The 109,471-nt window shown below is 38.5% G+C and overlaps 5 protein-coding genes across 5 annotated transcripts; all 5 read right to left on the bottom strand.

Annotated features, from left to right (window-relative positions):
• Positions 1-15,855: 15,855 nt before the first annotated feature.
• On the bottom strand, positions 15,856-18,733 carry LOC133534319 (putative leucine-rich repeat-containing protein DDB_G0290503). The gene has a single exon (XM_061873429.1). It carries the CDS (start codon positions 17,954-17,956, stop codon positions 15,977-15,979), a length of 1,980 nt encoding a protein of 659 aa, XP_061729413.1. The 5' UTR covers positions 17,957-18,733; the 3' UTR covers positions 15,856-15,976.
• Positions 18,734-22,824: 4,091 nt separating this feature from the next.
• On the bottom strand, positions 22,825-25,835 carry LOC133534318 (uncharacterized). Its single transcript, XM_061873428.1, has 3 exons — positions 25,765-25,835; positions 23,783-25,127; positions 22,825-23,503 (listed from the first exon to the last, which is right to left on the bottom strand). The coding sequence occupies exons 1-3, from the start codon at positions 25,826-25,828 to the stop codon at positions 22,840-22,842; spliced, it is 2,073 nt and encodes a 690-aa protein (XP_061729412.1). The 5' UTR covers positions 25,829-25,835; the 3' UTR covers positions 22,825-22,839.
• Positions 25,836-26,890: 1,055 nt separating this feature from the next.
• On the bottom strand, positions 26,891-45,875 carry LOC133534322 (ras-related protein Rab-24-like). Its single transcript, XM_061873433.1, has 5 exons — positions 44,793-45,875; positions 43,548-43,636; positions 40,780-40,906; positions 38,100-38,247; positions 26,891-30,332 (listed from the first exon to the last, which is right to left on the bottom strand). The coding sequence occupies exons 1-5, from the start codon at positions 44,904-44,906 to the stop codon at positions 30,196-30,198; spliced, it is 615 nt and encodes a 204-aa protein (XP_061729417.1). The 5' UTR covers positions 44,907-45,875; the 3' UTR covers positions 26,891-30,195.
• Positions 45,876-46,017: 142 nt separating this feature from the next.
• LOC133534321 (acyl-CoA Delta(11) desaturase-like) lies at positions 46,018-50,662 on the bottom strand. Its single transcript, XM_061873432.1, has 6 exons — positions 50,438-50,662; positions 49,746-49,868; positions 49,398-49,611; positions 48,444-48,599; positions 47,631-47,747; positions 46,018-46,843 (listed from the first exon to the last, which is right to left on the bottom strand). The coding sequence occupies exons 1-6, from the start codon at positions 50,619-50,621 to the stop codon at positions 46,540-46,542; spliced, it is 1,098 nt and encodes a 365-aa protein (XP_061729416.1). The 5' UTR covers positions 50,622-50,662; the 3' UTR covers positions 46,018-46,539.
• Positions 50,663-55,340: 4,678 nt separating this feature from the next.
• Positions 55,341-75,778, bottom strand: LOC133534320 (zinc finger protein 11-like). The gene is made up of 11 exons (XM_061873431.1): positions 75,539-75,778; positions 74,039-74,233; positions 73,497-73,592; positions 71,907-72,230; positions 70,626-71,002; positions 68,944-69,030; positions 68,516-68,612; positions 64,346-64,464; positions 61,135-61,216; positions 57,941-58,078; positions 55,341-55,607 (listed from the first exon to the last, which is right to left on the bottom strand). Exons 1-11 carry the CDS (start codon positions 75,644-75,646, stop codon positions 55,383-55,385), a joined length of 1,848 nt encoding a protein of 615 aa, XP_061729415.1. The 5' UTR covers positions 75,647-75,778; the 3' UTR covers positions 55,341-55,382.
• Between the last annotated feature and the right edge of the window lie 33,693 nt (positions 75,779-109,471).

A 109,471-nucleotide genomic window follows, 5' to 3' on the forward strand; every position in this document is an offset into this window, starting at 1 on the left:
CTAAAGAACTTTCGATCGTTACAAAAATAATCATGAAGATAGATTGAGGTATCTACAAAAGTACTTCAGTGAAACAACCGGATCTGATAGATGCTCGCTTATTACTGGTATTTGTACATTACAAGTCGCCTCGCCTGTGTGCGCGCGGACGCACACATGCAAATACACCACATCGATCTTAAGCGAACCGGTAAAAGTTTGTAACAATGTTTGCACAAAAGAAAATTGCTCTTAAAAATGCGTAATGTTATTTTTGCTTTGATCGAACTTTGTTACTAATCACTTTTTTACTAAAAAATACTAAAAATAATAATTCGGTCATCCACTCGGGGCTCAGCGAGCTGCGTTCGGAGAAGAATCTGACTAAACGCCTTGAATTTTAAATGTATAATATCTAGTTTATATTTTAATGGTTTTAATTTTTCTCAAGAAAATTATAATATACAGCTAGAAAGACAACCAATAGCACTTAATTTTTTTATTTATTTGATAAAAGAAGGCAACGAAAAGAATTTTGACCCAAGTGTTCTATTTTTTCCATATTACAATACGTATGTATTACATACAATAATATCCTGGCTTTCCACCAGAGAAGGATCTTCATTCATTCAAGGGAGAGGGAGGGTATGGTGCATGAAGCGTAAGAACCCTTATACATATGAAGCATAAGGACCCTTCTCTTTGGAAAACCACATGTGATGAAATTGTATCAGAGTAATTAGAAAAAGAGTTAGTACCTACCTCTGATAGAACCAAGTATGTCTCTGATGACTCCACCGATGTCACCTCCCCCGCCGCCGGTCACGACCCCTCCCCCACCACCGGTAACCACCCCTCCCCCGCGAACACCCTATAACACAAATAAAAAATACAGTTTTTATACTAAACTCAAATATTTAAAAGAGTAAACCGGAGATCGATTCCAATTTAACAATATGTTATTGTTTTGCTCTGGTGAGCCATTAAATAATCTCAGAAGCAGAATTATTGATAAGTTAATTTATTTTCTGAGCTTCAAGGGGTAGACCTCGGCGAACTGATAAAATCGGTTAAATCCTGGGGCCTATTTCGGTATAAACGGTTTTAGACTAATATTATTAGTCCACGAACTGTCAAGTTGTATGGGTTACCGCTCTAATAATATTAGACTAAGACCGTTTGAAAAATGGGCCCCTGAAAGAAAACTTTGTAGCCACAGTTAATTTACTGCCATCTTTCAACACATGATTAAAACTTTTAGAATACCATTTGACTTTGATCCTTATTCTTTCACAAATGTGGTAAATTTGTTAAATATCAAAAAGTGGCGCCATCTAATAGATCAAACGCCAAAGGTATGGCAGTATCGTTTCGAGCGATGGCGCCACAACCTTTAGGTTGTGCCCGGTAAGATGGCGCCACTTTTTGATATTTAACAAGTTTAACACATATCGGTGAAAGAATAATAAGGATCAAAATCAAATGGCGTTCTAAAGTTTTAATCACGTGTAGAAAGATGGCAGTAAATTGATTGTGGCTACAAAATTTTCGTTGACTAGAGAGACACAAAGCGTTTCGTTGTCGAAGCGATAGCGATTGTCACGTGTTGGCGAGGCCAGCTAGTTGCATGCGCGATGCCGGCCCTATTCGAATACCTGTACACTGTGTACACTCCTTTTTTGAAGAACCCCATAGGTACGGTTAGCCCCTCGAGAATATCCCGGCAGCGGACCTCATTCCATGGCCACAGCGTTTGCGAGACGAAATTCCTCTTAAGCCGCACAACCATTTAAGTTTTTTAGTACTATTTTTCTTTTACTCATAGAACTGTGAATATAACGTAGTCCAATCGCTGTCATCAGACGCCTGTGCTCAGCAGTGGGACACATAGTCTGGTAATAATGACGTAGGAGTTGAGACACTTACCCCTCCATGTTCTACGGTGGGTATGGGGGCAGGGCTGGCCGAGGCCGTAGCCATCTGAAAAAAAAATACAATTCAAACATGCAAAAAACTTATCCAAAAGTACAAAAGCTTAAAAACCGGCGACACAATGGCGGCAGCATTGACGCAACACTTAATAAACGCAGGCTTCGTCAGGTGAACACAAACTCATAATCAGCTACAGGCTTCCTCGGCTTTCATCGTCGTTCGTCGGGTTTAAATCTTCTCGGGTCAGAGGTGTAGGGTTAGAGCCGGTGTAGCTTTATTTGACGTTCATAAGCGCATTGTAATATGCCTACTTGAATATTAAACTATCTTTATCTTTGTCACAATACAATACAATACAACGGTAAAATCTGCAACAGGCTTCGTCAACTTACTCTAAAAGGATACAGTAAAACGCAACGACGAGACATCCGAACGTCATCTTAAATCGTTATCGTTCATTGACTTATATCTAAGGACGGGCCTTACCGGCACTAAAGGGACCCACTGGCGGTTTAGCATAAGTTGGGTTCTCGCGCGCGAGTCCATACTTGAAGTCGCGCTAGATGTAAGGAGTCGCGCGCGAGAATGCAACTCATGCTAGCAGGTCTGACTAACAGTCCGCCGGACGGTATCGGCCTGTCAGTTACAATAAAAAGTTGACAGTTCCGAACAACTGACAGGCCGCTACCGTCCGGCGGACTGTTAATCAGTGGGTCCCTTTAGAATGGTGCTAGTTCAGCGGTATCAGTCAGGAATTCGAGCCAATCGTGCAGTCTAACGCAACTAGTTGCGACCAATCGCACGCGTGATGCGAACTCATCAACCAATCGCGTTGTGGTGTTACACTGCACGATCGGCTCGAATTCGTGTGAGTGACACAGCTGTACTGGCCCCATTCTTATTGCCCGTAAGGCCCGCCCTTAGATATATGTCAATGTTATCATTAATTTTATCATATTTTTTTCTCACTTCTTTCTCATTTTAGTGTCATTTCTCCATTCCTTTTTAGTGTAGTATTTGTTTATTCCTATAAAGTATGTATGTGTTTTTTGTCTTTTCTTTTTGGTACCTTGTTGTACATGTTTCTGCATTTGTCACCCTTTCAAAGTCCCTCGCTTTCTCTTCAAAGGTTGACTGGAATATTCGCCCTTGTACTTAAGAGGGGAAGTATAGGACATACTGGGCCATACAAAAACAGAAAACTTTTTCTCTTCTCCTTGATTTATATGTTATCGACATAATGAAAAACTAGGCTTATAGTTTTCCTATTTAACAAAATTTTCAAAACAAAAAATAATCAAAAAAACCTAGAATATTTTATGCTAAAGCGATCGACATCAAAATCAAAGTGATCTATTAAGATTTAGTTAGTGGAAACCGTTTCCTCCCGAAATGAAATTTCATAGAAGAAATACCGTTATTTCGTTAGGATCGCAAAACTATACTTCCCTCTTTTTTTATTGTTTAGAAACACATACAAAAGTACCATAGTTAAAAACTACTAAGTACCCCTAAATCGTGGGTTCAAATCTCGGCCCTACCATTTAAAGAGCTCAAAAATGGTTTTTCTATTTCTCAGTGAAACATGTATTTCATACAATTTTTATTTTTTATTCTTTGACACTTGGGGAGCCCTTACACCTCCAAATCTTATTAATGGGTATTATCATCTTTCTTAGACCGTGGGGACCTTACACATCTCAAAACTTAATGTATTAACCGTGGAGACTATACGTCTCTGTAATATTATATCATATACCTGACTTGTTGGATACATACTATTAGTTATGTAAACTATAGCATTCGTTTATGAGACTGCTAGCTTAACAGTCCAGACGCGATTGATTTATGTAGTATAAATTTCATTTTGACACTTGGAGAGACTTTACACCTCCAAACCTTATGAGTATTAGTACTCTGACATTGGGGACCTTTTACATCCCCAGACTTGTATTTTTAACTATAGAGATTAATACATCTCTGTTGTATTGTAGTAATTGACGACCGGTTTGGCCTAGTGGGTAGTGACCCTGCCTACGAAGCTGATGGTCCCGGGTTCAAATCCTGGTAAGGGCATTTATTCGTGTGATGAGCATGGATATTTGTTCCTGAGTCATGGGTGTTTTCTATGTATTTAAGTATTTATAAATATTTATATATTATATATATCGTTGTCTAAGTACCCTCAACACAAGCCTTATTGAGCTTACTGTGGGACTTAGTCAATTTGTGTAATAATGTACTATAATATTTATTATTTATTATTTATAATTATTTATTTCAAGATTATGTTGTTATGTATTTTTCATGTCACTATATGATGTTACTATAAATGTTGTATTGACTTGTAAAAGAACCCTTGAGGTCTACTTACAGAATCAATTTTTGAATTTTGAATTTCTAGTAATTCGCGCCGATCTGAAAAAGCACGATTCACCAAAATTTTTTCAATTGAAAAGGCTTATAAACCATAGAATTATATAAAGAGGACTCATAGACGACTATTAAAAATTCGACGCGAATATATAATTTCAAGATGACGACAGTATTTTTTTTTTTACTATGGATTTATGTTAAATGGCCTCTCAAATGCTAAACTTGATCAAACTAAAAATGAAAAAGTTCTTGATGGTAGCCATTTATTACAATTAACGGATTCATATTAAGCGGCCTTTCAGATCCTCAGTTATCAGTTTTAGTCACAGTCAGACTAATTATGAACAAATTCAAGACGGCGAACTTTGTCGGGACTCCCTCTGGTCGCATAACAACTTTTATCATATTTTTTATCGTCATAACACTTTATGCATACAATTGTAAGTCATAAAAATCCTTAGTCAGAATTATTCCTGAGCATAACTGGGTTTTTGTCATAAATGAGTTATGTCATAATTTTTATAGTCATATATTTAATTCGCATACAAATTTAGGTTAGGTTCGTTAGGTATGCACAAAAAATATATGACAACTGCTATGTATGTCATCAAATATTATTGCTAAAAATGTATGACACAATATAATATGACTTTTAATTTGTATGATGAATGATGATTATGACACAAGTTGTTATGCGTATCAAAGATATGACAAACTTTTATGCAACCCAATATGGACCCAACTTTGTCAATTCTAACAATATGTTTGAGTTGGTAGGATTACAACCATGGCAATTACAACAAGTCAAGCCCTTCAACGCGGTACTAACCCCCCACAAACTTCAAACTCTAAAAGACGATGTCCATTTTTTGTATTAAAAGTTCTTTCGTACTCCCTGCGATCTCAACTCCCTCACTCGGACCGGTGGTATACCTACCTAATAATATAATGTTTGATATGCCATCTAAAACGCCCCGATTTCCGCTGACGGCATTTCCACGTTGTATCGCAATGCTGATACGTTGTGCAAGGAAGCCGCCAGCTCATCGGTCACCGTTACGTCAACGCTAGGACCCCATGGACCTAAACTTTCAATGCAAAATGGTACAAAATGGCTCTACCAAGGCTCTTACATTTATTATATTTCAAAATTTCGGCGCTTTCCGCCGCTCCGCCGCCTTTACATTGGTCCGCTGGAGATGGGACGGTGCCAGTGTGTCTACGCAGGTAGCATCCCACACTAACATCCGTCCCAAGCTCCAAGGAACTCTTGCCATCATCCCTGATAATACCAGTCGGGTCAAAAGAAATATTAATAATTTTTTTTTAAAAGCTTAAAACTTACCAGAGACAAAACAACCAGCACTTTCACCGACATCCTCGCTTCTCAAACTCAAACAGTAAAAGATCCCCTTTTATATTGCAGTTCAACAAAAGATGCATCTTGTTGTCACAGTTGCGGATAATAGATAATAATATTATTTCAGTTATCGTCTGGTGAAGATTAGTCATGTAATAACATGTTTAAATAGTGCAATTTTTTGGTCGTGCGTAATGTTTTGGTCTGTCTTCTTTGACATGTTTTTCTATACCACGTGTACGGGTGGAACGCTTGACAACTTTATGATACTAAAAGCTCGTAACGCAGTGAAATAATATTAGATTGTTAACCAAGGGATGGAAGGCACCCATCTCTGTCGAGGTAGTTTATATAGGCAGAGACTGAAATGGTGCATTTCACTCTACTTGTCATTTGGAATACGACACATGTGCATTCAAAGAAACACGGCTAAGTATAAACTTCAGTAGTATTTCTTGAGGATACTTTCAATTAACAATTATTTACAATAACAATATACATAATGGATATATATACAGATGATTACTACAACTAGCTTATATGTAAAATAGGCCCTTGAGGCATTGTACCGATGATGCTGGCGGCATTTCCTCGTTGTATCGCAATACTGATACGTTGTGCGAGGAAGCCGCCAGCTCTTCGGTCACCAGACGTTTCGCGATTTCTCCAAAAAACTTGTGCGCGCTGGGACCCCATGGACCTTGAGTTTCAACGCCAAATGGTACAAAAATAACAATTTCGATAAAAAATATTGTTTTTGTAATGGGGAGTTAATTTTCAGAATTGAAATTGTACATTAAATCCATTTAAAACCAAAACTGTATTGCTTATCATAAAAAAAGAGAAATAAAACGTACTCAGAAAGTACAGTGCTCTCGAGAAGAAACGTATCAATTTCTGTACACTTTTTAGAACAACAACGACCCACTTTCAGAGAATGATGACAAATGAAAAACATGTATTGTTAGAAAATATAACACTTCATTTTTTTTTCAGTTTCAATACATTTGGGTGTATTGTATATTTTAGAAATGCTGGCAGTTTGAAAACTGTATGTCAAAGTTTCTATAATTTAAAACCAAGACAAATTTCCTGTTAGAATTGTATACAACTTTCAATGTGCCCTCAGTGACAACGAGATCATACTCGTACCAGGCTTCGTGTATTATCTTATAATGAAGGCTACTTCTCCTGCGACTGTTTTTGGTAGGTACTATAAATTTAATCCATTGACACATTTATCTAAGGTCGGGCCTTACGGGCACTAAGAATGGTGCTAGTTCAGTGGTGTCACTCACGAATTCAAGCAAATCGTACAGTCTAACGCAACTAGTTGCGACCAATCGCGTTATGGCGTTAGACTGCACGATTGGCTCGAATTCATGTGCGTGACACCGCTTTACTGGCCCATTCTTATAAGGCCCGTCCTTAGATATATGTCAATGATTTAATCGCTTTCGTATTAAAGTACTGTATTAAATAAAGTTTCAGTAAGACCTAAGTAACGCAGTGGATAAACTAAATATTTATTTCATTTATTAATTGCTATTTAATTGTTATTTAATCTGCTTTCATTAGATGACGATTTTAATTCAGTTTCTTTATATCTTTTCATGCAAAATTACATATATAGTTTGTGTACAGTATTCACAACGAGGCGCTTGATGGCCGGCGCTTCTGTCTCCCGGCAACTAGACTTAGCAGGAGACCTTAGTCCATGCCCAAAGGGAGATTACTACTAACTTAAGGGTATTAAAACATAAGACTAACAATAAAAATACTACTATACAATACAATATAAATACTCTTTATTGAACACCTCAATACAGAAACAATACAAATAATACAGCTCATTAAGAAGAACCAAACAACAGGCGGTCTAATGGCTAAAAAAACCGGGCAAGTGCGAGTCGGACTCGCGTACGAAGTGTTCAGTACCATTATTTATAAAAACGGCAAAAAAATATGTTCGTTGTATGGGAGCCCCCCTTAAATATTCATTTTATTCTGTGTTTAGTATTTGTTGTTATAGCGGCAACAGAAATACATCATCTGTGAAAATTTCAACTGTCTAGCTATCACGGTTCATGAGATACAGCCTGGTGACAGACGGACGGATGCCGCTATAATCGTACTGAGGCGTCTATTTCGCAATCCGTCGGCGAACTTTTTTATAGCTAGCGGCTCGAGACTATACTAACTTCAAGGATGCGGTACGTGCTGCACAGGACGAAGAGTCAGCGCAGCCAGAGACCAATACGATGTTAAATTTCAGAGGTAAGTCATTCCACAGAAACCAGTACCATGGCCACGGATACCGAGGATATAGACCATATAGAGGTCTTCCGAATACCTCAAATCGAGGACATCAACAGTATAGAGGAAATTTCAATGCCTCGACTCGAGGTTACCAACAGTATAGAGGTAACTATAACATGCCTACGTATAACAGATACCAGTCCCGCGGCAGCTATGTAAGATCGCGTTCGAATCGCGGTCGAGTTTCTCGTGGTAGGGGACAGGTACTGGCTACGACTCATGTAAACAACGAACTTACACAGCCAAGTACGGGTGAGTTTTTTCGTGCCTAAAGAGCATGTATTAACCTTTGACGATAATATCGGATACGTATTTTTAAACACAACACATAAAGAGTGTTCGTGGTTAGTCGACACTGGAGCTTCGCTATCAGCTATTAAATCCGAGGCGTTACCAGAACATACTATTGTATACAACCAAGACATACCGGTACGCGGTCTAGGCGGTACTTTACATTCCCATGCATATACGTACATTTCATTACTTACTCCGAATGGCTATTCAATCGAACATAAATTTCATATTTTCGACAATTTACCTGTAAAATCAGACGGAATTATCGGGTTCGACTTTTTAAAGATAAATAAAGCTAACATTGACTTAGAAATCTTTCAATTAACATTAAGAAACCAAAACATATCGACAACTGTGCCAATTTACGGTTCCACAAAAGTTAGCCGTGATCATTTATCGATTCCCGCTCGCAGCGAATCTATTCATTATATTAGGTTAGATAAAACAATACTAGAGGATTGTGTCGTATGCCCGCAAGAGTTACAGGAAAACGTGCTTCTAGCAGGATTAATAGTAAAACCACGTAACAATGTAATCCCTATTAAAATTCTAAATGCTAGCCATAACAACATAACAATACCTACATTTCAACCTACATTGTATTCATTAAACGAATACAACATGTGTCAATTCAGCAAGTGCGACTCAAGTTCCGTTCGGGCTAAAGAGTTGTTATCGTTATTGAAACTTGACCATTTGCAACATAATGAGCGTGGAAACATTGAAGCTATTTGTTCTAAGTATGCTGACATATTTCATCTACCAGGGGATAAACTTACAAGTACTTCTGTGTGCGAACATACGATTAAGGTTAAAGAGAATTGTAGTCCGGTGTATGTAAAACCTTATAGGGTGCCTAAGAGTCAACAACAGGAAATACAAAAGCAAATTAAACGAATGATCGATGATGACATAATTGAAGAAACGCGAAGCGAATGGTCTAGTCCTATTCTATTAGTACCGAAAAAGGGATTGAATAAAGATAAAAAAGAGTGGAGATTAGTAATTGATTACCGTAAATTAAATGAGAAATTAGAAGACGATAAATTCCCGCTACCCAATATCACGGAAATATTGGATTCACTTTCTGGTGCCATATACTTTTCACACTTAGACCTCAGCCAATCATATTATCAAGTCAAGCTTACCCCAGATTGTCGTAAATACACAAGTTTTACCACAAATACAGGCCAATATTCCATGAAAAGATTACCGATGGGCCTGCGCACTAGTGCTAGTACCTTTTCTAGAGTAATGACAGTAGCTATGTCTGGGTTAAATTTAGAAAAATGTTTCGTGTACCTTGACGACCTTGTAATTTTTGGACGAAATTTAGAGATTCATAACAAAAACCTTTTAGATGTTTTTGAAAGGCTAAGACAAGTAAATTTAAAATTAAATCCGACTAAGTGTCAATTCTTAAAAACTGAACTTCTTTACTTGGGTCACGTGGTTTCAGCAAAAGGTGTTTTACCGGACCCTGAAAAAATTAAAATCGTAAAAAATTACCCAATACCAACAAATGCCGATGAAGTTAGACGGTTCATAGCATTCTGTAACTACTATAGAAAATTTATAAAACACTTTGCTAATATTACGTTGCCATTAACTAATCTGTGTAAAAAGGATGTACCTTTCAATTTCACCCAAGAATGTTATCAAAGTTTTAAACATTTAAAAGATAAACTTATTTCCCCACCTATACTACAATATCCGGATTTTAGCGAAGATAAAAATTTTATTCTCCAAACAGACGCGTCAGGTACAGCGGTAGGATCGGTTTTATGTAATTACGATATGAGACCGGTGGCGTACGCCAGTCGACCATTAAATAAAGCTGAAAAAAATTACCCGACGATACAAAAAGAGTTACTAGCCGTAGTATGGGGTATAAAATATTTCAGACCATATTTATTCGGAAGGAAATTCACAATCATGACAGACCATAAACCACTTATTTACCTTTTTGGGATGAAAGACCCCTCAAGTAGGTTATTAAAATTTCGACTACTGTTAGAAGAGTATGATTTTAATGTCTGTTATGTGAAAGGCAAAGATAATGTAGTTGCGGACGCATTATCACGTATAGTAATTACTTCTAACGAATTAAAAGAGATGAGTAATCAAATTATGACAGTGGTAACGAGAGCGCAAGCTAGGAGATTACAATCGGAAAGCGTGCAAAATGATATTCCTAATGTCGACACAAGCAAGCGGCCTGATCAACCGCGTGTTGTAGAGATATTAAGAATACCAGAAAATGCAGTAGAAATGATGTTAGTAAAAGGCGAGAAAGTAAGCAACTTAGAAAAGAAAGGACAATTAATAATAAAAAAGAAGGAATGTTTCAGTTATGATAAAAATAAAAATATAATATATGTAAATCTCGATTTTAGATTACACTTTACGCGAGTCGAATTTGTAACTAAATTGAGTGAGTACTGTAAAGAAATTGACGTCAAACAAATATGTATTATTAAAAATGATGAAAACGAGCTTTTTATCAAACGAATAATACAAGAAATAAATAATTGTAAACAGTGGTCCGGCCCACACGTATGTGTATTAAGAGGAGTAAAAAGAATATACGATGATGACGAAAAAAAATTCATAATTAGTGACTACCATTTACTGCCCACAAGTGGCCACGCGGGGGTACGTAGAATGATTAACAATATTAAGAGACGTTTCTACTGGCCATCAATAGAAAATGATGTCAGGGATTTCGTGCGAAAGTGTGAGTCTTGTCAAAAATACAAACACTCTCGACATACCGTGGAGCCGATGGTAGTGACGACTACAGCCTCGGCGGCATTTGATAAGGTATTTTTAGATTTAATGGGACCGATCGATCAGGACGACGAAAATTATAAGTATATACTTACTATTCAGTGTGAGCTGAGCAAATTTGTAGAAGCTTACCCACTTAGAAATAAAGATACGGTAAGTGTAGCACGTAGTTTAGTTAATAATTTTATATTAAGATATGGACCACCCAAGGCGATAGTTACGGACAGGGGCACCGAATTCGTCTCGTCTACAATGAGTGAGGTATGTAAACTGTTAAAAATAGATAAACTACAATCAACAGCATATCATCATGAAACAATAGGTTCCCTCGAAAATAGTCACAAAAATCTAGGTTCTTATCTAAGGATACAGTGTAATAAATATCCAGAAACGTGGAGTTATTGGCTTCCATATTGGTGTTTCGCATATAATAACTCAGTACACACAGTAACAAAGTACACCCCGTTTGAACTTGTTTTTGGTAAATCATGTGAATTACCTTGTAGAGTAAGAAGTACAATTGAACCACTGTATAACCCTAGTGATTATAGTTTAGAGTTAAGGTATCGATTACAGACGGCACACAAAGACGCGCGCGAAAACTTGATAAAGTGTAAACAGCTTAGGAAGTGTACTTACGATACAAAAGTGAACACAGTGAGTTATAAAAAGGACGATCTCGTCTTAGTGAAAAGTGAAACTGGTAACAAACTCGATACGCTGTACAAAGGACCATATAAAGTGATTAGATTAGAAAATCCTAATGTTGTAATTTCTCTCAACGGAAAAGAGGATACTGTTCATATTAATAGAACTAAATTGTTCGTTCCAGACAATTAACGTGTCTTAACTGTCATACCTATATTTTTATTATGTAAAACTATTACAATGTGTAAAATTCTTAAGTAATATTTTGTTAAAAAAAAAAACAACAACTGTATTGTGTGACATGTTTGTACCAAGTACATTGTTTATATATGCGAAAAAAGAAAAAAAAATGTATAATATTTTTCTTTTTTTTTGTCAACCCCGGTGGTGTGGCGTGGTATATCATGTAGTGTGTTAGTTTTAAGAGATTAGTATTAAACGTAACGTCGAACATATCGGTTGTTTAACTTGATCCGTCTCCGCCGCTACTCCCCTCCTCAGAACGGACGGACGGACGGACGGACGGACAGCGAAGTCTCAGTAATAAGGTCCTGTTTGACCCTTTGGGTACGGAACCCTAAAAAACAATATCTTCCAGACAACCTTTAGGTAGCGAGTTTTCATAAATTTATGTAATGTCAATAGGTGTTCCAGATGCAATAAAAGAAGTCTAGTACAAAATAATTAAACAATTTAAAAATTAAATAAAAATACCTACAATGTCAAAATTTATCAATTATTACAATTAAATATATCATGATGTCATCGGTTTCTTATAATATTTATAATCTAAGTAAGTAACGCTATAAAAACATTTATCCATAAAATAAAGAAATAAAATAAATATAACATAAAATACATATAATGCCAGTTATAGGGAGAAGGAAGCAGATAAAAGTATTACAAAGCAAATATAAAGTGAAGTTAAATGAGTATTTTGAAATTATTAGGAGAAGAGGATAGTTTGTTACGCAATAACTTGAATAAGTTTGTTCTAATTTAAATGAAATGAGGTAAATGTGTAGTTGAGGGCATTATATTTTAGCCGTTAAATTATGAGCAGGCTCGATCATGGGGTTATGGAGCTAGAATAAGGCCCAAAAGCAATTTGTGGGGGGTCTAGCTATATACTGGTCAACTCGTTTGCCAGAAAGTATGCGTGTCTATAGTGTAGGTATGTAACCACTACACAGAGTCAGCTGCAGAGAATAATGGAATTTGTATGCAAAATTACAGTCCCAAAATGGAGACTGCAATATTTTTAATTTAGACTGACCATAAACTACGCACTTTTCGACCTATTTTTTAACCGACAAAGTCGACTATGCCGTCTATTTTTAAGAAAATCATGTTACTTAATTATAATAACAATAACCACGTTTTATAAAAAGATATGACGTCAAGCTGGGAGCAAATAAAAAAACAAAACAAATGATGTTAATAAAAACCTTTATTTAAGATATGAATACCGACTGGAAACTTACTTGGCATGCATTGTTAAGTTTGGTTATGGGTTATATATATTGCTTGTTTGTTAAATGCGGCTTGTGGCCTTGGTTTCTCTTACTTGTAACTGTGTGATAATAGAGTTACGAGTATTATAATTATATTAAAACACATGTGACCGCGGCCGGCAAATTTTTGTATATTTTTATACGACGTCGGTGGCAAACATCAAGCATACGGCTAGCCTGTTGGTAAGCAGTGTCCGTAGCCTATGTACGCCTGCAACTCCAGAGGAGTTACATGTGCGTTGCCGACCCTAACACTCCGCAGTCCGCACCCTCGTCGAGCTCTGGCAACCTTACTCACCGGCAGGAACACAAGACTATGAGTCGGGTCTAGTGTTATTTGGCTGCGGTTTTCTGTTAGGTGGAGTAAAATGACCCACTTTGTCGCTTGCCATAATTATTCGTATAAAAATACAAGCAAATCTCGTCCTTATGGCACGCGAAAAATTGGGCCAGCCGCGATCACATATTTTGTTACCTTTAGGCTGGTTTTAGTGTATGTCGCGCTGCCCGTCGCGGACCAATATGTATTAAGAGGAAAGGGGACGATCGATTCTCCATACAAAGGTAGTCCTCATTTCCTCTCCAGATATTGGCATTATGGAAAATATTTTTACAGAATTTTATGTATTTTAGTTATAGCTATGCCCGACCGTTTCATTTGTTTTGTTTTTTTTTTTAAATATGTATTATAAAAGTTAGGTGCAAAAACAGGTTTCATTCAAAATTTTAAATGCTCCTAACTCCTAACGCTTATAATAACGCCTATGTCGATACTCGGTAGCGACCCTGCCTATGAAGCCGATGGTCCTGGATTCGAATGCCGGTAATGAGCTGGTTTATTTGTGTGATAAGCAAAGACATTTAGTTCTGAGTCATGGGTGGTTTCTGTGTATTTACGTAGGTATTTGTATATTTGCGAGTTGTGAATGTGTGCGTGGGTACGTAAATACCAGAAAATAAAACTTTTTCACTTCGCATGCTCGAAAAGCTGGTGTTTAAGTCGCGTGTAAACGGCTTAAAGTTGCTTTTTATGTTCTAGTGCATAAAGTTAAATCATCTATTTAGACCCTTATTTACCCAGCGTTACATTATGCTAAGACTAGCATAAAGTAACGCTGGTGACCTAGCGGTAAGAGTGACTTGCAATCCGGAGGTCGCGGGTTCAAACCCCGGCTTTTACCAATGAGTTTTTCATTTCATTTGATATTTACCATATTTTATATTTACCAGTCGCTTTTCGGTAAAGGAGAACATCGTAAAAAAACCGGACTATTCCCAATAAGGCTTAGTTTACCCTCTGGGTTGGAAAGTCAGATGGCAGTCGCTGTCGTAAAAACGAATGCCTACGCCAATTCTTGGGATTAGTTGCCAAGCGGACCCCAGGCTCCGATGAGCCATGGCAAAATGCCGGAACAACGCGAGGAAGATAGCATACAGCTTAGCTTAGCTTAAAGTACAAAACCTGGCAAACTGCCGTTGCTGGAGCTGGCGGCCGGCGCGCTCGCCTCCCCACGCGGCCGTGCGCGGGCCCGAGCACTGCTTACTTTACTCTTCAATAAATAAGGTAAAATAACCTTAAATGTTTAACATTTCTGTAATCCTTGTAATCGAAGTGAAATTATATAACTCGGGCGTAAATGCCCAATTTTACCTTGACCTACGCTATTATAATTGTCGATCATAAAGGTAAATAATCAGACACAGCACGTAAAAAAGTGGCTGTGACAGAATCGGACAGACAGACGGACATGACGAATCTATAAGGATTCCGTTTTTCGCCATTTGGCTACGGAACCCTAACAAAAAGACTCACTAGAAAAATACAACAATTCCATGATAACGTAGCGTACACTGATTGTTCGCACGAGTGATAATAATAGCTTTGAAATACTATTTGGCCACTTCCGTAGGAAATTTGAGATCTTTTGCCCTATTAAGAAAGTACGTATTAAACTACGAGGAGCAAAGAATTTCTTTTGCATTTGGGGATGCTAGCAAGATTTTATCCGCAAAATGCTAGGCTAACACAGTTTATAAATAACTACAAATGTAAGCATAATAGTCTACTGACAAGGAAGGGTACCCAACTGTCCGACTCCGATTTGATTCATTTTGATATATGTTATAGAGTAGTCTAAAATAACGGACACGTATTCTTTTTTTAGCTGCCCAAACTCAACCTATTGGGAGAAATTGTCCTCTAACTCTAAAAAGTTACTAAATCTTCTAACTCCTATAGAAAGTGATGCTCAAGCAACTTGCTAATTAATGGCTTGAGTATAGGAGAAAGGAGAGTTTGAGAGCAGGAAAAAATAATGTACACATGTTTTGTTATATCTGCTTAAACTCAAGTTTTCCTAAACAAATTGACATTCGAAGTTTTATAATATCTTATCACTATAGTTACACATAAGGTTACACTATAGTTACACTTCATTCACTGTTGTTTCCGAATTGTTAATTGAAATTTAATATACCTATTGACATAATTTATTGTACATATTTTAATTTTGGTCATAATTGTAACTTTTAACCGATGTTGTCAGTGTATACATATATTAGTACTAATAAATAAATCTATATATCTATCTATTTTATCCTCACTTAAAATGGTGGGTTAAAATAGGTTACTTTATGCCCATGTTACATGTTCTACTAATAGGTAGATGTTTTATTTTTAAACTTTATTAAAAATAACAATTAATTGCAGCAGCGCTTTCTAGTGCCCATGCCAGCGCCATCTAGTTATATGTTGTCGTCGTCTTTACCTAAATCTCCGGTAAAATCCTCTTTTACTTCTTTTAACTACAGTCGTATTTTCTGTCGTCGTATCTATTTCATTCAATTTCATGTTAACAGTAAAAGGTATGGTATCACTATTATTAATGTTAAAATCTTTAATTTTATTGTTATTAAATTCAGTTTTACTTGCGTCTTTCAAGATAGTTTTATCAGCTTCCTCGACGCTATCTTTAACTTTAACATTATCTTTAATTTTGCTTAGTAAAAAATTGATTTGGCTTACTCTGTCAATGTGTGCTGTATTCGAAGTTTTATCTACAATTACTGATTTTGTTGTCTTACTTATGTTTGTTACAGTATCATTCCTAGCCGCGTAATTGGTAGCATAATCAGCTCTAAACGCCAAACCAGATTTTTTTGGAATTTCAATGCTACTACTACTTTCACTTTCAGAACTAGCACGTGAAAAAAATGCTCGGTTATCTCTCTCAAGAGATTCTGAATCCAGGTAGTGATTTTTAGTTTTATTTTTAGATGATGACCTTAAAGTAACTTTTTCACTGTTAGCTGTAAAGTTTTGCTTACTTGACTTATCATCAATATTACTCAGATTTTTAACGTATTCAACTTGTTCTCTTACTTCATCTATTTGCTTTTCTATGTTTTTAATCATATATTTCACGTCTATAGGAGCTTCTGAATTATCAATGTTAAATGTGTCGTTTTTAATATATTTCCTGATGACTTGGTTTTCAAATTTATGGTCGTTTTCAAATTCACGGTTATTTTCAAAGCCTTTGTTAACATGTCCCCTTACATCTTCTATTTGCTTTTGTATTTTGTTAATCTTGCTTTTCAAATAAATAGTAGCTTCCGAATTATCAATTCGTAATGTATCGTTTTTGTTATATTTCCTCATGACTTTGTTATCAAATTCACGGTCATTTTCAAAGCCTTCGTGGACTTTTTCCCTAACATCTGCCATTTGCTTTTCTATTTTCTTAATCATATTTTTCACATCAATGGGAGTTTCCGAATTCTCAATTTCGAATGTGTCGTTCTTGATATATTTCCTCATGACTTTCTTTTCAAGTTTACGCTCATTTTTAAGGTTACTGTCATTTTCTAGTTCACTTTCTTTTTCAGCCTCTATATTCTCATTTTTTAATGTATCATTTTTGATATATATCCTAATGACTTTGTCTTCAAGTTTACGGTCATTTTTAAGTTTACTGTCGTTTTCAAGTTCACTGTCGTTTTCAGCTTCTGAATGATGAATTTCTAATGTGTCGTTTTTAATATATTTCCTAATGACTTTGTCTTCAACTTTACGGTTGTTATCATGTTCAGGGTCGTTTTCGGCTTCTGAATTCTCGATTTCTAATGTGTCGTTATTGATATATTTCCTAATAACTTTGTTTTCAAGTTTACGGTCGTTTTGAAGTTTACTGTCATTTTCAAGTTCACTGTCGTTTTCATCTTCTGAATTCTCAATTTCTAATGTATCGTTTTTGATATATTTCCTGTTGACTTTATTTTCATGTTTACGGTCGTTTTCAACTTCACGGTAGTTTTCAGCTTCTGAGTTCTTAATTTCTACTGTGTCATTTTTAATATTTTTCCTGATGTCTTTGTTTTCAAGTTTACGATGATTTTTAAGTTCACTGTCGTTTTCATCTTCTGAATTCTCAATTTCTAATGTGTCGTTTTTGATATATTTCCTAATGACTTTGTTTTCAAGTTTACGGTAATTTTTAAGTTCATGGTCGTTTTCAGCTTCTGAATGCTCAATTTCTAATTTGTCGTTTTTGATATATTTTCTGATAACTTTGTTTTCAAGTTTACGGTCAGTTTTAAGTTCATGGTTGTTTTCACGTTTACCGTTATTTTTAATTTTATGGGCGTTTACAAGTTCACGATTGTTTGTATGATTACGGTCGTTTTCAAGTTTACGGTTTTTTTTCAAGCTTTTCTTCGATTTCAAGATCATAGTCATTTTCATAACTTTCTATACTTAAACCTTCACCCGATATATTTGCAACGGTAACACTGACAACTCTTTTGTCATCTTTTTCTTCTTTCGCCTCCGGTATCTTTTTTTTCTTAATCGTTATGAACCTGTAATGAAACCGAATCTGATTAAATGGCGTTATGATCATTTGCGTCTATAATTAGCTCAAATATCATTTAAATAAATATCATATATATATATAACAGATAATCTTGAATTTTGAAACGTCACTTAGGCGAAAGAACTTTATAGCTTAAATATATCGACAGGTTACCACGAAACCACCTCATTAATCATCAACAAGAATATTGGAAGCGTGCAACGGTGGTGGGGGAAGCCGGAACGATCACAGCGCTTGATGCAAAACTTTTATACTTAAAAGCATCATGCGTATCCCCAGGAAGAGGATCATGAAGTGGGCCATCAAAACATAATAAAACATAATTTTTTTCATTGAATTTGTATCGAAACAACGACAGAGAAAACTTCCTGCAAGACTTAGCACTTTATCTACAAGTTAAGCTTATTTGAAGATTGTGAAACGCCAACGATGACTTTATTCGTCAGATAAGTGGCAAGCAGCTTATTCAGGACTTTACTTGGACATTGTGAAACAGGCCCTTGAAATAAATAACTACTACAATATAATAGAGATTTTTAAGTATCAATTCAATTTGGAGATGTGAAAGATCCCCATATGTCATAGAAATACAAATAAATAGATGTATGTGAAATTTGAACATATAGTATAGGAAATAGTGTAGATTTTGTTTCATTCAAAAATAAAAACTAAAAAAATGCTACTCTGTCACAATTTGAATTTTATAAATACTATAAGTAGGACCGTGAGCAATTAAAATATATTTTACTTTTACGTTTGGTTTCGTTATTTTATACAAATTCTAGTTCTATAATAGGAAGTTTACGTACAGGATTATAATTTTGGCTTACCTTTCTATAGATAAGTACTTTGCAGTGGGATGATAACCTGCGACAGTCTTTTTCGATGCCTGTTGTTCTTCATTTGTCTTATCAGGTTCTTCATAATCTTCATTTGTCTCTCCAGATGACTGGCCTCGTAAATCAACTTCTTGGACGTTCTGTCCGCCCGTTAGTAACATGAAATCTGAATACGGTGAATCTATAGGTTTATCGCTATCATCTTTTGAAAGTTTTGGTTTTTTTCGTTTGGGTTAGGGTAATTGAAGGAGTGAACTTATTTTTCTTTATATGTTTTCTCGAGACTTTTGAGGACTTTTTATTTTCAACTGTAGTTTTGTTGTCAGATTCAGGTTCAAAGGCTGGATTTATGGTCTCATCGGAAAGAGTTAGTCTAGTGATATCCTTATATTTGTTTAATTTAGTAAACGCTGTGACAGCTTCTCGGTCTTTTGGGATTCTGTTTCTATATTTATACCTTTTATTTACATGCTGGCTAGCATTGTACGTTTTTTTAGTTCTTTGAATTGGCCGCACATCACTAATTTCTTGTCGCTTATGTGCATTAAAACTTACTCTGTTTCTATAAACGTGTTTATCGCTTTTACTTGTATAATCCATTTCCAGTGACGTTAACGTTGTTGGGCGTGTTTGTCTGTTCCATTGTTTGCTACTTGATACTCTCCAGTAATCTTTGGCCATTTCTATCAGTTCGCGTTTAATGTTATAATTTAGTTTGGAAAAATGATCAAAAATTAAAGATCTCAATGTATGCCTCAAGACGTTTTCTAAACGCACATCTGTAGATCTTCCTAATTTTTCTAGATCTCTGAGTACTGCTCTCAACTTATCATGTCCACCGATGTACACAAAATCTCCTATGTCAAGTAAATCATTTTTTTCTCCATTATACTTTTTATTTTTAACGGTAATAATGGCTGTGTTCAAATGCTCACGCAACATATCAGCCTGCATTTCTCTCAAATCTTCCAATTGTTCGCTTAGATGTCTTCTCATATTACTACTACCAAACAACTCATGTAACTCACCATTTCTATTAATGTATCTCCTTGTTTCATCTCCAATAACAGCAAATACATCTTCAAGGTCATTATCGTTGTAGTTTTTTAATATCTTAGCAGCTTCTAATACAAAATCAGTAAATGCGATGCCATGATCATGAGTACTACTTCTCCTACCATTCCGGATTTCAATACCTTCTTTTATTTTTTCTAAAGCGTTTTGAACTTTGTCGATGACATCAAGGCCCGACGATTGGTCTCTTTTGCCGCCGAATTTCATTACTGTCTCGAGAGCTATGTTCACTTGTTTTTGCTCCATCGTCATAACTGTGTTTACTGTAACAATTATCGACAGTCATCGCGGTGCTGTAGTATACATTTATAACGGTTCGTTATAGACTAGAAAATAGTGATATTACTCGTAGTGATCTAGTGATAGGTAGATTAATTCATAAAATACGGGCAAATACAGCCTACATTGAGCGAGGCCCGACAACGACACGCTCTTGGCCGGGTTTTTTATAACCTTTTAACTTACAGAACCCAAACTAACAATTTATATAAGTAGATCACTATCGCAACAATATAAAAAACGCAATTTTAGTTACGAGTTAACGGATTAACGAATTAAAGGTACCCAGCTCGTTAGCATGAAATCAGTACTCTAAATACATACATTATACATAAAAATTATCGTAATTACCAAAAACACCAGCCACCACCATGTACACGATCATTTTCATTTCAAACATCTAAACTGTAATCGATTTCTTGCAAATAAAATTTTAACAGTAAAAGTATTATTTCGCAACCCACGTGGAGCGCTGGATGAAATGCGATTTTTACACTTGCTCAATATGACCAACCCGTTATCGGTTTGACAAATATACCTACCCTAAATTCTCCTTCTCCTTTAGTACACAAGTTTGCTTTAAATAGCATTAAATTGTATGTCATGGTCTTCATGGGTGTATTCAACATTTAGGATTTGGATAATTTGGAATAAGTTTTAGTATAATTTTATATAAATAAAATAAGACGAAATTATTGTTGACGAAGTTGTCGGTAGCCAAGACAGATTATTTTAGCCATATAGCTACTTGTTTGTTTACTTTTAAACTATTTTTAGGCAGCTCTTTTTATTGTGAATTTAATGGATTTCTTAATTTTCTTAGTGAAATCATTATTTTTATATTTTACTGGGGCGAAGTTAGGCACCAACAGCGAAGTTAGGGATAAGGAAGATAATTCGGTCCGCCCCGAGTGTCACCCACTTAGGGGCGACACCCGACCGTGAACATCAACCACCTATAAAAATTCGTAAAACTGTGGCAGATTGCTCAACCGCCATTAAGCAAATGATATACAACGTGCCCACGAGAAACCCGAGAGATTTTGACAGTAAATTCCTGATCATATTTAAAGACTAAATTGCCCATATATGTTTTTTATTCGTCTAGCTGTAGAGTTAAGACCTAAGAATTTTATTATTACTTATTGCAAAACGCCTTTTTTATGGCGACGTTGCCACTATGGGACCTCGTCGAAATATCTTTATTGATAGATGTCAAAAAGTGACAAGTAGCACTTTGCAAAAACTAGTTTTACATAAATTATTTGTATGTCTTTCATGGGACAATGTTGACCCAGACATTTGGGAGGCGTGCGCGGAGCCGAAGGCAACACGTAGATGCCCTTGTGACAGTTATGAAATGTAAGGGCTACATCGAGCGGATGCTGTCCTTTCTCGTGTCATAGAACGTACGCATAGGTAACACCCGCCAGGGTGTAAGGACTATTGACAGTTCATGGAATCCAAAATAAAATCGATAGACTAAATTCTGAGCTACATATGGAATATTAAACATAAATTAACATTACTTTTTTATATTTTACAATTTTGATTGAATTTCCGCACCGGACGCCACTGGAAATAACCCCATTGTCCCGTATCTTCTCCGAATAATTATGGCAACCCTAGTTTTATTTTTGAGATACTGCGTAATCTATTAAGAAAGAAATATGGCAGATGCCGATACCTATGGCAGAATACCAGCGATGAGGCTTGCCAAATCAACATGCTGAGCCAACCACTTTTCTTTGCCACGACTACCAATTTTCCAAAGAGAATTTTCAAAAATAGCAAATTTTCCATGAAAGCGGTATTTTTTTCTGCACGTGGCCAATCCTTACATTTCGATTCATATGACACTTGCCTTGATACAGACGCCAATGAGTGACGTTATATAAAATGAAACTCGTCAACAGTTAAGAACATTGGATATTAGTCCCTAATCTAAACGAGAACTTTTTTAGTGGAAACTTGCATGAGACTTTTCTCATTAAAGTTTCCAGAAAGTTTGTGAATTTTGATAATGTCTGCTGTGTGAAATGTTTAAACTTTCTGGAAACTTCCATAAGAAAATTCTCATGCCAATTTCTGCTCTCAAAATTTCCAAACCTCGAAACTTCCATCAGAAAATTCTCATGCCATGTTCCACTCAGAAAGGTTTATACTCGTAGCTAGCCACAACACATGCTTCATTATGCACTTCTAATACTTGTAGTAGATACCGTAAAATGCGTCTAATAAAGGCATGAGCCGCGAACGATAGCCTTTTACCGCCGAAATCAAGGGAAAAATATGGTGCTACTTTACCGCAACAGTGCGGTAATTAGCACTTTACGTACCTATGTCGAAAATTTAAAGGGTCATATTTAATGTAATAGTACATTACGATAAAAGTGCGAAAAGTATGGAATGCACAACGAGTGACGATAAATTCAAACATGACCGTAGTAGGGGTGTTTTAAATCGACACGAGTTACGAATTTGTTTGGACTTGTATCGTAATGTACTTAGTTTATATCATGTGTTCTTTATTTTAGCTTCAAAAATTATTATATTTGCTTTTATTCGGTTATATCATGTTTATCCTCCGCACTAATACCTGCCATAAGATTTGTAGCAGTAGATTTATTATTTACTTCTGTTTTATTTTCACGGTCTTCAGCCTTATCTCTTTCATTTGGTGACATAGATGCCTCGTCTTGTCTATGATTGTCTTCGTTGCCATTATGGGTATCATTGACTTCAGCCGATTCTCTTTTCTTTGATTTGTCAATGTTAACTGTTTTATTTTTTGAATATTCTGATGTATTCTCTTCATGTGCTTCCTTCTCCTCGTTAGCGATCGGCGTGCCAGAGGAGTTTGTAGATGTATTTTCACTAATATTTTCATTTGTTTTATTATGGTTGGTTCCTACTTCAGAAGAATTAGACGAATCTGTATCATATTGGGCTCTAAATGAGAAGGCTCTATTGGGTTCCATTCCTTTAACATCAGTAACATTTTCAGTTCTGTTACTTGAGATAGATACGTCTGTATTTCCTATGCGTTTCGGATGAGTTAAACTTTTTACGTATTCGACCTGATCTTTTACTGCTTCTATTTGTTCTTCTATATGTTTAATCATTTTGTCTACTTCATCTCCTTTCCCTGGACTAGTATCCGCTGCAAACGTATCGTTTACGTTACTTTTTCTTATAGCTCTTCTTTCATCACTGATCCTGGAACTATTACAGTAATATGTTATTATCCAATTTCATTACATTAGTGGTAGTGATAAAAGTAGCATTTTACGTTAATAAGTATTTTTGCAAAGATATAAATGCGGTTCAGCTTTTATTTGAATGGCTAAATTTATTGGCGCGACGGTAATCGCTTACCATCAGGCGATCTGTCTGCTCGTTTGCCTCCTTTATCATAAAAAAGGAAGGTTGATATTAGCCTGTAGCCGCGCGTGTCAGTTGACGTCTTTGGCGGTCAAATTCAAATATTTAGTATACACTTACTTTTCTGGCGAAACAAAAGTTATGTTTAATCGTCCTGGTGTCTTCCGAGACAAACCAACATCGATAACATTGCTATGTTGTATTACTATCTCTTCTGTACTTGTTTCATCTTCTTCTCTGTCTCTAGAGAACTCTTTAGATGTTATTTCAGCCCTAAAATGAACGTCCCGAGTCTTTTGTCCACCCATTACAACTTTCTCTTCTGATTCAGTAGACTCGGACGCACGTTTAGTTGACTTTTGTTTACTGGCTCGGAGACGCTTTATTGGCATACCTTTATGTGAATAACGCCATCTGTCATGTCGTTGCTTGTGCCTTGCATGTGGTTTATTTTGAACCAGCGATGGAAAAAACATTGAGGCTAACGAATTCTGATTAGATTGCGTTTTATTTTTGCCCCACTGCGGAAAAAACATTTGTAATAAGGGATTCTCTTCCTTTTTATTCATGCCAAACCAATTCATTAAATCGCCGAAAATCTGTGGTGATTTAGAAGTTTTGTTTTTATCAAAATTTAAAAAATCTTTTTTTTTCGGCGAATATGTTTTTTTTGTTTGTGCTGTAGTGGTAAATATATATCTGTGAGTTGTCCATACTTTTGGCCTACGCGTAGTAGTTGTCCATACTTTTGGCCTACGCGTAGTAGTAGCGTCATTAAATCCATAGCTTTCAGTAAATGTTCGCCAATAATGTTTAACCATATTTCCTAGTTGAGTTTTTATATCATCACCTAGCGAAACATAATGCAAAAGTGCAAGCGACCGAAGTGCATTTTTTATCAGGCTCCCTATGTTATATTCATTACCTCTTCTCAAATTCTTTAAATCACTCAGTGCTCTCCTTAATTCAGCACTAGCACCATCATACAAAGTATTCCCAATTTCAAGTAAGTCACTCTTTTCGCCAGTTTGTCGTTTATATTCTATGAGGGCAATTACTCCATCTATATATCTACGTAATTCATCAGCTGGCATATCCTTGTTATCATCCAATTTCTCAGAAACGTACCTCCTCATATCATTATTATCGAATAGCTTTCTGAGCTCATCCTCTGTGTTAATATACCTTCTTGATTCATCATTGATCACAACGTATGCTTCTTCGAGATCGTCGTCTTCGAGACTTTTTAGAATTTTAGCGGCTTCTAGAATGAAATCTGTGAATGTCATATCGTTCCCGCTACTTCTCCTACCACTGGTTCGCATGGCATTTTTTATTTGATCTAGGAAATCTTGCACCTTGTCTAGGACGGCTAGGTCTGCTGCTCGGTCTTTCTTGTCAAATTGAAGGACTGTTTCGAGAGCTAGATTCAATTGTTTCGACTTCACTGCTTTCCCTGTGTTTACTGCAACAAAACGGGAAGGAAACTATTAAAATTGTTCTAAAAGAAGCTGTATTGTAATTGTATTGTATGGCTGAAAATATATTTGTTATTTTTGGTAAAATGATTCACCCCAGATGGTTTGGAAAAAAAGGTAAAGGACTAAAACCAAAGAAAGGCCTTAAGCACGAATTTTTTCGTACTAAGTCCAGCCATTTTCTATCTCTATCACATGCGGATAATTAAATTGCTGTCTCACCGATGTCACTGATAGGCAATGCTACTGTGCTTGTCCGGGACCACGGGGACGACGCCGCCCTCGTCGGGACAAACGTCGGAGGTAATTTCAAAATTTTATTTATACGCGATTAATTCCCGTTTTGTATGTAATAATAATAATAATATGTTAAAAATGTGAAAGTTTAAATTAGTGTTGCGAAATTAGAAGTATCTACTTTATATCTCTGTTACCAATTACCCCACTTCCCCTAATTTTTGACTTCCAACGCAAAAATAGGAATGTTATAATCTTATGTTATTGTTATCATGTTTTTCAGTATGTTCATCTGTAGTATCGTACCTCAAAATATTATTTCAGTGACAAAAATACATTAATTAAATTAATGTGTTTTTGTCAAATTTGTAAATTTATTTAATTTACCTATTATACTAGCAACGGCGATAAACACAACGGTTTTCATTTTACTGAAACTAATTCCAGACATTGCAAAATAATCGTAAAACATTTATGTGTACATAAAAGTTAATATCAATGTTACATACTTCCCAGTTCCACCGTTAAGGGGAAGAGACGTACGAACTATTGAACCAAAAGATAATTTGAAATAAAGGTGAATTACTTGTCAAAGAAACTTTTGTAGCCACAGTAAATTTACTGCCATCTTTCGACACATGATTAAAACTTTTATGTGTTCATTTATTTTTAATAACAAAAAGTGGCGCATCTAATAGATCAAAGGCCAAAGGTATGGGAGCATCGTTTCGAGCGATGGCGCCATAACCTTTAGGTTGTGCCCGGTAAGATGGCGCCACAACCTTTAGGTTGTGCCCGGTAAGATGGCGCCACTTTTTGATATTTAACAAATTTAACACGTATCCGTAAAAGAATAAGGATCAAAGTCAAATGGCGTTCTAGAAGTTTAAATCGTATGTCGAAAGATGGCAGTAAATTTACGTGGCTACAAAGTTTTCTTCGACAATACACCTCTATTTCAAATTATCTGTTGTAGAACTAAAACAAATAAAATAAACTCAAACGTCTTACGACCCGATTCGAACTTTAAGATATCAAATATTAGGTCTATAGTTCGTGTCATCCACGATGACGCGCAGATTTGTCAAATCTATTCTTTAATAACACGACAGTACGAGTGAAGGCGCACGTCGTCGTAAATGACACGATCTAGATACGATATGGATTTGGCGTTTTTAGATTTCACTACATCTTATAAAACAAAGTCCCCCGCCGCGTCTGTCTGTATGTATGTTCGCAATCATCTCAAAAACTACTGCACGGACTTCATGCGGTTTTCACCTATCAATGTTATTGTCGTGCGTTTATGGCTACATTTTTGTGAGATACTTACCAATTTTAATTAATTATTTAGGTTTTATAGTTAAAAAAGTATTATTTTAGATGTCTCGTGGCAAAAGTATTGTATACAATGATGATGATATAATCAAGCTTTTCAATCTCGTACTCTAAAGCTCTCTATTATATCACGATTGTATAAAATACTATTTTACAATGAAAAAAAAATACATAATGGAAAATATAAAGCATTTATTTTAACATATTGCGACATTTGATTATATACAATAGCTACACACAACTTATGGCAACAAATAATTATAGCTACTTGGTACAACCCCCTCAAGCCCATGAGCCTATTTTTAGGACAAAATCTAATCATTAAAGCCAGAAAAATACTATAAATTGCACAGAATTATTGATACTTTATTAACTTTTCAGTCCGGAGAGGCTAATTAGAACTTGTATTTCTGTGTGAATCTTTTATTTAAAACTCATCTCATGCTTTTAAGGCTTTACGGAGATTTTAGAAGCGATTTATATAACGCTATAGACATCCAGAGAACAGACATTACATGAATAATCTATAATATAATACTACTCATCTACTTCAAGTATATAAAATCAACCCAGTGTCCTAAAAGTAGGACACTACGACAATTTTGTTATGATATAGGAGAGAAACGAGATAGAGAGTAATGACCGTCGCCCATGGACAGCAGAGGGGTTGCAAGTGCGTTGCCGACCTTAAAATGGGAGTACGCTCTTTTCTTAAAGGTTTGAAGGTCATACCGGTCCAGAAATACCGCGCTCCATATGAATACATTTTATCCTAAAAACAGGACATCGGGCTTCACGATAAAGACGATTGTGACATATTACTTTGTTTCTATATTAGGATATAATGTTCTTAGTCAATTCATTTAAAACTTAAATACATTTCTAATAAAAGCTTCTTTAAGTATACATTAAATAAAGCGAATAAGGGGCACTTGGAAGGAATATAAATGGTATCCTAATTCATATAATCAACATATAGTTAATTGGTTGTGTACACAAATTAAAACACACACAATAGTACATAAATTCGAATGTCGCACGTGTATTGTACAACGCTTTACAGTATATACGGGCCTTTACATTTTCAACCTACGCACGTATAGTGCGCCGCACCGCACTAGGGCGGTAAAGTAGCACCATATGTACTGTAAAGCTGTTTTCATCACACTTTCTCGTTACACGTAGACGATGCGGTCCGTAAGGGAGGGCTGTAATGATTATTTTCCTTTTTTTCTCACAAATATGATGAAAAACATTGTGTGCCGCGGGCGGTGCAGGAATTACGAACTCGTGTTACATAAACCGAAGAGAATTTGAAAAAGAGATGGATTATCTAACAAAACTTTGTAGCCACTTTTTGATATTTAACAAAATTTACACATATCAGTGAAAGAATAAGGATCTAAGTCAAATGGCGTTCGAAAAGTTTTAATCATGTGTCAAAAGATGGCAGTAAATTTACTGTAGCTACAAAGTTTACTTTGACAATCCACCTCTATTTCAAATTCTCTTTGGTTAAACTCACTCTTTCGTAGAGGGGCTGCCTATATCTGATGGTAAGCAGTCACCGTAGCCTATAGATTCCAGAGTTGCCGACCCTAACACTCCGCACCCTCGTTGAGCTCTGGCAACCTTACTCACCGGCAGGAACACAACACTATGAGTAGGGTCTAGTGTTATATGGCTGCTGTTTTCTGTAAGGTGGAGGTATTTCCCCAGTTGGGCTCTGTTCCAGATCTGGAATGACATCCGCTGCGCTGTGCCCTACCACACAAAGCGAGATATCATTCACAATACCCATACCTCCCTTTTGGACGTAGTTTAAGGACGTGCCCGGGTCCGATTCCTGAGGTCATCCGGTTCTGGGGCCTTTAATGGGTACACAAACTATTACAATAGCTACTAAGCTTACACCTACAGGCTCTTGTTTCATTTAAGTAGATACAGGATGTATGACAACTTCAAAACGTTACATTTAATATATTTTATCAACATTTTACCCCAACATATTACATTTGTTCTGGTTTCTCTTATACACGGTGTGTTTTTAAACTCCGTTAACTTCGTACGGCTAAGTACATTTAAGCAAACTGAATGGCATAATTTTTCGTAAAAAGTAATTAATAGCGTTGTTGTAACACGGACATTATATTTAAATCTAACAAATTATTTAAAACTTTGACATATCAATGAAATTTCGAATATTGATCGTCCGAAATATTACTTGCGTTTAGTAGCAGATGTATAAACTCATACTGAACACTAATTAATATGTAGACAGGCCCTAAAGCAAGTGTACACGCTCGTATGGGTCTTATCAGATAAAAATAAATTATTAATTATCTCCAAAATTGAGTTAATTAGAATACCGGTTTCTTTGAGAAAGTTACTTAATTTAAGCAGAGTGATTGAAAAACGTACCCCTTAGTTTGACATCCAAAACAGATGGCGCTGTGCTGCGCCATATGTTTTGCGGTCACTGAATTGTCAAATGTCAACATTTGACAATCAGAGTTATCGCAAAATGTATGGAGTTGTTTAGCGCCATATCGTTGACCTGTCAAATTCGAAGTACGAAATTGTCTTAGATTTTACACATCTTACTCAATCAATATATCTTTCGATTTAAGCTAAGGAATGCACCCTTGAAATTAACGGACTTTACAAAAAACACCGTGTATATAGGTTGACTTGTTCAAATAATCCGAGTACCTATTCTGAGAGACATGAAATTGCAAAAAAAAGTGTTTATTTAGGCGAATATGTTACTATGTTCTAGGCTCGCTGTAAATTAGTAGTTTTAGAGTCACCCGTCACTAGCGACTTCCGAGCGGCGGCGTGTAGTGTGGTGTGGTGTGATGTAGTGTGGTGTGGTGTGATGTAGTGTGGTGTGATGTAGTGTGGTGTTGTGTGGTGTGGTGTGGTGTGATGTAGTGTGGTGTGGTGTGATGTAGTGTGGTGTGGTATGATGTAGTGTGGTGTGGTGTGATGTAGTGTGGTGTGGTGTGATGTAGTGTGGTGTGGTGTGATGTAGTGTGATGTAGTGTGGTGTGGTGTGATGTAGTGTGGTGTGGTGTGGTGTGGTATGGTGTGGTGTGGTCGACTCCGTGGCGGCCGCTCGACGCAACGTCGGCGCAACTACGCGGCAATGGCATTTCCACAGCGCTGACTTGACTATATGTTTTTTTTTATTATTTGTATATATTTTTTTGTGTATATTCTGTGCCGTTCTTCTTTTATTGCCTCTGGAACACCTACTAACATGAGAAAAAAATATTTAATACAGCTACCTAAAGGTTGTCAGGAAGACACCGCTTTTTAGCGATAAGACCGCCTGTTGTTTACCTATTCTTAATGTTCTCTTCTTTGTATTATTTCTGTATTGATGTGTGCAATAGAGTATATGTATTGTATTGTATTGTATTGACGCCGACGCTCAAAAGCTAGCGTCTGTGGCAGCGTTCCTTAGTGTTAGTGAGTTCAACACAAGCAATATTTCTTGTCTTTAGCGCGGTACGCAGCTTCGTCTTTCAGTATCTGCACTCGCAGGTCCTCGACGTTTTTCATCACTCGCTTGTCGGACGCACAGTCGTCCACGATCTTTTGGAAAAGTTCCTCTGAAACAAACATAAATTAATCAATAATTTAATTAAAAGTAACTCAAATATTAAACATTTATTCAGCAAATAGGCCAACGGGGCACTTTTACATACCAAATTTTTACAAACAATAAAAATAACAAAATATAATTATAAATGTGGAATCAATTAAATATTAGATACTTAAATAGAGATTTATACAGTCTCTATATGTCGAATTATACAAAAAAACTATGGTAAAAAAATACAAACAATAGATACTAAAATTCTTATAAAATATTTAGACATAATCAGGGGTCGGACTAAAAGTGCGGATGACGTTAAAATGACGTACTTAATCTTGCACACAGGATGATGTTTGAGTTTGTATTTAAACTTCCGTGTGACATGTAGTAACAAAGTAGTATTAATGAAGTAACAAAATAAACGTAAATAAATCCATGGAATTAATAATACAGGTGGTAGGGTGATGTAGTGAATAAAATAAATTTCACGAAACTTGTTACCATAAGGTATAATTATTTGAAATTAGTTAGAACAAGTCTGTGGGATCCTCAGATAAATAGGTTTAATAGTCAAAAGTGGGAACAGTAGGTAAGATTAGCAGTATACGTGTTTGTCACGTACCTCCAAAAACGGAAAATTGCCACAATATTCGAGTAAAGATGCATGACATGACATTTTAGATCGTTTTCTTATACATTAGTAAATATAAATTTTAGCTAAATATAATCGTGAAGATACAATAGCTAAACAGTAACGAAGTCAATTTATTGTTCATCTGATTGACAATGTGTCAGTCAAAAACGTACTTACTCATTTCAAGTGGCGATATCGTTTAATAAAGAGGTTGATAAATGATAAGTGATAATTGTTTATGAAAATCAAAAATACTTCTTCTTCTTCCCAGACCTTATCCCATTTACTTGGGGTCGGCCCTCCCTGTCCTCTTCTTCCATTCTGCACGGTTTAGTGCCAGGTGTGCGTCATTAATCCCTTGCTCTCTCAGGCTTTTCTCCACCGTCGTCAACCAAGTGGCAGGTGGTCTCCCGCTTCCTCGCGTCGTCGTAGGCATCGCTAAGGCTACATTGACCATATGTTCAGGAGGTCGTCTTTGAATGTGCCCGTACCACCGTAGACGTTTCTCAACAAGTTTATCTGTTATCGGTGTGACTTTGAAACTGCCCCTGATGTACTGGTTTCTAATCTTATCCAGCAGAGTGACGCCTGCAGACCAACGCAGCATGCGCATCTCTGTGGTATGAAGTTTTTTTAGATGGCACTTGATCGTAGCCCAGCACTCAGAGCCGTAAAGTACTGCAGGTCGTATGGCAGTTTTGTAAATGTTTCCCTTTACGTTTATGGGCATTCGTTGGTCACACATCACACCTGTGAGTTCTCGCCATTTTAGCCATCCGGTATTAGTCCTATGTGTGAGATCAGCATCGATTTTCCCATCGTTGCTTATAACAGACCCAAGATATCTAAATTGTTCCACAGTGGGCAAGGTAGTATTGTCGATGGTTATCTTGACATCTTTGGGGTTTGTGGAATCATCAAATATGCAGGACATGTGCTCTGTCTTTTTTCGGCTGATTTTAAGGCCATTTGTTTCTAGAGCATCGGCCCAGAGATTGAAAATGTTTTGCAGGTCTTCGACTGATTCTGATATCAGGGCAACATCATCGGCATATAGGATTTTCCACGGTACCGGCTGTTGATGTTTCCTCGTTAGGTAATCCATGGTTACGTTAAACAATAGTGGGCTAAGCGTGGAACCTTGATGCACCCCAACTCCTAATGAGAAGCTTTTGGTAATTCCTGCAGGGCAGACTATTTGAGTTGAAACGTCTTCATACATGTCCCTGATTAGGTCAATGTAGGATTCCGGCACAAGTTGTGATCTAAGCGCTTCCCATATTAGATCTCGGGGGATATGATCAAAGGCTTTTTCCAAATCGATGAAAACCATATGTAAATTCGTCTTGTTTCTCTTTGCTTTTTCGATTAGAATTCTAATGGCCTGTATAGCATCTGATGTGCTCTTGCCTGATACGAAACCACACTGATTGGGTGTCAGCTCTACTATGTTGTTCAATCTGTTGTTTATAATCCGCTCCCAGATCTTTAGAGTGTGAGACATCAGTTTAATTGCTCTATAGTTTCCGCACTCTCTTACGTCACCCTTCCCTTTGTAAAAGGGTATGAGATGACTTTTGCGCCATGAATCTGGTATAGGCTTTTGCGCCATGAATCTGGTATGAAAATCAAAAATACTATGTATTTGAAATCATCCTATAAGTGGTTTGACGTCATGCGCACTTTTTGTCCGACCCCTGGACATAATAATAATAAAACGATCCTTAAATTATCCTTAGAGATGTAAAGGGTCTCCAAGACTTGAATTCTTATATAAATTAATATTTTTAAACTTTGAAACGGATGTTATCAATTCGAAAAAAAAAATCTCTTTAAGGTTCCGTAGCCAAAATGTCAAATATTCTAGATGAGAAACTTGTATACTCTGACAGAACAGGGGCACACTTTACTCACTTATGAGCCCTTAATCCTTGGAGCGTTCTCCGATTTCACGAAATAACGCTCGATAGATGGCGTTGGCGCTCGGTACGCGAGCGCCGGCAACGCGACGCGCGTTTCAATGCAGACTAGAATAATCTTGATAGTTTTCAATATAATTCCAAGCAACATTAATTTTAATGTTATATGATATCATATGGGCACTCTTTATTTTATTTTATATGCACAGTAGTTTTTTTTATGTACACTACTACTAAGTGTACAGACTACAGAGTGTACTATAACCCTTGCTCTTTATTCTGTCTCTTTCACACCAATGGAAAATGAAGAAGTTAGTAAATGACTGCAGGTATAAATAAAGTATATTAGTGCGATAGAGAGATAGATAGTGTTTCGTTGTCGTATCGTAAACGATTGGCATGTTGGCCACACACTTGCTTGGTGCCTAGCCAAAATACCAATCGTTTGCGTATATTAGTGCGATAGAGAGACAGTAGTGTTTCGTTGTCGTATCGTAAACGATTGGCATGTTGGCTACGCATCCATGATACCTAGCCAAGAAGCCAATCGATTGCGCATATTAGTGCGATAGAGAGACAGATAGTGTTTCCTTGTCGTATCGTAAACGTTTGGCATGTTGGCTACGCACCCATGCTGCCCAGCCAAGATGCCAATCGTTTGTGCATATTAGTACGAGAGAGAGATGTTTCGTTGTCGTATCGATTGGCATGGTGGCTACGCACCCATGCTGCCTAGTCAAGATGCCAATCGTTTGCGCACATTAGTGCTATAGAGTTTCAGTGTTATTTGAAATCACGTTAAGGTTTGTATTATTATTTATGACCCGAATGAAGTCCATCCAGGTTCTTATGATGGAGTCAGGAGTTGGTCACCAGAACTCCTAATCTACTCATTATAATTCCATCGTGCTTGGGCTCAAAAGATTTGCCCTGACGAACACCATCGATCTAGATGAGGTCCAGGGTCTCATGACGGAGTCAGGAGTTGGTCACCAGAACTCCCCAGAACTCCTAATCTACTCATCATAACTCCATCGAGTTTGGGCTCAATAGATTTACCCTGATGAGCACCATCAATCTAGATGAAGTCCAGGGTCTCATGATGGAGTCAGGAGTAGGTCACTAGAACTCCTAATCTACTCATTATAATTCCATCGTGTTTGGGCTCAAAAGATTTGCCCTGACGAGTACCATCGATCTAGATGAAGTCCAGGGTCTCATGATGGAGTCAGGAGTTGGTCACCATAATTCCTAATCTACTCATCATAACTCCATCGTGTTTGGGCTCAATAGATTTGCCCTCACGAGCACCATCAATCTAGATGATGTTCAGGGTCTCATGATGGAGTCAGGAGTTGGTCACTAGAACTCCTAATCTACTCATTATAATTCCATTGTGTTTGGGCTCAAAAGATTTGCCCTGACGAGTACCATCGATCTAGATGAAGTCCAGGGTCTCATGATGGAGTCAGGAGTTGGTCACCAGAACTCGTAATCTATTTATCATAACTCCATCGTGTTTGGGCTCAATAGATTTACCCCGACAAGCACCATCAAATTACCATTATGATGAATAGATTAGGAGTTCTGGTGACCAACTCCTGAGTCCATCATGAGACCCTCGACTTAATCTAGATCGATGGTACTCGTCAGGGCAAATCTTTTGAGCCCAAACACGATGGAGTTATGATGAATAGACTAGGAGTTCTGGTGACCAACTCCTGAGTCCATCATGAGACCCTGGACCTGATCTAGATTGATGGTGCTCGTCAGGGCAACTCTATTGAGCCCAAACACGATGGAGTTATGATGAGTAGATTAGGAGTTCTGGTGACCAACTCCTGACTCCATCATGAGACCCTGGACCTCATCTAGGTCGATGGTGCTCGTCATGGCAAATCTCATGAGCCCAAACACGTTGGAATTATAATGAGTAGATTAGGAGTTCTAGTGACCAACTCCTGACTCCATCATGAGACCCTGGACTTTATCTAGATTGATGATGCTCGTCAGGGCAAATCTATTGAGCCCAAACACGATGAGGTTATGATGAGTAGTTTAGGAGTTCTGGTGACTAACTCCTGACTCCATCATGAGACCCTGGACCTCATCTAGATCGATGGTGTTCATCAGGGCAAATCTATTGAGCCCAAACACGATGGAGTTATGATCAGTAGATTAGGAGTTCTGGTGACCAACTCCTGACTCCATCATGAGACCCTGGACCTCATCTAGGTCGATGGTGTTCGTCAAGGCAAATCTATTGAGCCCAAACACGATGGAGTTATGATGAGTAGATTAGGAGTTCTGGTGACCAACTCCTGACTCCATCATGAGACCCTGGGCCTCATCTAGATCTATGGTGCTCGTCAGGGCAAATCTTTTGAGCCAAAACACGATGGAATTATAATGAGTAGATTAGGAGTTCTAGTGACCAACTCCTGACTCCATCATGAGACCCTGGACTTTATCTAGATTGATGGTGCTCGTCAGGGCAAATCTATTGAGCCCAAACACGATGGAGTTATGATGAGTAGATTAGGAGTTCTGGTGACCAACTCCTGACTCCATCATGAGACCCTGGACCTCATCTAGGTCGATGGTGCTCGTCATGGCAAATCTCATGAGCCCAAACACGTTGGAATTATAATGAGTAGATTAGGAGTTCTAGTGACCAACTCCTGACTCCATCATGAGACCCTGGACTTTATCTAGATTGATGATGCTCGTCAGGGCAAATCTATTGAGCCCAAACACGATGAGGTTATGATGAGTAGTTTAGGAGTTCTGGTGACTAACTCCTGACTCCATCATGAGACCCTGGACCTCATCTAGATCGATGGTGTTCATCAGGGCAAATCTATTGAGCCCAAACACGATGGAGTTATGATCAGTAGATTAGGAGTTCTGGTGACCAACTCCTGACTCCATCATGAGACCCTGGACCTCATCTAGGTCGATGGTGTTCGTCAAGGCAAATCTATTGAGCCCAAACACGATGGAGTTATGATGAGTAGATTAGGAGTTCTGGTGACCAACTCCTGACTCCATCATGAGACCCTGGGCCTCATCTAGATCTATGGTGCTCGTCAGGGCAAATCTTTTGAGCCAAAACACGATGGAATTATAATGAGTAGATTAGGAGTTCTAGTGACCAACTCCTGACTCCATCATGAGACCCTGGACTTTATCTAGATTGATGGTGCTCGTCAGGGCAAATCTATTGAGCCCAAACACGATGGCGTTATGATAAGTAGATTAAGAGTCCTGGTGACCAACTCCTGACTCCATCATAAGACCCTGGACCTCATCTAGATCGATGGTGTTCGTCAGGGCAAATCTTTTGAGCCCAAACACGGTGGGATTATAATGAGTAGATTAGGAGTTCTGGTGACCAACTCCTGACTCCATCATGAGAACTTGGACTTCATCCGGGTCAAAAATAATAATGCAAATGCAAACCCTAACGTAATTTCAAGTAAAAATGCGTTTTTCAGAAAATCGCAGCCAAATAACACTAGACCCTACTCATAGTGTTGTGTTCCTGCCGGTGAGTAAGGTTGCCAGAGCTCAACGAGGGGCGGGAGGGGGTTAGAGTCGGCAACGCGCATGTAACTCCTCTGGAGTTGCAGGCGTACATAGGCTACGGATACTGCTTACCATCAGGCGGGCCGTAAGCTTGTTTGCCACCGACGTAGTATAAAAAAAAGGACCACTGAAAATCCATCAATAAGCGAGAGTCTGTTAAGCATAGCGTAAAAAATGAACTTTTATTAAGATTTTCTAATCGCAGTATATAGCACTTCTCGGAACTCCGTAGCTGATTACGATCGCAACGAATGCCTGACAATCGAGCACAGGTCCGTCCTCTAAGCGCGCTCCGCGCGGACTGAGAGCGGGGCGTCGCTGCTGCGTGATTTATACGTGTTTTAAAAAAATATAAATTTATGGCAATGTAGGTCCCATAGTTATGATTTTTTTTTTATAGGTTAACATAAAGTTACAGTTTGCTATAATATTATTTTTAAAGCAAAATATTCGTACAATTTGCGGAAAAAAAATATAATAAAACCCTGTTTTCGCCAAGAAAATGAAGAAAACTCGGAAGGTATTTTATCAGTTTTTTCAAATGAATCTTCGATTGTTAATCATTCCAGCCCCTCGTACGAGATATGTTGAATCAAATTGTAGTCATTCATGTACCAAATGATTCTTGTTTACAGCAAAATTGAGAACCGAAACGCCACATCTCACTGCAAAATTTGGAAAAGACTCCCAAAAAAACTCATTAAAAAAGAGGTTTAAAAGAGAAAATGAAAATTTGAACTGTTGGAGCCGCTAGTTTAGGAAGCGATTATTTAAGTACGTTACCAGTTTTTGAATAAATACTAATAGTTACGTCGTAATCTTGAATGAAAAAGGAAGCATTTTACAAAATACGCTCGTCTGTAGGAATAAGGACTCTTATCGGCTTTTTTCCCACAGATATTTTTTGCATATTTCGCAAGCATATGATTTCTCTTATGGGAGTCCAGGCAGGAGGCGTATTATTGAAACAATGATAGCCGGTTGAATAATGAACATTTATTTGAATGAACCGCTGCCTTATATAGTGTTTCTGAACTTGCTAAAAACAGAAAGATAGGTATCTTAGAATTGTAGAATCTAATCTACCCTTCGACGTAAATCGCGCCTCTAACGATAGCGATGGCATGTTTTCTATCCCACTCTCATTCGCCGGATACACAAAGTGGGTAGTTGAAAATGCAGGCATTCAGGATTACCCTTCCGCGGAGATACTCACTACGTCGCTCGTGAGAGTCCGCCCTGTCTTCCATCTCGCTCCAACCGCTGCATAAATATGAGCGCGGCGCCCGCGCGCGCTTCAGTTGACTCCGGCCGCCGATGCGAACGCATGTCCCATACTCTCCTTGCTGCTGCTACCATTGCACTTACCCACATACTCGCCAGTCTTGCTAAAGAATTATAATTACTTCAAAGACCTCACGACGCGCGAAACAAGCCCTAAAGCTTTTTGATACACATATCGCAAGTACATGTTTTCTTTAATTTCACTTATCCACATTCTCGCCAGTCTTGCTAGAGGTCAGGAAAAGTCTCCCCTCCGTACGTGGATACAGTTTCGATTGAAACATCTCGTTTAAAATGGTCAATATCTCATATTTGATGCATATATCGCAAGCATGTTTTCTATAATTTCCCTTACCCACATTCTCGCCAGTTTTGCTAGAGGTCAGGAAATGTCCCCTCAGGCCCTGGCTGTACGTGGCGACGGTCTCCTCTGGGACCTCGCGCTGAGCGAGGCCGGAGTCCAAAAGGTCCTTTTTAGTGCCGCAAAGGTACACTTTGCAATCCTGGAAGCATTATTTCGATGTTATTTTAAGGATAAATATATCCTCGATTTTTTATATCTATTTTTTTTTTTACGAAACGCTGGTGGCCTACAGCGGTAAGAACGTGCGGCTTTCAATCCGGAGGTTGCGGGTTCAAACCCCGGTTCGTACCAATGAGTTTTTAGGAACTAATGTGCGAAATATCATTAGATATTGATCAGTCGCCATTCGGTAAAGGAAAACATCGTGAGGAAACCGGACTAATCCCAACAAGGCCTAGTTTACTCTCTGGGTTGGAAGGTCAGATGGCAGTCGCTTTCGTAAAAAGTAGTTCCTACGCCAATTCTGGGGATTAGTTGCCAAGCGGATCCCAGGCTCCCATGAGCCGTGGCAAAAATGACGGCCGGCCGGCCGATCATTTTGTGGCATGACGGGACAACGGGAGGAAGAAGAGGATAGAAATATATTTTTACGGTCTTGCTAATTTATTTTTAATGACTATACGCGACGTAGTCCAGCGAGCGTAGAAAAAAATATTCTCACACTACATTATACGTCTATGATTCCTATGACCTGGCTATGACGGTTCTTTCAAGACTCTTTTGGTAAGGCTTAATTGAAAAAAAAATGAAGGAATATCTTTTTGCCATATTTTTATTACTTAAATAATGTACGTCGAACTAAGTTGCTTTAGTTCCAAATGATAATTCGGGCGGCGGGCAATTATTCTTGCCTAAACTTACTATGCTTATGCTCATTACAGAATGTTAGCTGATATCCTATACTGTCTTTTAAGAATAAAAAAAGTCGTTTTCGAAAAAAAACATAAAATGTGAAAAAAAAGTAAATTTTTAAAGACAATTTTTATCTTCGTTATTAATTCTTGAGTATTTGTGGAAAATTCTCTGTAACATTTATGCTTGAAATGTATGCCCTAATTCATAAGCTATCGAATGATTATTATTTTTTAAATAAAAAAAATAAATAAAAATAGTTTATTTACCAAAAATTTTACAAGATTTCCTTAACCTATGACTGCCACACTAGGCTATGCCCGTGTTGTGGAGTCAGATTGAAAACAATACTAATTTGAATTACATCCTACGCTGAAGTTTTGGTTTTATAATAGGTTACTAATAGTAAAACATTTTTGATAATAATAACAGGCTTAAACTAAATAGGAACGATCACAATTTAGGTAGAGTAAAATTATTACACGAATTTATATTATTAACCGTTGTAGACAGCAATTGTGTGTGTGGTGTGTGTGTGTGTTTAAGTGTGTAATATTACTAAGCGAAATTGAAGGCAAACTTTACCGCTAACAAATCCCACCGAGAAGTTAAACCATTGATTTTACCAATCATTAACCTTCATTAGTTGTTCTGTTTCATTATAACTAAGATGTTTTAACCAAGACATAACTGTTGTTTTAGCTTCACCTGCATTATAGTTCTTAATATCGCAGTATTTATTTACTTTATTATATATATGAGGCAAAAGGAAATTTTGAAAATGTGCGATAGGTAAATAGACAGACATGGTACATTAACCAAGTGCAGCCGTGTTTGGCGCCATAAAACTTTGAAGGGCTGCATTTTTAAAATGGTTGAGAAAAAACATCGTTATGGGGGGTGATTTCGCGATAAAATTCATTGTTCTATACGTGGTTAACGGCTCCACTATACGAGCACAAACACATTGTATATTCCAAAAAATGTCTACATTAATTTAATGTGACAGTCTGGCAGTTACTCCATACAAAAAGAACTGTTCGGGACCACCTGTCGACGCGAGAGGATAATATCTTGAGTGTGAGAATTTAATGTCACCAGCAACATGCTGAGATGAGGCCATTTTGTGGCATCTCGTTTGTGTTAACGAATAAATATATTTCTATTTCTAATATCTCCCATAGCCGCTATGTCGGGACCATAGTCATGCGCAGAGCGAACAGGAAACTCTTTCTTACCTCTTCTACTGTCCTCAGTTCTGTGAGCCAGTGTCGCAGGCTGGACCAGGAGAGAAGAGAAGATGGTTCGTAGCAGATGACAGCAGCGTGCAGTTACCGTCACATGTATCGGAGCGACCAAGGTGCTCAAAAATATCTGAACAAGCACTTTAACATCTTGATCTAATAATAGAGACTACGCTACAATTAATCTAAAAAAAAACTAAGCGAGTCACAACATTACCGTTAAAACACTGATTATAATATTACGATGTTCAGATATGTATGAACACCTCGACCACACCGAAATATGATGGTGACTTTTTTAATTATATAGGAGGCAAGCGAGCAGACGAATTACCCGATGGGAAACATTACCATCACCCATGGACACTCGCAACACCAGAGAAGTTGCAAGTCCGTTGCCGGATTTAAAATGGGAGTACGCTCTGGTCTTGAAGGTTTGAAGGTCCGGAAATACCGCAGGCGACAGTTCATTCCACAGAGTAGCTCTGCGAGGCAGGAAGTTTCTGGAGAAACGCCAGTGGAGGACTGCCAGCCAACCATCTAAGTACCATGATTATCGATATAGAACTAATTACCTCTTCGACTGTCCTCAGTTCTGTGAGCCAGTGCCTCAGCCTGGACCAGGAGAGAAGAGAAGATGGTTCGTAGCAGATGACAGCGGCGTGCGCGCCTCTGTAGTACATACGCGTCATTGCTTCATATCTGAAATTATAATACAAACTTTAACAAGAAAAACGACTGTATAAAACATTCCGCCCTTGCACACTGCAGTAGTCCAGTCCAACGGCTAAGGTCACCTGTATATGTGTAGTACATGTATACCGTTAACTTCGCTTCGTTCGCCATCTCACTATATGAAGGTTGCCTGGAAGGGGTCACTATCAAATTGACCTTATCGTTAAGCCACCATTTCAGCTAGATGACATAAAATTTTAATACAGTCAGCATATAGTCAATTCAGCTGCGACGACATGAAAGTAGAATACTCAGTCAGCAAAAACACAGTTTCCCTGGATGGCTAAGAATTAGAATGAATAAGTAGCCAAACGTCTGAAAATATAAATAGTCCATATGATTAGAATATCCAATGAGCCGAAAGTGAAATTAGTTAATTGACATAAACACAGAACGAGTTAATAGCAAAACGTCATGAAATGTAAATAGTCTATATAATTAGAATTCCCAATTCTCGAAAGTAAAATTATTTGATTGACATGAACACAGAACGAGTTAGTAGCAAAACGTCTGGAAAAATAATGTGTCATAATTTAAGCTAGGCTTATAAGTTATAATATTAATATGGAAATTCTGTCATTTTTAGGGTTCCGTAGCCAAATGGCAAAAAACGGAACCCTTATAGATTCGTCATGTCCGTCTGTCTGTCCGATTCTGTCACAGCCACTTTTTTCCGAAACTATAAGAGCTGTACTGTTGAAACTTAGTAAGTGGATGTATTCTATGAACCGCATTAAGATTTTCACACAAAAATAGAAAAAAAACAATAAATTTTGGGGGTTCCCCATACTTAGAACTGAAACTCAAAAAATCTTTTTTCATCAAACCCATACGTGTGCGGTATCTATGGATAGGTCTTCAAAAATGATATTGAGGTTTCTAATATCATTTTTTTCTAAAATGAATAGTTTGCGCAAGAGACACTTCCAAAGTGGTAAAATGTGTGTCCCCTATCTAGTGAGTAGTTTCTAGTGAGTAGTAGAGATCTAGTGAGTAGTTTTTTTTTAATACGTCATAAAATTAAAAAAAAAAATTTTTCGTCAAACCCATACGTGTGGGGTATCTATGGATAGGTCTTCAAAAATGATATTTAGGTTCCTAATATAATTTTTTTCTAAAGTGAATAGTTTGCGCGAGAGACACTTCCAAAGTGAAAAAATGTGTGTCCCCCCCTGTAACTTCTAAAATAACAGAATGAAAAATCTAAAAAAAAATATAATTTACATTACGATGCAAACTTCCACCGAAAATGGATTTGAACGAGATCTAGTAAGTAGTTTTTTAATAAAACATAAAATAAAAATATTTTTTTTTTCATCAATACCATACGTGTGGGGTATCTATGGATAGGTCTTCAAAAATGATATTTAGGTTTCTATTATAATTTTTTTCTTAACTGAATTGTTTGCGCGAGAGACACTACCAAAGTGGTAAAATGTGTGTCCAAAGTGGTAAAATGTTGAACGAGATCTAGTAAGTAGTTTTTTTTAATACGTGATAAAGGAACCCTTCATGGGCGAGTCCGACTCGCACTTGGCCGCTTTTGTTATTTGTTAGTAACGCATACCCCCTAAAAACAATGATTTATCCCATCACACTTAAAAATAAAATTTGAAGTAATTTTTTGCTGCTAACTTGTGTTAACTAGAAATCCAGACGTATTGCTAATGGATCGGTTGGCGTTTATTCCATTTAGCAATAAAAGCATTAAACAATCCAGACTTTTTGCTTGTTGACTGTTTAGCGTTCATGTCTCTTTAGTAATTAAGACGTTCTCAGATACAAACGTGTTGCTACCGGACCATTTAGCATTTGTGTCTATGAAGAAACAAAGACATTCGAAGATGAAGATGTTTTGCTGCTAGATCATTTTAAATTGTTACGTTCTAAGATCCAGACGTTTTGCCAAAGAGGCATTTAGCATTCATGTCTATGTAGTTACAAAGACATAACACAATCCAGACATTTCAGCTATATTGTCCTTTAGTGATAAGGTAAATTTGATAGTGACCCATTGGAAGAGATTGCTGTTTAGCGATAAGTCCGCCTGTTGTTACCTTTCAATGTATATATTTTCTCAATTTCTGTATCTATATCTTCTTTATTTATCTTTTTTCTCAGGTTAGGCTTTTTATATTATGTATATTAAAGTAAAATATAAAAACAAAACAATACAAAAGATATAAACACATCCAGCTCTAACCCTATACCTCTGACCCGAGAAGATTTAAATCCCTCCTAAATTGGAGGAGGGTATCCCAATATGGACCGGGAAAGAACTCGGCGGGACAAATCTTTTCAAAACATTACATCTCATTATTAACAAACATTAGGCGGGTCCACACAGAGCAAGCATACGCGCGAGGCAATTTATGCGCGTATGCTCACTCTGTGTGGACCCGCCTATTATATAAGAAAAAAATCGATTTAGATTACCATACAAACCATGCGATTACATACAGTAGCCACTTTTCTTTATAAATGCTGATATTTGGTGAAACGGAAAAATACTCTTGCTGGGGTCTTATATCAGGCCTGATAAAGTGTGGATCTAATTGGTACTTTAGGCCTTACAACGCTATCAATGGGAAGGAAGAATCTAAGGTACCTTTCACTGCCGGCGGTGTCCCAGATGCCAACATTGAAGTCTCGGCCATCCGAGCGCATGGTTTTAGCACAAAAGGCTGCTCCAATAGTCTGCAAAAAAAAATTGTTACATAGTATGGTGCTAAGCTTGATAAGTATTCAAAGTTCAAAGTTATTTATTGTATATTAAGTAAATAAAGAGTGTAAACCTTATATGTTTTACGATACCTTCCATACACTTATCATTTATTAAGTAAGGAAGTTGATTTATGGAATGAGCATTTTAAGCTTATTTCTCTATGATCATACTAAAACCTTTTCCTATGAGATAAACTAAACACAAAGTGCGTTAAAGCAGTTAGGAAGTGTGATTGATGCATCGCCTGACAATTGATGTAAGGAAATACATTGTACGGTCATGTCTAAAAATATTGATACATAAAAGTGCCAAAAATATGTATACACGACTTTATTGCTTATGTATTAAGGTAGTGTTTACTTATTTTTGGCACATTTTTCATACTGAATTTTCACACATAACTGTACCTACACATTGTTAAGTGGAAAATAAAGTTGTAATAATAAAAAACAATCATAACTCAGGAACAAGCATGTTTGAAAACCACACAAACAAATGTCTTATCCAGGATCCAAACCCGGGACCTCCTGCCTTGTAGGCAGGGCCACAACCCAATTGACTATGAGGTTACTCAATGTAGAAACAAAACAGAACTGCTAGTAACACAGTCCCTTGAGCAACATGAAAGCCTCTACAGGACACTTATGATGGATTGAGATACTTGGCCAAATGGCCATGATTCATTGTCATTTACATTTTAAGACAAAACTGGATGACATACCTATGGTTAATATGCATTAAATTATTTAAGAATATAAATATAATATGATTTTGAATTTCCAAAATAAAGATTGAAAGTAATGGATTGGTTGGTTGGGATGGTTGGTGGTTGGATGGATTGGTTGTAAGGAATGGGAGATCATTCTAAAGGTCTCTGGGCAGGTAAAGATTAGATAATTAATATAAATTACATAATTGTTCACCTTCCAGGAAACTCAAGGAAGCATTTGTAAATGATTTGCATTTTTTCCAGCCATTATAATTCCAGCCTTTATGTGGACGATGCCAATGTAAGAATGGATTTGGTGAATCATCTCAGTGATTAATCTCGCGTAAACACTATATGCGACTGCGACTGAATTATTGTTTAGGAGTAAACCTGTTATCTAAAAACATAAACATACTTACGTTTTGATACGGAGTTCCTGCATTAAAGCTGCAATTCACAAATCTGATCACCAAACTCGTTTTCCCAACATGTTCGCTACCTAACAACACTATTTTGAAATCACAGCGGCTCATTTTCGAGATTTATTTCGAAAAAAAATCACTAACACTTTGACGACTCCTATCGAGTTTGAAAACGTTAAACGCACTTTATATGGCGTAAATCATTGCTAGATAATGTAAACACCTTGAAATTGCATCCGTTTTAATGGCAATTGTAATTATGGTAATTAGACATCCAGTTCGAATGTTCGAACAATGTGAGAAACTTTGTGTAAGTACTTCAGGTGTACTTGGATTTGCAATGATATGACATTGTGAAATGGAAAGTGACATTGACATTGACGTATTTGAGGCGTTTCTTCAGATATTGTAACCGTTCGTTAAGACGTTTGTACGCAAACTCTTCAACGCTTGTGTTTCGATAGGGGACCGTTTCACACGGCCAGGTGATGTCGACCAAGTGTCGACGCAAACGCAATTTTGGTTCGCCGATTATGACCGATATTACCGATTAAATAGAGGTGTACACACAAGAATACCAATTTGTGACGATTTGCATTTATTCAGAGCGCCGCAATATCACCATTGAAAATTAATGTAAATCAAAAAATGAATTCCTCAAAAGACGCTAATTTCTTTTTCGATCATATCGATCTCATACCGTCCAAAGAATATAATACTTACCTACTAGGAGATCCCGTCTGGACTGGGGGTTGGCCTATTCTTATTTTTTCTTGCATAGGGGTAACAAACTGGTAAAAATTGTCTTACGTAATAAATGAATAGCGCTATGAACGTCGTTAAAAATATTTGAATTATCAAAAATATGTTCATGTGCAAAAATTAACATTTTAATTTTTTTGTTTAAGATTTTTGGCGATTCAAGAGTATTTTTTTATATATCAATTATTGTTAACGAAGTTCTTATATTATATGAAACGGAAAACTATCCTTGCGAGAGTCATTGGGCTCGACATCGGAACTGACGTCGGCTTCGATGGAGCTGGCGGCCGATTGGCTTCGATTAGCTGACGGCCGGATGTATCTAATAAGCCCTATAATGTCCGCAGCGGTTGAAATTCTAAAAGACAAATGTTGCGATGAGTACTTTCCTTGTTCGATCTACGAACAAAAAGAGGACATTTCCGAGAACGTTCGGGAAAATTAAATAAAACTAGTTAGGTAAGTATAATTCTTCGTATAATTTACCTATATTTATTGTCCGTTTGGTATAGAAAGCTTAAAATTCATATATATATAAATCTACTTCGGTGCGAGCTGACCTCTACCGTCTACCTAATTAAGGAAATCACCCCAAATAAATAGGTACACATTAAAGTGATAATAGAAAAAAAAATCGAAGTAATATTACCTATATCCCGAATTATCCCAGATATTCAAATAACAGTAAAATGGGGTTGGCTGGTCGAAGTATTCTACAAATGGCGCCAGCATAGGTTGCCTTATTTTTTGTTTTTTGTTGTTTGTTTTTTGTTTTGGAGTTTTATGGCCTGCATGTCAGCTCTTTAAGAGTCCGCAGAGAGCTCGGTTCTCCATACAAACTTACATAAGAACTATCAAGACTCCCCTCTCACCCCCTTGTAAAAAAATAAACATGGTCGACCCCTTTCCGCCCTAAATCGTCTCACGTAATAAATGAACGGACCCTTATGTATACTTTTGGGATAAAAAACGGTTTACCTATTCAAAGCTCATCAAACAGTCTAAAATAATCATGACTAAAAATTTTTGAGTAGTCAATTTTTTTAGAAATCATCTTTATATCATCTTTTTTCTCAGGATAGATGATAGTAGCGCTGTCTCTCTCTTCCTTCGTCATGTCCTTGTCGCCCCAGCCCCAAGAATTGGAGCCATCTCCTGTCCTTTTCATTCTCCTCTGGATCATGTCATCGGGCACCGTTTTAAGGTCATACGCCCAGCCAATGAGAGCAAAGAAGTCTATGAACCATTTTGTAAAGTTTAGGTAATTTTTTCCTAGTTCTGCTGACCTGGAAACAAAAAATACTTTTAATAGCAAATATTTAACATATTTTGATTTGTTGTTTCAAGTATAAATATTACTACACTCGCGCGCTGGTGTGGGACGCTACCTGCGTCGCACGCGATGTCCTACAGCGACCAGCAGACATGCCGGGGCAGCGCGAGAACGACACAACATATATAGCCATAGATAGATATATATATATATATATATATATATATATATATATATATCTATGGCTGTCTCGGCGCCAACTACGAATTCGTAGCGTTCGGCGTCTCGACGCCCGGGCCGCGGGGCCGAGGTGCGCGCGGTGCGAGGTGGCTCCCGAGCGAGGGAGCGAGGGAGGCGACAAGGGAGACAACGGGAGACCCTCGCGCGACCAGCTATCTGGCGCAAAGACTCGCTATTGCGATACAGCGCGGGAATGCAGCCTGCGTGATGGGCACTCCGCCAAGAGTTCAAGGGTTGGAGGGTAAATTTAGTTATTCTATTTTTTGAGTTATAGGTAGGTTTAGTTATATTAGTTTATCTTATAAGTAGTTACTCTGTTCTAGCATTCTGTTACTTCGCATCAGTGCACTCACGCTTACAATATGGGATCGAGCTGTGGGCAACGGCCGCCACCTGGGAGAGGGTTTTCCGCCTCGACTGGGGGGGGGGGGGGGGGGCTTCTCCATCTCAACACCATTGCCAGGTTGCCTGGGCCCCTGGGCCTGGGCCTCGTGGGCCCTGGTGGTCAGTTACTGCATTCAGAAGATATGTAAGGATCTGCCTGTTTACTAAATACGAACCTGTAGTCCCACGGGAAGGTGTGGTGGTAGTTGTGGAACCCTTCCCCCAGGGTCATCATGTTACAGGTGGTGTTCTGCCGCGGACATATCGTTCTGTCGTACGGCCTGGTGCCGTACCTTCAACAAATAAACAGGCTGTCAAAAACACAGGCACATATAGCATCAAGCATGACATACAGGATGTAACAAAAATAATGGGGCTCCGTGTAAGGGTATATTTGGTACCGTGTTCTGATTTTTTAACGTCGGAGACCGAAGCACATTGCTCTACAAGTCTACAGTAGACGGTGTACTCATTTATGAGGTATGCTGTGGACCAGATGCTTTCTCCTAAGAGCCTGGGTCCAGCGTCGGCCCTGGAATTCAATACACTGTAACTACGACAGACAAATCACTGCACTACAGATACAGTGTATTGGATTCACAGAGTACCGGTGGCCTAAGCACATTGCTCTACAGTACACACTAAACTAACTTATAGGCTATGCTGTTGACAAACAAGATGCTGTTGAGGTTAAGGACGAATCACAGCAGGGTGACGTGCCACGCTGTGACGATATCTTCTCCCCAGAGTGTCGGTATAAGGTTTGACTAACTTATGCGCTATGCTGTTGACGTGCCACGCTGTGATAATGCTCTCTCTCCAAAGTGTATGAACATCGGGAGACCAAATCACATCGCTCTACAGTACACAGTTGACTCACTTATGGGCTATGCTGGTTGACATGCCACGCTGTGATGATGCTCTCTCTCCAAAGTGTATGAGCGTCGGCAGACCGAAGCACATTGCTCTACAGTACACAGTTGACTCACTTATGAGCTATGCTGTTGACCAACAAGATGCTGTTGAGATTGAGGACGAATCGCAGCAGGTTGACGTGCCACGCTGTGACGATATCTTCTCCCCATAGTGTCGGTATGAGCGTCGGGAGACCGAAGCACATAGCCCCGAACAAAGGCACTTTGTGTCTGAAAAGACAGACATTTTTAAATCATTCATGAATACCTACTTTTTGACCCAGCGAACCGAAAGTCAGTGGTGTAGCTTAATGTAATCTAGCGTGGGGAAGTTGCATCTGCGAGGCCATTTTTTTCAACTCTCTCAATGTAATAAAAAGAGTGGCTTTGTCCCCTTAAATGCGACGCTGTGGGCTTTGTAATAGGTACGCCACTGGCCAGTCTACGTTTCAGCCTGGGCTAAATATTTTCACACGTCCGGTGGTCGCATTTCTCTACTGTATCTCGTGTTATTTTATTAGCAAGTTTTGCAGGTAATTAATTACATTTATGTTTTTTTTTTCAAAATGGCGGAGTTGGTGGGTTCTGCAATTCACAAAGTCACAATTACAAGAATTAAAATCAATCCAAACCGGCCACGGACGATGCAACTTCTTCCGGCACAAGTGGCGTTGGACGCACACTGACAAATCCTCGATCTTTAAGTACGTGCCGTCCTAATTAGGGTGGTCAATCAAAATGCGAAGAGAGCATCCTACCTTCCTAATTAGTTTACTTTTTATTATGCGTACTTCCAAAACGCGGTTACACCTTGTGACTAAGTCATTCAAGATTCTGAATTAAGTATGATCCAATCGCTCGTAACCACCTGAGCTACCGAACCTGACCAGAAGCGAACTTATCCTTCTTTTTTTATGCGATAGTCAGCAAACGAGCAAGCGAGCCTCCTGATGAAGTGGTCGGGTTTAGTTTGTTTAGAGGTCGCAAGTTGGAATCTAGCCCGAAGTGGTAAATTTTTCAAATTCTTACTTCTTCTGAAAGCGCAGCACGGAGTTGCTGTAAATATCACTCATATCAGTAGTTTTGCCGCGCTCCTTCACGTCGGGGTGTTTCCTCACACACAGCCAGCCGATGTGCGAGAACAGCATGCCCCTGTTGGAGTTGTGCGGGTCCGCGTCGGTGTCGCTGTGCTTGTGGTGCAGGCGGTGGTTCCGCACCCAGTCCGTCGCCGTGTTTTGGAAGCCTGATAGAGATTATAAATATGTATGTATACCTAGTATATAGTAGTATAGGGTAGTAAAGTGTGATGTCTCAGATATCACAAAATATATCAGATTAAACATGTGGTTTGTTGATCTGTGGCTTTCTTATTCTTACCTATGCAATTGAAGAGCATGAGCATAATCTCCAGAGGCGGCTTGACCTTGAACGAGCGGTGCGACCAGAGGCGATGCGCGCCGCACACCACGCCCAGCTCGCCCATCAGCAACCACAGGTACGCTACGAAGCACATAGTACTTTATACAGTCATGATATAATGAAGAGCTTTTCAGTCGAATGTTTAGGCCACGAAGCTTGCTGAGTGGTCTAAATAAGGTGCGAGATTGAAAAGCTTCGATATATCACTATTATTTACAATGTTTTTCTACGAGTCAAGTAAAATAATGCATTTTCTACTATACAATCTAAATAATTAAACACAAACAGATAAGTATCGCAGTAAATAAAAAGATATAACAAAAGACATAAACGGGCTTCTATTTAATTAAAAAGAAGTTCGTTGATGTCTTTTGTTCTATTATGTGATTGGTCAATTTCATTACAGTTCTCTAAAGGAGTTCAACAGGAGTTGAACAGTAGAAAAAATAAGTAAACTTGTTGCTTGGGAGCTGACACGAAGCGCTGTACACGAGACGAGAGTTAGGCCGTCGACTCCGACAGAAGAGGGAGGGTGTCGACAAAATTAACTGATTAATGGAAGCCATTTATTTGAAATCAAACTTCCTAACTCATCTGATTATACTCGTGCGACTGATTGCAGATATAAAACAAAATGTAAAAATACATACCAAAGAAAATAGTTTTCCATTGTGCCGCAGTGAAGCACAGATATAGACCATAGACAGCAGAAATGTGAGCAGCGATATGCAGAAACAAGTTGAGGTAAATTATCTCATATTTTCTTGGCGGAAGCGAAGCCACGGGCGTTTCATAGCTGCGCAGAGTTACTTTTTTGGACTCTCGTGGAGGCATACCTTTGTTTTAGTACCTGTGATTTAAAAAAATGAACAATTGTTAGCGTCTATGGCGAACCGATCAGGAGCAAAGCCGCGTACGTATAGACAGACGGACATGACGAAACTATAAGGGTTCCTAGTTGACTACGGAACCATAAAAAATACCTATCCGAGCGGATGTGGTGAAAATAACTTACCTCTTTGTTAACACTGACACAAACTAAAACAAACACGGAAGAGCTCTTCTTTATATTGTTGGTACTCGCCATGGCACCGCGTCACACATGTTTACGAGGTTTTACATAGTTTCACTCTACAAAGGGGTCTTGTAATAAACCGTACAAAGTTAAAGACTGAATGTATTCAAGTTAACAGCCATTTTATAGCCATCTAAATTGTAATATCGTCAGAAAGTATACTTCTGAGAGATTTATGCCCTTATAAAAAAAAACAACGGATTGCACTCCGGGAGTGCCGGTAAGTAATATAATATAACATATACAGAGTAATTCATGAGACGTGAGCAGGACTACAGCCTACACATTCAGTAAATGTTAATGAATCGTTCACCATCATATTAAGTAAAACAGTCACGCTTCTTTTCTGTTATTTAACTTTTTGATAAGGAAAAATTTTAGTATCTACAATCATGGACACCCAACAACACAAAGATACAATACAACACAATTAACAAAGATTAAACCTCTTTAACCGTTATGACAGCACTTTGATTATGAAGAAAATAAAATCCCATCAAAAACAATACTTGTCAAAAAAACCAAGTCTCGCAACTCAGTTGTTCTGCGGTAAAAAGTTGTGAGATCCATGTAATACCAAGTCGGTTATTAATTTATTCAGTCTCTACTTAAGCGACTTTCTGTCTTAATACGTCCAGTCTCTAAGACCACGATCGTGGTCCATAACAATTGAAAATCAATTGTGTCTGGGATCTCCGTACTCGAAGCATTAAGTTGTTACGTAATAATTAACAGCATCTTATAGTGACGCATATCAATATTAAAATTCTTTAATGTTTTATATAAATATATTGAGACTTGGCCATCGCACTAAATAATTGAATTTACATGTGTTTTCAGGCGATTGAATTTACACGTGTTTTCAGGCGATGCGAACGATATTACGTAACAACTTAATGCTTCGAGTACGGAGATTCCAGACACAATTGATTTTCAATTGTTATGGACCATGATCGTGGTCTTAGAGACTGGACGTATTAAGACAGAAAGTCGCTTAAGTAGAGACTGAATAAATTAATAACCGACTTGGTATTACATGGATCTCACAACTTTTTACCGCAGAACAACTGAGTTGCGAGACTTGGTTTTTTTGACAAGTATTGTTTTTGATGGGATCTCATTTCTTTTTGTATTTTGTAGACAGTTCTACTTTTTTCCTTATAAATACTTAGGTACTTAAAGTATCAATATTTAATTTAAATTATTTATCCGAACAACGTCCAAATTGTAAGCAAATAATATCAGTAAACCAATGAGAGTAGCCTTTAGTCGTCAAACTAATATAGCAATCGAAATTATCAATGAAAATCGCAAACTTATAGGTAAGAATTCTGGGCACATCCGAACAGCATTGGGTCGCTCGCGCGTATGAGCGCGGCTGCTGCTCGCTCGGCGACATTCACCTTTCCGCGCGCCCCGCCACTGTCCCCGCCCCGCGCCCTCGCGCTAGCACCGCGCAGCGCGTAGTAACGGCCCGCGCTCACTCGCTAGCATCGCAGCGCGTGGTATAATAATTAATTTACAACCTTACGCACTCGTAATAAGTACGAATACGCACGTAGGTACGTTTTTCGCATTAAATAATTTAATTTACACGTGTTTTCATGACGGGAATACCCATTTTTTGCTCGATTTGGCAGGGGCACTTCCATGCGCCTATATTTATATGGGACTAGCTTAAACCCGCGGCTTCGCAAGCAATAATAATAACTGCCGTAAAACATAAATAAAACATCGTTACGAATAAAGCAAATATTGAAAAATTTAACTGAAGACTTGGCTGTATGGGCTTAATTTTCTTTGCGGTCTTTTCTAGATTTTTTAGTTTTTCCTTGATTCATACACCAAACACTACTTATATTCCAAATTTGAAGCTTCTAGGTCTGCTAGAAGTGCCTTAGAATTTTGATGATCGGTGAGTCAGTGAGTGACAAAATTAAGAAATTTGACCCGTTATAATTCTTAAAATACTGGTTCAAATTGAATGAAATTTGAAATATACCGTGTCTTTACAATGCCTGCATGGTTACTGAAAATTTCAGTTTCTAGTTTTACCCACAACGAAGTTACAGGGGGTCGAAAATGGTCTGAATTGCTTCGAGAAAAGGATGGTACGGCCGTGATGCTTTTTTGCTCGATTTGGTGGAGGCACTGCCGTGCCCCCAGATGTCACACTTGAATGAGATACTTCTTCTTTGCCTAGCCTTTTCCCATGTCATTTGGGGTCGGCTCTCCTCGTCATTCTTCGCCAGGCGTATCTGTTCTGGGTCGTCGAGACATTTGTTTGAGCTTTCTTAAGGTCGTTGTTTATGACGGACATCCAGGTCGTAAGGGGTCTACCTCTGCCCGATCTTTTGGAGCCAACGTTGATGCTCACTTGAATGAGATACGATTTTTCAAAAGTAACCAGGCTTCGATGACATTCAATTTGCACGTCACCATGATGTCACGTGTCCGTCTTACGAATTTTCAATCAGACGGTCACGTGACACCTGACGCGAGTTTAACATTTTATCCCCATCACAAAAAGTGCACAGCGCCACTAAAGAAGTTTTCACTTCAAAAATAATCACGAGATTGAAATCTACATCATACTAAAATTTCGTGAAATTTGAGTGAAACGACTATTTCCCTATGTTTGCTGCGGGGTCCTCTGGTTGTCACCCGACCATCACGACGATATTACAATAAAATGGCTGTTAAATTAAATAATTTATTGCCATAAGTTCAGAGCCATTTGATTGTATTCTCATAGTCACTAAGTTGATTTTTCTTTCATTATTCTTTGGAGACAGTCACCTGACGATTAAAGCATTTCAAAAATATATATACAAAATTAAGATGTCAATAAACTCACCGATTTACGTTTCTAAATTTGTTTTGTCATTTTTGTGAGAAACAACACTATGGTTGGTGGTTGACACATTGAGAAATAGTTGAGGGCTGTCAATGTGTTAACCACACGGTTGCCTTAATATTTGTTAATACTATTTAAATTATGTATTGTGTTTTAATTTCATGTAATTTATTACATAACATATTGACATGTGTCACTCACTTTTTCACTCAAAAATCCTCCATATATTTCGGTCCATAACGAGGAGCTTTATCAGGAGTCATCCTCGTTGACTGACCAGGAACCGGCGCTCTCTCGGCAAGAGCAGTTACTGTGTTTGTCACGAACACGAATATTATGTACCTACTTAGTACTATATAGGCGGTAGATCTGTGGGTTAGCTTGGACTAACTGTAGGTTGATTTGATTTGTTTCGAACAATATCCCATGTTTTGAAGTAAAGAAAAAATTAACTGTGTCAGACGAAACTCGAACTCGCGACTTTGGGAGTTCGAGTCTTGTGTCTGAAAAGTGATATGCCCATGTTTACTTTAATTTTTAGGTGATTCAAATGCGTTTGTTTCTTATTGCGAATGGACATCACATTTTAGGATGACTAATATTTTATAGCTATATAGGTTAAGTTAGGTTAGATAATAAATTACATGTCCACGGTCCCGCAAGGTGATATGATGATATTTTTAATATGTATATAAATAACAGCCAAACACGGAAGGTAATGAAGCATAGTCTAGAATATTAATATGTGCATGGTACCAGAAAGTCGAATTATTGTATATAAAATAGGAAATTCAAAATTTCTATAAAAACAAATACATGGATGGGTCCATTGACGTGAAAAACCATATTCATGTGAAATCTGCAAGGAACAGTTTCCGAAAACCAATTTTTAACAAATATCTACAGCACATTAAATCCATTAATTACTATGGAGAACGGACGTGTTAACACTTGGTATCTAAAATATTTAATGCGCTTCCAGAAAAATTGTTTGCTGAAGAAATAAGATACAATATTTAATAGATAATTGGCCACAGGAGCAGTAGAGAGAGCTCAACTCATTATGGAAACCTATAAAAAGTTGGCCCGTCTTTGCTGACCCTGAAGGCTAATTAGAATAATATAATTAATTTTGCATACTAAGTTATTAAGTTAAACTAATATAGCATGTTTATATTTAACTGACACAAATGTATATCAAGAGCGAAAGTAACTGCCATAAAACCGCTTCGCAGTTTGTCAGTACTATTTTAATGGTGCACCTACGTACCGTGCCTTATGAGAATAAATTATTAATAATAATAACATGGACGGATCCATTTACGGAGGAAACCATATGCATGTGAAATCTGTAAGAAACTGTTTGAGATTTTTTTTTTACAGGATACTGATAAGCAATATTGCGTTAACCCACATTCGTTTTGCATTGCAATAACATATCAAATCAAAAATAATACGCTTAAAGTTGAAATATTATTGTAGTAGTAATGAGGCAATTGGTCAAATACTTGCAGGACATGGACGGATCCATTTAGAGGAGAGACCATATTCATGCGAAATCTGTATGAAGCAGTTTACGAACGGTTAAAGCATTTAGAGGTATCAGAGAAGACGAGACTAACTCGGGTACGGTAATTCATTTATTATTATTAGTAAATAGTAATCAGTCATCGAATTGTAATTCCAAGTATTCAGGCCTTTCCTCGTCATCCATTTGTTCGTCATGTTCCTGATCCTTCCGTCCCTTCTTGTCGGGCGCGTGCTTGAGGCGCGTGTGCGTGTAGAGCGCGGCGCGGTAGCAGAAGGCGGCCGCGCACGCCGGCGCCGCGCACGTGAAGGGCCGCAACCCGTAGTGCGACAACAGGTGCTCCTCCAGCGACTTTTTAACCTGCACGTTAAAAAACTGATATATTTCATTACTAATAATACTATATTAAATCTCTAGGGCGGTAAATAAATGTTTCAAATTACATGTCATCGACAAACATGGTCTGAGGCTCCCTTTTCACTTCTCATTTATCTAGCAGGTTCTTTTCTTGGCAATGAATGTGTTAACTTGCGTCTGTTGCACGGGTATGTTTTCTGAAACGGAACCCTTCTCATCATCACTTTAAAGGTCGCCCGCGAGCGACCACCTTGTCGTGGACGCGCGCGGCTCGACGTCGCATCTATCGCACGCGTATGGTTTCTCAAACAGAACCATTCTCATCATTACCGTTAACGTCTTCCCGCGGAGATCATACAGGTGCGTCGCCCGCGGCGCGACTACCTTGTCGTACGTCCCATCTATCGCACGCATATGGTTTCTCAAACAGAACCCTTCTCATCATTACCTTGAACGTCTTCCCGCAGAGATCACACACGTGCGTTGCCCGCGGCGCGACTACCTTGTCGTACGTCCCATCTATCGCACGCGTATGGTTTCTCAAAAAGAACCCTTCTCATCATTACCTTGAACGTCTTCCCGCAGAGATCACACACGTGCGTTGCCCGCGGCGCGACTACCTTGTCGTACGTCCCATCTATCGCACGCGTATGGTTTCTCAAACAGAACCCTTCTCATCATTACCTTGAACGTCTTCCCGCAGAGATCACACACGTGCGTTGCCCGCGGCGCGACTACCTTGTCGTACGTCCCATCTATCGCACGCGTATGGTTTCTCAAAAAGAACCCTTCTCATCATTACCTTGAACGTCTTCCCGCAGAGATCACACACGTGCGTTGCCCGCGGCGCGACTACCTTGTCGTACGTCCCATCTATCGCACGCGTATGGTTTCTCAAAAAGAACCCTTCTCATCATTACCTTGAACGTCTTCCCGCAGAGATCACACACGTGCGTTGCCCGCGGCGCGACTACCTTGTCGTACGTCCCATCTATCGCACGCGTATGGTTTCTCAAAAAGAACCCTTCTCATCATTACCTTGAACGTCTTCCCGCAGAGATCACACACGTGCGTTGCCCGCGGCGCGACTACCTTGTCGTACGTCCCATCTATCGCACGCGTATGGTTTCTCAAAAAGAACCCTTCTCATCATTACCTTGAACGTCTTCCCGCAGAGATCACACACGTGCGTTGCCCGCGGCGCGACTACCTTGTCGTACGTCCCATCTATCGCACGCGTATGGTTTCTCAAACAGAACCCTTCTCATCATTACCTTGAACGTCTTCCCGCAGAGATCACACACGTGCGTTGCCCGCGGCGCGACTACCTTGTCGTACGTCCCATCTATCGCACGCGTATGGTTTCTCAAAAAGAACCCTTCTCATCATTACCTTGAACGTCTTCCCGCAGAGATCACACACGTGCGTTGCCCGCGGCGCGACTACCTTGTCGTACGTCCCATCTATCGCACGCGTATGGTTTCTCAAAAAGAACCCTTCTCATCATTACCTTGAACGTCTTCCCGCAGAGATCACACACGTGCGTTGCCCGCGGCGCGACTACCTTGTCGTACGTCCCATCTATCGCACGCGTATGGTTTCTCAAAAAGAACCCTTCTCATCATTACCTTGAACGTCTTCCCGCAGAGATCACACACGTGCGTTGCCCGCGGCGCGACTACCTTGTCGTACGTCCCATCTATCGCACGCGTATGGTTTCTCAAAAAGAACCCTTCTCATCATTACCTTGAACGTCTTCCCGCAGAGATCACACACGTGCGTTGCCCGCGGCGCGACTACCTTGTCGTACGTCCCATCTATCGCACGCGTATGGTTTCTCAAAAAGAAACCTTCTCATCATTACCTTGAACGTCTTCCCGCAGAGATCACACACGTGCGTTGCCCGCGGCGCGACTACCTTGTCGTACGTCCCATCTATCGCACGCGTATGGTTTCTCAAAAAGAACCCTTCTCATCATTACCTTGAACGTCTTCCCGCAGAGATCACACACGTGCGTTGCCCGCGGCGCGACTACCTTGTCATACGTCCCATCTATCGCACGCGTATGGTTTCTCAAACAGAACCCTTCTCATCATTACCTTGAACGTCTTCCCGCAGAGATCACACACGTGCGTTGCCCGCGGCGCGACTACCTTGTCGTACGTCCCATCTATCGCACGCGTATGGTTTCTCAAACAGAACCCTTCTCATCATTACCTTGAACGTCTTCCCGCAGAGATCACACACGTGCGTTGCCCGCGGCGCGACTACCTTGTCGTACGTCCCATCTATCGCACGCGTATGGTTTCTCAAACAGAACCCTTCTCATCATTACCTTGAACGTCTTCCCGCAGAGGTCGCACACGTGCGTTGCCCGCGGCGCGACTACCTTGTCGTGGTCGCGCGCGACGTGGCGCCGCAGGGACGTGAACGAGCCGAACGAAGAGTCGCATCTGTCGCACGAGTACTTTTTCTGAAACAACGGAACCCTTCCGTGTGTACGTGCACGGTGTTTTTGTAAAACTAGGTTATCTTCGGCGGATGGCTCAGTAAGTGTACATAGAAGGAAACTAAATGGCATAGTTCTTTTTTCATCATAATATTTAAATGAAAAAAAAAAATTAACCGGTTTTAAGACTGATATTATTACTGAAACAAACAATTGAAAACTTCATAGATATCAATGTCATTTCGTACATCATTGGCCCGAGATGGCCGAGATTGTACTTGAGCAATCAGCAGTGATCGGCACGACCCGTGCCACATGGTGTCAATGACCTCAATCCTTATGTTAATATGGATATTCCCCGGGATTCCAGCATTCGAATCGGTAAAGGAAAATAATATATTCTCATTTCAGTAAGTATATAACGGGGATAAGATTAATGATATTGTATATAATCATTAATTAATGAATCACAAAGAATGTTACAGATAACAAGTAGGCACAATACAATATAATTATGAACTCATACAATAAATTAACATGTTTATAAGCATATAATAGCAGATCATATTTTTTTCGATGTTTTCTATTTTCAATCTATTTCTTTTTACATCTAAAATCCATTTATATGCCGAAAAACTTCTTTCTATTTCCACTGACGTGAGTGGAGCGAATTTATACAAGCATTCTTCATCGGTTGTGGACTTATTCGAAATTTTATCTGCATAAGTTCTGATGTCATCTAAATCAGTTCATCTAAAACACTTCCAAATTGTATATGAGTGCACGTAATATTTTACGCAGTATAAAATAAAACCGAAGTTATCAATATTTTCTTTAATGAAAAATGATACATTTTATGAGTTTATTAAATATTCTGACTTCTATTTACAAATACATATAACATAAAATAACTCTTAAGCAGCCCTAAGGCCAGAGAACATCTCTTAGAACAGAGAACATGAAAAATAATTAGCACTTATTTTATTATATGTGTTCAAACTCATATTCTAGAAAAGAATATGAGATAAATATTCGGGGACAATCTCACACAGAAATCTCCCTTAAAATCTTCTTTTAATATGTGTTGCAGTAAAACAACAACTTTTGTAGATTACGTATAATTTTAAAACATTTTTTTTCAAAAAAATCAAAATTAAATTTCACCCTGTATAAAAAATTTAAAATTTACCAAAATCACTTTTTAATAGTAGAACTAAAAGTCTGCCTTCCGCATAAGGGGGAAGAAGGGTAAAACTGAAAGGAAAATAAAAAAATACGGCTGAAAATTGAGAGAAAAAAAATGAATTAATGTGATGAATATTATGGACTATGGGGGTTGATACGATGGCGAATGATACCTAAATTTTTAACCGGTTAATTAAACAGCCCGACAAAAGAGGTTTTCAGAATTTTGAGGAAAATTTAGTATGGCGGATCACAGAACTTTAGCAAATGGATAAAACAAAAATATGACACAAAAATACACAACAAATAATTAGAACTAGAAAATACTGACGTTAAAATTTAAAAAAAAAATTCAGGGGAAACAGGGTTAAAAAAAAAAGCGAGCACGTATGGCAGCAGACCGGGCGATAACGATGAGGTTTCTTCACTTCACCACTGCTTAACGCCGACCTGCGCAAGGCTTTGGTGACCAACTGTTTATGAGAAGCCTCTCCTCTTCGAACGCCGATTTACGCGCGCCTTTGGTAGCCATGCAACTGTTACCAGGAGCTTCTCCACCCGTGGATTTACGCGCACTTAAAAAGACTTCGTGTTAACTATTAAACTGGCTATAAATTGCAAAACTGGTTTTAAAACGACCCGGGAACACAAACGACTTCTCCACTCCAAATTCACAAAACAATCTGCCCAAAAAACAACTTCAATCTTCTCTTTTTCGAATATTCCATAAAAATTTAAATTCTAAATAAGCGCAAATAAGCACTTAATTTATTAGAAACGGCCAGAATTATACGAAAAAAAGGTCGGCGCTTTCTTTTTTTTTGCTAAAAGCGCGATCTAACCATCAACGCCTGAATTATGAAACCGCATGGAGAGACAACAGAAAGAGAACTGAGCCAGCTGACAACTAGAAGAAGAAGTTCAAAAATAAACCGACAGACGTTGATTATGTAGCAATTTTGCTACAGTGTCTGATATTTTAGTATTAGCGTACTCTCTAACATACAGCGTGCTCACAATGAACGCGAAAGAGTTTACAGTGTATTGTTGATCATATTTAATTTAAAGACTAAAATATCCTATTTTTTTTCTGAAATTCATCTATGCTTTGTTTTTTTTTTAGGATTAGAAAGCAGGTAAACGATCTTGACGTGTCTCTATATTAAACATTTTGAAAAAATATACAGCAATTTTAAATAATACAAGATCATTTACAATATATGTAGGACAAATGGAAAAATGTACACCTCCGGCAGGACTCGAACCTGCGATAATCGGAACACCGGTCCAATCAATTCTGCCAACTAAACCACGAAGGTCTACCAGATGTGTGCGAATCTTTCCATTTCTTTCCTTAATGCTTAAATAAATTTAATTTAAAATAATTTTTTAAAAGCATTTTTCAATAAAAAGACACGTCAAAATTGCTTAAAAAGTGAAGTATAGTTTCAGAGTAAAAAATTTTGGTATTTAGTGCAAAACGCCTTTTTGATAGATACTATGCTATGGGGGCTAATTATCCTTATTAACAAATATCTAAAAGTGACAAGAAACACTTTGCAATAATTAGGTTTGCCAAAATTAAGAACAATTCATTTTCAGTGATAGTTTTATCAGTAACATTTTCTTTTTGTGTAAAAACGCGTGTGTGTGTGTGTGTGTGTGTGTGTGTGTGTGTGTGTGTGTGTGTGCGCGCGTGTGCGTGTGAGTGTGTGTGTGTGAGTGTGTGAGTGTGTGAGTGTGCGTGTGTGCGTGTGTGCGTGTGCGCGTGTGCGCGTGTGCGCGTGTGCGCGGGTGCGTGCGTGTTTGCGTGCGTGCGTGCGTGCGTGCGTGCGTGCGTGCGTGCGTGCGTACGTGCGTGCGTGCGTGTGTGTGTGTGTGTGTTGTTCAGTTACCAGGCCGCGGTGCGCGGCGTCGAGGTGGTCGCGCATCCAGCGCCGGTGCCGGAACCGCTTCTTGCACACTTCACACTCGAATCTGAAAGTATTACAACAAGTGTTAAGTGCACTAGGTTGGCCACCACATACAATAACATACCTACTACCCGTTCGCTTCAAGTTGGCAGTCGGCGACTGTTACATAATAACGTCACAGGTATAATTGCTATTTTCTACTGTTCACAAAAAATAATTTGATACTTTATTTTGTAGCGTTGATGGCCTAGCGTGCGACCGGAGGTCGCGGGTTCAAACTCCGGCTCGTACCAATAAGTTATTCGGAACTTATGTACGACATATTATTTGATATTTATCAATCGCTTTTCGGTGAAGGAAAAAATCGTCCGGACTAATCCCAAAAATGCCTAATTTCTCCTCCGAGGGAGTGATGCGGGGAAGCGAACAGGTAATGTGCGGTACCAGTTTCCGGTGCTAAAAAGCGGCCAAGTGCGAGTCGGACTCGCCCATGAAGGGTTCCGTACCATTTATGACGTATTAAATAAAACGACTTACTACATCTCGTTCAAACCAATTTTCGGTGGAAGTTTGCATGGTATGTACATCATATATTTTTTTAGTTTTATCATTCTCTTATTTTAGAAGTTACAGGGGGGGAGACACATTTTACCACTTTGGAAGTGTCTCTCGCGTAAACTATTCAGTTTAGAAAAAAATGATATTAGAACACTCAATATCATTTTTGAAGACCTCATACCCCACTAGGGAATGCAAAAACCGGAGGTTTTTCAAAACCGGTTTTTTCTTCGGTTTTACCACAAAAAAAACCGAAACCGGTTAAAACCGGTTTCGGTTTTTAGAATCAACAATTCTTAAATTCATCGCCATGGAATAAAGAAAAGATTGCTTCACGTGTAAAAACGAATGCTAGTATAGTACGAGGGTTGCTACTTATATATCCGGAAACAAAAAAACAAACGTACACGGCTGAAAATGGTTTTATTGTTTTTCAAAGTATTCCCCTTGATGATCTATGCACTTTTGCATTCGTGTGAACCAATTTTTGAAGCACTTCTACCACTCCGCCTGAGGTACCTCCATAACGTGTTGTTTGAATGCGTCGACAGCATCTTCAGCGGTCGAAAATCGTTGACCGCGTAATTTATTTTTTATATTGGGAAATAAATAAAAATCATTGGGTGGTAAGTCAAGGCTGTACGGCGGATGACCCGTTAATTCCACATTTTGACCTTCCAAAAATAGAGTTGTTTCGCGTGACGTATGACAGCTGGCATTGTCATGATGAAGAATGATTCTTCGTCGCTGGTTAGTTTTACGAATTTGTTCAAATACTTCCGGTAAGCAAATGGTCGTGTACCAATCTGAATTAACCGTTTTACGGTTTTCTAGTGGCAGTGTAGCTACATGGCCATTAATACCGAAGAAGCAGGCCACCATTTGTTTCAATGTACTTTTTGCACGAGTAACTTTCGTAGGGTTCGGCTCATTTTGAAACACCCATACCGTTGATTGTTGCTTCGTTTCGGGATCGCATGCAGATCCAGGATTCGTCACCTGTATAGATGTTATAAACGGCCTTTGAGTCACCACGGTTATATTTTTTTTTACATTTTATTGCACCATTCAACGCGAGCATCTTTTTGCTCTTTAGTTAAGTTGTGCGGTATCCAACGCGAACAAATTTTTTTTACAGCTAAATGATCATGTACTATTCTATTAATGCTAGTCATAGAAATACCCAGAGTCGACTCTATCTCGCGGTACGTAACATGTCGGTCGTCCATTATAAGTTTTCGCACAGCCTCAATATTTTGTGGTACGACCGATTTCGGGCGACCTGCCTTAACTTCGTCCGTAAGCATACTACGTCCACGATTGAACTCACTAAACCAGTGATACACAGTAGTTTTAGATGGAGCTTCATCACCAAAAGTTGAAGTTAGTTGATCTATGCACTGTTGTTGCGTTAAACCACGCCGAGAATCATAATAAATCATAGCACGAATATTTTCACGAGTGAGTTCCATTCTTGCAGCGAGATGACATTTAAAACCCGTCAAAAACAAAACGTTAATAAGAAAGAAAAAATATACCAGCCAATACTTAAACAAGTTCAAATTTTACCATGGAGGTCAAATATACTATTTAAGAAGATTGTAATCCCGGTTTCCGGATATATAAATAGCAGCCCTCGTATATACACGATTTTATCACGAAATTAAAGACAGAATATCTGACTATTATATTGTATTGTATGGGAATTGTCAAATGACTTAATGTTATTTGTAACTAGGAATAGGAACAAACCAATTATATAAAATTATTTTTTTGGTTTGTTGATCAAACTAACACAACACCACATTATTTGATTTGATGTCGATTCAACCGGTTTAGGACCGATTTACACCCTTATAATGAATAAAACATGCAACTTAGTTAAATAAATAAAAAACCGAATAAAACCGAAACCGGTTTTTTTCAAATTCTAAAAACCCGGTTTTGGGTTTCCGTCAAAAAACCGGTTTTAACCGGTTTTTTCGGTTTCGGTTAAAACCGGTTTGCATTCCCTATACCCCACACCCCACACGTATAGGTTTGATGATTTTTTTTTTGTGTTTCTGTTGTATTAAGTATGGGGAACCCCCAAAATTTATTGTTTTTTTTTTTAACTACTTACTAGATCTCGTTCAAACCAATTTTTGGTGTAATATTGCATGGTAATGTACATCATATATATTTTTTTTGTATTATCATTCTCTTATTTTAGAAGTTACAGGGGCGAGGGGGACCGAGACACATTTTACCACTTTGGAAGTGTCTCTCGCGCAAACTATTCAGTTTAGAAAATAATGATATTAGAAACCTTTGAAGACTTATCCATAGATACCCCACACGTATGGGTTTGATGAAAAATCATTTTTTGAGTTTCAGTTCTAAGTAAAAACACCCCCAAAATTTATTGTTTTTTTTTTTTTCAATTTTTGTGTCAAAATCTTCATTCGGTTCACAAAATACATCTACTTATCAAGTTTCAATAATATAGTTCTCATAGTTTCGGAAAAAAGTGCCTGTGACATACGGACGGACAGACGGACAGACATGACGAATCCACAAGGGTCCTGTTTTTTGCCATTTGGCTACGGAACCCTAAAAATTGTTATAAACAGAAAATAGAAATGGTGGCATATACTTGTAGAGGGCCCGCGGCGTGTGCTTGAGGGTGAGGAGGTGCGCGCGGTACTGCGCGCGGGTCGGGAACTGCCGCGCGCACTCCGCGCACCACGTCCGCGGCGCCGGCCTCGGGGCGGCCTGAAGAAGAAGAAATAATTAGCTTTGGTTATAAAAATTGGAACTGGAAAACTAACGTTAAAAATTTAAAATATTTCGGTCTTGAAGTTCAGGGGAAGCAGGGTAAAGGGGACAAATGTGGAAGCACACGCAAGGGTACCGGCAGCTGGATTCAAATTTACTTGTGTAGCATGGATGGCGCACAAGCTAGCGACTTCAAACGGGCCGACGAGGTAAGCCTCACTCGCTTCCTGGCGAGCGCGTGTGGCAGCAGACCGGGCGACAACGATGAGGTTTCTTCACTCCACCACTGCTTAGCGCCGACCTGCGCACGGCTTTGGTGACCAACTGTTTACGAGGAGCCTCTCCACCCGTGGATTTACTTCGTGTTGACTATCAAACTGGCTATAAATTGCAAAACTGGTTAAAAAAGACCCGGAAACACAAACGACTTTTCCACTCCAAATTCACAAAACCATCTCCCTAAAAAACAACTTCAATCTTCTCTTTTTCGAATATTCCATAAAAAATTAAATTCAAAACAAGCGCAAATATGCACTTAATTTATTAGAAACGGCCAGGAATTATACGAAGAAGGTCGGCGTTTTTCGCGTTTTTGCTATAAGCGCCACCTAACGGTATCTGCGTGAATCAACATCAGCGAAACATGGCCAAAACACTAAAAACAACCTGACCAAGGCACGGCGGTAATTCCACTAAACTACGACAGATGTAGTAGCGTTTCGCTACAGTATATGTCATAACAGTCGTTTTATAGATTTTAGGGAGTGCAGATTTCGAAAATGATGTCCATATTGGAATCCAAGATGGCGGCCATGCAGTATGGCATAAATTTCGTCATGAATGTCATTTTATAGGTTTTAGGGAGTACAAATTCCGAAAGTGATGACCATTTTAGAATCCAAGATGGCGGTCATGTTCTATGTCATAAAAGTCGTCATGGATATCGTTTTATAGGTTTTAGCGAGTGCGGATTTCGAAAATGATTTATGCCAGTTGAAATAAAAACGTTAGAGGGGAATCGTTTTAAATTTAAGTAATGAGTTGGTTGATTGAAAATGTATTATAAACCCTAAATGAGTTTTTTTGGGATTACTAGTTTGATAATTATAAGTTAGTCAGTAAGCTAGTATAGTTAGTAACTGTCAGGGCATTGAAAACACGTATTGCAGTATTGAATGTATTTCTGTAAAACATTGAGTTATTTGATTTTGGACATACAAGATTAAACTTGTACTGCTCTCTGAGATTATCTCGAGGATTTGCTCCTAAAATAAGCGTAATATTTTTTTATAAAGAGGCAAAGTTCTAGAATGTATGTTCCAGTAAGAGTAAGAAACCGCTTTTCTCTAAACAAATTACCTAAGGATTGTTACTGAACAAGCATTGAACATGCATACTGATGCATGCGGTATATTGTACGCAAACATCGTTTTTGGAGGATAAATGTACTGTGAATGTCTACCGAGTTCCATCAGAAAATAACACCGTACGTAACAGAGGAAACACATTTCTATAATATAACTTTTTGGCAACATCCTCAGAGAAAGGTCCTGAAAGTATTGACAGGGCATAGCACTGACTGGAAATCATCTTATTTATTTTAGTAATATGCGCCTTCCAATTCAAAAAATTGTTTATAGTAATGCCAAGATATACAAAAAGATATACTAATTACATCTTCAATCAAAGTCCCACTTTCTGCAACATTCAAACATAGAGAAAGTGTTTTATAGTTTCTGAAACTAATAACTTGTGTTTTAGTTAGGTTAGGTCGATAAGTACTTCCCGCGCTTTCGCGCGTAAAATGCGGCTAATATACTTTTCTATCACTTTGTTCTTTACAAATTTAATTTTAACGTTGTCCTCTGAAATTGTGGCTTGCCATGGCCAATTTAATGCAGCAGCTTTCTCCAATCACGACCTTATTTTCGCTTCATTCAAAATCCGAGCCCCCAAGACGCGTCATAAAATAGTTTGACGCCGTAAGCTCCACAACGTTGACCTTCAGACTCTCCAAGATGATCTGCGCAACGCGGACTGGTCAGCCTTATAGTTGACTGACGATATTGAAGTGAAGTTAGGGACCTTTAATAACGTTTTGCTCGCGACTTTTGATAAGCACGCTCATTTGAGGCCTACTCGAGACAAGCACTACCCCGAGCCATGGCTTACAGCTGAAATAAAGTCACTCATAGCTGAGCGGAATCGCTTTCGTAAAAACTAGTGCCTACGCCAAATCTTGGGATTAGTTGTCAAGCGGACCCCAGGCTCCCATGAGCCGTGGCAATATGCCGGGACAACGCGAGGAAGAAGAAGAAGACTGGTGGTAGCGGAGCACACCTGCGTTGCGGAACTGTTTGTGGCACAACTCGCACTTGACTGTTACCTTTTTGTGCGGACACTGGTGGTAGCGGAGCACACCTGCGTAGCGGAACTGTTTGTGGCACAACTCGCACTTGACTGTTACCTTTTTGTGCGGACACTGGTGGTAGCGGAGCACACCTGCGTAGCGGAACTGTTTGTGGCACAACTAGCACTTGACTGTTACCTTTTTGTGCGGACACTGGTGGTAGCGGAGCACACCTGCATTGCGGAACTGTTTGTGGCACAACTCGCACTTGACTGTTACCTTTTTGTGCGGACACTGGTGGTAGCGGAGCACACCTGCATTGCGGAACTGTTTGTGGCACAACTCGCACTTGACTGTTACCTTTTTGTGCGGACACTGGTGGTAGCGGAGCACGCCTGCATTGCGGAACTGTTTGTGGCACAACTCGCACTTGACTGTTACCTTTTTGTGCGGACACTGGTGGTAGCGGAGCACACCTGCGTTGCGGAACTTTTTGTGGCACAACTCGCACTTGACTGTTACCTTTTTGTGCGGACACTGGTGGTAGCGGAGCACACCTGCGTTGCGGAACTGTTTGTGGCACAACTCGCACTTGACTGTTACCTTTTTGTGCGGACACTGGTGGTAGCGGAGCACACCTGCGTTGCGGAACTGTTTGTGGCACAACTCGCACTTGACTGTTACCTTTTTGTGCGGACACTGGTGGTAGCGGAGCACACCTGCATTGCGGAACTGTTTGTGGCACATATCATATCATATCATATATTTATTTGTAAACATAGGTTTTCACAGATCATACAAATGTAAATAAGAAAGTATCACTATGCTTAGCCATTAGGCATACAAATATTGTCCAGATGGTGCATGCATATCTACAAACTTAATCTATAAATTATAATTTAAAAATATAATTTAATGTAATTTAATAATTGACATTCATACATATACCTACTTAATTAATACTCTGAATCAGACAGGTATTCTCCAATCGAGTAGTACGCTTTCCTAACTAAAAATTTAAACAGACTCTTTTTGAATAATCCTATGTCATCTAATTTAGTAATATGGTCTGGCAGTTTGTTATAAAGTTTCGGAGCCATGCCGAAAACACTTTTGGCAAGGTAAGTTGTTTTTATTGATTTTGTATAAATTTTGTTGCAACGACGAGCACTATTGGTAACAGAAAATTGGCCAATGTTATTTTTAACATACACCGCTACTTCGTAAATATACAGGCAGGGTAATGTCAGTATGTCTAGCTTAATGAAATTCGGTTTGCAGGTTTCGGTTTGAGGAACGCGACAAACTGAACGTACACATTTTTTCTGTGCCTTAAAGGCCATTTCTCGGTCTGTGGAGTTTCCCCAGAATATTAAGCCGTATCTCAGAGTTAAGGTAACATAGGCTTGATAGGCGGTTAGTACTGCTGTTACGTTGTCAGTTTTAGCTAGGTTATATAAAGCATACGAAATTTTTTTTAAGTTTTTTACATATAATGTCAATCTGATCCTTCCAAGTCAATTTACTATCTAAGCTTAATCCTAAAAATTTCGTCAAATCTGTCTCTTCAATAAGATGCTCTTTGTATTTGACAGTGAGTTTTGGTAATTTATCAACTCGTTGTTTGAAGCTCATAATTTTGGTTTTATTTAAGTTTATGCGCAAATTATTCTTATTCAACTCGCACTTGACTGTTACCTTTTTGTGCGGACACTGGTGGTAGCGGAGCACACCTGCGTTGCGGAACTGTTTGTGGCACAACTCGCACTTGACTGGGTTTGCCTCGGCGTGCCGTCTGCAATATTACAACAACCATTATTGTCACTTAATAATTAAAGATAGAAGATCTCTCAACTACACCTTTTTTATTTCAAACTCCGTTAATATCGGGGTATTGTTAATTACATTTAAGGAAACTATAAATGGCATAGTTAACTGAAATTTAAATTTAACAATTTTTTTATCAGAATAAGGTTTGATTGTCAGAATGACTGGAGTCATTGTCAGATATTTACACTCAATAAAAACGAATCAATCATTTGTTATTATGATCTATAAATAGCTCACTTGGACTGGTACGTTTTGCCCGTAAAAAACCGGGCCATGATAATGCGCCTTTGACTTACAGATAGTAATGTTGCCGAAAACTCCGCTTGTGGCACAGGACTTTGTCACAGAGTGCGCACTGCACGCGCTCCGACTTCTTACTCTCTCTGAAAATTGAATCAATCAATCATATTTAAGGCAGGGATACACTAGGCGACAAATGTCCCACGATCCACGACACGTGTCGCCAGTGAAGTCGGATGAAGAGGCGCGACGTTGCCGGCTTCGCTCGACATGTCTGGCAACATCGCGCGCCTTACATGGGATGTGGCCCGATATGTCGATATTTGTCGCCTAGTGTCGAAAATGTTGTAATTGCTTCATTATCATATCGAAATCGATTTGGTATTGACATTCAAATTTCGAACATCTCTGGGAAAAAGCGCAATTCGATTTGACCTCTATTCTAATATCAGTCGAGATGATTCTGACGCTTTATGCCAGGAACGCAGAATACGAAAAATGCCTGCAAATCTGGTATTATGAGAAACTGAAATTTTACGAATCTGGCTTTCTGCGAATCTGACATTCTGAGAATCTTACTTTTTGCGAATCTGCCATTCTGCGAATGTGACATTCTGAGAATCAGACATTTTGCGAATCTGGCATTCTGCGAATCTGACATTCTGCGTTCTTGGCATAAAACGTCAGAATCGTCGAGATGACAGTTTATTCCAAATGAAATATAAATTGCATAAATTTTTCAAAAATCTCGCACGGTAATTGGTATCGAACGATACGAAAATCGGCCCCTGACTCTAGTTTGTCTCGGAATTTAAAAAAACTACGAATGCGTGACATGTGTGAAAAAGGTTTTCATTTACCGCCATTTGACGTACAGATTATTATTTAATTAGTTTTAAGCATAACATTATTTTTTATACTCTAGTGCATGTATGATTATACATGCACTATTGTCTAAAATGATCCTTAATTAATTAGCAATAAAGCCCTACATATGCCGTACTGCCAGCTACTCTCATTTCTTTAATCTTATATATTTCTTATTTTTATATTTTTATATTTTATCTCTGACACTTAGAGACTTATACATCTCTAAAGAATTTTTAGTATTTTATGGTTTTATTTTTTTATCATAGTTTTTTTTTGTGTAATTTGACATTTAGAGACAGTATACATCTCTAATAAAGTATTTATTATTTCATAGATTCGATATTTGTAATTGTTTTTTTTTTTAATTTATTGTTTGTAAAAATGGACATGTAAAAGTGCCCCTGTGGCCTATTTGCTGAATAAATGTTTGATATTTGATACTTATTTCTGTGAGTGGGCAATAGTAATGCTAAATTACTCGCAATCCAAGTGAAAAGTGGAGTATATAAATCGAGCCTAAATGGGCGAATCAACTCTTTGACCGACAAAAATCTGTGTACAACTTTTAAACTTCGATGTAAAAATAATAACCCTTCTATGTTTGCGTCTACGATGTATCTAAAACATATAAGGCCCCTACTGTTAAGCCTAATAAATAAAAACTATCTTATATGAGCAATTTTTTTTATTTTTAACACATCAGCGAAAGGATAAGGATCAAAGTCAAATGACGTTCTTAAAGTTTAGATCATGTGTCGAAAGGTGGCTACAGAGTTTTCTTTGATTATACAGCTCTATTTCAAATTTCCTTTGCTATTGGTTACTTTACGCCTTTGTTCTATAATATACTATTCAAAGCTATAGTCACCTTTCCTTTTCCTTTTCAACTGCTGCGTTTGCTTCTGTAGTAATATTTGTAGCGTTCGCTTTCTCAGCTTCGTTTGCCATTTCAGTTGTACAAGCGACAGTCATTTCTATAAATGCATTATCACTAGCTACTGAAGCTATGTTTACTTCTTCAACTGTTTGTGCTTCTTCTGAAGCTACATTTGCTTCTATAATTCCATGTGCTCCTTCTGAAGCTACGTTAACCTGTTTAGCTGCGTTTGCGCTAGCTTTTAAAGCTGCTTTAGCTTGTTTGGCAGCGTATGCTCTAGCTATTATACCCACTTTTGCTGCTCTAGGTTCCTTTGGTGGTCTGTGTGCTTGTTTTAAAATTGCAGGCTTATATTTGTTTTCAATCGTCTGTAAAATAATAATAAAAATATATTTTGATATCCAAGTCAGTATTATAATATTTATTTTGCACTTGGTATGGTTTATCATAACCAGACTTCCTTATGGCATAAGAGTTGTTCTAATTTAAATAAACTGGTCAAGTGTGATTTCGTCACTCAGGCATCGATGGTTCCGTACAAACTTTCAATTATCTCAATATTATAATTGGTATTTTTTAACACGTTCCTTCAATCATTTTTTTACTGTAAAAAGTAAAAATAAAAAATTGTTCTAGAATGTACAATACGTAACGTAATACGTTAAAATTTTGCCGACGAACGAACGAACACTTTCGTGACTTCTAACTCTTGCGGATACACTCTACTTACAGCAGGCCGGTAGAGCAGAAGGAGCGAAGCTATTCTCTGTATCTGAGCGACGTGCATATACAAATACGAGTCTTTCTAACCAAAATATGATTATTTATTTGTGAGAATACAGTAAGATTTGGTCTTAAAATAATATAAAAGGAATCCTTGTATTCCGCGTGCAAGCAAGCGTATAAACATTTGAATGAACATAATTACATTTAAATAAAGAATATCAAAAAATACCTGTATATATTATACAAGTAATTCCCCGGCATTTTCTCCACATATACCATAGAAAAGGTTTGATAAAAGCTTTTACAGTACATATGGAGCTACTTTATAGCACTAGTGCGAGAAGTAGCATATTACGTTACTGTGTCGAACATTTAAAGGGCCATATGTACTGTAAAACGTTGTACGATACATGTGCGAATAGGTAATTCGCAACTCGTGTCGATTTAAAACACTCCCTTCGGTCGTGTTTTAATTTATCGCCACTCGTTTCGAATTTCCTATTTTTCGCACTTGTATCGTAATGTACTATTTTAATAAACACTCACCTTATAAACGTGATTCGTTTGCAAGGGGCTCATAATTCGTGTATGAAACGCAATGTTCTGTACTCTGGTGAAATCACATTCCTCTGTTTTCATCTTCGAGTCTGAGTCACACTGAGCCACAGAGCGACTCAAAGAAGCATTATCAAATTCAGACTCAGAGTCAAATTCATAGTGCTCCGATTTTAACTCTATTTCAGGTTCGAATTCAGTTCCAGTCTCATGTTTGGATTGTACTTCGAGCTTCAATTCAACGTCTAAGCAGGGCTGCTCTGGGAACGCAGGTTGCTCCGATTTAATATCCATCTCCTCTGCAAGGGGGTGTGGCTGGAATAAGAATAACTTTGAAGAGCTTAGAAGCGCCTAGAGTTAAACCGAGTTAACTCTGCAGCGCAATAATTTAACAACCACTTTTTTGCTGTCACAAAGACATTATTTTACTCCAATAGGGGATTATAACGCAAAACTCTGCGTAGAGGGCGCCACTACCACATTCTGAGGGCTTGAACTACGAGACACGAAAATCAAAATTTCGTTATCTGCCTCTCTATGACTCTTGCACATTCGAGCGATAAAGACGCCAGATAACGTAATATCGATTTTCGCGTTTCGCGATAGACCTCTGTAAACAAACCACTTTGATGCATCAATGTCATAGTAAAACTCGTCAAAAAACTGTTTAAAGCCTAGTATTATGGAAGGTGGAGGTAATGAATATAATCTTAATACTGTTGCAAAAGTGTCCAGCTGTCAGCTATAAATACTAGTTCCAAATCTCTCCCGAGCAGCGCTAGAGTAGCTAAGAACGTAGGGTCGTAGGCGTTATTGACGGAGTGAAGTGCGCTTTTTTTTTTCAAATATTCTAGGTATTGTAACGCCACCTATTTAAAGTTTTGTGACGGACACTTTTTGGTACATGGAGATTGTATTCCATACCTCCACCTTCCATACATAGTATGTATAAGTTACTCTATGGTTTATATGATGTGATGGTGCCGCTCTCTGGCGGCAGAACATTGCAGTAATACTCCCTATTACGGCATAATTAGAGTGACAGTGAGAGATGCCCGCAATTTGCGAACTTCCGCATTCACGGTAGACATGGGTCTAATTTAGAAAATATAATATTAGTTTAGACCAAGGGTTTAGGGTTTACACACATTATGGACTTTGTTCGAAATAAATTATTTTAGACCTTATAAATAAATTATCACTGTAAAAATTGACTGTCTCGCACGAGACTTGAACTCATGACATTAGATCATATTATCATATCATATCATATTATCATATTATTTTATTGGTAATAATACACATGTCAATATTTTAGATACAGTTGTATATATACTTATTTTAGTTTAAGACTAGGAACTATTGCTAGTGAATAATTCTTTATGATCGTAGAACGCCTGCTCTATCAGCCATCACTACTGCTACCCCATATCACTACTAGCCCATGCTCTGCCAAGACTTCACACTGAGCTTCCGAGACTTCGAACCCGAGGACAGCGTATATTTCGGCACATCAGTAGGTAAGTAGTAGCCTCACAGAAATATTTCTTACAAGAGATAGAGAGAACTAATAGAACTCACGTGTCCGGGTGAAGTCGCAGAAAGTTCTAAGCTGGCTGGTTCTTCCAGTTCTGGTTCGGTTATAATTGTTTCCACAACAGATATTGGATTCACAAGCTGAAACAAGTAAAAGTAAGTAAATATTCTTTATTGCTCCAATATCAATACATTTTGCATCTAAAATTTCAATCAAATTTTTGAAGAAAATTATGTTTGAACTATTTTGATAGCCCTGCCTGTACAAGTGTTAAGTAAACATCATAATTTCATAGAAAGATGTTTAAAATAACACTTGCACTGTCTGGGCTGTCTAAATCGATGCCAACTTATCTTGTTCTGATTTTTTTTTATCTCATAGGTAGTGGTAGTACTGGTAATTAACTTTTTCTTCAGAAATACCAGAGTTCCTATGAGATCTTAAATTGCAGTACAATAATATGTAAACATCACCATAATTCACTCAGATTTAATTTTGGAAGAATAAAGTTACCATTACTTTTAAAGTAAACAACGGGGTACAGATAACACCAGATCAAATAAAATAAAATGAAATCTTAACTTACTAGTTTCCGGCCATCTTTCATTTCTATTAGTGTTTGTATTTTCTGATCCTGTACCGTGGGTGCATTGTTCACTTTAGAAAGCACAGACTTGAGTACTGTGAGGCCGTTCAGCGCCATCTTCTGGAACTGCTGTATGGACTGCAGCTTCTCCTGGCAATCCATACACAGCAAGATTTCACAAGCGCTGAGGTCTGCCTGAAAACCACATACTATATATATTTTTATTGTTACTTATCCAAAAACATTGTAACTACAGCGTTCGCCATTACGTTACAATCTTAATACTAACCATTATTACCTACCCTAATATGTACATTCACTACACTAGACTACTTAATTAATTACTTATTATTTTCACTCAGTCACAATACAAAAATCATTTTTGGTACAAGTTATATCGCTGACTGCACTTTTCTTTCCACAGGGAAATAATACTCATCAACACAATTCTAAAAACCCCAAACACAATTGGGTTACATTGTTTTATCACAGAATTCCTCCCTCCTGTCTTCATAATAGTGCATTGTCACCCGACTTACATATGTATGCAAAATTTCAGCTCAATAGGAAACCGGGAAGTGGGTCAAACGTAACTTGCAGGATTATTACAGACGCACATACAACAGGACAGGTGAAACTAAATAAAAGCTTGTAAATAGGCTCCCAACATTTTCATACATTTTTGTTTCCTCTATTGCTTACCATACAAAGTCTATGAAAAAAGGTAATGGAATGGAAATAAAAATCTTGGGACACTTGTTTGTCCTATCAAGATTGAAAGAGCCTATGATTTTGAGTAGAATTAACATAAAAACTCCCAAAAAAAGAGTAGTGACAGCAAACAATTGTATGTAAGCAATAAAATTGTACAAATCCTAAGCTTTGATCTATTTGTTAATGCACATAAGCAAAAGGATTGCACAACTGAAGTAGGAACACATCGGCCATATCTGTCACAGGGATGGCGATCAATGAGAGACCAGTGACTACTGTTCTAGAGACCTCAACTAGAAAGCCAAAATGATGGAAAACCACAAGCCACTACAGCGAAGCAAAATTTTTATTTACAGATGGTTTTGATTACGAATGGAAAACATAGCAACTTTTAAACTTCATAGCAACCGCTAGTAGCTGTTACAAGTACCAAGACGGAAGCAGATTAGAGAATGCGAAAAGTTGTATTTAAGAGATACGGTTGGTGATTATATCTTAGAATAAACTGGTACAAAAGCAAATAATATACGCAATCACATATTATTTCTGATGTCCATACTCCCAATGACATTTGACGTTATTCACATTGTAGTTCTGTGAGTAAGGGTGTCCGCTAGCTGGCGCGGTTACCCGGAGCGAGTGAGCTGGTTAGCGAAAAATAGTATAAGCAACGCTATAAGGCGCGGACACGTGCGACGGATTTTACCTACAATGGCACCCGCGTGCGTACGCCCACTCCGTGCACTCGCGCCAGCTAGCGGGCGCCCTAAAACGCATGAAACATACCATGGTAATAGCTGGAGATACAATAGCCTCGAGTAATTCCCTATGCTCCGTGGCCAGCGGCGTCAGCGGCGGTTTCCGGAGTGTGCAAATTACACAAATATGCTTCATCTTGCATATGAATTACCGTGAGCGGAGAGATTTTATTAATGTTTTAAACCCACAACAAAAAGCACTCCGCTTCATGAAAAACTGAATTAACTGGAAGCGAATACAATACAATGAGAATAAATTAACTAACACAACTGAAGTAACTGAACTGTCATCACACTGACAGTGAACTCCTCCATCTCATAGACACGGGCCCGAACTAATTAATAGTCTGTGCCCAAAATCGGACATGATCGGGACTGATTTGATGTAACTTAAGTAAGGAGTTGGCTTGGCAGTGATTTTGATAGCCCAGCTTGTGCAAGTATTAAAATCATAATTTCATAGAAGTTTGAAGTTTAAAATAACACTTGCACTCTCTGGGCTGTCAACTTGCCTGAGTCTGACAGAACGTAGTGATTATATGCTCTTTGGGTCTGAGTCTGACTCTACCTCTACTCTGGTAGCTTTTGTAATTATGAACGGGTCACACTAAGAGAACTACTAACTCAACTCAACGTTGACGTCATGCTGTTATGGTGATGTAGGTACCATGTAGGCAGGTATCAGAAGGTTCTTGGAGTGAAAGACGTTTTTAGCTATGTACAAGATTGAATGAATTTATTTACAAAAATGCGCGTAATTTATACAAAATTAGAGAAATGTAAGAAAGAGATCTATATACAGGAAAGAGCGTGATAAATAATAGTAGCCGCGCGGGACGCGCGGGGTGAGGTGCGCGGGCGCGAGGTTGCGGCGCGTGGCCGCGGCATTCGCGCGCGCCTATAAAATAAAGCGAGCCAACGTTCCCGTCCTTTTCTCGGCCGGCCTCCGTAGGGTGCACATCGTGTCGTCGGTGCGCCGTGTCCCGCTCCGCTGCTTGATACTCGCTGGTAGAAGACACGAAGAGGATGCTGCAGGCTCCGCATATGCATAAACTGCCCTTGTCAGGGCAACATAAAACTGCTCTTGTTAGAGCAAACGTCACCGTTTCTCTGCTTAACCGCAGAGTGTCAATCGATCGATCTATAAACTGTTCTTATCAGAACAATTTCACTGTTTCTATAACGGACACGACGTCGGTCGATGTATATGTTTAAGTATGTATATATGTCCCCACAGGCTCCCTCTCAAGCGAAGCGTACCGGCAGGCGAATAGTGCGGCCTCGGCGTGTTGTGCTTGTGCTTACTTGAGTGGTCGTGGTCGTGTCGGGTCCGTTTCTTCTTTTCAGGATGCCTTTTTTCTGTTGTTGGTTGTTGTTGTTGTCGTTTTTGGTGTCTTGTGATGTCGGTAAACTCGGTGATAGCGTAGGTTGCGTAGTACTCGATGTTGTCGTAGGTATGTTCGTTGCGGTCGTTGAACTTGTAGTTGTAGGTATATCTGTTGCGCTCGTAGATGTAGGTATATCTTGCTCGGTGTCGGCGATGATAAATGCGGGTTTTAGGCGGTCGATCGAAATGTTCATCTGGCGGTTAGGTAGCTGCAGGGTGAATACTTTATCGTTGCGTTTTAGTACTCGGTAGGGTCCGTCGTAAGGTGCTTGTAACGGCTTCTTTACAGCGTCGACTCGTACGAATACTTGTTCGCAGGTTTGAAGGTCACGGTGGACGAATATAGGCCTCTTGGTGCTATGTGGGATCGTTGATATCGGCGTTAGGCTTTGTAGTGTCGCTCGAAGTTTCTCGACGAATTCGGAGTCCATGGTGACGTCATCGCGCGTAGGTAATAATAGTTCGCCGGGTAATCGTACACTGCAGCCGTAAGTGAGTAGGGCTGGGCTTACACCGGTGTCTGTTCGTAGTGCGGCTCGTAGTCCAAGTAGAACACTAGGTATTGTGTCGATCCATGACTTCTCGCTTTGTAGTCTAGCTTTGAGTGCGGCCTTGAGACTTCTATGGAAACGTTCTATCATAGCGTTCGATTCAGGGTGGTACGGCGTTGAACGGGTTCTTTCGATGCCGAGTAGGCGTGTGAGTGACGCAAATACTCGACTTTCGAATTGCCGTCCTTGATCGGTCGTGATCGTAGCGGGGCAGCCGAAGCGGGAAATCCAGCCTTCGTATAGTGCTTTGGCGACGTCTTCGGCGGTGATCTCGCATAAAGGTATCGCTTCGGGCCATCTAGTTGCGCGATCGATCATTGTGAGTAAGTAGCGATGTCCACTGGCGGCCGTAGGTAGAGGTCCTACAAGGTCGATGTGTATATGTTCGAACCTTGTAGTTGGCGGGAAACTTGAAAGAGGGCTTGAAGTGTGTCGTTGAATCTTGGCGCGTTGGCAGTGTACGCATACTTTTGCCCATTTGCCTACATCGGCATTTAGGCCGGGCCAAAAGTAGCGTTGTGCGACGAGTTTTCGTGACGTTTTGATTCCGGGATGACTGATGTTATGTACTGCGTTGAAAGCGGCACGGCGATACTCTTCTGGTACGTAAGGTCGTAAGTGCGGCGTTGATGTTTCGCAGAATAGTTTGTAGGTAGTTCCGGGAATTTCAACTTGTTTTATTATTAAGTTATCTTGCTGTGCGAGTGTTTTGATTGTGTTGCTATCTCGCTCTTGCGCTTCTGCCAGTAGTTTGTAGTCGATCGGAGATGGACAGGAGATGGCTTCGATGCGAGATAGGGCGTCGGCAGCGGCATTTTGGGTTCCAGGAATGTGTCGTATATCGGTTGTAAATTCACTAATATACAACAGCTGACGAGTGCGGCGCGGTGACTCGTTGTTTGTACTTGTTTTCGTAAATGCGTATGTAAGCGGTTTGTGGTCGGTGAATATGATCAATTCTCTTCCTTCGAACATTTTTCTGAAGTGCTTCGTACTTAGGTAGATAGCGAGTAGCTCACGGTCGAAAGTGCTGTATCTAGTCTGGGCGTCGGAGAATTTCTTGGAAAAATAGCCAAGTGGTTGCCAAGCGTCGTTGACGAATTGGTTTAACGAAGCTCCCGCGGCTTTGTCGCTTGCGTCACAGAAGATTGCTAGCGGTGCGTGGTGGGAGGGGTGCGCGAGCAAGGCGGCGTTTTGTATGCTCACTTTGCACGCGTTGAATGCTTCGTCGGCTTCGTTGTCCCAGCTGATTTCTGTCTTGTCGCGCTTCTTCGCATTGTGTAGGTATTTGCAGAGCGGTGCTTGAATCTGTGCGGCGTTTTTGATGTTTTCGCGGTAAAAATTCAACATGCCGAGAAATCTTCGAAGTTCGTCGATGTTTTTCGGCTTAGGGTAGTCGATGATTGTTTGCACTTTTTCGGTAGGCGGTCGTATGCCATCTTTGCTGACTTCGTAGCCCAAGAATTTGACCGATGGCTGACCGAATACGCATTTCGACGGGTTGATTGTTATGCCGTAGTCTTCGAGTCGGCGTAGTACGGCGCGTAGGTGTTGCTCGTGTGTTTTTTCGTCGGCCGATGCAACAAGTAGGTCGTCGACGAATGGGAACACGAAGTCAAGGTCGCGTAGTACTTCGTGAATAAAGCGTTGAAACGTCTGTCCGCAGTTTTTGAGTCCGGGGCACATTCTCGGAAATTCGAATAGGCCGAATGGTGTTATGATGGCGCTCTTCTCGACATCTTGCTCTGCTATTGGTAGTTGCTGGTATGCGCGGTTGAGGTCCAATGTTGAGAATATTTGTTTGCCGGCGAGTTGGTAGGTAAAATCACGTATGCGTGGGATTGGGTAGCGGTCGGGCTTAGTGATTGCGTTAAGCCGTCGGTAATCTCCACACACACGTAATTCGCCGTTCTTCTTAGGTACCACGTGAAGAGGTGATGCCCAAGGGCTTTTGCTTGGTCTGCATAGGCCCTGCTCCATCATGTTGGCAAATTCCTTCTTCACGAGTTCGTAGCGGTGCGGTGCGATTGGACGTGGTCTGCAGTGAAGTGGTGGTCCAGTTGTTTCAATGAAGTGTTCGACGTTGTGTTTCGGGCTGAGTTTCATGGATGTTAGGCGAGTGGTACCAGGGTAGTCGGCAAGAATGTTGTGGTACGACTGTTGCACGTCTATACTGCGCACGGTAGGTATGTTAGCGTCAGTACAGAGCTGTGCGTTAGTGTACAGTAGGGTCTTGCCGTCGATCAATCTTCTCTTGGTGATGTCCACGACGATGTGGTGGTAGTCCAGGAGATCTGCGCCGATGATGGGTTTCGAAACTGCAGCGATGATGAATTTCCACCGGAATGGTCGGCGTAGGTTGAGATCGAGTTCTAGCGTCTTCTCGCCATAGGTAGGAATGACGGTGTTATTAGCGGCGTAGAGTTGAAATGGAAGTGGTTGCGCCTTCGTGCCGGGTGTCCTTGGTAGAACGGAGATGTTCGCGCCGGTGTCTACCAAGAAGACGAGTTTGCTGGTTCGGTCTCGTACGAAGAGGCGGTGGGATTTGGTGGTAACGCCGGTTTCCGCCGCAGCCAGCGTTACATTTAGTTTTCCGACGCTGGTGATGATGGCGGGATCGGCTTGAAGCTGCACGGTTGTGCGCATTTCTGTGCGTCCATGCCGAAACGTCGATGGTAATGGCAGTACGGCAGTGGTGAGTTTCTTGGGCTACGCGGTCTTCGATCTTGCGATTGAGAGTTGTTACGGGTACGTGATGGAAATCGTCTGCTTGAGCGGCTGTAGCGTTGATTGTAGTTTTCACGCGGTCTCGAGCGAAGCTCGGCGACTTCGAGTGAGAGTCTTCTTATTTCGCCGATGAGGTATTGCGTGTCGAGAGCTGACGCAGTTGGTTGAGGTAGTGGCGGTGGTAACGAAGGTGGTATGACGGCGGGAGGAGCGACTGCGGCGATTTGGTTCGATGATGATGGCGTGTGCTCCATCATTTTATCGGCGAGCAGCGCGAGGTCCTCGAGCGTAGTTTTGATCTGGAACGCTTCTTGCTTGATTTCTTCTGCTCAGTCGGTGGTCACCACTATGGTGATGTAGGTACCATGTAGGCAGGTATCAGAAGGTTCTTGGAGTGAAAGACGTTTTTAGCTATGTACAAGATTGAATGAATTTATTTACAAAAATGCGCGTAATTTATACAAAATTAGAGAAATGTAAGAAAGAGATCTATATACAGGAAAGAGCGTGATAAATAATAGTAGCCGCGCGGGACGCGCGGGGTGAGGTGCGCGGGCGCGAGGTTGCGGCGCGTGGCCGCGGCATTCGCGCGCGCCTATAAAATAAAGCGAGCCAACGTTCCCGTCCTTTTCTCGGCCGGCCTCCGTAGGGTGCACATCGTGTCGTCGGTGCGCCGTGTCCCGCTCCGCTGCTTGATACTCGCTGGTAGAAGACACGAAGAGGATGCTGCAGGCTCCGCATATGCATAAACTGCCCTTGTCAGGGCAACATAAAACTGCTCTTGTTAGAGCAAACGTCACCGTTTCTCTGCTTAACCGCAGAGTGTCAATCGATCGATCTATAAACTGTTCTTATCAGAACAATTTCACTGTTTCTATAACGGACACGACGTCGGTCGATGTATATGTTTAAGTATGTATATATGTCCCCACAAACTCTTTTAATAGCGTAGCCTTTTTCGCAGGTCCCTTGGAAGCATGAATGTTCTGTAACTTTAACCATACGTCACGCGATGTCTTACAACCTCTCAAATGTCGTAATTCGCTCGGGGTTATGGATAAAATTAGGTCAGACTTAGCTTTAGAATCGCCAATTTCCCATTTTGCTGCTTCGGCTACCTCGGCTGGTTTCTTGATACTCCCATTAACGTATCCCCAGGCGTCGTTTTTTATTAACACTGCTTCAACTTGGATCTTCCATGTTTCATAATTACTCTCGTTGAGTTGATCAATTTTTACAGCACTACTCATTTCCGCTGAAAATTTCTTTCTTTTACCGTTAACACTATTCTTGAATCGTGCGTAGGCTACATAACCACTGTGGGGAATAAACCTATCACTATTTAGCAGAGATCTATAGCACAGTTAAACCAAGAAAGTGTATACAAGAAATGTATTCAGTGTTTACATGAGAACTGTTATTGACCGACTGACATACATAAAAGTAAACAAACAATTAATGGAACCGTTGCTACACAAATACAAATTTGACAGGGTTCCGTCTACTGCCAGTACTGTGGCCCCTTAAAATAGGCGTAACCAGATTCTATAAATATCACATTAACATAATATTTCAATATGTTCATGCTCTATAGTTTTCATTGAATATTTTATTAAGCTCTATTTACACGATTTTTTCATATTTTTTGAAACCATGGTTCAAAAGTTAGAGGGGTATTATTTCCGAAAAAGTTCATTTTATCAAAAATTAATAATATTGCAGACCCGTATTCATTTGGAAAAACCTATCCAACGACACCCCACACCATAGGGTTGACGATAACAAAAAAAATCATCCCCACTTTACGTGTAGGGGACCTTGAAATATATATATTTTTTGTTTTTATTTTACCACTTTGTCGGATTGATACATCTATATACCTAGACCAAAATAGATCGTCAATCTTAAGCGTTTGGGCCCCTCGTCAAGTTGAACGTATGTAATGTAATATATATAGAAAATTATCGATATAATTGCTAGGTTACGATGGTGGAGACAGAATCACGAAATAAAACTCCAGAGAAGTTAGACTATGACGCTAGAGCTATGACTAATGGTCTATTATTTATTATTATTATTATTAAAGCCTTTTTTATTTCCATATCGTTTTTTGTTACATTGTGTTGGTTTTGATTCTAATCAAATTTGATTTGCTTTTAGTTCTCTTTACATTATGGACCCCTGTCGGGTATAGGCCTCCTCCATGTTTTTCCATTTGTCTCGGTCTTTGGCCTTGATTGGCCAATTTTCGCCGGCTATATCTATAATGTCCTTCGACCATCTTGTTTTGGGTTTTCCTGATTTTCTCTTCCCATGTGGTCCTGGCCACTTTGTGATTTTGCTGGTCCATCTTCCATCTGTCATCCTGGCTATGTGGCCAGCCCATCTCCATTTCTGCTTGAGTATAAACTCAAGTGCATCTATGAGACTAATGGTCTATACTTACTTTACTCTTTGCTAATGGTTTCTTACCATATAGTTTAGTGCAAAGTAAATACAACTCCTTAGTGAAAAAACCTCACGGTTCAGGTGAAGTTAAATCTTATCTCAATACTATAGAGACGTTGACAACGGCAACGCTTTTGTTGCTGTACCTGTATCAAAAATGTATGTCAACCTATATACCTTCCTAAACCTAATACTTACGCAGTCAATGAAATGTATTGAATTACGGAAAAGAACAATAAAATATTTTTTCACCTCAGCAGCTCGAACAAGCCTACTTTCGTAGTTTTTTTTTAATTTAGTGAAGGCCATTTATACAGGAATACAAACTTTACTTGATGTTATATTTTTTTAACCTTTTATATGTTCTCACTACTGAGGTGAAAAGTTGTATGTGTCACACGAGAGCAAAGTTATTTTACATCTCGTGTTATTGAGTCCCTCGCTACGCTCAAGATTCTAACTTAGAAATGCTCGCTTCGCTCGTATCTTTCGCTTACTCGGGACTCAAAATCAACACTCGCAAGGAAAACTAACTTTGTTCTCTTGTTGCACAAAGAACTATTTATTATGCCTTTCTAATTCCCGTTTCAATTACCCCCAATATCATGACTATTTTGCGTATTAAAATGCGTTTTATTTAATGGAATAGTATGAACTTTCATATATGATGATCTCCTTTCAAATTTTTAGCACTAACGATCATGTAGCAAAGGCTCGGACAGACAGACAGACAGACGGACATGGCGTGACTATAAGGGTTCCGTAGGAACCCTAAAAACGCTGAGGTTTAAAAAGGAATTACGTATGCCTGTGATATATAGCAAGAACAACGAGGAATGTGTGTAGCTGACTCAGCAAGGTTTTGGATTGCTGAGTTTGTATTACTTATGAAAGGGGTACATTTTGCTAGATAACGCCTGTCGGTTAGGTCCTTCTAAGCACTGGGATTGACCGGTGTCACATCCCGTGGTCAGGTCAGGTCCACCAGGTGCTTACTCCTAATTTATACAACTACTCCGCAAGGGTAATATTAAAAACAAAACATAACTATAAGAAAGTATACATTTTAATGTACGTACCATTCCGAGGTCTTTGAAAATAATGTGATTGTAAATTGATTTTCAGATACCTAAGGTAGAAGTATTAGTGCTCGACGCTGCACTAGTACTCGACATGGCCACTTTATGTCAAAGTGACAAGGATTAAGTTCGAATGCAGAAAAATCTTCGTTATTCAAATTTAACCTATATTTCCATGAAATAAAGTGCCCATGTCGGTGCCTAGTGCAGCGTCGAGCACTAGTACTTCTACCTTATACCTATGCCAGATTACTCAATAAAAATAGCCTACAAGCCAGCAGGCATTTAATTCTTTTTTGTACTCGTCGACTGTAGTGGTTGAATTGACATTTCATATAACAAACTGTTACTGGGTACTTTTCATGCATGGTCCCCAACTCAACTATTATATTCATTTCGAAACGGTTTAGTCAACTATAATGAAATTGACCTATCACAGCTCGCCGCGGTCAAGAACGAAAACTGCTTAGCATTGCTTGTTAGTGTCCATAGGCTGCGGTGGCCAAAATCAAGAAAAAAACTGTCTAAAAATTGAATTTAGCAAGGAGCAAGTACCAGGGCCTCATGAGTTACGAGGTGTCGTTGCACAACCCACCGGGCCCCGGCGGCCCGGGCGCGTACGTGTATGAAGGTATCGAGGCTGCGCGCGTATCTTAAATAGCTGTATACTTTTGGTTTGTTTACCTAGATGATTCTATTAGTTTGAAGTATTATTTTTGTTGACTTATAGAAAAAGTATTGTATACAATAGTGATATAATCAAGCTTTTCAATATCGTACCTTACTTAGGCAACTCAGCAAGCTTCGTTGCCTAAACCCGGTACTCGACTGAAAAGCTGTCTATTATATCACGATTGTATAAAATACTATTATCAGTTTATCATTTTCTCTTCGGTACGTGTAAAGGAAAACCTCTTAAAGAAATAGGAAAAATCATATTAAGGTATTATTTCACCCTCAGGGCTGAAACATTAGATGGCAGTCTTAGCTTTAGTAAAAACAAATAGACGAAGTACCTTTAATAATACAATGAATATAATAAAGAAAAACACAAGCATAAACTTGCCTTTATGCTTGTTATTCTTTATTGACGTAATTAGGTATACCTATTTACATGAATATTTATACGTGGGGTACAGTTCGCAGCTGAAAGCGCTCGAGTTAGACCAAGATAAGCCTGCAACGATTTCGTAGCACACGCAGTGCAAGTGTTATTTATACGTTATAATTTAATAACATGTTGCCGTTTATAATAACACATGCACTGCGTGTGATATCTCAATTATTGCAGACTTATTTTGGTCTAAATCTATGCGGGTAAGGTATTCAAAATTATCTCACAAAAACCTTGTTGTTAAGGGAATAAGCACTCGTGCAGGTCTTTATCTCGTCCCGTTGACTGTATGTGTGTGACTGTACTATTATACATACTGGGAACGAAAATTCGAATTTACAGTTTGTGAACGCTGAATTTACATTTATCACGGCTGAAAGCCTATTACAAAAGTGGGAGTAAATTTTCATTAAGTTCGAGTAAGTATCTACAGGTAAACGCACGTTTTCCCGTAAACAGCATTAGGGAGTGGACTAGGCCTTCGGAGCAGTATTTTTCCCTCCCGTTTTGGGGGTAGCAAGAAGTAATTCTTGGCGCTAGGGCGGGAAGGTGTTGTCACCTTAACTTGATCAGCTTAACCAGGGAACAGTCGTGAGGTCGTGACAAACGGTGTTGTCTGAGACAAAATACAGGCTGCTCCATCCACAATGCGCTCCGCTAATGTCACGTGATTTGAACATAATACCGAACCTGCACGCCTAATCACCTAACCAGAGGACCTACCGCGAACCACGTTCGACGTGTTACCTCTCTGTCGCACTTGTAAATTTGTACGTAAATGTGACAGGGAGGCAACACGTCAAACGTGGTTCCCGGTAGGTCCTCAAGTATTAAACATATGGAATTCTGGCGGCGCGCTCAAACTTTAGTTGGTAACACTGGCTCGATGGAATAAAAAAATTACGAAAACGTTTCTTTTTTATGTTATAGTATATTCAGCAAACGAGCAGACAAGCCGCCTGATGGAAGCGATCATCGTCACCCATGTGAGCAACATCATAGGAGCCACTTAAGCCGTGCCGACCCTTATTAAGAACACTAAATATCCTCTTCTTGAAGAATCTTATGTCATAGCGCAAAGGAAATACATACCTTAGGAGGCAACTCATTCCACATTCTGCATGTTCCAGGAAGAAATGAGCGAGATGCCCGCTTATTCTTGATGTGCCATGTATCTAAGAAGTGAGGATGTGATGTGAGGGTGTCTAATTTTCATTTATTTTCGGTTGTATATCGTTACCCTGCATACCATAGTAGTATAATTTTATTAGCCGAAGGTACTGACAATCAAAATTTTTATCACAAGTATATTTTCAATGTAATTGTGCAGATTGTGCTAAAGCGTAATAACCCGCGCGACGGCCATATCGTCCGTTACCAGTTTCGCGTGGCGTACGCTCTTTTTTAAGGTTTTGAGTAGAGTAGGTACTACCTACTTGTAACCTAACTGTTACGCTGCGGACGCTAACTTAAACACAACATTCTTTTAGACTTATAATAATACTCGTATGTACTTGGAAACAAAACTCCCACTATCAGCTCACAAACTTGTTTGACTTCTGAAAATTCGGCGATATGGTAGACTGTGTGAAACGTATTGTATTATTGCGTATTGTTGTACCTATTGCATCTAGTAACTAATTGGGAACTTATAATAAGATTATTTTACGAATACTTTTCTTTTGTCCTGGAGTGAAAGAGGACTATATGTACAGGTTAATTTATGAACCAAAATAACCACATAATATTGTTTTTCGTAAGGCAAATACATCGTGAAGAAACCAGACTAATCTTGAGAGGCACAGCAAATGAAAACCTAGTTTTTGCAAAGGTTACTTATCACTTTTTGACATTTATCAATAAGGATATTTAGACTACGCCCCATACCAATATGGCCGCCGTCAAAAAAGCGTTTTGCACTAAACAACAATAGAAGATGTTATTTTTTTATTTGGTAACTCAGAAACTAGGCGAAATCCAGAAAAGTTTATGCTTATAACATTTAAATCTAAATGTGATCAGGAATACTTGGTAAAATCTTTCGGTTTCTTCATGTTACACCGTGTATTACCTATATGTAGTTAGCAAATTTAAATGTATCTTAGGTAATTATGTATTTATAATCTAGGTGAATTAATTTTTATTTATAAAACCAATTTACACGACAAAATTATGGATCCATCTAACGACCGGTCTGGCTTAGTGGGTTAATTGGGTAGTGACCCTGCCTATGAAGCCGATGGTACTGGGTTCGAATCCCTGTAAGAGCATTTATTTGTGTGATGAACACATATTTTTCCTGAGTCATGGGTGTTTTCTATATATATAAGTATGTATTTATCGATATACGTATGTATATCGTCGCTTAGTACCCATAGTACAAGCTTTGTTTAGTTTGGGGCTAGGTCGATTTGTGTAAGATTGTCCCCAAATATTTATTTATTTATCTATAACTATTAAAAGTTTACACATAGGTAGGTATATAATTAATTATTAGTATATACGTCTCCAGCCAATTCCAATCAGACCAACCTTGCTACCCGTCACCATAGGGTGGCAGCAACAGCCTTCGCGCGCGGGTCGGGTAAAGGCGGTTTTCATTGTTCAAAAATATCTTCCACATTTTTGTATTTAAATGCTATTTCATAACCTCTTGTCTGTATCTGATAAAGGTCCTGACCGAATTTTTAGTTATCTCCTGCATTTTTTTGCGAGAATCTTTTTATCTGCTCTATACAGCACAAGCTTGAACACTTTGAAGCACGAGATATGACCAAAAACATATTAAAGGTTAAATTATGTGACATCTCCGCATTTTTAATGTAAAATTGTGTTATTTTAATATTGCGATTTGTGTAAATCCCAAAACACAGGAGAACATAGCTCAGTGAAAGGTTTGCTATAATGGTTAATAATTCATATCCACGTCATATGCCTCCAAACTAGAGGATAACATGTTCCAAAAACACAATGGAAGTTTAAAATTATTCACGCTGCAGGCGTTGCAAACCGAGCCCTGCTTTAAATTCACACTTCCGTTTCCTACAGCCAGGGTACCTGCTTTGTATGGAGCCCGGACCGACAGGGCTTGACGACGCTGAATATGCATTCACTCTTAACTGAGCGATATGTACCTAATTGACTTAACTTTTCTTTGATCATTCATCGTTAATGAAAAATGAGTTACCTATTCGTTTAAATTTACTTAAATTCTAGTAACTATGCCTTTCATATCACATTTTGATGTATATTTGTTGGGGTATTTAATTTTTAATAAGATGTTAGAGGAATCAAAGTACTAAAAGGCGGTGGCGTGTAGGTGTCTCCTAATTAAAATCGGTTAGGTTTCAAATGATATTTAATATTTATTTCTATAAGTTAAAGTTAACGTAAACAGCCTACTATTTGAAAATTAACATGCGATTTCATTATTTTACATAACAACACAGTTTTTTTAGAATATGTAGCCGTGTTTACACGTATCGCAGCGAGTGGCTATAGCGAGGCAGGATGGAAACAATTCTCTTAATGTGGCACTGTGGAGCGCGCTCCTTTGAGGGTGAAAATAAACTTTTAGGTCAGGTACGAGCATCAACGACACTATCAAATTAAGCAGACGCTCTGAGAACTAGCTGCCAATTTAATTAGAACGCCCAAGAAATGCGGAGCATTTTAATTTCATTCGAAGTTTCAATAAAAAGGTAATCCGTTGGAATGTTTACTTTGTTGCTCCATTCATTTAGAATGCACTGTTCACCGAATTAAAACAATCGACCAACTCGCCGAACAACGTAATTACGCTACTAGTTTGTTAGTTTTATGAGAATTTTACCCAACTCAGAAACCGACATGAACCTGAATAGGTTTTAGGATAGAACTAAAATTTTACACCAGCTAGAACGGCATGTTGGAAGTTGGTTAGGTTAGAACTGCGACAAATTAAAATTCCAAAAAGCCCGAACAAATTACAATTCATGTAAAATATTCTGCAAGATGTACGCCAAAGAATACTCAATTTTAAAAATGTGTCTTGAAAACTTCGTTCACTTCAAACCTGCAAACATTAATTTAAAAACCACCTCGTCTTGAAATTATTTTGCTTGCAATTCTATTAAATGCACGGACGCAGTACAGTCACCAGTATTATATTGCACAATGAACTGTGCAATAATATCTGCGCAATCTTATTTGTAGAGCCTTATGGTGGTGCTACTGCGCTAAATTCCCTTTCGGTATTTACCTTTTTAGCGTTCCGTAGTCATTGAGGAACCCTTATAGGTTGGCCATGTTTGCCTGTATATCCGTCCACGGCTTTGCTCCGTGATCGTTAATGCTAAAAAGCTGCAATTTGGCATGTATACAAAACTTTTGGGGGTACCTACCTTATGTTTTTTTTCACTTTAGCTCAATGGTGTGGGGTATCGTTGATAGGTCTTTCAAAACGAATAAGGGTATTCAACAACCATTTTTTGATAGTATTTTTTTTTTTAATTATCGCTCTGAAAGAAAAAAATATGTGCCCTCCCCCCCTAACTTTTGAACCAGGGGTCCATAAGAAAACTATTTGCCTTCAAATGAAAACAATTACTTATTATTACTATAATTTAACATTTTTTTGCTCACTAGTAGTATACGTGCAAGCAGATCAAACAGATGATAAAATATAAATATTTGCAATCAACAAATGCTCAAACATTTATAAAAAACTTTCTAGTTTAAACATCACAGAGATACACCTATATAATCGTAATAAGTATTCGATATTCGGCAAAATGGCCAAATACGCCGACCGAATAGTTTCTGAATATTCGTGGTATCGTTATTATTGATACAGTCGAGTGATCTGACGAGCAAAATATTAAACAGAAGTATATTTTCAGACTAATTGAGGTAAAAGGTAAAAACCCGCCTGACGATGACGGCCATATCTTCCGACGCAAGTTGCGCGCGGGGCGCCGTATCTTTTTCATCACACTTGCTCGAAAAAGTTCTTATTTCATGCAGGTGTACTGAAGGAGCCTATTACGTTCCCGCGGGAGTTATGGATTGTGAAAAAAAGCTATATAGCATTTTGTTTTTAATTATGTCACTTTTTCATACAAACCAATTAGCATAAATGAGTTTTACTTTTAAAATACTGACGTTTATAATTTAATATTTTTGTTTTTGTTTAAAATTAAATTATTCGATTAATTTAACAGCCATTTAAAATATTTTTACATAATTATTAATCGTGGCTGAATGCCCAATAGGTCTGTGCCCTCGATGCTAACCTGTCAAGAAATTACAAAATGCATGGCGGACGAATGTTTGATATGTCACCGTATTTAAGAATTATTTCGTTTAAAATTTAGTTTTTTCTTCGCAAGTGTGATGAAAAACATTGTGTGTAACTCCGGGGGTAAGAAAATTGCAAACTAGGGTCCAAGGTCAAGGTCAGGTCCAATCACCCTCGTATCCAAGATTTCACTTACCCCCCTCGTTGCACAATGTAATATTGTTTCCTTATAATTTCCTGCCTTTACGTCCTCTTAAGAGCCTGTCACATATTTTTGTGAGCTTCGTTGTGCAGGTGACTGTATACACTTACAAACGCTTGTTGCAACCAGGGTTTAGATAGCCACTGTCATTGCGGCGTGTTTATCGCCTGCAGCACAGAATCGGCGCGGTTAATCAAAGCCCGACGCGGTCTACTGTCGCCCCGGGCGTTCCACGTTGGTGGACCTGCGTAAATCCTACTTGACTTGCACATAAGACGCGAGTGCAGTTATGTACCTCTAATTTAGCGGCGTTAGCCTCACAGGCTTGTACCACGTAATCAAATGATTGCCTGTTATTGTGACAGGCCGCTTCTAACATGTCTGGGCATATGGTAATTAACGTTTAGTTCAATATAGGTATAATATTAAGGTTAGGTGGGGTAAGAGAAACTATGGCATAAGAAAATATATAAAGAGAATGATCTACGTAGATGACAAGGAAATAGAATATGTTAAAGATTATATATATTTGGGTCAGCTGATCTCTTTTGAAGAACAGACTGATAAAGAAATAAAACGTAGAATTGCCCTGTCGTGGGGAAAATACTGGAGCTTACGAGAAATTATGAAAAATAAGGACATATCTATTAATACAAAAACAAAACTATATGAAATTGCAATTCTGCCTTGTCTAACATATGGCTGCCAGACATGGGCGCTACGTCAAGAACATGAAACAAAACTAGCCATAGAACAGAGAAAAATGGAACGTAGTATGCTAGGAATTAAAATATCAGATAGAGTAAGAAACGATTATATAAGAAAGAAAACTAAAGTAACTTACATCATAGAGAGAATACGAAGATTGAAATGGAATTGGGCTGGACATATTAGTAGAATAAAAGATAATAGATGGACAAGGAAAATCATAGAATGGACCCCACCAAAAGAAAAATCAACACGAAAGCACGGTCATCCAAAAACACGATGGGCAGACATATTCAGGAAACGTTGTGGAACAGTATGGAGAAGATTAGCTCAAGATAGAGACACTTGGAGAACACTGGGGGAGGCCTACGCCAAAGAGGCGACTTCCATAATTAATAAAAGATAATTATTTAAGTATTTAAAATGAATATAAAATTACTGGTAGTTATTAAATCTATACAAATAATTAATGATATAATTAATAATTGTAAAAGCGAATAGCTTTAAACTTAAAGGACTGTGATAAAAATAGATAATAGGACCAATTGAAACAAAATGTTAAATCAAATATTTTATGAATAATACTACTATCCTACATATGTTAAACAATACGTATATTTTAAATACAATACAAAGGAATGTGTTATTAAAAACTATTATCATGCATGCAAAGGAAATGTAAAAAAAAAAAAAAACTAATTATGGTAGAATAAAGGCTATTTTTATTTTTTATTTATTTATTTTTATTTAAGAAAATATATTGTAGAGAAAATAAACAGGTACAGGTCAGGATACTTAAACATAATAATATTCAAAAATAAAATAAACTACAGGCGAATTTTAAAAAGTTACGGCTTTCGGATGAAACTTAATTTAAAGGATGTGTGCGGTATTGTAGTCTTTGTATCAATGTAATGTATATTATAGAATATACATGTATTGAGTTGCATATATAAGTATATATTTGTTGTAGGTCATATACCGTTGCATGTATATTGTAGGTTATAAGTAAATAGTAGTAGGTATTGTAGGTTTCTATTTATTTTTTTGCGCCACTTTGTACAGTACGGATGTCTACCGTCTCCAATTCTCCCTGAATTGCTCAAAGGTTAACTGGAAGAGTACCCTTAAAGGGGTAAGTCCGCCTTTGTACTAATGGTGAGTTTTTTTTCCTGTTTTGTTTCCTTTTTTGTACAATAAAGGGTAAAACCACTACTACAAAACGAATGTTAAAAAAATCATTTAAATATACTTACGTAGGACATTCCTCATATGGTTTTTCTTACCCCACCTGACCTTTTTACTCGGTGTGGAAATTTCAATTACTTCTTGACCAAAAGAGCGATGATTTCAGTGCTCTTGAGTGTACCATCACGTTCAAATTTGCATGGACAATTTATGAATGATTTCATTCATAACTTGTCCATGCACTTTTGAACCCTACTGTATATACCTATATATCTGTGGATCACTTCATTATTGCCAGTGAAATGTCGGTAGCTAAGTACGGTATGAAATCTGAGTTGTGATCAGATATGACAAGAAATTATGAACATTGAAGGGTAAATAAAGCTTGACCAGAAATATATGATCACGCGCCATATTGCGGAATTTCATTATGGAACTAAATTTTTCATTCAAAATTGAACTGTCACCCTATAATGAGAATAACAACGCCCTCTTGATAATGACCATATATTTCTGGTCGGGCTTTAAGAATTTATTAGTGTCAAGGTTAACTTTGTCTATGAAGCTTCGTTTTTTAAAACCTATTTTCATAATTGTCAAAAACTGCGCGTCAGTATATCACTCACTCCCTACCATACAGCATGTTTTTTATGACAAAGGAGACAAATGAGCAGACGAGTCTCCTGATGGTAAGCGTTTACCGTCGATAGGGATACCTGCCACACCAGAGGGGTTTGAAATGCATTGCTGACCTTTGAGATAGGAGTACGTTCTTTTATTGAAGGTTTGAAAGCATGTATTAATAGTATTTTATGCAACAGTTGTATATTAATAATACGCCACGAGAATTTTTTGACCTACTTATACAACGTTGCATACAATATTTTTCCTACGAGTCAACAAAAATAAATCTTAATTTAGGTAAACAAATTACAGCAGCAGTATATAGCCAAGACGCGTGAGCATACCTTGTTATGCCCCCGGGCCGCGGCCGGCCGGTCAGCGACACCTCGTAACTCATGAGGCCCTGGTACTTGCTACTTGCTAAATTAAATTTTTGGACAGTTTTTTCTCAATTTTGGCCACCGTAGCCTACGGAGACTAACAAGCAACGCTAAGCGGTCTTCGTATTCTATGGGTGTTGCTATATTACGGGTGTCACATGCGTATTTCTGACTTATGAAGTAATTATTTTTACTATGCAACCAAATGAATATTTTGTAAGTTGGCAGCAATGCACTTAGTTTAAAACTGTATTCGTTTTGGTTTTGTTAGGTTGGTAGCCATTAATCGCAGTAACGTTATAGCGATTAGCGATTAACACAAGAGCTTTTATGAGGAATAGACAATATAGACTTTTCTTGAAACCTTTTATGTATGTTCTTATATTCGTGATAATGAATGCATAAATGACAGATAACAGTAGAGGAGTAGGAAAAAAATATAAAAGGTCGTTTTTTTCGAAATTGAGAAGTATTTTTCGAAAAGAACTTCTCAAATTCCACCCTGTATGTTTGATGATTATAATCAATGCATTTACGGGCTGCAAAGTGCACGTAGATAAGCCGACAGCGACAGCGAGGCGCGGCGCGACAGGTTGCGGCGGCTGCGGTCGCCTGCTCCGACCAAACGCTGCTTGCCATTAATTCCACTCAAATCATATAAAACATTATATGCATACGATTATTTCCAACACATTATTAGAATTTAAAAATGTAAGGTTTCAATTTTTTTTTCACACTTTTTATGACGTATTTGTTTTAAGATAGGTAACTAAAATGGTAATTTAAGTATTTAGTAACATGTCAACGACTTGACAATCAAGAACGAATGGCACAGCGGAACGATGATTCGTTAATTATATGATATACATATAATATTATATTTGAGGGCAATCTTACACAGATCGACCCAGCGACAAACTAAGCAAAGCATGTACTATGAGTACTAGGCGACTATATACATTACTTATATAGATAAAAGAGCAAACAGGCCGCGTAGCCAACGTGCATATCGCTTACGCTCCGTAGCGATCGAAACGCAACTGTCACTGTCCCACTAATATGGAAGAGTGATAGAGAGACATAAACGGACACTGGGTGACCGATAATCTCCAGGACGACGTAGATATAGAGAGGGAGCGCAGGGCATTGGCGGTACTTTGTAATATGTTGTCTCGCAGGTTTGCATGATGTAATGGGAATGTCAAAATAACGCTATTTAAAGCGTTCTGCCAGACCTTTTACACGTGCAGTCTGTGGACAAATTATACTAAAAGGGCCCTCAATGCCCTGCGCGTCCAGTACAACAATGGGTTCAGGATGTTGTGGAGACTGCCTCGTTTTTGCAGCGCGTCAGGTATGTTCGCGGAGGCGCGCACTGATTGCTTTGGTGCAATAATACGCAAAAGGACTGCCTCCCTGATGTGCGTGACAGTTCCAACAGCCTCTTGCGCCTAGTGTTAGAATCGCCTGCTTGCGCCTTCTGGAAACACTGGGAGGGAGTACATATGGGATCCAGAGGCTTAGTGTATAATTTATTATGAGTTAGTATAGTAGTTAACTAACATAGGATTAAGGGAATATATACTAACACTATGGACATAGTCCGAAATAAAAATAAATTGAAATTGAAATAAAGCGTTTCGTTGTCGAAGCGATAGCGATTGTAACCTTGGCTAGGCCGGCTGTGCCCTGTCTGTATCTGTATACGACGTGTCGAAATGTGTGTGTTCGCTCTTTTTACATTTATTCATAAAGTGTGGAACTTAAATAAGATTTATTATGAAAATGGTGGTTGACATACACTGAAGAATTCACTTTATTGAGAATATACCTCCGATGAAAATTACTTGGAAAACTATCTTTACAAAATATTGGGGCCGCACTGAACTTGTCAGCTATATTTCTGTTCACTAACACACGTGCAATAATTTGTATATTTAGCCTACCATCGAGTCTGGATCTAAAAAAATCATAAACTAGTTAATTATAGCGGTAACATAAAAACATATTACGCCTATAATTTGTACAATTTATAAGGCAGAGGGAATATATTTCCCACCTGATTTTGAACTTTATTATTTATAGTGATTGGGTTCAATTTTGCTTAATTCCTGATACCTTTATGCATTATAAAGGGTTAGTTATTGAATCGTATTATATTTTCAAACTGTATATTAGATACATGCAATGTTACGTTTTCAGAACACGAGCAACAGCATTAATAAAGTCTATTTACAGTATATATGGTGCTACTTTCCCGCACGCGGTCGGGAATGAGCACTTTCCGTCCATATGTCGAAACTTTAAAGAGCCACATATATTGTAAAACGTTGTACGATACACGTGCGAATAGGTAATTCACAATTTGTGTCGATTCAAAACACTCCCTCCGGTCGTGTTAATTTATCACCACTCGTTGTGAATTTCCCATTTTCTGCACTTGTATCGTAATAGTACATTACGATACAAGTGCGAAAAATAGGAAATTCGAAACGAGTGGCGATAAATTAAAGCACGACCGAAGGGAGTGTTTTAAATCGACACGAGTTGCGAATTACCTATTCGCACATGTATCGTACAACGTTTTACAGTACATATGGCCCTTTAAATGTTCGACACAGTAACGTAATATGCTACTTCTCGCACTAGTGCTATAAAGTAGCCCCATATGTACTGTAAATAACTATTTTAATAGTTACTGTAAATAATAATTTTAACAGTTACATTTTAATTAAGCACGGCTTGTATAAAATTAAAACACCCGTAATGTAATATGAACTAAGTCAAATTTATGGTACTTGGGTAGATATAAATAAGCTTTTGTTAAATCGTTTACGTTGGACATATTTATTTGCGTGCGTTTATAATTCCCGAAGGCCCTATAAACGTTGCGAATAGTTATATAAATTCCGACAGACATTGAGATCACGTTTTCTATCAATCCATTGCAGGAAATTGGGCTTTTCCAAGGCCGTTATTCCAAATGCTTACCAACCGTAGATGCTCAGATAAACCTGCTTAACTATGAAATTTATATCTACCGTGATTATGCATGATTATACATTTATAATTACCGTTTGTATACCTACAGAGACCATTTTTGTTAAACTGGTTGAGGGAAACTTGAGTACATTGAAATGACATGCCTGGCATTAGGTTATTAAATATATTTTTTCAAGCACCTTCTTTTTGTACCAAGTGCAGTCAGTTAAAGGTCTTTTTAACACCGTGTACCTAAAGCTTGTTTACGTTTTTGATTTTTGACAGTAAATGCGTCCTGTGCACTGTTTATATGTAACTAGGGGCGACTGAGACCCTAGTGTAAATTTATTCGATTTCTTGACTTGACGTACGCGTTTACGTTAAGTCTCATTTAATACGGGATTTAGAAACAGCGCGCCAAACGGAACCTTTAGGAAACTCAAAATCCCATACAAAATGAGACTTAACGCAAACGCGTACGTCATGTTACGCCATCGAATAAATTTACACTACACTACAGGGGTACAGATGAACATTTACGTTATTATTGACAACGCTCATCCGCTTTGAGAACTGTCAATAAGTAACCTAGGTCGGTAATTATTTCAATAATGGCCGTTGTGGAAGACAACGCGCGTGCAAACATTTTGTGTATTGTTTATTAGTAACCAGAGGGAACTTCAAACTTGCGATTTAGATGCTGGCATTAATGAAATTGTAAACACACAATAAAAGGGGGTTTTAAAACTTTTTAATTAATAGAAAAGAACATTATTGTTTAAAGCTGGCGTTAAGAGTCCTCTAAATAAACGAGGTACCATTCTCATATTTTTGACCTAAACATTAACAGGTTTGAGTAAAAAATGGTTTTAGTTATTATACTTATACATCCTGTAGTGGGAATGCCTGGGCTCGGGAAAGTGAAGACGGGAATAACAAGGGTAGATCCGTCATCGAATCAGAAAGGGCTTCCGATTGGGCCAAACAAGAATTGGCCAACGTTCTAACAGTGTTGTGACGATTCTTTTCGCAGAAAGCGTCTTTCGCGCTTAGTTCTTGTTTAATACACATGAGTTATTTTACATTGGGACATATTTGAGTGCGGTAGATAGAACAGAGATAAAAACATCGATATATTTTTTTTTTTGACTGAAAAACTCATTTATAGTTAAGAGGATAGGAGGTTTTTAGAATAGTACAAAATAGGGCTTGCAATCCGAGATTCCGATATTACAACTCCGGAATTGAGACCACTGAATGTCGATAATTCCGGAATTGGATTTAATTACTTTTATTCGATTTTAATACCTTTACTACTGAAAATCGTTGAGAAACTACACTATGCTGAGGTCTAGCAGCATGCATTAACATACTTCATTAACTTAACCATCCATTATTTTTACTTGCAAGACTTAGTTTTTTTAGCATTAGAAAGAACACACAATACAGAAAAAAGTTTCTTTAATGAAAGATTTCGGATCCTGTAGCAACACGTAATATAATCTGAATTAGGAACTAGTAAGGAAAAAAACCAAACTTGAAATGCGTAACGTTTAAGTATGTTTTGTATTAAGTCTATGAGCCATTATTATTTAACACTTCATAAAAAACAATCAGGGTTTCTTTTTCTCACCCGGCTGTAATGAAGCGCTACTAAAATAATTTTTATAATTTAGCCCATTTGGTTTAATCTCAATAAGGCTTGCGTTTTGGGCACTAGTCCCCAATACATAAAGGTAACAGGTATAGCTGAATACTTTAATACATATAACACAACCTTAACTCAGGAATAAATAATCATTATAAACACAATAAATGCCCTTACCGAGATCGGAACATTCATTTTAATTCATCTTCGTAAACAGAGCCATTACCTACTTGGCTACAAAGCCGTTATATTTAGACATCATATAAAATTAGGCATCAAATGGTTTGCTAGCGTCCGTAGTTTCCCCAAATATATACGCCGTATCATTGAAGTGAATTAAAGTGTTAGTAATAAGGTGCTAAAATAAACGGTGCAAAAACGGCACTACTCAATTTATTGATATTTCTCGATTACTAATACTTCAAATTAATTTCCAATAAAACAATACTTTCTTTAATAAACGTAAAGTAACAGAAATTCACATTTTTTGTTGTTTTTTATTAAAAAATCTAATAACAATATGATGAACTCTAATCCCGGACCCAGTTCCGGAATTCCTAAATTGGGACCCAATATCAAAAATCAGTTCCGGAATTGGAAACCGTCCGATAGTGCATGCCCTAGACGGAATTGTACGTAATTGTATGTAAGTATAGTCGGCGAGAAAGGCTTGTACCAAAAATTAACTCATGAGAAAAGCTTGTATAAACAATAAAAAAACAAAAAAAAAACAAACGAAGGGGTATAGCCCTGGTAAATACACCAAATCATGTAAAAATATTTTGTTCTAAGTTCACAAGAGTGTTTATATTAAGAATATGGGTAAATATAAATATTAGGAAAGAGCGTAGAACGCACTTACTGTTTAATCCAGCCAGAAAAAGTAGTCGCTTCAAAGGAAATTACCGCGTAAAGATGTTTTGCAAAAAGGCAAAACGGTCAACCGGCCCCGTGCGTGTGACGTCAGCCACCGGCTGCTCCATTAGCCACTAGCCCGCTACACACGTGTTGCTATTTGCGACGAAACCTCGTTACCTCGCCCGATGCGGCACTCACTCACTTCATTCCCCATATGAAAGGAAATAAAAAGCTATCAATTTTCTTTCGTTGAGAGAATGAAAGTAAGCGAAGCGCTCCATTGTCTACATTTTGTTATTCTTCTCGTTTTGACAATGTATTATTAGCACGAGGCCCTATTTTTATTAGGGAAGTAATTAAATGATCAGCCGTTTTTAAAACTGATCTGCAATAGAAATACAGCCAATAAAAGTATAATACTTGTTTTTAGGACTAGGTAGATTATTAATAAGCCTCTAATAAGACGGAAGTAAATCGCCTTTTCATACATACGTAATCCTCATTTTCCTTTCTGGATATCACATTATTCAAAATATTTTGACACAATTGATTGTATATCAACAACAAATATCTCCTGAGCACTAAATATCACTAGAGGTCTTAAATAAAGTTACTATGATTTTTAAATCCTTGATAATGAATTGATTTTCGAAAAATACTATCAGGATTCTATAATAGGTACTATACGTACAGTCAGCATCAAAAGTAGCGGATCAAACAAGGTTTCAAAAGTATCTACCATTGTGTAACAGCTTAACAAAATGTGATGGTTCTATATGTAGAACAATTAAGATGGGAAAATATATAATTTTGAATGTAAATTTTAGAGATTTATCTATATTTGGAAAAGTTATCCGGAATATCAGATACTTTTGGCGCGTTGTTACATCCGCTACTATTGATGCTGACTGTACAATGCTTGCTTCTGTGATATTGAGGGCTTCGTGGGAATAGGAATAATAAATACAGGTTGTGCAGTGGTATAATAATAAATAATAATAATAATAATTTTTTATTGGAATTAAGGGAAGTACATTTTAGTGTTGAAGTCCCTGACTTCTGAGCTAGGTAAAAACCTGTGTTACAGAAGTCAAAATCCTTATAAAAACATTGTTCAAAAACGTTATGGCGGCAATCTGGAAAATGAAAAAAGTTTAAGAGCCCGCAGTAAGCTCGGCCAAATTTTCACCTTCCCATACAAACGGAGCTCGGAGTTTCGTTCTAATTTTAAAACTACGTGTTGTATTGTAATGAAACTTTGCACATACAGTGACATGAAGTATATCTAGCTCCAGCTTTTAAAACAAACGAAATAGAGCAAAATACATCGGTGTCGACATCTCCAGTGACATCCAATTCCGTAGCCACCTGGAAGGGAAGGCTGCGCTGGCATCCAAAAAACTCGATGTGCTCAATAAAACGAGGCGATACTTTACTCCGGGGCAAAGACAGCTGTTATATAAATCGTCACCTTTGGGCAGGAGCACCTGCATGCCAGCTTGGACCCTTCGAATCAGTCCAAAAGCGCGCTGTACGAATCGTTGACGATCCCAAACTCACATGCGGTATTGAACCTTTAAGTCTAAGGAGAGACTTTGCCTCCTTTGTGTGTGTTCTACCGCTTGTACAATGGGCTGTGCTCTGAGGAATTGTTTGACATGATGCCAACGGCCACTTTCAATCACCGCACCGCTCGCCGTCGGCAGGGTGTTCATCCTCACACCTTTGAATCTAAATGGTCGCGTACTGTGCGGTTGAAGAGGAATTTCCTCCCGCGGACGCTCCGGCTGAGGAATGAGCTCCCTTCCGAGGTTTTCCCGAGAGTCTACAATATGGGGTTCTCCAAAAAAGGAGTGTACAGGTTTTAAAAGAGTCGGCAACGCCCATGTAACACCTCTGGAGTTGCAGGCGTCCATAGACTGCGGTGACTGCTTACCATCAGGCGGGCCGTATGCTTGTTTGCCACCGTCGTGGTATTGAAAAAAACAAGTTTTGTATGAAAAACTTAAATTCGCTGTATTTTTAACTGTGGTATCTGAAGCTACATAAACTAATTACAGGCATAGATATACTTAAGTGCAAATTTCAGAGCAATCTAGCTAGTCCTTTTAAAAGGAGAGACTGATTAACAGTCCGCCGGATGGTGTGAGCCTGTCAGTTGTTCGGAACTGTCGACTTTTTGTTTTAACTAACAGGCCGATACCGTCCGGCGGATTGTTAATCAGTGCGCCCCTTAACTACGTCATACTCATATCTACTAATTATTAATTCCAATCCGATTACAAAGTCCATATGTTTGGATCATTCACCATCAGCTATCATAATTTCATGAATTTAAGACCTACATTGTGTAATAATGTGAAAAATAAAATAGTTAGTTCTGAATCTGATCTACTTGACGGCTTTTCTCCCTAACTCAATGAATTGTAAGTAAAGCTAAATGTAAAACGGGAAATTTCTAGACATTAACAGACTCATAGGTATTGTCAATGAAGTTAATTTCAGTACCATTTCGTTCCTTGTCACAGTATATAATAAATGGCTGAAGTTAAATTCTTTGACTATAGGAACAGTACAAATTCAACTTTATTTAGCTCGTGGGAGTTCGACCCAAAGTCCAAATGAGTCTTTCCTAAAATAAAGTTGTATTCAAAATCAAATGCAACCTACACTATAACCAACAAGAGCTTTGTGTAAGCCATTTATAAACCTGCCGGCACTTTTGCATTGTTGGTAAGTCGAGAAGCCCGGGAATGTAAATAAGGGAGTTCATATTACAAACCCTTGAAATATACTAGACAACGTTTACCAAAAATGCTATGGAAACATAAACATCACTCAGTTTCTTTTCTCGGTAAGATATGCCTACCTATACGATTCCTATATAATGTTTATGTAAAAATAACATTTTTCTTTGGTAAACTTCGGAGACCCTTGGAAGGGAGGGGATTTTTTCACATTCTCCTTTATAAAACATTTTTTTTTCACTATGAAAAAAAAAGATAAAATGTTTTGGAATATACAATGTAATCTTTTTCAAATGATACCCCATTTGACCCAGTCACCAGACTTTGAAATTTTGCCCCCTCTTCCTATTGGGTATTTTCCATAGTTAATAAAAAAAATACTTTCAATGTGACTGGGTTAGCATTGTTCATAACTATTCCAAATTTCAATTCGAAAGCTTAAGTGGTTCTCGAGATATTTAGCGATGTGTCAGACAAACAGACAGACAGACGGACGGACAGAGTCGCACCATAAGGGTTCCTTTTGTATGTACCTTTTTGGTACGAAAATTTGGCCTGTCAACTATATAACAATGGGCTACCTGTGGTGACCCGCGCCGACCGACAGGCGAACTGTGCTTCTGAAACCATTGTATGTGTAGGAGAACTCAACACTTCATGAATAGTAATCAAACCGCCATCCGCTTTCATTTATCTCGGAGAGGCCAACAATGAAATGTAGATGAGGACTTTTTGCTTAAGCTTTTAGCATAATTGTACCCACTTTTACTTAAATTCAAATTATAAATTGACTCGAGACAAACGATAGGCCTAAATTATAATTTGAATAAGAATCTTCGGCAATACTTAAAGTCTTTTGGAAACAAAGCTTACATTTTAATGTTTATTTGCCTAATTATGGGCAGTTTCCTGGAGGTATCATGTTTAATGTATCCATCTACCTACTGTAAAAGGCATGTCGACTAGATTGGTGGAGAATAAACACAGACGTAGATTTATGATTCTATTTTTTTTTCACCAATCAGCACGATTCTTCTTCGGAATGCCCGCCTGCAGACATTTAATCATCTATCAGGGCGATAGTTCTGAATTCAAACACATAATTGTTGCCAGTTACCTACCAAAAGAAGGTTTGAAACCTTCACAGTGCATACAGCATCAAAAGTAAAGATGCGTCAAACAAAAGTAAATATTTACCATTCTCTGATAGCTTAATAAAAAGAGATATGTCTCTTTATATATAACAATTACTGTTCTACAACAACTTTGAATGCAAATTACGCAAATCTTTGAACGTAAACTGTCGAGATACATATTTATCTCTAATTGGAAAAGTAATCGAGGGTGACAGAGATACTTTTGGCGCGTTGTTTCATACCTACACTAATATTGATGCTGACTGTACTAATATGTATGTACTTAGTTTGTTATTTTTTGTGAGAATAATACCCAATACTGTCAAAACGAACTCAAAGATGATACCCTACCGTTGTACTTAGCTGCTTCAAATGCTAAATGTAAATGTTTTCTATACCCATTCAGTATAATTTAAAATTAAAATAGATGAGATGATAAAGAGTAATTAGATGCTCCAATTTTATAATAAATGAATATCTGGTGACCATTGTACTATGGGCTATTAGCTGACAATAAACTTTACATACTTATATAAATAATTAAATAAATATTATAGGACATTATTACACAAATTGACTAAGTCCCACAGTAAGCTCAATAAGGCTTGTGTTGAGGGTACTTAGACAACGATATATATAATATATAAATATTGATAAATACTTAAATACATAGACTCAGGAACAAATATCCATGCTCATCACACGAATAAATGCTCTTACCAGGATTTGAACCCGGGACCATCGGCTTCATAGGCAGGGTCACTACCCACGAGGCCAGACCGGTCGTCGAATATTATTTATTCGAAATATATATTATTATATAGATAAATACATACTCAAATACATAGAAAATAAACTTACTTAACCCCTTCTCATAATGTTAGTTGACTTTTAGAATATCGTCATTAATTCTTTAAAACGGTATGTTTGCCTTTGGTAAAGCAAAGTTTTGGTAATGTAAAGAAAACTAATGTTTTTTTCAGGAGTATAATGCGGCGGAGATGTCTTGATTGAACGACTGCCTGCGCATAAAACTTCTTAACCAAATTTTACTAGTGCTTCGACTGGGGAAAAACCTTTTTTCGCTTTTTTCTGTTGTTATAAACTTTAACATTTGCTAGGAATATAATATTTTACAAGACGGACATTGCTATCTCATGTATATCTACAGTTTTTCACACATATTACCGCAAACATGACAACAATTATCCAGTTTGTAAGCGTGCAGCACTGTTTGACGTAGGTACCTAAGCAAAATTATTGAAGCGATAAAACTATAATCTATGTGGGTGTAGGTATATATACTTATATCGGTATGTATGAATGTATTCAAAACGCAAAGTAACAGTGAGAAATAGAAGTTTTTAGTGTTTTCGGAAACCCAACGACATATGAATTTAGTCACCTATGTTAACGGCACCGGCACCAATGGGACATTTAAGAGAAAATTTGATTTTTTTTTCATATTTCACCGACACTTGTAAAATTTCTACCGCTTTACGCTAGAAAAGTTGAACGTCCAATTCGTCCTTAATGTTTTCTATGTATTTAACCACCCGTGTGTTATTATTGGACCCGGGTACCGCCTTAAACTACGTCCACAAGAGAGATATGGGCATTGTGAATGTCACCTCGCTTTGTGTGGCAGGGCACAGCACAGCGATGATGCCATTTCAGATCTAGAGCAGAGCCCAACTGGGGAAGTACCTCCACCTTACAGAAAACTGCAGCCAAATAACACTAGACCCTACTCATAGTGTTGTGTTCCTGCCGGTGAGTAAGGTCGCCAGAGCTTAACGAGGGGAGGAATGGGAGGTTGTTAGGGTCGGCAACGCGCATGTAACTCCTCTGGAGTTGCAAGCGTACATAGGCTACGAAGACTGCTTACCATAAGGCTGGCCTGCTTGTTTGCCACCGCCGTGGTATAAAAAATTTTTAAACCTGTGGTTTTTTACTCCAGTCATGGGATGTATGGCGACATTTATTTTCAAATTAACAAATATCAATGAAAAATTAAACTTAAGCAGCTCTTTGCCTCTTCTTTATATTAAAATGTTGCCAGCGTTTAAAAACTGTGGTTAAATACTTGTTTTACAGGATTTGTCTATAGTCTATACCATCCCATTACTGGTGCCTGTTCCATTATAGGGGTGTTTACTATACTAGTAAATAAAAATAAAGTAAACCATAACAGCGGGATTCCATTTTATATGCATTATTTTGGAGGATCAGTGTTATGCCTGCCAGCAGTCTGCCTATAGTTTTTTATTATTCAGAATAAATACTTTCATATCCACCGTATCCAAGTTATTGCACATTTGTATGAAAAATACATGCATTGTCACATATATTGCTTGCGTAATGGGTACCTCTAGTGTAGGATATATTGTAGATTCTATGGAAAAGATTATTTGTTCACCAGATCTTAAGGTTTTTTTTTAGTTTGATTTAATATAAAATGTACGCAAATATTTTAATTGACATATTGGGATCGTGAACAGAACTCCCGATTTTAATCAGTACCTGGATTATAGTACATTAAGACAGGTGTGCTAAGTTGATCATTACACAGGAGGCGATATTGTGCGCGCGAGCTGTGAGGGAGCGCGCAATAAGAAAGACGTTTTTCAACACACTTCTTAATGCGGTTAACAGAATACATCTACTAACCAAGTTTAAACAGTATAGTTCTTATAGTTTCGGAAAAAAGAGGCTGTGACAGACAGACAGACAGACAGACAGACAGCCAGACAGCCAGACAGCCAGACATGACGAATCCATAAGGGTTCCGTTTTTTGCCATTTGGCTACGGAACCCTAAAAATGGTTCATATGCAAAAATATGAAACAGTGAACATTTTTGGTAATTAGACACATATTTTTTACATTTTAGCAGCAAGTAAAAGATTCTTACTCTCAATGAAAAACCTATCCAACGAAACTACAGAGTTGTAACGATAAAAAATATATTCCCACATTTGGTCATTACCAAGATCGTGCCGCGACGCTCCGAATGGAGGCATCGGTGCATTGTACTCGGCGCGCATGTCTTCGTGCCAAGCTGATTAAAAACTTCCGCGCAAAGTCACAAACGGTACTTACATGTTGTCATTCTTGTGTACAAGACATTTGTTTTTCAAGGATTGAAAAAAAAAAGGATGTTTGGTATGTCACAGATCAAGCTGGATGCCCAGGAGCGGAGACTCGGAGGGTCCTGCAACCGCTAACCACACATTGTATGCTACATTCCAAGAAAGTGTGGAGGTTGAGGCTTTTTAAACGCCAAAAATCTCCACAATCTCAGGAATAATTTTCCATAACAACGACTGTGGATTGCGTCGTGAAGTGGTGGCAGTATATAGGAACCTCTTTCCTTGGCAAACGACAACTAGTGCAAATCTGTGGTGCTAAGCATCCAAGCAAGCGCCATCCTGACGGTCCGGACCGTGAGCGTCAGGATGGCGGGTTGAATCTATGATTGAGTTGTATTAAATCTTACATTATTTCAGGCAAAATGTATGTTGTTATATTGTATTTCCTTCTTCTTCTTTTCATCCTGTTACCCCTTGCTGGGGTGTAGGGCTCGAACCATTTTCTTCCACTGACTCCGGTCCTGGGCAGCTTGGGTAACCTCCTCCCACCCCATCCCCAATACACCCAACTCTTGCTCCACGGAACGGCGCCAAGTAAATTTAGGGCGACCATGTTTCCGTTTTCCGGGCATCTTCCAGGTCAGGGCCACCTTGGATAGGTGGGTGTCAGACTTCCTGAGGATATGCCCTATCCAATGCCATTTGCGCGTTGTTTTGCATATTGTATTTCCAGTGTCTCTTTAATAAAAAAAGCTGTACCTCTGTAAAAAAAATCGTTCAATAATAGTTGCCCGACACGCCATTTTAAGGGACATACAGGAATCAAGGTTCTAATAATTGGTATTTATTTAAATAGGTACCTTTCTTTTAGTAAAGACCCTAATAATTATACAATTTCCTGGGTGATTGGGGGGACCAAGCGGTAGGGACCAAGATTAACCGCCAGTCGTATCAGCGAAGTCTCATAGCCAAGAGTCTCGACCAATAACACCTTGAAATACTTTCGCTAGGTGGCTGGATCAAGGGTCAGAAGGAGAAGGCGGTAATTTGGACTCTGCGCGTATAGTACGTCGGGTCCTCGGTTCCTCTATCTGCGGCCCTAACCACTATACCCATCTTGGGCCCAGCCCAGCTGCCAGCAGCTATATACCTATTTGACATAAACACAGATGTTTATTATTGATATTATTTGACGATCCTTTTCAGGTGAAATTCTTCATATTATATATAATTAATGAAATGAACTTATTTGGATTATCTTGCTTTTATTTAAATTTAGTTTTGACGATCATAATATAGATTCTTATAATTGACACTAATGTTATGTAATTTGTACTGTAATCATATGTTGTGAAATAAATAAATATAATCTAATCTATTCATATTGTAAACAACATAGGCTACGGTGACTGCTTACCTTCAGGAGGGCCGTATGCCTTTTTTTATACTACGTCGGTGGCAAACAAGCATACGGCCCGCCTGATGGTAAGCAGTCTCCGTAGCCTATGTACGCCTGCAACTCCAGAGGAGTTACATGTGCGTTGCCGACCCTAAACCCGCCCCCCCTCGTTGAGCTCTGGCAACCTTACTCACCGGCAGGAACACAACACTATGAGTAGGGTCTAGTGTTATTTGGCTGCTGTTTTCTGTAAGGTGGAGGTACTTCCCCAGGTGGGCTCTGCTCTAGATCTGGAATGACATCCACTGGCTGTGCCTACCACACAAAGCGAGATGACATTCACAATGCCCATACCTCTCTTATGGACGTAGTTTAAGGACTTACCCGGGTCCATGCCTGTTTGCCACCAACGTAAATAAAAACAAACCTAATCTATCATTCAAGATGAAAAAAGAGAAATAGTTTTCAAATAATAGAAAACCTTATTCCTCAAAAGATAACATCAATCGAAGCAGCGGGCTCGACTTAAGGCCCAGTAAGTTCGTGTTCTTCCCTCACTCTCTCACTGAGCGTAATCGCGAGCGAGATAAATGTGCGTGCCCGGGATCGCAGATATCATGTTTATTAATTTTAATTTTATTTACGTTTAAAAAAAAATAATAATAATCGATGCGTTCCTTCAAACATGGTATTGCCGATTTTTGAAGCATTTTACATATTTTTAGTTTTTGTGCATAAAATGTTACAAATTTTTAAAGTGCATTTTAGACCTACGTATGTTCGTGATTTTTTTTCTATTGAGCGAAAGTCAAAAACTCAGGATTTGTATCGATACAATCTGTCAAGAAAGGCCTCAAGATAATAATAGACTAATTAAATTTATAACAACCCTATTGTGATCAAAAAAGCGCTACGACTTTTTAAAACTCTGTTTTCTGAAGCTACTGCACCTTAAATTTAGGAAAAGCTTACATGTTTAGAAAAAGCGGGCTCGCTGTAAGCCTCGGTTCAAGCGAGCGACGCGACAGCCGTCAATCCGAGCCTGTCGGCTGACGGTGGACATCTGTTACATTTCTTGTTACTGCGACCCGCGTCTCTGAAGAAATTACTTCTTACACCGACGTCGCTGCCAGTCACTGACACATACCCTCGTTTCTAATAATTTTTCCCGTTAAATGTGTTCCGTTCCCCCGTGTACCACTATGACGAAACCTTAATCATCAGCACTTCAAGTTATTACACGTATCATAAAACTTTCCAGCCGTTTCGTCTTTGTATAAGTTAGTGGTGCAAAAACCGAAATGATAAACATCCTTGCAAAGTACAATTGCCGCAATTAAAATTTATTGCCTGCTGTTTAAATAAATGGGACTTTTGAAAAAATATGAAGACGGTAACATTCACGGAGCGTCGTCAGTTGATAAATATAGCTAATTAAGGAATGTTTAGTCGAGATAATTTAACCAGAGGCCTAAGGTACCCAAGGGAAATCACGAATTTTGTGCGTACTTGCCAAACTTTTGGACTTTGTTTTAGGTTATTAATATGCTTAACTTTATATGGGCGAGAGATTACAAGAGAATGTGGGCGAATGTTCTTCATAAGGGCTAATTTATTTAAATCGTAGTATTAATGGTATGCGAGGGCATGTAAAGGTAAATCGCTTAGGTATTTGAACGAATGAGCCCGGTATTTCCCGGTAATTGGAGCTGTCGCGTGGACAAATGTCCTGTCCGCCGTGTGCCAGATAGTCACTCTAACTGCCGCTATTAGCCCCGAGATAATCTTAAATTACTACCGGGCCAGATGACTGTAGGCCTGCTTGTGCAGTTATCAGATAGTTTTATCATTCATTATATTTATGTAAGAGATTACAAATTTTATCTCCTTGGTTTTCACGGGCCTATAAATCTTGCGTGGGGATATAGATCCAACACATAGAGGCCCCTTGAGATAAAACCCCTTGCCCCTTGAGGACAAGTGAGAGTCGGACTCGCCCACCGAGGATTCCGTACTTTTTAGTATTTGTTGTAAATAATAACGGTTCATCAGATACAGCCTGGTGACAGACGGACGGACAGCGAAGTCTTAGTAATAGCGTTCCGTTTTAACCTTTGGATAAGGAACCCTAAAAAAGAAATAGTGCCGTTGAAACTTACTTGTGTGTTCCGAAAATACCTATATGATCTCATTTCAGCTAAGTTGGTTATTGAGCATGACACACGAGAACAAACAAAGCAGAGCGTAACTTAATATAAAGCATGTTGGGATGTCCACAAACTTAGAGCGAGAGTTTCAAAGAGAACCCCCCGAGTCTCCTTTATGCAAATCTCGGGTAATTTCTTTGGTGGGCGTCACTGCGGGACCCTTTGCCAAAATTACGTTGACTCTTCAACCGTGGTGTACGTCTTATT

Source organism: Cydia pomonella, unplaced genomic scaffold (assembly GCF_033807575.1).
Source record: "Cydia pomonella isolate Wapato2018A unplaced genomic scaffold, ilCydPomo1 PGA_scaffold_85, whole genome shotgun sequence".
Classification (NCBI taxonomy): Eukaryota; Metazoa; Arthropoda; class Insecta; order Lepidoptera; family Tortricidae; genus Cydia; species Cydia pomonella.

Excerpts from the sequence above, each read along its gene's own strand:
- LOC133534319 (XM_061873429.1), bottom strand. The coding sequence starts at position 17,956 with ATGAAAATGACTATGATCTTGAAATCGAAGAAAAGCTTGAAAAAAAAC.
- LOC133534318 (XM_061873428.1), bottom strand. The coding sequence starts at position 25,828 with ATGTCTGGAATTAGTTTCAGTAAAATGAAAACCGTTGTGTTTATCGCC. Across the intron at positions 25,128-25,764 it reads CGCCGTTGCTAGTATAATAG|TAAACACAGGGAAAGCAGTG; the intron begins GTAAATTAAATA and ends GTTTTGTTGCAG. Across the intron at positions 23,504-23,782 it reads ACTTTTGTTTCGCCAGAAAA|TTCCAGGATCAGTGATGAAA; the intron begins GTAAGTGTATAC and ends TTACTGTAATAG.
- LOC133534322 (XM_061873433.1), bottom strand. The coding sequence starts at position 44,906 with ATGAGCCGCTGTGATTTCAAAATAGTGTTGTTAGGTAGCGAACATGTT. Across the intron at positions 38,248-40,779 it reads AACTGAGGACAGTCGAAGAG|GATTGCAAAGTGTACCTTTG; the intron begins GTAATTAGTTCT and ends TAATGCTTCCAG. Across the intron at positions 30,333-38,099 it reads CAAAACTGGCGAGAATGTGG|AGGAACTTTTCCAAAAGATC; the intron begins GTAAGGGAAATT and ends TGTTTGTTTCAG.
- LOC133534321 (XM_061873432.1), bottom strand. The coding sequence starts at position 50,621 with ATGCCTCCACGAGAGTCCAAAAAAGTAACTCTGCGCAGCTATGAAACG. Across the intron at positions 49,612-49,745 it reads CATGCTCTTCAATTGCATAG|GCTTCCAAAACACGGCGACG; the intron begins GTAAGAATAAGA and ends AATCTCTATCAG. Across the intron at positions 48,600-49,397 it reads GTGCTGCGCTTTCAGAAGAA|ACACAAAGTGCCTTTGTTCG; the intron begins GTAAGAATTTGA and ends CTGTCTTTTCAG.
- LOC133534320 (XM_061873431.1), bottom strand. The coding sequence starts at position 75,646 with ATGAAGCATATTTGTGTAATTTGCACACTCCGGAAACCGCCGCTGACG. Across the intron at positions 73,593-74,038 it reads TGAAAGATGGCCGGAAACTA|CTTGTGAATCCAATATCTGT; the intron begins GTAAGTTAAGAT and ends TACTTGTTTCAG. Across the intron at positions 71,003-71,906 it reads AAACGAATCACGTTTATAAG|ACGATTGAAAACAAATATAA; the intron begins GTGAGTGTTTAT and ends ATTATTTTACAG.